This window comes from Primulina tabacum, chromosome 16, assembly GCF_025594145.1.
Source record: "Primulina tabacum isolate GXHZ01 chromosome 16, ASM2559414v2, whole genome shotgun sequence".
Lineage (NCBI taxonomy): Eukaryota > Viridiplantae > Streptophyta > Magnoliopsida > Lamiales > Gesneriaceae > Primulina > Primulina tabacum.
Window position 1 is genome coordinate 30,445,118 of NC_134565.1, and position 144,179 is coordinate 30,589,296.

The window sequence follows — 144,179 nt, forward strand, 5'->3', positions numbered from 1 at the left end:
AAACAAATATTGTCACGCCCGCGACCAGGGTTAGTCGACATCTGCGTTGTTTATCAATCACACAATCGAAAACAACCAGCCTCGTAGCACAGTATAAACCGAAACCAGTTTATTTCATAAATCTCAAAAAATACCAATGTCTTTACAACTGAAAAGGATAAAATGCGGAAGCGTCTTACAATTAAATTTACGAAAATTCGAAATCCAAATACTACAATTGAAACGTCCTGCCCTTTTTATTGCTTTAAAAGTACTAGAATTTTTTTTTTAAACGTCACATAGCATCGGCCGAACCATAAAATTTCATAAAATACTTTTGATATCATTTTAAAATAAACAACCAACTAACATTTTTCTAAATCTAAAAATAACATTTGAAAAGTATAGCCCATACTATAACCTCTCAAAAACCACTCATACTCATGATAAAAGTCATAAAATCTTTTAACATAAATCATAACATATATGCGGAAACTAGCGTCGGTCCTCGGGTCATGTGCACCTTCAGTCCAGTCGGATCAACCATCAAGACCTCCATTAGCATTATTATGATAACCTGCATCCATCACACCTAGTGAGTCTAAAGACTCAACACACCATAATCTTTATAACGAGTAATACGTAATACAGTCAACATATAACGGTGAAAAATACTTGTACTTAAAATATCGTTTTCATGAAGATGCATAAACATAAACATTTTCGTAAACATTTTCATGATGCATAAAACTTCAACATAAACATTTTCATAACATGCAAACATGGATTTTCTTTTCCTCAACATGACATGACATAAAACCTTAAACATAATCATGAACATTTTCTCTTTTTTTTCTTTTTCCTTTGTTGAATTCGGATCGTTAATTGTGACTTTCCTCAACATGACATGACATGACGATGGATCCATCTACATAAAACCACAGTACTGGACGGCGGGGACATCAGCGACACTCTCATCGGTCAACTGAGTCTTGGCCTAACATGATCGAATAGAAATACGATCGTCGGGGCTCCATCTAGGGCCTTCTCCCATAAATGGGCTCCCTCTGGGGCCTTCTCCCCTCACGATATTCCCATTCTTACCTCAAACCTCATAACCTCATAACCTCAAATTCGTAATAATGAAAACACGATCGTCGGGCTCCCACTGGGACCATAACCCTCACGACGTCGCCATCATTAACGCATTAGTCACAATCACTTCACTTCCTTCAACATTTATATTCTCACCACTTTATAAAAATCATGCATAACATAACATTTTATTTTTGAAACCAAGCATGCAACATGTCTTTTAAATGTCTTCCTTAAATTATAAAAATCAAATAGACATTTTAAAAATCATAATTTAATCATGAACATTTCATGAACATTTAAAATGACATTTTAACCTCAAAACATTTACAATAACATTTTGACATGTTAAATCATAAACATATAAAATTCCCTAAACATTTAAAATATCATTTTAACATATAAAATCCCATAAACATTTGAAATATCATTTTAACATAAAAAAATTTCCATAAACATCCATAACTATAGCAAATAATCATATTAGCACATAAAACAGCATTCAGGGCACTGCCATGACGTTTACTAATTTTTAGGTGTAAAAAGACCGTTTTACCTCTAGACTCGACATTTTACGTTTTCGAATTTTATCTTGATTTCATGACTCTAACATATCCCAAATAATTATTTAAGCCTACACGAATTTTTCCATATTTTTATTTAGCTTAATTCGATAACTTTTAAATTAATCTTTAAATGTGACGTATTAATGCATTTTAATCCCGAATTATACCAAACCTTATTATAAAATTTCCAAATTAAAAATTTAGACTTCTAATAATTATTTAAGTTTAAACGTAATTTTTCATAATTTTATAAAGCTTAAACCTAGGCTTTTCAATTAACTCGTTAATTAGCGTTTCGTGCGGCGATTAAATTCCGAATAAATCCAAAACTCGTTATTTTGATCCCAAATTTTAGACATAACATTTTTAGTATTTATTCTACCCTTCCAAGTCATGAGACACACCCGTGGACCCATGGATTTAATTTTTAGTTCTTAAATCTCGTTTTTGACCCTTAACCGAACACACCAAGCCATCTCCTAATTTACTCGAGCCGCGCCCGAGCCACCTTGAGCCAAAACCTAGCCAACCCATCTAGGGACCATACTGTGCAAGCCCAGCCCGTAAAACAAGCCCTAGCCCGACCAAAACGTGCTTGAAACTCAACCCAATATTCTGCTGTGTTGTGTGTGTGCTTCCTTGTATGTCTAGGACTCCTAACCCAACCAGGACTCTCCCAGCCGAGCCACCACCGAGCCCACACTTCCCTAACATTCCCTAGACCACGCCTAAACAAAGCCCAGACCAACCCAAGTCCTTAAACCCATGTACGAAGCGCTGCAAGCCTGCTGCAGGAAGAGGCAAGGCTGCGCGTTCCCTTGCTACCCTGCTGTCCCCACGTTTTGCTCGAGCCAGCCACGAGCCCACCACTCCAGCCCCTGGCCCGACCCCTTCCTATCCTCCTAGGACTCTGATGGACCACCTAGCCCAGCCCCAAACCCCAGCCGCAGCCCCCAGAACAGCAGCTGATCGTGAGTTGCTTGGGGAGAGTCCCAACTTTCGTGGACTCTTCCCCAGCCTGAACCACGAGTCCTAGCCATGCTAGGACTCTTCCTAGGACCTATCCACGACCCTTAGGACCCAACCCCCAGACCTGGTCGAGCCCCTTGACCCCATGCATCAAAACCACACCCATGAAAACACACAACTCACGGCCCTTCTTGTCTAAACCCATCCTACGGTTCCAGCTTTCCTCTGCTCCTTGTTGCAGCGTTTTAGGGTGATTAAGGACTCCATAAAACATGTAAAAACATCCCTCAACCTATCCTAATCATGGCAGCCCCTAATCAACATAATATTCATGTTTTTGGAACAACAATTCACAAGTTTACCTCATGTACATGCAATATTTCGAAAATATTCATAAAAACCTCATGCTTTTCATTCAAATATAATTTAAACAATAATATGATGTGATGAACGAGAAAAGAGATATATGGCGTGCCTTTGCGTAATTAACGCACGAAAAACCCGTTGACGATCGCGAAGAACGGACGAGAACCGCGGCTTTACTCTCCCTAAGCTTCCACCGAATTTTTCCTTCAAAAATATAGTGTGTGCCGTGTGTTTTTCTTGCTTGGGGAGAGTTTTGTTATGCTTGAAAGTGTGTGGCCGATTTTGCGAGGGTTTTGGGGTGAGGTTTTACATATTAAATACATAAAAATCCACTAATTAGGCCTTAGGCCCTTTAACTATGATAATTAAGCCCATTAGTTCTTAAATTAAAATATTAAAAATAATTTTGTTTAATAAAATTTTTGAATTTATTAGCCGGGTCGCCAAAACGTTCGAATTTTTGTTAAAAATCCAACACCGATAAAAATTACGCCCCAGCGTATAAAATCACCTCGAAACCCATTATTTTCAAAAATATGAAAAACCATCAACCTTATTTTAAATAATTAAAATAATTATTTAATAAAAACATTTTACATTTACAGCCCTCGGTCCCCGTTCCTCGATCGTCACTTGAACATTCCTTAAAAATACTATTTTAATGCAACCATGTAGGAAAATATATTTTAAACATGCAAATATGCACAACATAATTAATTCATGCAATTAAAAAATTTAATTAAAATACAGTAAAATTTAATAATAGCTTGCATGTGGTTCGCGTGGACCTTTAAATTTTCGGGGCGTTACAATCTCCCCCCTTAAATTGAATTTCGTCCTCGAAATTCGCTTATCCTTAATAACCCAAAGTTTTGACTTAGTTCTAATATCCCACAAATCCACGCTTCTGCTGCGCTACTCTGATAAAATTTAAGTTCTAGAATGTCCTTACGTCTCCTTGATCCCAATTAATTTTACCTCTAAATCCTTATTTTGCAATTCGCAACTTAAAAGACCCATAATGACTTATGTTGTTACTAATATAACCTCGAATCACAACTTTTCTTACAATTTCCAATATTAAAAGACGGATGACCATCCTTATCGTATATTATTTTCCTTATTTTATACCCAAAATATTCATCAACTTAACAAATTTTAATCCTAAAATCCCAAACACATCCGCTAACGCTTAAATTTTTCAAGCCTAATATCGATTCATCCTTAAAAACCCTTGATTAACATTCCTTATAACACTATATCTGAGATATCACAAGTTTCCAAATATTCTTAAAAAGTCTAAATCCTCGAAATTCTTCTCATTTAAACCATTCAATTATCGCTTATTGCTAAACTAGTTCCCAAATTCCGTAATAATTTCAAAATCAATTCTTAATTTCCTCAAAAATTATCCTAATTGATCCTTAATTTTGAAAATCCTACGATAAACCATAAGTTTTTGGCATTCTTAATTTTCTTCTACAGGTTTCCCATAATATAATTTCAATAATTTTAACTTATTTTCCCAAAAATCAATTCCTCTATTCAATCTTACTTTTCATCAATTTAAAATCCCAATTTATATATTTTCTTATTCCCAAAGTCATTGTAATCCTCGAATAATTATTCCTTATGTCTAATCCCCAAAAATTAATTCGACTAGTAACCATGAATCATAAATATTTTCTTAGAAAATCTACGTGTCCCAAAGCATTTATAATATTCTCGATTATCTTATAGCCCAAAACTAGAACGTCAACACTAAAACCCAAATATCAAGATATTCTAATTCCACCACAAAACCAACATGCGTTGAAAAAAATAATTTTTTTATTTCATATCGTATCACGTATAAAAATCCTAAAGCATATAAATCATATATCCTCATAGAGCTATTAAACATGTGACATAAACATATAATTCATATAGTTATGCAGGTAACATCATAAAATCATATAAAACATGTAAACTTACAAGTTTGAGGCTTGACGACTGATCTTCCCGGCGCTGATGGTGGCACAACCCTTTACAGGACCTTTGCTCTGATACCAACTGAAACGTCATGCCCTTTTTATTGCTTTAAAAGTACTAGAATTTTTTTTTTAAACGTCACATAGCATCGGCCGAACCATAAAATTTCATAAAATACTTTTGATATCATTTTAAAATAAACAACCAACTAACATTTTTCTAAATCTAAAAATAACATTTGAAAAGTATAGCCCATACTATAACCTCTCAAAAACCACTCATACTCATGATAAAAGTCATAAAATCTTTTAACATAAATCATAACATATATGCGGAAACTAGCGTCGGTCCTCGGGTCATGTGCACCTTCAGTCCAGTCGGATCAACCATCAAGACCTCCATTAGCATTATTATGATAACCTGCATCCATCACACCTAGTGAGTCTAAAGACTCAACACACCATAATCTTTATAACGAGTAATACGTAATACAGTCAACATATAACGGTGAAAAATACTTGTACTTAAAATATCGTTTTCATGAAGATGCATAAACATAAAAATTTTCGTAAATATTTTCATGATGCATAAAACTTCAACATAAACATTTTCATAACATGCAAACATGAATTTCCTTTTCCTCAACATGACATGACATAAAATCTTAAACATGATCATGAACATTTTTCTTTTCTTTTCCTCTTTTCTTTTGTTGAATTCGGATCGTTAATTGTGACTTTACTCAACATGACATGACATGACGATGAATCCATCTACATAAAACCACAGTACTGGGCGGCGGGGACATCAGCGACACTCTCACAGGTCAACTGAGCCTTGGCCTAACATGATCGAATAGAAATACGATCGTCGGGGCTCCCTCTGGGGCCTTCTCCCATAAATGAGCTCCCTCTGGGGCCTTCTCCCCTCACGATATTCCCATTCTTACCTCAAACCTCATAACCTCATATTAGTAATAATGAAAACACGATCGTCGGGCTCTCACTGGGACCATAACCCTCACGACGTCGCCATCATTAACGCATTAGTCACAATCACTTCACTTCCTTCAACATTTATATTCTCACCACTTTATACAAATCATGCATAACATAACATTTTATTTTTGAAACCAAGCATGCAACATGTCTTTTAAATGTCTTCCTTAAATCATAAAAATCAAACAGACATTTTAAAAATCATAATTTAATCATGAACATTTCATGAACATTTAAAATGACATTTTAACCTCAAAACATTTACAATAACATTTTGACATGTTAAATCATAAACATATAAAATTCCAAACATTTAAAATATCATTTTAACATATAAAATCCCATAAACATTTGAAATATCATTTTAACATAAAAAAATTTCCATAAACATCCATAACTATAGCAAATAATCATATTAGCACATAAAATAGCATTCAGGGCACTGCCATGACGTTTACTAATTTTTAGGTGTAAAAAGACCGTTTTACCTCTAGACTCGACATTTTACGTTTTCGAATTTTATCTTGATTTCATGACTCTAACATATCTCAAATAATTATTTAAGCCTACACGAATTTTTCCATATTTTTATTTAGCTTAATTCGATAACTTTTAAATTAATCTTTAAATGTGACGTATTAATGCATTTTAATCCCGAATTATACCAAACCTTATTATAAAATTCCCAAATTAAAAATTTAGACTTCTAATAATTATTTAAGCTTAAACGTAATTTTTCATAATTTTATAAAGCTTAAACCTAGGATTTTCAATTAACTCGTTAATTAGCATTTCGTGCGGCGATTAAATTCCGAATAAATCCAAAACTCGTTATTTTGATCCCAAATTTTATACATAACATTTTTAGTATTTATTCTACCCTTCCAAGTCATGAGACACACCCGTGGACCCATGGATTTAATTTTTAGTTCTTAAATCTCGTTTTTGACCCTTAACCGAACACACCGAGCCATCTCCTAATTTACTCGAGCCGCGCCCGAGCCACCTTGAGCCAAAACCTAGCCAACCCATCTAGGGACCTTACTGTGCAAGCCCAGCCCGTAAAACAAGCCCTAGCCCGACCAAAACGTGCTTGAAACTCAACCCAATATTCTGCTGTGTTGTGTGTGTGCTTCCTTGTATGTCTAGGACTCCTAACCCAACCAGGACTCTCCCAGCCGAGCCACCACCGAGCCCACACTTCCCTAACATTCCCTAGACCACGCCTAAACAAAGCCCAGACCAACCCAAGTCCTTAAACCCATGTACGAAGCGCTGCAAGCCTGCTGCAGGAAGAGGCAAGGCTGCGTGTTCCCTTGCTACCCTGCTGTCCCCACGTTTTGCACGAGCCAGCCGCGAGCCCACCACTCCAGCCCCTGGCCCGACCCCTTCCTATCCTCCTAGGACTCTGATGGACCACCTAGCCCAGCCCCAAACCCCAGCCGCAGCCCCCAGAACAGCAGCTGATCGTGAGTTGATTGGGGAGAGTCCCAACTTTCGTGGACTCTTCCCCAGCCTGAACCACGAGTCCTAGCCATGCTAGGACTCTTCCTAGGACCTATCCACGACCGTTAGGACCCAACCCCCAGACCTGGTCGAGCCCCTTGACCCCATGCATCAAAACCACACCCATGAAGACACACAACTCACGGCCCTTCTTGTCTAAACCCATCCTACGGTTCCAGCTTTCCTCTGCTCCTTGTTGCAGCGTTTTAGGGTGATTAAGGACTCCATAAAACATGTAAAAACATCCCTCAACCTATCCTAATCATGGCAGCCCCTAATCAACATAATATTCATGTTTTTGGAACAACAATTCACAAGTTTACCTCATGTACATGCAATATTTCGAAAATATTCATAAAAGCCTCATGCTTTTCATTCAAATATAATTTAAACAATAATATGATGTGATGAACGAGAAAAGGAGATATATGGCGTGCCTTTGCGTAATTAACGCACGAAAAACCCGTTGACGATCGCGAAGAACGGACGAGAACCGCGGCTTTACTCTCCCTAAGCTTCCACCGAATTTCTCCTTCAAAAATATAGTGTGTGCCGTGTGTTTTTCTTGCTTGGGGAGAGTTTTGGTATGCTTGAAAGTGTGTGGCCGATTTTGTGAGGGTTTTGGGGTGAGGTTTTACATATTAAATACATAAAAATCCACTTATTAGGCCTTAGGCCCTTTAACTATGATAATTAAGCCAATTAGTGCTTAAATTAAAATATTAAAAATAATTTTGTTTAATAAAATTTTTGAATTTATTAGCCGGGTCGCCAAAACGTTCTAGTTTTTGTTAAAAATCCAACACCGATAAAAATTACGCCCCAACGTATAAAATCACCTCGAAACCCATTATTTTCAAAAATATGAAAAACCATCAACCTTATTTTAAATAATTAAAATAATTATTTAATAAAAACATTTTACATTTACAGCCCTCGGTCCCCGTTCCTCGATCGTCACTTGAACATTCCTTAAAAATACCATTTTAATGCAACCATGTAGGAAAATATATTTTAAACATGCAAATATGCACAACATAATTAATTCATGCAATTAAAAAATTTAATTAAAATATAGTAAAATTTAATAATTGCTTGCAGGTGGTTCGCGTGGACCTTTAAATTTTCGGGGCGTTACAACAATCCTCGAAATTTTAAGCAAATCACCAGCCCCAGGATTGTTCAGATTCCTCTTCTTCGACCTGTTCTTCGGATTTATCCGGGAGGGTAGAGTAAGAGGTGAGTATTTTGGGAAATACTCAGCAAGCGGGGGCCGTTCGAGTACAAAATAACAATATGCATAGTATTTCGAAAACACATAACTTGTACAACATTCACATTACATGCATAACATTTTCCAGACACTGAGATTCCTCAACTTTCTATGGTTTACTGATATCAGTCCCTAATTTTTATTCCTCTAAGGGGGCGAGGCCGAATCGGTTATATCCCCACCGTATGAGGGTCATATCATGGTTGGAATTCCTACTCATATCGGGTTGAATCCTCACAGTGTCAAAACATAACTCATGCCAAAACTCGCAACCAGAAGGTGGTAGAAGAAGGACTGTACTCGACCGAATCTTTTAAAAACCGAAAATACATGCGTCGAAATTTCAAAATTTAAATTAAGCCCACTTACCTTAGATCTTGTAGGAAAAAAACCTGAGAAAGAGAGGTCCCTTGCACTGGAATTTTCGAACCCCAGCTTCGGGTTTGGACTGCAGCAGCACTTCGCTTCTTCGCACACTGAGAGAGCAAGCCCTCGAAAATCCTAAGAAAACTAGGAGAGAAACTCGAAAATTTGGAGTAGAGAATGGTGTGATTTTCGAGATACTAGGCCCTCCTATTTATAGGGGTTGGCTGCTATCCGATCGTGTATTATCCGCGCGTTTAAACTTGAATCAAATCTTCATCTAGAATCGTGATCTATCCATGATCTTGGGTGATATCTAAATCTTTCATCTCTGTCAAATTTCGAAATTATCCATTAAATACACTATTGAATTCGAATTCTAAGTGTTGTATTATCCTTGGCTTGATTTTTATCTCGGTATCTCAATATCATCTCGAAATCTTAGATCTTTATCTGCTCAAGGTTCGAAAATATACACGATATTATCTTAAATTCTTGAGTTCAAAATATTGTACACGATAGAATTATCCACTCTAAAATTACAAATGCTATCATGATAAAATCGAAATCTTGGATTTTACAAATATCGTTTCTCGTGAATCGGGCTTACATCATATTGACCTCAAAGTTAAAGGAAATGACACTCTTATTGAACTACCCAAGTTGTTTTCAGCTGTTCAAACGGGTATTAATCTGGTCATTCAAGAAGTGGAAAACAGAATTTAGATTCAGCTGAAGAAGTTTGATAAATGGGCAAACAATAGAATGTTTGGACATTATTCAGATATCAAGAATCCGAAGAAACTCAAACAGATGACAGCTCAGGAAAATAAAATTCTAGAATGGACTGAGAGTCAGATAATTCCTAAAGCTATGAAGAGAAGAGATTTTCTGACCATGTTGATAAGGGATAGTGGTTTAAGGCTTCTAATAAGCCCGAAAAGACAAAATTTCAATCATCAGGACCCAACAACATATGATGACTCTGCAGTCATCAGTCAGTTGGAGATGGATGCACATGGGCAATCTATGAGAGTTAATCTGATGAGGACAAAGCTCCAACTGTCTCTATCTATTTAAGCACTTCATGAAGAAAGTCCTTCATATCACATGGATCTAGATGAAAAAATCAAACAGTTCGATAAGAAAGAAGAAACGATGACTTAAATCTTAATCCGGCCAAAGACCAACATCTGAGCTCTTCATCGATCAGATTCTCAAAGAGGTTTTGCACCAGAGACAAGGTGAACATATTAAGAAAGACTTAGTGACCTCTCACTGTTCAGAAGCTCTTCCTAAAATTTCGCTAGTTACAACAACAGAGATGTTGCATACTCTAGACATCACGATTATTCATGAAATAACTCCAACATATGTTCTAGAGACTGATGCACTGATCACACTGGCCATATTAAGGCAATTAGTAGCAATAATTGATACCAAGTCTGCCGTCGCATCCTCGACATAACAGACATGTGTCTCACCTCCTCAATATATAAATACAAAACATCTGAGAATGTAGCATCTTTAACTCTGCTACCATATATTGATAAGATAATTCAAAACATGTTTCAAATTATATTCATCATTAATCTACAAAAGCTACTAGCTCAAGAAGAAGAAGAGGAAATACCAACAGAACAGATCTCTGATGACACTAAACTGCATATATAAGGGTGAGCATTCGGCTGGTTCGATTATCGACCGAACCGAATTAGCCATAACCAAACCGAACCGAAATATTTATCCATAACCAAATCGATCAAATTAATTTTCATAACTGATGAAAACCAAACCGAATTAAAATCGGTTAATTCGATCACCGTTAAAAAAAATTTGTGATTTAACTTTAATTATATATGTAATTATTTTGAACACTACAGTTTACATAAATGCATAAAAATATAAAATTACACACATCACAAATGTATAAGTTTTGTTTGAACACAATAATACATTTTTTTTAATAAAATAACATAACATGGGCGGGACGGCGTCTCAACCGGTGATGAGAGATGGGTGGGCGGCATATGAAGTTAAGAGTGGATAATAGAGAACTGAGAACGAGAAAGTCGAGGAGTTTAAAATTATATTAGAATTAGGATTGATTTTAAAATTAAAAATTTAAATATATATAAAAATTGATAAATAATAAAATTTATTAAATATTAGTATTTACTATATCAGTTAATTCGGTTAACCGATTTCAAAAATTTGAAAATCGTAACCGAACCGAATTAACCGATATAACCGAACTTTTTTAATTTGAAAACCGAATTCCGAAATAACCTAACCAAATTTCTGAATTGGATCGGTTCGATCGGTTAATTCAGCTTAACCGAAATCTTACTCACCACTACGCATATACTACATCCATTGAAATAGAACAAGAAGCGTCTGAACTTGATCTGACACAAATTCTCCACCAATCTCACCTCAAAGTTTTAGGACAAAATCAAGGATATAATCCATAATTTTCACAATTTGATAGAATTCATTTCATTCACCAGTCACTGATGAATTTATATAATGACATCACTGGGGTAGATCAGATAAAGTCTTCTTTGGATCTTGATATTTCAAGACAAATATTTCTAAACAGATTACTGAAGTACTCAAGATTATGAATATGCACACTCCAGTCTAATATCTGAACTTAAACATAGTCAAACATGCATACTGCTTGTCTTAACTGTTGAATTGAGAAGCAATAAGTTGTGCTGACATGACATATTAAAACCCTAAGACTCAGATCTCCGAGATTGTTACATTTTTATAAGGTGAAAAGAGTGATGTCAAAAAGGGAGAAAATCCAAAAGAACAAAACAAAACTAAACCTTCCTCCTCATTATCTCATCATAGGAAGCCACATTGAGGAAGTTCTGGTGGTAGTATTCATGGTCATCATCACAACAAGAAGATCTGTAAGTTATTTCTTTCGGTTAGTATTCAAACAATTTGAAATAGCTAATAATATATTTGACAAAACAACAAGGACACATGGCTATATTTGCAAAAACCGCCACCTAGTACATCTATGAGTATCATATATATTTATTGTCGTTGGGGACCAACACCTATAAGTAAAGAATGCATCAAGGCTGAAGAGCTCTTAGAAAAACTACTATTGATTTCTCAATCTTCATTAAGCATTCAAATCGCACAGTATCACTAAAAAGATTCATCTTTAAGTTGTTCTTGCACACACACAATTTCTCGTCAGATCGATTAAAGATCGATATTGTACCCTTTATATTCTCATTTATCTTTTACACACGAGTGTTGTTGTATTGTGAGAATCAATTATAACTGTCAGAAGCCTGTTTCTGAATTGATCAGGTGGAAGAAAATAGTGCTAGGAGTTTTAGCTCATTAGGGTTTTGGTATCGAGTTGAAGCGGGTTTGTACAAGTTGTTATGCTGATCAAATCTTCTAGTGGAATCCTTCTGTAAACATAATAAGGAGAGACGTAAAATTTTAGTATTAGAACTTCCATAAACAACTTTTGTCATATTTATTTGCTACTATTTACTTGTGCTGCTAAGACTATCATATGTGTTGATAAAGTGAGCCGGAGAATATTGAACTATTGTTTTTAATTTCAAACTCACTAAGTAATTTGAGTAGTTTCCACACTTAGAACACACTTCTAGTATATCAAATTATCAATTTGATTGAAATATTGACTTAACTTTTTAATACAGATTAAGCTTAACATTATCTGACATATCTAGAATAATAGTTAATTCACCCTTTCTAAACTGTTATATTTGATAGTTAACTTAATACATTCCAACATAAGTAACTATTTCAATCATAAACTCAACGTATAATATAATAATAGAGTAATTAGCAGAGACAGAGGCACATACATAGGGTGGTCCAATTTTTTTTAAAAAAAATTATATGTAAATTTTGTATAATTTTGGAATAATATGATAGTAATCTGAGTAGATCAATTTAAAATATTAAAAAATTCTAGAGTTTAAAATTATAGCCTGGGCAGAGCCATATTTCTGTCTCCGCCACTGGTAATTAGTTATATTAACACAATAAAGTAACTTAATTTAATCAATAAATACATCAAATGTAAGCCCAAAATTGAAATTTTATCTGTCAAAATATAATGACAGCTAAAAAATTAATGTTTTAATCGCTTTATTTTCAAATACAAACTTAATTTATGAAATACATATTTCATTATTTGAAGTAAAAATTAATATTCACCTGCTCGAACAATTTAAAAATTTTAGTTGCTCGAAGCCTCGAACAATGAAAGAAAATTTTTTCTCACCTGCTTTCGAACCCTTCTCCAAACACAACGCTGCATTTTATGATGATTCACTCTTAAAAATTTAAAACTATAAGATCAATAACATAAATTGTTCGTGCAAAACTTCAACAACAAAATCGAAAGATTCAACCTCCAACAGGAGAACAATACTGAAATGAGATATCAATTAATAGTGCAAAAATTCAATTTTTTTAAAAAAAATTGGTCAAAGTCGTGTTATTTCGATCAAGGTGTGGTTTGCTCTGGACGTTGAGATTACATTATATATATATATATATATATATATATAAAATAAGTTACGTCAACTTGAACTTTTTTTTTAAAAAAATAATAATTATTTGGCAAAAATTTATATGAGACAGTCTCACGGGTCGTATTTTGTGAGACAGATCTCTTATTTGGGTCATCTATGAAAAAATTATTATTTTTATGCTAAGAGTATTATTTTTTATTCTGAATATCGGTAGGGTTGATCCGTCTCACAGATAAAGTTCATGAGACCGTATCACAAAAAACCTACTTTAATTATTTTCGGTCTGTCTTGAATACCATCTTAAAGTTATATATTTTAAAAATAAAAAACACAGTCATGTCTTTGCTAATACACACACACATATATATAAATAAAGTAAGTTACGTTAACTTGAACTTTTTTAAAAAAACAATAATTATTTTACGTCGTCTTGAATGTCATCTTAAAGTTATATATTTTTAAAATAAAAAACACAGTCATGTCTTTGTTAAAATATATCACGTCATCTTAGATGGCATAATAAATTACATTTTCAAATTATCTACATCTCTCTTAATTTAATTATTTATATTTTCTTTCATGATAAAAACTGAAAAATCCCAAACTTACTTACATTTTTTTAAGAAAAAAAGTCGATTCCTTTAATTAATATCAAGCCATTTCCAATTCACAACATAATTTTTTTTCCCTAATAAGAAGACTCTCTATATGATAATTAACACCATAAATATAATTTGCTTTTTTATTATATAAATTTTAAAAAATAATCCATTTTCAAATTATATGACACGAATATCATTATTTTCAGTAGATCTCTTGTGAGACGATCTCACGAATCTTTATTTGTTAGACGGATCAATCCTACCGATATGCATAATAAAAAGTAATACTTTTAGCATAAAAAGTAATACTTTTTCATGGATGACCAAAATAAGATATATGTCTCACAAAATACGACCCATGAGACCGTCTCACACAAGTTTTTGCCCATTATTTTATATATGTCACATTACAATCATTCAATCATTACACCATAATCTTTGTTTCTTTAAAAAAATACTTCATTCATCGAACCTGAATAATTATTGTAATAATAATATATGTGTAACATTCAAAAACGATTACTTGCGATTTAAGTCTTGATATAATCAATTTAAGCCCTTCATTTTCGGGTTTCTTCGAATTACGGTACGTGTTAATTTCAAAATTCTTCTCGATTACATTACTTGTCGGAACTAAATTCCAATATATAATTTTAAAATTACCAAGACGATTGCTTATATTAATTATCTAAACTTAAAAGTCTTTCTAAATATATAAAATTTAAAAACTATACACAACAATAAGATGCTCCGAAAAAATATATATTTTTATGATATGTTAGACATTGCTACATGCATCGATAAATCATATTATGACAAATCGTTGAGGTGAAATAGTTTTCTCGTTAGAAGAATGATTGATTCGTCATATTTAGCTAGAGTAGGTCTCTTATGAGACGGCCTCACGAATCTTTATCTGTGAGACGGGTCAATCATACCGATATTCACAATAAAAAGTAATACTCTCAGCATAAAAATTAATACTTTTTCATGGATGACCCAAATAAGAGATACGTCTCACAAAATTCGACCCGTGAGACCGTCTCACACAAATTTTTGTCATTTAACTATCGTACAATTTAAATATTTGAATTATATTATTATCATAAAATATAGATTTTTTTATTTTTGTTCAAGACGTAGATCCCATTTATATTAAGAATGATTGCTTATAGACAACTATTGATATATTATTGATCAGCATTTAATAATTCAAAATGTATTTGTCATCCACAATCATTGGGAGGCTAACACCCATGGTTTATGGTGACTTGACCCACCATTTGGCAATTTGTACATGTAACAAAAATAAATCCCGATCATGTCAACATTTGTACTTGTCGCAACCTACACTTTTAAAATTTGTCATCGCTACAAAAATTATATCACGTCCATAAATAAATATAAGAAACTCACACGTACCATTTCATTCAATAATTGATTTGCCAAAGAAGCAAAAATCAATTAGAAATTTACGTAGAATAACATTGTTTATAAGATGATATATATCGAAAAATCATTGAATTGAAGATATGGATAAAAAATTTGGTGTCATTTGTGCCCCATAGAATCTGGGCCATTGATTTTAAAGAAACGGGTAGATCCCATGTATGTGTGTATAAATCTGGGCCTTTGATCTTTTCATGGAGACAGTGTCCCACAAGGTAGGATGAAATCTTCAGTGATTAAGATCATTCTTATTACTCGTTCGATCGAAATGTATGTGATGCATATGATAAAGTAGTATTTGCAAATGTTTAAAAAAATGTTTATGAACTTTTCTTTTTTTAAAAAAAAGTTTTCTAATTCGCATGACGTAAAATATCAACATCAAGAAATGTTCAAAGTCTCTTGTTTATGAACATTTCCATACGACAAGATCAAAATTTGTTCGTTGTCGAAAAGATGATGTTAAAATTCTCTTGTTTATGAACATTTCCATACAACAAGATAAATAAAAAAAAAAGATATCGTTAGTGTCAAATCTTACCTCATCGAGTACACCATATGAATATTTGTTAAGATTTAATTGAATAATCAATTTTTTTAATTGGTTATCGAAAATCAATATCAATTAAAATTAAGGGGAAAACCTGTCTTTGAGATCAACAAAATTAACCAACTCGTGAATGAGCTGGAGTTGTTTTGTGTTATGGTTTGGGCGGTATGAAAAGAAATTAATTTTATGTCGTAAACATGATGCAACAACGTTAAATCGTCCTATTCATGGGATTTCAAAATGATAATATGGCAAGGATGCAACCAGCAACGTAACTACCACTGATGTTTCCCTGTGCATTCGATGGATTAAGCCTTCGCAAGGGAAGCTCCGTTTGGATGTTGATTCTGGTTTTAGTGAAACCACGGGTTGCTATATGTCGGCAAAACATTAAAAGAGGTGGGGACAAAAATTATGAACACATTTTGCATGCCTTGAAATTTTAAATCAAGTTGTCAAAACTTTGACGAAGAATGTTCAGACGGAACGCGTTTTATACGCGGTTTCACAAACTCGAAATTCTACTACAAATAGGTGCCACATTCATTCATTTCAAATCATCACTTCTTCAAGTTTTCTCTCATCTTATAAGCATTGCAGTGCTTAGTTCTATAATATTTGTGAGGTGTTTGTTCTCCTGTATTAAGAGAGTATGTGTTCTCTTTGAAAACACAGTGAGTGGTTGTACACCGTAAAATATTATAGTGGAATTCTTTTCATCTTGCATGTGGTTTTTACCCTAATAATTTTTAGGGGTTTTCCACGTAAATCTCGGTGTCCAGTTTATTCTTTATTTTCGGATTTATTATCTCAAATTCCAACAAGTGGTATCAGAGCCTTGGTTTAAAATTTCTTAAAATTCGGAGTATGCTCTGTGGTTGCAGCCTAGACTGATCTTCCACATCAGAAAAGATTTTTTGAGATTTTTTTATTAAGGCGAGATTATTTTGTTCAGTCTACTAAATTGTTGTAGACATGATGGCGGGAAGGTACGAGATAACAAAGTTCAACGAGAGCAATTTTATGCTGTGGAAAATAAAGATACAAGCAGTTTTAAGAAAGGAGAATTGCTTGGCGTCAATTGGAGATAGACCGGTGGAGATTACAGATGATGGAAAGTGGAATGAGATGAATGATAATGTTGTTGCCAATTTACATTTGGTTATAGCAGACGAAGTTTTGTCAAGTATCTCTGAAATAAAAACAGCCAAAATTATCTTGGATAATCTGACAAAGATGTACGAGATCAAGTCACTACACAACATGATTTTCCTAAAGAGAAGGCTTTATACTCTTCGGATGGCGGAATCCTCATCGATGACCGACCATATCAATACACTAAATACTCTATTTGCCCAACTCACTTCCATGGGACATAAAATAGGGGAAAATGAACGTGCGGAGCTTCTACTTTAAAGTCTACCAGATTCATATGATCAACTCATCATCAACATAACCAACAATATTCTTATGGGTTTTCTAAGATTCGACGATGTCTTAACTGCAGTTCTCGGAGAAGAAATCCTGCGCAAGAATAAAGAAGATAGGTTAATAACCTCGAAGCAGGCAGAGGCTTTACCGATGATAAGAGGAAGATTCATGGACTGTGACTCCAGTGGGAGCCAAAGGCGAGGTAGATCAAAGTCAAGAAGTAAGAAGAAAAATATTTGTTGCTTTAAATGTGGCGGTAAAGGGCACTTCAAGAAAGATTGTACGAGTATCGATAAAAGTTCTCAAGGAAATGTGGCCAGTACTTCAGGCAGTGGTGAAATAATATTCAGCGAAGCAATAACAGTTGCAGAAGGCAGACAAAAATTTTGTGAAACATGGATTATGAATTCAGGAGCGACGTGGCACATGACGTCTCGGAGAGAATGGTTTGATCATTATGAACCAGTCTCAGGAGGATCTGTATTCATGGGAAATGATCATGCCTTGGAAATCGCTGGGGTCGGTACTATCAAAATAAAAATGTTTGATGGCACTATTCTCACTATTCAGGAGGTACGACATGTGAAAGGACTGACGAAAAATCTTTTGTCCTTGGGGCAATTGGATGACATCGGGTGTAAAACCCGTATCGAGAACGGGATCATGAAAATTGTGAAGGGTGCGCTTGTAGTTATGAAGGCGGAAAAAGTTGCTGCAAATCTGTATGTACATTTGGGAGAAACACACAAAGAGGCAGAACTAGCTGTTGCATCAATTGGTTCAGGAGAAGAATTAACGGTGTTATGGCATAGAAAGCTCGGGCATATATCAGAACGGGGATTGAAAATTCTCTCAGAACGAAAGCTGCTGCCGGGACTTACAAAAATGTCATTACCTTTTTGTGAGCATTGTGTTATCAGTAAACAACACAGATTAAAGTTTGGTACTTCTACTGTCAAAAGCAAAAACATATTGGAGCTGATTTATTCGGATGTTTGTCAAGCACCGGTTGTACCACTAGGAGGAGCGAGATATTTTGTCTCGTTCATTGATGATTTCTCTAGGAAATATTGGGTGTATCCAATCAAGAAGAAATCAGATGTTTTCCAAGTCTTCAAAGATTTCAAAGCGCGGGTTGAACTTGATTCTGAAAAGAAAATCAAGTGTTTGAGAACTGACAATGGAGGAGAATATACCAGTGACGAGTTTGATGCATATTGTCAACATGAAGGCATCAAAAAACAGTTCACGACAGCTTACACACGTCAACAAAATGGAGTGACGGAGCGGATGAACAGAACCTTGTTGGATAGAACAAGAGCTATGTTGAAGACTCGGGTCTAGAAAAGTCATTTTGGGCGGAAGCAGTCAAAACCGCTTGTTATATTATCAATCGTTCTCCTTCAGTGACGATTGATCTGAAGACTCCGATGGAGATGTGGACCGGGAAGCCGATAGATTATTCTCATTTGCATATATTTGAAAGTCCTGTGTACGTTCTGTACAATGAGTAAGAAAGATCGAAGTTGGATTCAAAATCCAGAAAATGTATCTTCTTGGGTTATGCTGATAGAGTAAAGGGTTTCGCTTGTGGGATCTTACTGTTCACAAGCTTGTCATCAGCAGGGATGTTATCTTCGAAGAAGATAAAGTAAAAGGAGACAAAGGCATATTGAATATAGAAACTACTATATTTCAGGTGGAAAATAAGACGGACGAAGGTCAAGTTTCTTGTGAAGAAGTACCAGAGCACGAAGAACAAGAACATGTTGAGTCTGAGGTTTCTAATGTGAGGCAGTCAACTCAAGACAGAAGACAACCAGGTTGGCTTTCAGATTATGTAACTGAAAGTAACATTGCATATTGTCTATTATCAGAGGATGGTGAGCCATCGAGTTTCCACGAGGCTACTCAAAGCTCGGATGTATCCTTGTGGATGATAGCAATGCAAGAAGAATTGGAGGCATTAGACAAGAATAAAACTTGGGATCTTGTTACACTACCACGAGGGAGGAAAGCCATTGGAAACAGATGGGTCTATAAGATCAAGCATGATGGCAATAACCAAATGGAGCGGTATCGTGCTAGATTGTTGGTAAAATGATATGCTTAGAAAGAAGGCATTGACTTCAATGAGATATTTTCTCCTGTGGTTCGACTTACAACAGTCAGAGTAGTGCTGGCATTATGTGCGGTGTTTGGCCTACATCTAGAACAACTAGATGTGAAAACAACATTTTTTCATGGAGATCTTGAAAAAAAAATCTATATGCTCCAGCCAGAAGATTTTGCGAAAATAGGCAAAGAGAACTTGGTTTGCAGGTTGAAAAAATCTCTATACGGTCTCGAACAGGCGCCGATGTATTGGTACAAGAGATTTGATTCTTATATCATGAGCCTTGGATACAACAGTCTGAGTGCAGACCTTTGTACGTATTTTAAGAGGTCTGATGATGATTATATCATTTTGTTGTTGTATGTGGACGACATGTTGGTAGCAGGATCCAACAAAGATCAGGTCCAAGGATTGAAGGCACAGTTAGCTAGAGAATTTGATATGAAGGACTTGAGACCAGCAAACAAGATTCTAGGGATGCAAGTTCACCGAGACAGAAGTAACAGAAAGATTTTGCTTTCCCAGATAACATATTTGAAGAAAGTCTTGCAACGCTTCAACATGCAAGATAGTAACCCAATATCGACCCTTCTTCCTGTTAACTTCAAGTTATCCTCCGAGATGTGTCCTAGCAGTGAAGCAGAGATGATGGAGATGTCTCGAGTACCATATGCATCAGCAGTGGAAAGTTTGATGTTCGCTATGATTTGTACAAGACCGGACATTGCTCAAGCAGTGGGAGCAGTTAGTCGGTATATGGATAATCCTGGACGAGAGCATTGGAGTACAGTTAAGAGGATCCTTATATACATTAAGGGTACCTCAAATGCTGCATTATATTATGGAAGATCATATTTTACACTCAGGGGCTATGTCGATTCAGATTATGCAGGTGATCCTGATAAGAGGAAATCTACTACTGGTTATGTGTTTACACTTGCAGGAGGAACAGTAAGCTGGGTCTCAAAACTGCAAACAGTTGTGGCGTTATCTACAACGGAACATAATATATGGCAGCTACTCAAGCTTGCAAGGAGGCAATATGGATTAAAAGGTTATTGGAGGAGATCGGGCACAAACAAGAGAATGTTCTTTTGTTTTGTGATAGTCAGAGTGCCTTGCAAATCGCAAGGAATCCAGCATTTCATTCCAGGACGAAACACATTGGAGTCCGATTTCACTTTGTGCGAGAAGTAATAGAGAAAGGAAGCGTGGATATGCAGAAGATCCATACAAAGGATAACATAGCTGATTTTCTGACCAAGCCAGTGAACACTGATAAGTTTGAGTGGTGTAGATCCTCAAGTGGCCTAGCATGAAACGTAAGCAGCAGGGAATGACAAGATTGAAAGGATGTGTGGAGATGTGTTTGATTCTCAATCAAATCTCCAAGTGAGAGAAATGTCGGCAAAAACATTAAAAGAGGTGGGGACAAAAATTATGAACACATTTTGCATGCCTTGAAATTTTAAATCAAGTTGGCAAAACTTTGACGAAAATTGTTCAGACGGAACACGTTTTATGCGCGGTTTCACACCTCGAAATTCTACTAAAAATAGGTGCCTCATTCCTTCATTTCAAACCATCCCTTCTTCAAGTTTATCTCATCTTATAAGCATTTCAGTGATCAGTTCTATAATATTTGTGAGGTATTTGTTCTCCTGTATTAAAAGAGTGTGTGTTCTCTTTGGAAACACAGTGAGTGGTTGTACACCGTAAAATATTATAGTGAAATTCTTTTCTTCTTGCCCGTGGTTTTTACCCTAATAATTTTTAGGGGTTTTTCACGTAAATCTCGGTGTCCAGTTTATTCTTTATTTTCGGATTTTATTATCTCAAATTCCGCACGTGGGACCAACAATATACAATCGGAGGTGAGCTAACAGCCATGGCTCAATGAATTCACTTCCCACGGTCAGCATTTTGGGGGTGAGTTGACAGTCATCATCCTTGGTATGAAGTTGTGTATTCAATTATACCTTTCCAATGTGTGGATTTATTCAGACTCTTTGAAAGCAATCCGAGCGACGAATGTTACCACCGAGTGCTTAGGTCCGGAGTTTGTCCTGATTGCTTAGATTAAATATAAGTTCTCAGTTATTGGTTTTTAGGGATTTAAGCATATGCGAAAACAAGCTAACCGAGTAGCTCATAAACTAGCTATTTATGCTTCTTTGACTCTTTTTCGTGTAATTTGGATTTTTTTTAATTCTTTTTCGTTGCTACAATGAAGTATTGAACGATATTCATATTTCTATAAAAACTTATATTCAATGTCGATCTTATATTAACGATGAATTTCTTATATCATCTTTTGTATTGATTTTTGTTAGAGCCGGATTATGAGATTAGATATGGTGAATGAATTCTATTAAATTTTTTTTTCAAAATTTGAGTTACAATAGATTGTTATTGAAATGTTCAAAAATGAATCGAGCATCGAAAAATTATATTGAGTTCGATTTAAATTGAGCAAAAAAAACTCAACATAACTCTCTAAAATCGATTAAATATTTTGTAAAACATTTGAAAAGAATGTAGGTTGAATGTATAAATATGGTTTGACTTAAGCATTTTATCAAAAAATTTGTATGTAATATTTTGGTATTTAAATGAACACATAAAATGCTTCAACAATGTCTGCCAAAACAACAATAATTATATGGATTAATAAAGATGCACAAATTTATTTACGTCTTTGTGTAAAAACTATCACTTGACTATTCTATGAAATACATCTCTCTTTTTAATGTGTGAGCTCTCTTCAAATAATGTTTTATTCTATTCCTGAACATGGGAGAGTGTTCTACAAACTTGATTTGGTGCGGAGGATTCATCCTTAAAGCTCATATATTTTTTTGTTCCTCACACCTCACTTCTTGGGTTTGCTCTCATTCTAACTTATTTTTTTTCTTGTATAATCTGCACATGCTTTTTATCCCAATCAAAAGCTTGTTGTTTTATCTTCAAAATGTTGTATTTATGGCCTCCAATAATGATATAAATGTTAGATACAAGAATATGATCGTTTGAAAATTTTATATACGGTTTTGACATTTAAACAATCATATTTGATTTGCTGATCATTTTTAATATCGGGATGCTTTTATGCTGGATGCGACTTGATATGTCTAGTCAATTAGCCCGCAGTTGGTCCAAGTTTAGCTGCAGCTGGATGTGGTCCAATATGACTGGAGTTGGTCCAAGTCTACTTGTAGCTAGATGTGTTGCAGTAAGGCTCGAATTGGTTCTAGTCTAGATGCGGTTGGATGTGATCCGGTCCGACTGGAGTTGGCCCAAATCTAGCTGCTCTCTTCTCTTGATTGTAACTTTTGATTCATTGATTTTTGGGCAAAATGATGACATAAAAGTTGTATTCATTTTTCTTAAATTTTCAAATAATTTAATGTCCACTCAATTTTGAGTTCCTAAGAAAGAGATATACTTGAAATACCATATTATATACAATCTGAAACTTGTTCTTCATTAAGTGCAGAACCAACAACTTCATTGCAGTTTTTAACCATTTTAAGATCCGACATAGGCATCGGGTTTGGAAGATGATTTTTAGATCATTATGTTAGTTAACGCATGCTGAACCATTTCATTTCGATAATCGAGCTGAGAGATATGGCCAAAATACCGAAACTTCTCATGTCTAGCTGACAGTTATATCTATGTCATCCAACTTGATTATTTAGCATCCGGTTAGCAAGTATAACATCCAAGCTAGTCTAGCTGGCGTAAAATATGACCCATACAAAATTGAGTTTTCTTTTCAACTGTTTTGTCTAGTAGTCATTTAATCATTGGTTGGTGAGATATGAACAAAATACTATAACTGCTTATTTCTAACCGACAGTTGTATCTGTGTCATCGAGCTCCATATTGCAACAATTATTAACCTAGATAACACCGATCTAGTCGAGCCAACCTGAAATATGGCTTGTAGTAGTTTGAGTTTTTTGTTCAACCCCCTATGAGATATCAAATACTTCAACTCGCTAAATTTCTAACTTGACTAAATTCAAGTTCTAGCTTCTAAAATATCACAATTTGAAATCTATCATCTACACATTTAACGAAACATATAAGTAATACAACAACAAATTTTGTTATCATCAAAATCAAGATTATTAACGTTTTCGCAACCTAACAAGCTAAATATTAATTTAAACATAAAAAACCATATAATATACAGTGGTATCAAACCTTGATGCGAGTGGAAAATGTATAATCTCTCTTCACATAGCCTCTTTAAAAATTTTACGAGTCATGAGCACAACCTTCCCGACGGCCCACAAAATTGAATCTCATGTTGAAGTTGCATACAACCACAATATTTGTTGAAGTAAATCCTTTTCTTTGAATGAAGTCTATTTGCTTACTATGCGGAACATGAATGCATATATATATGTGTGTCATCGACAGTCCATGTACAATCTTTAAAATAAAGTCAGTATCATTCTCAATATATATATGGACATGTAAATTTAGGATCAATAGGTATTATGATATCTCTAAAAAATTTCCATATGGATTTTAAAAAGCTATGCATTTGTCTTAAAAAAAGTCTTTTCCTGCTGTTGAAAGCGCTTTTGAACATTTCTAACTGAAGCAGGTTGACCCATCATATAAAAAAATAATATTACATTTTCATATATATCAACTCCTCTAGTTGGTTGTGAGTTTTATAGTAGATCATCACATAAATTATAATACATGTGTTTCATCATTTTAAGCATTTCAAAGCATCGTGTCTGACATTCTATATATCTGTCACCCATTGCGGCTTTGATAGCCATAATATCCTACATTTTTTTAACATTATATTTCAAAACATAATTCATATCACTACACAATGACAATAAAACCATTCTTTTATTAGAGACATGTGTATTTCTAATGAAATCGATAAATATTTGAATCACTTGACGCATTAAAATCATCTGATACATTTAAATCTGCACATCGTGTGAAAATATATAATTAAAGATAAAGATAGGACGTAAAACAATATGAAATATATGTTTTAGATTCTTGCATGAAAAAAGTTTGAACATACTATGGAATAAAGTTAACTCATCATTAAATGAAAAAAGAATGAAAAATTCAAATAATTATCCTAAAAACAGTATCAATGTCAATAACACTGCGAATCATCTTTAGTGAAAATTGTTGTCCAACCAAACTCAGTTCAATCTGATGAATGTTCGTCTATTTTGCTTTTTATCCAAAACTCTTGTGTTTATGAAAAACTGCTTACTGCCAGTCTTCATGCCAAGCAAATTAATTACATAAAACCTCCAAGAAATTTTCAATGCTACATGGATCATCTTTTTATGTTTAATATATAGACTTTCGAGTCTCAAATTTTTGGAGCACAAAATCAAGTTGATCAGCTAATCTAGTGGAAATATGACCCTTTTTTTCTCTTTACCTTTTTTTGTTGCTTAAACTTGACCTCTTCCATTATTGAGTTTTTCGTAACTTTTTGATTGCAAGTTGATCCTCTGATGTTGCTATTGCAACATTTTCAGTTGTTATAAAACCTTTAAATACATATCCCAATAAATCTAAATTATAGGGCCCCTTAATCATAATTTTCTATACTCGGGATTCTCCTGTATTGTAACAAAAAATAAACAAAAAAATGATAAATAATTTTAAATGTATTATAAAAATGATGTATCTTAATATTCTCCACACACCAATTATTATCAACTTGCACAATCATCTCGTTATATTCCTAACCAAGTCCAATAAGTTGTGCCCACAATGCAAAATATTTTCTCATATCATTACGTTATTTTTTTAAATTGTTTGTGAGATTCAAAGAACGGTGTCACATATCTATATTCTTGAGACAAGTAGACCGATCCATATCTGAAGTGAAAAATAATACTTTTTGTTTAAAAAGTAATACATTTTCATGTGCCGGATCGACTAAGAAATTCGTCTCACGAAATTGCTCTATGAAACAATCTCATATGAATTTTTGTATTGATCGATTTATTGAGAATCAAAATCATAGAAGTTGAGATCTTGGATGATTTTGCTAGGCCACTCGTGATTATTATTGTTGTTGTTGTTTTCTTCTTCTAAAAAAATAATTTTTAAAATTTTCAACGACGTACAATAAGACCAATACTGATAATAAAGGGCCCATCCTAAATATCATTGGCCATGTCCACTTAGAAAATCAAACGGGCTTACCTGGAATCTCGTACTATAATACTATACCGGGCTGGTTGGCCCTGGATATTCCCGAACTGGGTAGATGTTACTCAATTAAATATGGGTCGATCCTGGGCTTTTCATATTTGCAAAAAATATTTTATTGAAACATCGAATTGTGACACCGTGCTCCTCGGGTTCGATCCCCCTCCCCGCGTGTCTCCCTCCCCGCGTGTGTTGTAATAAAAAAAAAAGAAAAAAAAGAAACATGTGAATTGCTTTTAAAACCTAGTTAACATATTATCGAGACATATTGGGAAACGATAACTTTAAATTCTCACATGTTAGCTACTCACCTTTTTTTAAAAGAAAAAATTGCATGGATATATTTTCCAACTTTTATGTTGTATTTGGATTAATCATGATCATAAACTCATTGATTTGTTTGATAAATCCATTTGACGATAAATTTCAAATTTCAATAAGTTATTTTTTGAGTTATTGAGGTGAATTTCAAACTCATCTCAATATAGATTCGTTTCAAATCATCTCTTCAAATGTCTCCCCAGATTCAAATCTTTCGTTCCAAACATAACCTATATTTTTGTTTAACATTTATGTTGCCTTTGGATATGGAGATTGAGATTGATATTTGAAATTTACCGTAAGAGTGAATGTATTCAAACAAGTCAATAGATTTGTTACTATGAATTTGAAATAGTTGACTTCAAATTCATCGGATTAAATGCAATTATTTTATGTTTGATGTATGTTGGTTAATTTCACGAACGTATGGAATATTTTAATTTGTATTAGGGGTTACATTTTATTTAGTCAATGAAGTAATAGGATAATAGAGTGATGTATATTGACTGTTTTTTGCTAGATTTTACAGGTTGAGAAATAAAATTGGATAATATATAGTAAAGTGTTCGTTAATTCAATCGATACAAAAAATAGTTTTTGCAAATATTCGGTCACAAAACTCTCGCGATATGGTCTCATGAGTCAAATTGTGAGACACATATTTTAATTGGGTCATCCATGAAAAGTACTACTTTTTATGTCAAAAATATTAATTTTAGTGCATATATGACATGGTTGATCTGTCTCTCGAATAATGATCCGTGAGATCGTTTCACAAAAGATCTACTCATATTCAGTTTTGTAAAATTTTATTGTGATATTTTATCAAATTATATTTGACTTTATTATTTTATGTTTGGATGTATAAGATGAGATGAATTGAGTCAAATATGTAGTATGATGAGGCAGCTTAATCAAACAAAGGGTTTTGAGAGTCCGAACTTGAATTTAAAAGTTGTTCATGATCTGCCAAATTCAAATTAATTTTAAATATTTTCATTTCAATATATTATGTCAAATTTCTTAGTGTATATATATATATATATATATATATATATATATATTTTAATATATATGATGTACACATTAAACTTTATATTCATATTAAATTTTATTTTCTTTTATTTTTCTTTTTTCAACATTTCAAAATTGCAGTCATACAATGGACATATTACAGTTTTGTTTTTTTTCTTTATTTCAATTTTTCGATAAATTTTAAAATTTAAACATATGATCTTCGTATAAATATAAACAATTTAAATAACAATATGATTTTTCATCAATATTTACAACTATGATATCATCATTATTTGAATATAAATCAAATTAATTAAAAAAATATTTTACACAAATGCACCGCATGCACATATACACTGGATATTAAAATACATAAAAAATATAAGAATTTAATTTATAATTTGAGGTCTAACCTCCTAAGCTCCAGGGGATTCTTCCATTTTCTCTCCCTTGCGATAATTCAAGCTAACCATGAATAATACCGATAAGGATTATTAGAATATATTATTGTTAGCTCTCAAAGGTAGATTATTCATTTTATTCTTTTTGTGTTTACCCTAGCTATATAAACATATTTTCTTTGTATTATTTATTCAGTTTTACAACATTACGACTTGAGCTTTTCGCTCACTCTCTATTTCTTCATGGTATCAGAGCCTCCCTCTCATGGATCTGTCAATCGTAGAAAAGAACTGTTAATCTCATCCACAGCTTTCGCGGATCGAACTCTGCGGTAAGTTCGCTGGGGGATGCGGGGGGTAGCGCGCCCCCGCCCGGGGTTCAGGGCGGAGCCCCGACCGATTTTTCTGCTATGTTCGTACAACTTTTCGTTCGTATAGTTTCTCTTTAGTAATCGATTTCTTCTCTGCATTGTGTTCTGTTTTATTCGTTCGGTTTTGGCATCATGGCTACTCGTAAAGACGATTCTCTTCAGTCGATTAGTGTTCAATTGGATGGAAAAAATTATTCGTATTGGGGTTATGTTATGAAGAATTTCTTGCAGGGGAAATCGATGTGGGGCTACGTCACAGGTGTGCGAGACAAGCCTACAGACCAGACAAACCCTGATTATGCTGTGCCATTGGATGTTTGGGAGGCAGATAATTCGAAGATTATTACGTGGATTAATAATTCTGTTGCGCACTCAATAGGTGCTTAATTGGCAAAATACGAGACTGCTAAGGAGGTTTGGGATCATCTGGCACGCTTGTATACACAGTCTAATTTTGCCAAACAATATCAATTGGAAACAGATATTCATGACCTTCAGCAGAAAGATATGAGCATCCAAGATTTTTATTCTGCCATGTCGTCACTCTGAGATCAATTGGCATTAACAGAATCAGCAGAATTGCGAGCATTCTCACCTTATATTGCTCGTAGAGAAGAACAACGCTTGGTACAATTTTTGATGGCACTTCGCAATGATTTTGAGGGTCTGCGTGGGACGATTCTTCATCGCAACCCTCTTCCTTCTATTGACTCGGTTGTAAGTGAATTGTTAGCTGAAGAGATTCGTCTTAAGTCTCACGTTGACAAAGGGACAATCCCGACTACACCATCTGTCTTTGTAGCTCCTTAACGACCTCAAGCTAATCACCGAAACAAGTCAAATACGAAGGTTTCTCAAGATGAGTGTGCTTTTTGTAAAGAGAAGGGGCACTCGAAAGCTCAATGCCCACTATTGTTGAGTAAAGGAAAAGTGCAGCCGCAACAGCAGCAACAACGACCATACAACACTCCATGGAAACCACAGCAGCAGCATCAGCCATATCTGAACACTCCATGGAAACCACAGCAACAGCAACATCAGCCATCTCAAAACACTCCATGGAAACCTGGTAATCCATCAAACCAGTGGACATATCGACCACCTCAGTCTAACCATGCAGTTGTTGCACCGTCTTTGGATCTGTATTTGTTTGAGCAGTTTCAACAGTTTCTCGCTTCACAGCCTCATGCTATGCCAGCTTCTTCACATATATGTTTGTCATCCTCTATCACTTCAGGTATATCTTCGTCCATCTGGGTATTGGATTCTGGAGCATCTCATCATATGTCTCCTGATTTGTCATCTTTTGCTTCTTTGTCTCACAATTCTTCCATTGAAATTATGACTTCTGATGGTACACCGATGCCATTAGTAGGCGTTGGTTCTCTTGTTACGTGTTGTTTATCTCTTCTTGTTTCGGTCAGTCAATTATGTGAGTCTGGATACTTAGTCTACTTCTCTTCTTCAAATTGTTATGTGCAGGACCCGCGATTCCAGAGGCTGATTGGGACAGGCCGTAGACAGGGGGGACTTTAAGTTTTGGATTATCTCAGAGTACCAGATGTTGCAGCATCTAGTGTGGATCTCTCTTCTTTTCGATTGAGTCAGTCGTTTTCTGTTTTTTATTTATGGCATAATCATCTATGACACGTTTTCGCATCTCGTTTGAATTTTTTTAGCGTCTACAGGAGCACTAGGAACTTTGAAAAGTCGTGATATTTCTGATTGTAGTGGTTGTAAACTGGAAAAATTTTCGGCATTACCTTTTTATAAAATTCTATCTTTTTCTTCTACTCCTTTTGATCTTGTTCATTCAGATGTGTGGGGACCATCTCCCGTTCCCACGAAAGGGGGGTCGAGATATTATGTTTCTTTTATTGATGATTGCATTCGTTATTGTTGGGTTTATCTGATGAAACATAGGTCTGATTATCTTGCTATTTTCAATGATTTTAAAGCTCTTGTGAAAAATCAACATTCAGCTGTCATCAAGTGTTTTCGTTGTGATTTGGGGGTGAATACACTTCTAATGATTTCTCGCGTTTGCTTGCTTCTGATGGTACCATACGTCAAACCTCGTGTAGAGAAATCCCTGAACAAAATGTTGTTGCCGAAAGAAAACGTAGACATATTGTTCAAACAGCTCGCTCTTTCTTACTGTCTTCTAATGTTCCTAGTGTATTTTGGGGTGAAACAATTCTTACTGCTGTTCACGTGATCAATAGAATTCCAACTTCACACAATTCAGGTTTGTCACCCTTTGAAAAAATGTGTGGTCATGCTCTTAATTATTCTTCATTACGTGTTTTTGGTTGTGCCTGTTTTGTTCTCCGACCACAGATCGAGCGCAATAAGTTGTCTCCGCATTCTGCTTTGTGTGTTTTCCTGGGTTATGGTATTGGTCAAAAAGGGTATCGTTGTTTTGGTCCAATTAGTCAAAAACTGTATGTCTCTCGTCATGTTGTGTTTCTTGAACATGTTCCATTCTTTTCTATACATGTTAGTTCGCATAATATGACACATGCAGATCTTATTCGTATTGACTCTTTCACCTCCGACACCGACGAGACTTTGCCCACGACCACACCCGAGACTCTTGCTCCTCCAAATCCCCCTACGGCAACCCAATCATCTCCTGGCATCGTGGATAATCCTCCACTCCGTCAGTTCACTCGGGTTCGTAAGTCTACTCGACTACCTGATTTTGCTTACTCGTGTTATTCTAGTTCTTTCGCTTCATTTGTTGCCTCTGTTCATCGTCTCTCTGAGCTTTTATCCTATAGCGAAGCTGTTGGCAATCCACTTTGGCAGAAGGCTATGGCTGAGGAACTAACTGCTCTTCATCAGACTCATACATGAGATTTGGTTCTGTTGCCACCAGGAAAGCACACCATTGGCTCTCGTTGGGTCTACAAGATCAAGACCAAATCTGATGGATCTATTGAACGCTACAAAGCTCGTCTTGTTGCTAAAGGTTACTCTCATAAGCATGGCATGGATTATGAGGAAACATTTGCCCCCGTTGCTAAAATGACGACAGTTCGTACTCTAATTGCTGTTGCTTCTGTTCGTCGATGAAAAATCTCTCAGATGGATGTCAAGAATGCTTTCTTGAATGGTGATCTTCATGGAAAAGTTTTTATGGCTCCTCCTCCTGGTGTTGCTCACCAACCTGGTGAAGTTTGTAGACTTCGTAAGGCTCTTTATGGTCTCAAACAAGCTCCTCGTGCTTGGTTTGAGAAATTTTCTATAGTGATTACTTCGTTTGGGTTTATTCCTAGTCATCATGATTCCACATTATTTGTCAAGTGTACTCGTGCAGGTCGTATACTTCTGTCTTTATATATTGATGACATGATAATCACCGGTGATGATATTGATGGTATTGAGGCTTTGAAGTCTGAGTTAGCTCGCTGCTTTGCTATGAAGGATTTAGGTTTGCTACGTTACTTTCTAAGAATTGAGGTTGCCTATTCTCCAAAAGGTTATCTTTTATCCCAGTCAAAGTACAAAGCAGATCTGTTTGAGCGTGCACATCTAACTGATAACAGTATAGTTGATACTCCTCTTGAGACCAATGCTCGGTACTCTCTGTCAGATGGACCTCCTTTGCCAGATCTTACCTTATACCGTACTATTGTTGGCAGCTTGGTTTATCTCACTGTGACTCGTCCAGATATTGCGCATGCTGTTCATGTAGTAAGTCAGTTTGTCACTGCACCAACTACAGTTCATTGGGCTGCTGTTTTTCTCATTCTCAGGTATCTTCGGGGAACTCAGTTTCAGAGTCTTTTGTTTCCTTATACTTCCTCCTTAAAGCTGCGTGCATACTCTGATGCTGATTGGGCTGGTGATCCCACGGATCGTAAGTCAACCACTGGCTTCTATATTTTTCTTGGAGATTCTCTTATCTCTTGGAAAAGTAAGAAACAAGTTGTTATCTCTAGATCTTCTACCGAAGCCGAGTATCGTGCTATGGCTTCAACTACTTGCGAGATTGTTTGGTTACGATGGTTGCTTGCAGATTTCGGTATCCTTCTTCGTCATCCTACTCCGTTATATTGTGATAATCAGAGTGCAATTCAGATTGCGCGCAATTCAGTTTTTCATGAGAGGATAAAGCACATTGAGATCGATTGTCACGTCACTCGTCATCATCTCCAGCTTGGCACTATCACGTTACCTTTCGTTCCTTCTTCTCTGCAGATAGCTGATATGTTTATCAAGTCACATTCCGCTTCACACTTCCGTTTTTTGTCTGACAAACTCTCCATTCTTTTAGCTGTAGCATCGTGAGTTTGAGGGGGGATGTTAGAATATATTATTGTTAGCTCTCAAGGGTAGATTAGCCATTTTATTCTTTTTGTGTTTACCCTAGCTATATAAACACATTTTCTTTGTATTCTTTATTCAGTTTTACAACACTACGACTTGAGCTTTTCGCTCACTCTCTATTTCTTCAAGGATATCTCCCCAACAGTTAGGGAATTCTCGCTGCATTCACCAAGACTGTGAGCTGCTGCCAAGCCTGTTCTGAAGAAGGAGCCGATGTATTTGAGAACCAGCTTTGTAGTTTACAGTCGTAGGTTTTTAGTTCTGTAATAATAAAATAATTGAGAAAATGAAATTGTAATATGCATGTTACAAACAAAAGATATTTGTTATATGACATTCGTGTTAATATTATTGAAGATGATCGAAATGAAAATATGAATCAAAAGAATTTGTTTTCTTTGAGTATTAATGGTCTATAGAGAATGAATAGGTATATTGTGAGACGGTCTCACGAATCTTTATCTGTGAGATCGATCAACCCTACCGATATTCACAATAAAAAGTAATACTCTTAGCATAAAAAGTAACACTTTTTCATGAATGACCCAAATAAGATATCCGTCTCACAAAATATGACCCGTGAGACCGTTTCACACTAGTTTTTATCCTAGAAAATTATGATAAAATTGACAATTTTTATTATCTTTAATTTTTTATAAAATTTTAGCATGTTATAAAAACTGTTTTTGTTTGATTTGATTACACCAATATCAAATTTCATATAACATGTCTGAAAATAATTACTTCTAATAATTTACGGATAAAAATGTCAACAACATATTGTTTTTTCAAATTTTATTCCAATAAAAATTTTAACTTCTCGCTAACGTCAAAATGCTTTAACTTTCATTTCACATCGCCTCTATTTCTTTTATTCTCATTCTTTTTTTTCCCTCTAATTTGCGAATGTTAAAAATTGGCAAAAACTTGTGTGAGATGGTCTCACGGGTCGTATTTTGTGAGACAAATATCTTATTTGAGTCATCCATGAAAAAATATTAGTTTTTATGCTAAGAGTATTACTTTTTATTTATTGTGAATATCGGTAGAGTTGACCCGTCTCACGGATAAAGATTCGTGAGATCGTCTCACAAAAAATCTACTCTTAAAAATTTTAACATGCAATATGTGCTCTTATTAGTTATATAGTTTGAGAAAACATTTAACATACCTAGAATTTTTTACTTTTTTTTCAATATTTTACCCGACCATATCTGCCTTTATTTTATATATTGATGATTGATGATGCACGAATAAATCTCGAAAAATACAATCAAATAAAGGCCAAATTTATGTTATATATTTTATTACATTTTGATTTTGATTTTGTTTTTGTTTTTTTTTTTTTTTGGTGAAGACAAACCGAAAGCCGACATGGTCCAAGAATTCCAGGAAGCCTTCCAGTCGACCTCTCTCTCACGCACAGACAAATACACACGGTCTCTTGAGTATTTATAGTCGTGGCCTCTCGACATTTTCTTTGCAATTTCTTCACCTTCTTCGATCAATCAAAATTTTCTTTCTTTTGTTGAACACTCTTTTGCTTTTGTAGTTGAATCAAATCACCGTCTCAAGAAAATCCCCCGCCAAAAGGGAAAAGTTTGAGCCCATCATTATTTACGTAAAGTGCCTCTTCTTATTGGTGTTTTTCAGTTTTTATTATATTTAATTCGATAAGTGGCGGTCGCTAGATTGAGGTGGGTTTTCTTTCTTCTTCTTGTAATTATGTATGTTTAGGGATGTTGCTTGCTAAAAATTTTGTGGGTTGGTTTCATTACTCTGTCGCATGTTCGTCCGAAAATCAATGCAGTTCTCGCGTTCTTCGTTGAAGTCGGCGCAATGTGTTTTGGGTCGTTTCTTTTTTCAATTTGTTATTTTGTGAGGCATTAGATTCTTTGATTTCGATCGTTTTTTGAGATCGTATCTCGCATTTGTTTGTTTGATTTAGGTCATTTGGTATCGATATGTTAATAAAGGTTAATTCGTAAAGGGGGTTGAAGGGTTAAATTTAATATGACCTTTTGATTTTCAGTTGGATTTGAAATTTTTTGTTTGATATGAGCTTCAGATATTAGATTTCTCTTCTGATCTATTGCTTTGTAATTTTACATATAACAGATTCAACCTTGATTGGGTGGATCACCTTTATCAATGGTGAGATGATCTTGCGGATCTTGTTAGTTCTTGAATAGGGAAAGTAGAAGAAAATAACGCTTTTCTTGTTAAAATTTCGTGGCTCGAGTTCCCAATGGACGTTGTAAAACTGTTATTATTGTGATCAGGGAGAGGCTCCAGCTTTCTTTGTAGACGATCTCCAGGCTAATTCCCCAAATGGACATCACTTAAATTGGAAGGACAATGGAACCGCAGTCACCATCAATGACAATAGAACTGTATGTTGCCTGGAATGAATCATGTTCTTAAGTGTGCTGTTTCTTTTCTCTCATGGGGTGACGAGTTCTTGGTTTTGTATATATTTATATAGTATTTCATTGATGCGACGAAAAATGGAGCTTCTTCGGCTGTTGGAATTCGGGTTTTTGATAGATCTATGGGTGAATGGTATGGTTTTACTGTACATATGGTTATGGAAGTTAGTGTTGTACCCTGTCATTTTAGAGAGGATGGTTTATGCAATCGTCTTTGCAGGCTGATCCCCACTGTTTTAGGGACAAAACCTGAGCCGTCTAAGTGTCACTCGGCTATTCTCTTGGATGAAGAGCGAATCTTGTTTATTAAGGGGAACTCCGCATCTGACGATTGCTTTTGGTTTCTTGAGGTAATGTAGATCATGTGTTCTTATTGCTATTGTTAGTTGTCGTCGGGCGGATTCTGGACAGTTGAGGGGGCAAAGGGTGGCTAGAGATCTATATTTTTAGAGAAATTACACGTAAATTATTATTTTTTACTTGAGATGCACTCACCCTTATAGGGTCCATTCCTGGTACCTTGAGAGTAGGAGGATTGTTCACTTGATGGACTTATTGCAGATAAATCTGTTATAATCTTATACACAGTGTGGTTAAACTCTGAAATTTTGCAGGTGAATACTCCTTTTGTAAGGGATCAGAAAATGAGATTAGGGACTGAAGTGGTTACCTGGAGTAAAGGAGTGATTGGAGAAACCGAAAAGCCAATTGTTATTAGTGGCCCTTCTGGTGTTGGTAAGGGTACCCTCATTTCCAAATTGATGGAAGAGTTCCATCAATGTTCGGATTCTCTGTAAGCCACACAACTCGTGCTCCAAGGAGTCACGAGCAGAATGGCGTTCATTACCATTTCACCGAGCGAAGTGTCATGGAGAAAGATATTGAAGATGAAAAATTTCTCGAGTTTGCAGCTGTCCATGGAAATCTCTATGGGACAAGTGTAGAAGCGGTTGAGGTGGTTGCGGACAAAGGAAAGGTATATAAATTCTTGGGGCATTATTGAACTTTGATACTGTGATTTGGTGTTCTATAGGAATTTTAGTGCCTAATTCTTGAGTTTTTGTGCTTCTCATGCTTTAATTTTTCCACCTGAGAACAATATGATTTCATTTGCAACTCTTAATAATCAAAAAACAAATTTTAGAATCAGATTTGATTATTATTCAGATTAATAAAGCCTTAGCCCTATTATGTTATATTGTGAATGTAGGTCTTCATGGTCAAATCATGGAAATTATGCGTTGTGTTGCATTTCTCTCCCCCAATATCTTTTTTCTACTTTAAAATTCAACAATAACTTTATACATATGGATTTTTTGTATTTCTTTGCAAATGTAAAGATGGTGGTTTGTGTGATTTCATGTAGAGATGTATCCTTGATATTGATGTTCAAGGGGCGAGGTCTGTGAGGGCCAGTTCTCTTGAGGCCATTTTTATCTTTATCTGTCCTCCATCATTCGAGGAGCTTGAGAAACGCCTTCGAGCAAGGTGCTCTATACTTATAGGCGTTTTGAATAGTCTCTCTGCAGGCCTTTTTTACTAACAAAAGGTTGTAAAAAATGTGACAGGGAGACTGAGACAGAAGAACAGATCCAGAAACGACTCCGAAATGCTAAGTCGGAGCTTGAGCAGAGAAACTCTCCTGGTCTCTTTGACTATATGTTAGTTAATGATAACCTTGATATGTGTTACGAGAATCTTAAGGTAACGGTTGCATCTTTTTGTTAATGATCCATCCATCAAATAGAAGTTGTCCTAACTTATTCTGGAATCTTCTAGAAACTTTTGGGTCTCGATAGTGGCATCAAGACCACCAAGAAACCATGTAAGTTTGTTCCTCTAGTAAGTCGTTTAGTTCAAGTTGTTTATAATTGATATTTGGAGTTTTGCTTTGTTTCAATCCAGTTTCTGAGACCATTCTTGTGCCACTACAACACAAGACATCAAAAGTAGAAAACAAGATCCTGATAACTCATGCTGCTCCCGAGCAAGAAAATTCAGCTGTTAGCACGTATGTTTACACCTTTTATGTATAATATTTTAAAAACTAATCGTTACGCCCCAAAAATCCATGGATCACCTCGTTTATCATCTGGATTCGCCCTTGTCATCGACGTAAGTCACATAAATTCTGATTCATGCAGCATTCCTTGTAGGTTGGTGCTGGATTTATCATCAATCAAAGGTGGGGCACCTGGTCGGACAAGGGGCCTGAATATGAACGTGTTAGAACCATCCAAAATGGCGTAAACGGTACCAAAACACCGAGTTTTAACACCTCAAATTTATCAACTGACGAATTTTTCTTCCTAAATCTTTTTAATCCATTGTTTGATGCCATTTACTTGGCTCGAAAATGATTGAAATTTCAAGACTGAAGCTCAGCATAGCCAGACAATTTGAGGGTATAGATTCTAAAAGGAGAGATTCTCGTGAATGTTGCGGCTGTGTAGGTTGGTTAGTTGAGCTAACATGCTATAGTATTCCTAATTGTTGTCTGATGGAGACACTGTCACCCTCTCTTGGAATATGATAAATTAGAGAAATTTCATTTGCATCTTCTTGTCTATATATATATATATATATATATATTTGTTGGGGGATCAGCAAATTTACCGTGTAACATGGATGCCATGTGCATTCATGGACGGAGAAAATGAAAAAGGACCACCTTTCATGGGTGATGTAGAAGGGCTCCTTTCAAGTTGACAACTATACAGAAACGATTTTAGGTTTATATTTTTATGTCCACGGCTGGAATGGATTCTATTGGGAGAAAATTCGTTTTGAGTGTATATGAATCCGCCACGTATATTACTACACGAAAATTGATTTGAGTACACGTTTTATTTCTACTTTCTACCAAATGGATTATATTCTTATATTCAGTGGCGTGAGAAAAAATAAAGACCAAACAATAATAATAATAATAAAAGAATTGTATTTTTGACTGAAGAAAGAAGAGAGAGAGAGTCGATATTTTTGACAATTCAAGAAAAGTTTGTGGAAAGTTCATGAATTCAAGAATAATATCAGCCCCACATTTTCTGAAAACTATATTGTTAATTATTTAGGGACAATTGTATTTTTGGTTCAATATGTTATTTCGGGATTTTGGTCGTCTATTTCTTGAATTTCATTTTCAATAATGTATCTCTACTTTTTGATAGTTTTGTTTTGTTTTGTTTTTTCTAAAATTATAAGTGGCGATGTTACGTTACGTTACGTTACGTACATCAGCGTCATATAAACGTCATGTCGAAAAAAGAGTAATTTTTTTAAAAAATAATATATTACGGACTAAGATTGAAATTTGATAAAAATAAAAACTGAAAAATATATTGGAAAAAAATGTTAATTTTCAAATTATTTAAAAGCCTAGCATGATATTAACTGAACAAATTGAATCAAATATTAAAAATTTCACACATTAAATACTTTGCTGTGAGCTCGAGCAAACTCTGAACACTTTAAAAAAAAATCTCGAGTTTAAGCCTCACTCTTAATATTCGATCATGATCTCAAACTATTTAACTATTGCTTAAAAATAAATTTTTGAAATATATTTATTTAATAAATATTAAAGTCCGCCAGCATATGTTAAAATTTAAAATATTCTCTTACAACAATATTTTATAGTAGTGGTGATATAATCATTTAAAAGTTCCAAATTATATATAAAGTTAAAAAGAAAATTTTATTGAGATATGTTAGACACAAATAAACTATAAATTTACTAAAATAGTTTTGTATCATATTTTTAAATAATTGAAGATTAAATCTTTATGTAATTTTATAGTAGTCTTTTTTATTTATACGAATTATATCATAAGCCGAAAGAACTATGTATATATAAGATTGAGCCCACCGGCCAATTTCCAAAAAAAAAAATATATATTTCATAAATAAATAAATAAATAAATATTTATATGTAAAAAATGTGTGTGTGTGTATTTGTATTGATAATATCAATAATAAGGAATTGAATGATGTCCCAAAATAGAACAAAATTATTGTAAACCATACTATATTTAATCGTGACGATGAAGTTGTTGCTTTGTCTTTTTATTCTGTCCCCATTCTACAACTTGAACCCAAAATAAAAATAATAAAAAGATTCTACCAATAAAATAATCCTAAAATTTAAACTATATTCTATAATATTTCCATCCACTTGTGTCCCCTTCAATTGACGTTTTTTTGTAGTGGTGGTAGTAAGCCTTCAATTACATGTTTTGCATGCATTTGCTTTCGACTAATTTATATGTATACAATTTTGATATGTTATTCATTTGTCATTGATACCTTTCGGGATAGTCCGGGTTGTGTCCGAGTCATAAACGATTCTTGTGCCCGGGGCATGGACGACCCATAATACTGAATGGATTGCCAGAATCAGGACAAGTCGGCAGGAAGGGTTCATCAGGAGCCGGACGGGTGAATGCCTGGGACGTTTCCTCCCCGGGCCACCGGACGCCTGGGCTCTCGTTCAAACTCCCGGGAACTTTCTACCCGGGCCACCTCGATATGAGCACCGCATTCGAGTATACTAGCAGAATAGGATGTGGGCGACTGTCCCATCTCTGACACCAGGCCGATGAGTTGACAAAATCAGATGGGCTGGATGTGACCAGTATAAGATTTGACATGTCAGAATATAGGGTGTGCTCAGCCGTCCTACTATAATTAGTAGGTAGCACGGAGAACGAGGTCATCATTACTTCTCCTACTACAAATACCAGGTTCTCTCTTTACATTTACATTCATTCATTCACACCAATTTCACAGCCATCACTTGGCTACATTGGTTTTATTGCTTGAGTACTCTGCTGACTTAAGCATCGGAGTGATCACGCCGGACACCTTTCCGGTGCCCATTCACGTGGTTACTTTCTAGTTCGCAGATTTCTCGGATCTCTCAAGGAGGATGTTCAATCCAGACGCCCAACTCATATTTTCTTTTAATAACTTGATTGCAAATCCGGCTGAGTACCCGACCCGACTCATCCATTTCGCCCGGGTTGCATCATTGGCGCCGTCTGTGGGAAATTGAGCTCAAGACGTAGATATGGTTTCCATTCAAAAATAAGACCAACTCTGCTTGGCAAACATACAAGTCCGACCAGCTCGGCGCTCAAATAATCTTATATGTGGATTTCATATGGGCTTAAAGCTCAGCAGCTATCCCGGATTGGCATGAAGAGTATTTGCTATGCACTCAGTAGCATACAGTTATATTAGTCACCTAATTTAGCTCAACCAGAGAAGTTTCACTCTACCGAAAATGAATTCGGATTCAATATTTCCAGGTTAGTGATTTGATTTTTAATAAAACTAATACAGCAGGTAAAATAAAATCTCTTAAGTCCGGGAGGTATGAGGCCCCGACACATTATCTTAAGTCCGGGAGGTATGAGGCACCGGCACATTATCTAAAGTCCGGGAGGTACGAGGCCCCGGCACATTCTTGAAAGTCCGGGAGGTATGGGGCCCCGGCACATTATCTAAAGTCCGGGAGGTACGAGGCCCCAGCACATTCTTGAAAGTCCGGGAGGTACGAGGCCCCGGCACATCATCTAAGCCCAGGGTTCTCAAACTTGGCTCGGGGTCCGTACCTCGACTATTCATGAAGGCCAGGGCTCCGGACCCTAGGTTATCTTTTAAGTCCAGGGACCCGTACCCTGGCCCGGGGACCCGTACCCCGGTTATCTATTAAGCCCAGGATTCTCCAACCTGGCTCGGGCTCCGTACCTCGACTATTCATGAAGGCCAGGGCTCCGCACCCTGGTTATCTTTTAAGTCCAGGGACCCGTACCCTGGCCCGGGGACCCGTACCCCGGTTATCTATTAAGCCCAGGGTTCTCAAACCTGGCTCGGGGCTCCGTACCTCGACCATTCATTAAGGCCAGGGCTCCACACCCTGGTTATATTTTAAGTCCAGGGACTCGTACCCTGGCCCGGGGACCCGTACCTCGGTCATCTTTAAGTCCAGGGACCCGTACCCTGGCCCGGGGGCCCGTATCCTCGGTCATCTATTAAGTCCATGGATCCCTACCCTGGCTCGGGGCTCCGTACCTCGATCATTTATGAAGGCCAGGGCTCCGCACCCTGGTTATCTATTAAGTTCAGGGACCCGTACCCTGGCCCGGGGACCCGTACCTCGGTCATATTTTAAGTCCAGAGATCCGTACCCTGGCCTGGAGACCCGTATCCCGGTTATCTATTCAGACCAGGGTTCTCAAACCTGGCCGGGGCTCCGCACCTCGACCACTCCCAAGTCCTGGGACATGCTCCCCGGTCCAAGGCTCCGTACCTTGGTTATTTATAAGCCCGGGGTTCTCAAACCTGGCTCGGGGCTCCGCACCTCGACCGTTCCTAAGTCCGTGAGATACGAGGCCCCGGCATCTTATGCAAATCCCGGGAGACATGAGGTCCCGGCATCTTATACTTAAGTCCGGGAGATATGAGGCCCCGGCATCTTATGCAAAGTCCAGGAGATATGAGGCCCCGACCTCTTATGCAAAGCCAGGGAGACATGAGGCCCCGGCATCTTATGCAAAGATCGGGAGGCACGAGGCCCCGACATCTTATCTAAAGTCCATAAGACACGAGACTCCGGCACCTCATCCCATCTCTGGGATATATGAAGCCTCCGATGCTTTTACAGACAAATTAAATATTTTTCATGATCGGGCACACAAGACTAATCGGAAACAGCGAGTATGACTCTAACCCGACTATTTAAGGAGGGAGTGATGATACCCTCGGGATAGCCCGGGTTGTGCCCGAGTCATGAACGATTCTTGTGCCCGGGGCATGGACGACCCAGGATACTGGATGGATGGCCAGAATCAGGACAAGTCGGCAGGAAGGGTTCATCAGGAGCCGGGTGGGTGAATGCCCGGGACGTCTCCTCCCCGGGCCACCGGACGCCCGGGCTCTCGTTCAAACTCCCGGGAACTTTCTACCCGGGCCACCTCGATATGAGCACCGCACTCAAGTATACTAGCAGAATAGGATGTGGGCGACTGTCCCATCTCTGACACTAGGCCGATGAGTTGACAAAATCAGATGGGCTGGATGTGACCAGTATGAGATTTGACATGTCAGAATATAGGGTGTGCTCAGCCGTCCTACTATAATTAGTAGGTAGCACGGAGAACGAGGTCATCATTACTTCTCCTACTACAATTACCAGGTTCTCTCTTTACATTTACATTCATTCATTCACACCAATTTCACAGCCATCACTTGGCTACATTGGTTTTATTGCTTGAGTACTCTGCTGACTTAAGCATCGGAGTGGTCACGCCGGACACCCTTCCGGCGCCCATTCACGTGGTTACTTTCTTGTTCGCAGATCTCTCGGATCTCTCAAGGAGGAAGTTCAATCCAGACGCCCCACTCATATTTTCTTTTAATAACTTGATTGCAAATCCGGCTGAGTACCCGACCCGACTCATCCATTTCGCCCGGGTTGCATCAGTCATGTTCATCTATATATTCATTGCTGAAATGACACATATTCATAGACAGAAGGCTAAATCGTATGAAAAATCCACAGTTAAAGTTTGCTATTGTAGGTTCAGATTTTGAGCTCAATTTTACATGATTTTGGACGGAATCAGAGCAATTATTTGAGGGAATTGAAAGAGGGAGTTGTGACACATACTTCCCAGTGGTTGATCGGCAATAACGTCGCCGAAAAATGGTTAGACGAACTCCGACCGATTCGGAGTGGGTTCCAAATAGACTTCAGATTTTTGTATGATTTTGGTCTCAATGAAAAGCTTTAGGTCACATGGATTCCAAATATGTGGTAAATTTCAGGGTTTGAATGCAAATAGTTGGTGAAATTGAAGGATGAAGTACTAGGGTTTCGTGAATTTAGGGGTTCGGGTTTGAGTTGATTTGCTTATATTTCTCGGGGCAAATTTGAAGCCATTGTTCGAGGGGTTAGCAATATTAATTGTTTGCTCTAAAAGCTCGAGAAAGATAAAGGGTAAAAATTTGTGTGAGACGGTCTCACGGATCGTATTTTGTGAAACAAATATCTTATTTGGGTCATCCATGAAAAATATTACTTTTATATTAAGAATATTACTTTTTATTGTGAATATCGGTAGGGTTGACTCGTCTCACAGATAAAGATTAGTGAAAATATCTCACAAGAAACCTACTCAAGATAAAGACTATTCAGAATACAATTGGATAAGTTATTTAAAAATGTTTTTAATATTTTATAAGTGAAAAATACTTAAAGTATATGTTTGAATAAAGTCTTAATAAAAAGCGATTTTTTTAAATGTTATCTAAATATAGTTTTTAAAGAACAATTGAAATATGTTTTTTATATTTTTAAAAAATGAAATTATAGAAATCAATACATATTATTTTTTAACAGTAAAGTTTTTTTTATAAAATATTTGTCCAAATGGATATTTGTTCTTAAAACAATTTTTAAAATTTTCTATAAAAAACATCGTAAAAATGTTTTATAGTTTTTATCCAAACAAGCCTCAAGCATTAGATGCAAATATTTCTTCTTTTTAATTAATATTTTTAGTATCAAGTTTCAAGTGTTTTGGAAATATATTTTTGTCAAAATAAATATATAATATTTTTTAAAATTTCAAAATGCATATATCGCAATAGAGGAGTTTTTATAATTTGAACTCTTAATTGGAGATTCATTTTGTAAATTACATATATCCAAATTAAAATTATATACAAATAGACTAGGGAGAATTTGACATATGATTTTGCACAAATTTCAATTTAAAAACAATCTCCTGGAATTTTAAATATTATCGCATGCATTGAACCGTTAATGTCATCTCCAACTCATATTCTCTATTTTTTTATCATATATCTTCCCAAATAGAGATCAATGATCTTTATTTTCAAAAAATTTCTCCAACCTATATAATCTAAGAGTATCTTGTGAGACGGTCTCACGAATCTTAATCTGTGAGACGGATCAACCCTACCGATATTCAAAATAAAAAGTATACTCTTAGCATAAAAGTAATATTTTTCATGGATGACCCAAATAAAATATCCGTCTAACAAAATACGATCTGTGAGATCGTCTCACACAAGTTTTTACTCGTTTAAAAAGTATGCAATTGTTGTCGTCGGAAAAGCTAGAGAGAGAGAAAAACAGATATTGAAATGTTTGTAATTAGTTGATTTAGAATTTTAAAAGTGCAAAAAAAATGAATATAATTTTTTTAAAGCGTGGACCTTTTGTTTATTCAATTTTTTTTCTGTAAATTAACTTTCAAACATTTAGTAAATATTTATTTGGATCATAATGCGAGGATCGATGAAGGTATTTATAGAGGAGAATAAATATTTTATAAAATTTTAACTCTTTTGCAACATTTGTGATTTTAGCTGGTGAGCAACAAAAATCGAATGTCAATATCGCAAAGTATTGTTGGACTAATTGAATAATGAATATTAAGACAATAGCTTCAACAAAGTTATGCATAATTAGTGCAAGTAAATAGCGACCGCAGAAAGTAATCAGGAGTTGTTTCTGGAAGTTCGAAGGTAGTGTAATTCTTCTACGTCTTCCCTTTTTTCTTCTAGCAGAAAAGATTATACGAGAAAACTTTGATAATTAGTACAAACAACTTGCAAAAACTTACTTTACCTGGTCTTATCTATTATCTAAAAAAACTCTCAGTAAACCAGAAAACAACACGAACAATAGTTTCGGTGCAGAAAACTCTCCCTGACAATTACATAAATTCACTCGAAAATCTAATTTAAACTCTTTTATGAAGGAATGAGTGAATCACCAAGATCGATCCTTGGATGATCAGGTGAAAACTTGAAGATTATGCTTTTATTGTCTCGACAAGACTCTCCGAAAATTTCACAAAATGATAAATATCAAATTGTGTAGGTCACAAAGTCTGATGTGCTTGAAATATGATCCTTTTAAGATTGACGACTTGAAATATGATCCTTTTAAGATGATCTTCAGTCTTTAGAGATCCTACAAACATTCGTTTCTAAAAATAGTAAGTGTTGTCACGTGCCCTTGTCCTATTTTCTCGAAATAGTACTAAAATTAATGCTCGATGATTCTAACATATAATGACACTAAAAAGTTTGTCTTTTTTCTAAAAACTTGGTTTTGCAAAGTTTTGCACTTTTTTTTTAAACATTTGCAAACAATAAATAAATCAGTCATGGGAAATGTTTGATTCAGTGTCACGGTCCAGCCCACTAGTGATATTGTCCGCTTTGGCCGTGAAGTCACGAGCCAAAGTTGACAATATCACAATGGGCTGAGCCATGACATTTGGTATCAGAGCCAGTGTGTGTGGACGCCGCACTGTTGCGACGCGTTTTTAATTCGTGAGGCCCTGGTCAAAACGTACAATATCACAAGTGGGTTGGGCCGTAACAATCAGTTTGAGTTTTATGTATTTTGAGATAAATATATATATATATATATATATATATATATATATATATATATATATATATATTTTAAAAAAATGTAGAATTGAAAACTTTCATTTGGGCTTGATTAACGAAGCTCATATCTGTGAACAGCTCGAAGACTAAAATGATTTTGGAGGCCCAAAATCGGCTAGACGAGATATCAGATTTAAAAAAAAAATCACAATTTTTACTATAATGTTTACAACTATGATATAATCACTAAAGATATTATTAAAAATTTGGAATTATACACATATTATTAAGTTAAAGATACATCAATTGAACTATAAACAAATAATTTACTATTTAATGAATTTTGTTGATTTAACCAATCAAATATGAATTAGTCTATTTAAGATATTAGAAAATTATTAAAAATAATGAACCAACCAAATTAATGCTGCGATTAAAAATTTTTATTTCTTGATAATTTAAATGAATAATAAAATAATACGATGAATGAGGAAATATTCAATCTGTTAACACCATTTTTTTGTAATTTGATAGCTAGGTGCTCGACTACATATAACACGTATAAACGATAATCAAAATTGAATTTTAACAAGAAAAAAAATATTTGAATTTTTTAATAAATTCTTTACTACAGATGTCATGACCATAAAAAATAAAAACACAAAAACTTTTATGAGATTTTGGGTTAAGCCACTTTTATGATGCAAATCTTTTATCCGACATGAACCAGGAAAAATAATATTTTTCATTCTAATCATAGATCGGGTCGATCTATCTTACGATATAGATCCATGAGACTGTGACGCTGACTCAAAAGAAAAATAAAATAATTTGTGATAAATAACATTTGGTGGTAGAAAATAGAAAGCTCAATTTTTAAAATTTAAAATTGTGATAGTGTTTTTCTTCGCAATGCATCGATACAAAACTTATGTGAAACAGTCTCACATGTCAATTTTGTGAGATATATATTATATTTGGGTCATGATAATTAAGATAGCCGCTCATCCGTCAAATCTAATTTATTTGCTCGGAGGAAACCGCGGCACGAGCGATCCAACAGTTTTGATACTGCGATCTTGAAGAATATAAGTGGATTTACAGTAAAGCGTAAGTAGGTATTTGTATATTGACAAAACAATCTCGCTCTACCCGTATTTCCAACATGAAATCCAGTTGAACGTATCAAGAATGATTCAGGGTCCATCATCATCACCATCTCCAATCAAATTACAAATATCAGAGCACTCGGAAAGGCTGCTGACAAGATAAAATGAATAAGATTTGACTATTCATCTGCATCTTAACATGCATGTATAGCCTCATAAGTAACTGAAGAATGTTAGCGTTATCAGGGGACTGTGATACCCTTATCCAACATCTTAAAAATGAAAGACTTAAAATGAGTTTATAATGGCTTACAATGGACTTCTATAGCAACTTGGATTAATCATTTTCGTAAAGCGAGGACGAATACGAAGTAGTTATTATAGGGGCTCATTGTGCAATTACGCAGCCGCGGGCCCGTGCTCGGGGCGTGACAGGGACCCCAAGGGGAGAAGGGGAGACTCTCTCTCTCTCACACACACACGCACACATTGACATAGCCATCAACTATGAACCCCATTGACATAGCATATGGTTTCGAAGGACAGAGATCCTGCCGATGTGTTTGTGTGTCAAATATAATTCAGAACCAGGTCACTTGCAGCAATTTTTTGGCAACTTTATGAAGTTCAATCCCATGACATGTATCGTATTGAAAGAACTGCTACATCTACTATCAAATGATTGGGGTAAAATTTGAAAATGTAGAAAGCATTAAGCAATGTCCTGTAAGCGAACGACTGAAATATTACAATGTAAAGGGTGAAAAAAGGAATATACCAATATTTACGACTCCGGAATCCGTCCTTGAAAACAACCAGAGGTCTGTATATAAATGAAAAACATTGTATATATGTATCAAATATCAAGATATAGAAAACTAAACATCATGCATTTGCAAAGATCCCTTCAGATATTTGTGCATTTAAAGTTTGAAGAGACAGAAGAACTTGAACCATATAAAATGGCATGCATATGATCCATATCAATATCGAACCAATGTCACATTCAATCTCTGGCTGCCAAAAAATCTCATTCACGAAGAGCTAGAAACGATGCCGTCATGCAGACATTACTATTCGAGAGGTCACGAATGCTGCTCTATATGGTTGCCCCCTCACTCTATTTCCATCATGCATTACACCAAAAACTCCCTCTACTTGACTTCTACTCTTATGAAATTCTCAAATAATTCTTTTCTAGTCTTCTTACCCATTTCCAAAGCGTGTAATTCAAAAACATGTGATCTTCCTGTTTCAAGGTGTGGTCGGTAGAGATCCTGTTGCACTGAGATATTATCTATGATGAGATGAAACTATTCATTAGTTCCATTTTTTTTAGCATGCCTTGATCATTATATTTTTCTGTGGTTGTCCAATTTTGCGTCGGTTCATATCAATTTTTCGAATGGAAACATCATCACATGCTATCGTCTTAGACTAGACTAACTAATGATACATAGTGACTTTATTCTAAACTCATTTGCTAAATTGGGAGGCTATACTACCACTCCAATAAAGCAAGGTTTTCTATGTACAATTGACATGCAAGAATGGCCAAACCAAGTATGAAAACAAGAATAATCAAATCTGAACTTCGAAGATAAAGTGAGTAATTTACCACGGCAAAGCATCCATTTAAATCAGACTTCATGTATTCAAGACTCGGAAGGTTGCTGCCACTATGCTCGTTTATTAGTTTGAAGGACTATCTATAGTCAATCAACTTGAACTTTCATCTCCATGAAAGTCTAAATTTTCGCCTTTCACGGTCAAGTTTTTACAAATCGACTAAGGAAATGAATGTGCTGTAAACTTCGAAGTGTAAACAATATATTTATAAATGCAATCCTGTAATGCAATCCCCTTCCGCGAACCACTTGTCCAACAAAAAGGCACTAATCACGCGTGGCGGGCTCACAAACACAATAGAGAAGAACCAAGAAACATATTACGAGATGATAAAACCTGAAACTTTAGAAAAAGTACATACAAAATTTTCTCTTTTGAACCAACCATCCTTGTAGTTAGTCTACTAGGTCCATCCAAGCGTTAATTCATGCATATATCTTTCAATCGCATTTAATGTGAACTATAAATTCGTGATCATGGCTAAATCCTACATCTCTAAGGCAGGATATATACGATAAAGGAAACATTTTTACCTCCTAATACTGAAAGGGCCTTCGCCAGGAGAACCAAACCCACCCTGCATGCAAACGGTAGTACATTTACTGGTGCAACTCTCGGCTTTTCTTGACTTGGGCCTTTGGATTTTATACCTCCTTTTGCAATCCTTCGGTTCAGCAGTGCACTCGCTGGACAAAGTTTGTGGTATGTTCGACAGAGTCTCCTCCTGCTGTTGCGGGCCCGCCACCTCACCTTTGCCCGCAGACAAAACCAATGCGGTGGTGGCGACTGCAGCTATGGCGGCAGCTATTTGCTTGCCTGTGGCAACGCTTGTGTAAGCTAAAGAAATAGATTTGCTTCTTGTTGGCAATTTACCTCCGATGGGGCATATCACCGACCATATGGTGGACGTCGAGCCAAAGAGTAGCATCCCTGTTCTTGAAAATATTTCTCAGTTTTATCCTAAAACTTTGCATTCCTCCATTTACAGCCCCATGTTCTGGTGGGGCCTTCTCCAATCGCTAAACCCGAAACAAGACAAGGGAAGAACACGGTTGTATATACACACCAATTAGAAAAGTCCACGTGTACTGTTGAAAATATGTGTAACAAATTTTAATAATATTTCTTTGAATTAAAATATAGATAGTAGAATTTATCATTTGAAACGAAGCAAATCACCAAAAATAAAAAAAATATGACTATAATCATTAGCGCCTAGGCTGCGAGAATCAGAATTTGGCTTTCAAACTCATGGGCTCGGACGAAAACATAAAAATAAAAAACATTAGGAATAAAAAGATACGGCCGTTTAGGGAGAGAAAGCAGCGAGAAACGAGAACATACACAAGAAAATAAATTGGAGCGCAAAGATCGATCATGAAAGCGGAGAACGACGAATATGAGGATAGAGACGCCACTTCTGATTTGTCATCTAATCTTTCGTCCTTTTTATTTCTTGTGTTGAGATGTCTAAACTTTCAAACATGCGTTGTTTTTGTTTAGATTTCATCATGTTCTAACTTTTCCATTCTAGAGTATGATGTAGCCATATGAATCGGAGAACTTATCTTATCAATGTGACACTTTTTAATATGCTTCTTGTTTGATTTCGACAACTCAACAAATCTTTGTCGTAGTTTGTTATAATATGCATATAACCATTTTGGTATACTCAGATCGTTTTTAACATCTATTATGCTATTTACAATCCTCATTTGGATCTGACATGCTCGTAGTTTGCTTCTCTATCACGACATTTTTTCGGTTTTCTACATTGTTTTATCAGGTAATCTTACTTTTCCGACTATTTTTTTGTGGTTGAATGTTTTTTTTTAATTTTTGACAATCATCAACTATAACTCCTAAGAAAAATGCTTTTAGATATGATAGGTTTTTACTTGTGACTAAAAGTATGTAGAACATATATATTCTTCCACAACATAACCAATGAATGATGTTGCACTTTCTTCAAACATCGTGGTATTTGTGATAAAATTTTTATAAATTTAGTATCAATATTATCAACATATAGTTATAAAGTAAATAAATTTTTAACAATTATTTCTCAATTACTGTGAGAAAAAATACTTGAAAATCTCTTCAAATGATTATATCTTAGAATTTTGTCTTCGTTTAATTTGACACAATCAAGAAAGTCATCTCGTTCATCATTTTTTTAGAAGCTTTGAAACAATGATTGCGTACATCATATCATGAGGATGATATAACTTCAATCTCATTTGTTGTGTCTAGAACATAATATTATATTATTAATTGAGAAAAAACAAATTTTTTTCTATCGAGTTTAAATTTTGTTTTATAATATTTTATATCTTGTGGAAATACATACAAAATTAATTATTGTATTTTAAAAATCTTGAGAAGAGACACGAAAAACATAATTAAGATATGCATATAAGATATCATTCAAATATATGTCAAAATATTTGTCTTATTCAATAGCTCATCTAATAATACAATTGTTTAGATTTCATGAGCATTTTATGATGATCAAAATTAATTTGATGAAATATTGTTGAATTCTATTATAATTTCAATATTTGGTTAAGTGAAATTATTTGGCGAGAAATTGTCTATTCTACCATCATATATCTTATGAATTAGCTGAGTAGCCACTTTGACTAAAAAAAGAGACAAAAACAATCTCTTAGCCATCTCGAAATATATTGAGATAATATTGAAGGTGATACCCCTTGGATGGGCCCAATACCCGTGGCCTATCCCAAGCCCAAATGAAAGACATGCCAATCAAGGGCCCATGTATTCTCCTATAAATATCATGTTTTAGTGTTCATTTGATTCATTCACTATATTGTTTTCAGCAGCACCCTTAGCTGCTCCCCCATATATCCTCAGTCACTTACTTGAGCGTCGGAAGGGCTACGCCAGAACACCCTCCTGGCCCCCTTTTAACGGTCTTCTTCGTGATTTCAGGCTCAGGACCATTTCAAAACCCTGCGTCTGTACTAGTGACGCTTGCCGGAATCGGACCCTAAATTTCTCAGTGAGTGCGCTCGGGGGCGAGCGTGCTGCGGCGAGAGTCGGGCGCTTGGGGGCGAGCGTGCTGCGGAGGCGCGAGCGTGGTGCGGCGAGGAGTCGGGCGCTCGGGGGCGAGCGTGCGTCGGCGTGGGCGAGCTTGCGCGCTGGCTGGGCGGTGGCTAGGGCGATGGTGGCTGGGCGAGGCGAGCTTGCACGCTGGCCGGGCGGGGCGAGGCGAGCTTGCACGCTGGCCGGGCGGGGCGAGGGCGAGACGTCGGCGTGGGTGAGCTTGCGCGCTGGCTGGGCGGTGGCTAGGGCGATGGTGGCTGGGCGAGGCTCGGGGCTCGGGCAAGGCGATGGCTCGCGCTAGAGTGGGGCGGTGCGAGGTGGTGGCTGGGTGAGGCTCGGGCGGCGGCTCGAGCGAGGCGGTGGCTAGGGTGTGTACGACAATGACGGTGAGGTGAGGATGAAGCTGCGTTAGGGTTAACACTCAGATGAGACGTAGACGGGAGAGAGATGGTGAATTGATGAGAAAATTCTGCAGAGGAGAAGTGAAATTGAAGTGAGTAAGGGACCTCTATTTATAAGGGAAGCCCAATCAAATCTTTCCTTTCAGAGCAGGATTGCAATTTGATTCGTTTCCAAATTTTTGGAGACTGACGAACGGCTGGAAGAAATTGCACAACTCGACCCTGGTAACCCGAGGACAGCACAACTAATCGAACTTCGAATCTGCGATTCAATTCGACTCGGGAGGGGGAGACTTGTGATACCCCTTGGATGGGCCCAATACCCCTGGCACATCCCAAGGCCAAATGGAAGACAGGCCCATCAAAGGCCCATGTATTCTCTTATAAATACCATGTTTGAGTTTTCATTTGATTCATTAACCATATTGTTTTCATCAGCACCCTTAGCTGCTCCACTCATATATCCTCAGTCACTGACTTGAGCGTCGAAGAGGCTACGTCAGGACACCCTCCTGGCCCCCTTCTAACGGTCTTCTTCGTGATTTCAGGCTCAGGACCATTTCAAAACCCTGCATCTGTACTAGTGGCGCTTGCCGGAATCGGGCCCTAAATTTTCTGTGAGTATCAGGAGGAAATAAAGTGTTACTGGTTCAATGTCTCAATTTATTAAAAATGCACAAAATTTATTTATTGTGTCCACAAAGCTTTAGAATTGTTTTCATACCATTATAAATAGAATGAGAATTATGCACAGTTTGTTTTTCATGTATTTTTTTTCTAAATGAAGATATTTTTCTTTTTGAAAAATAATTTATTCATTGATAAATATTATTTTTTTATATGACATCCATATGTCGCAAACCATGAAGTAGCAACATAATCACTATATAACACTTCAACGGTTTACACATAAAATTCTTCAATTTTTTTTCATTGTGCTTCGTTTAAAATTTAGATATGGATCATTTTTATCTTAACATTTTGCTTTAAATACACTTAATTAGACCTAATTTCAAATATTTATAAAAAACGTGCTTGAATTATATCAAACAGAAATTAGGACATAGTAATATGCAACATTATTTTTTATTTAACATGTTTTTTTTCATTCACTATGTTTGTCTTAACTTTTTTATTCAAAATGTAATGCATTTCGCAGACTATATGTATGAAGAACCAAGAAATTATATAATTCACAGAAACCATTTATTTTCTTCTTCGTAAAGCAGAAGACCCAAAATACGTGTCTTTGATTGGTGTACTCTCATACTTATTTTCATATAAACAATAAGACACATCATAGAATATCATAAAAACCAATTACCACCAACAATACTAACCAGAATGAATAAAAAAATCATAACACAAACAATCTTAATAAGAAAAAAATGATAACTCAAATTTAAAAATAACTTATTTAGTACAATAATCAAAGAAATTGAAGTATATGCGAGCAACAAAAAACATAAATCACTCTCAAATTAAAATACTAACTCATATTATTCACAATTTGTATAAATTTTCCAATATTTTTTCAAATATAGAGAATGCGTCTTATTAACGTCATTGTTTCATAGATATTCCACGTCTTTTTTTTAAAAAAAAAACACACTAAGGAAAAAATGGTGCCTCAAAATCATCATGAAAAAATCCTTCAATAAACCATTGAGCAAAATAGCCCTAAAAATATAATACGAAGTCACACAATTTTTCTAAACCAAAGAAAAATATTAAACCGTTAAAAAATTATATCTGACAAAAACAAAACATATGTTAACTTGTGATATAATTAAAATTTAGAATCATGCATAATCATTGAGTTAGAACAAAATCGCATGCTAAAAATCTATTGAATATTATCTCTTTTTAACAATTTATCCATATTTGTCGTCCACCAGAGCACTCCTAAAGCCACCAATTTTTTTAGTCCACCTATTATTTTCACAATAAATACTACTGCAAAAATAAAATAAGCAAGCACATAAAAAATCAAATTCAAATACCTTCTATCAATCTAAACAAAAAAATTTGAATAGAGAATATAATAATGTCGTAAAAATTTTGAATACTGATTTATAGACAGAAGTCTGGAAATACATTTTCCCCAATAAATAAAAAATATCATCTCTTGATATTCTGATACATAATGTAAAAACGAAGAAATATTTTAGCATTTTTAATATTTTCTAAGTCACTTCAAACTAAGTAATCTAAGAAACATAAAACACGCATTATGTGTTTAAGAATTAACAAAATATCTCAAGAATAAAAAATTGAAAAATAACCATTTTTGTGGAATATGTGGTTTTGTTTTCTATATTCTTTCGGTAAACAAACGAATCACATAAGCAATCTAAACACAACTTGATCAATACAAATTGGAATATAACAGTAAAACATGTTAACGTTAGGGTAAAAAACTCCTCTCATTGCAAAAACACAAAATGATCACATTGAGTATATTATTTAGTACCATTTATTTAAAAAAATTGACTAAATAGCTTATAAACAGTGTTAGAAATCACTTACATACAAACATTTCTTTCAATTACATATCTTTATTGACACATAAAGAGTCTGAAAATATCTTTATTTTAAATGGGAGAAAGAAGTTTTATATGACCTTAATATTTATTAATAATTTATTTTTATTCAATCTGACTCATTTCCCTTCGTCTTCCCATCATTACCTATCATTAATATGTTAGAGATTTTCCATGAATTTGACGGCAATGTATAAATTTAAGTAACTAAAATTAAATTTAAAAGTAAATAAAAATATTAATTAATTTGATTGAGTTAAATACACTATTAGTGATCATATTAAAGCAACATAAAAATTAACTTAAATAACATCATTAACATGAAAAATTGTAAAACGAAAAAATGATGAAATAATAAGTTCAGAAATGAAAGTCATATATTTAATAGATTAATAAATAATATATTATTTAGTAATATTTATTTATCATCATATGTCGAAAGTTGACTAAATAACTTAATTAAATGTTTGCATTGAAATCATTTACATACAAACATTTTCTCTCAATCACGTATCTTTGTTGATACATAATTAATCTAAAAATATTTCTATTCTAAATGGGAAAAATATGTTGTATATGACCTTAATATTTATTAATAATTTAATAATATTCAATATCACTCCTCTCCACTCGTCTTCCCATTATTACCAAGGTAAAATAATAAGCTCACAAATGAAAGTCATAATAGTAATAGATAGATTATTTTTTGAGCAATCATTTAAAAAAAAAAATAAGAAAACTAACAAATTAAACAAAACTATCAAAATTCAATAAGATATGCTTTGTTAAACCTATTTAATATCTATCTCAAAAGTTTAAGTCAAACAAATAAGAAATTTATTACGAAATTTAAAAGCCTTAAAATTTTTCGAATAATTAAATTCAAATCACCATCTATGATGCGAGTAGCATGCAAGATCGACAATCGTTGGAATCACACGCATCACACATATAATAAATTAAAGTAGAAAAACCTTTTAATTTTGGTAATGTATGTATATTAAATTTAAATCTTAGTTATTATTATTATTATTATTATTATTATTATTAATTTTGATCATGTTTCCCGATATGACGCTATCGTATAACTGATAAACGTTGATATGTCGCTCTTGTGTGCACTGTCACTTCAATATTTATATAAAAGAATAAAATTATAAAAAAAATGGTAAGTAATGTGATATTCATTTCTTACAACATGAAGGACCAAATAAAGTCTAACTTGCTCAATCATATTATTATTATTTTTTTTTTTGAAAAAATGACTATAAAACTAATAACGTTGAATTTTAGATATCATCGATCTTTTGATTTTCATGTGATTTTTTTTCTTTTGTAATTGAAAATTTCGTGTTTTTTTCTTCTTTTTAATAGAGAGAGATGATTGTTACAATTTCATATGAAACACAAAATGCACTAAATTTTATACGTTGATTCAAATAAACTACAAGTTATCGACGTGATTTGATTTGAATATGATGGCAACACTTCCAAATTCCAACAGGGAAGAATCAATCGATGACATTAGATATGTTTACAAATTATAACGATATGTATTTTATCCTCGACTTTTTAAACATTGAAACGGTAGGTGATCTAAATTTCATTTCAATGTCTAATAATTTCAAATAATTTTATGAAAATTTAAAACCAATCAACCTTTTAAATCGCTAATAACAAACGAGTCCATGTCATGATTGTTGGTCCCATGTCCGGAATTTGATATAATAAAACCCGAAAATAAAGAATAAACTGGACACCGAGATTTACGTGGAAAACCCCTAAAAATTATTAGTGTAAAAACCACGGGCAAGATGAAAAGAATTTCACTATAATATTTTGTGGTGTACAACTCACTCACTATGTTTCCAAAGAGAACACACACTCTCTTAATACAGGAGAACAAACACCTCACAAATATTATAGAACTAAGCACTCAAATGCTTATAAGATGAGAGAAAACTCGAAGAAGTGATAATTTCAGAATGAAGAGGGAGCTCTATTTATAGAGTCTTCTGTCAGTGTAAATACGCGTTAAAAACGCGTATTCATATTTTCGTCTGAATTTCCTTATGGTGAAATATTTGCCAACCGTGTTTTCAAATCAGCCTCATTTCTTTGACTAATAAATGCCTACTTGGCCGACAATGATAATATGATTTTAAATTTCTAATAAAAAATTTCCTTTTTGTCCCAAAATACACACCATTTCTTGTATCAAATTATCTATACATACGAGCCACTCAAAAAATGAACTAAAAAAGAATGTGAAGCCATTAGGACAACCTACCTCTTCTGTTTTTTTTTTTTTTTTTGGAATAAAATTAAATGCTCACAATCCACCTGATATTACCAAAAACCTAAAGGTAACATGAAATTTTCCGTAGAGAATATACTAGTCCACGCATTCGTAAATTTGTCGTGATAAAATATATGTGGTGGATAGATTATAAACATACAAAGAGACTTTACTGACCAAAAAATGAAGTCACTCATCAAGTAGAATACTATTTACACGATCTTTTTGTAGTAACTTGCAAATCACGCTGATCAGATAAAATGCATTGATCATGTCATGATCTGTGACAGGCTCAAACTGAGAAGATAGAGGCATGGAAGAATTGAACATATGAAATCTTGGTAGATGTCCGTCGTACGCTACCATCTTAACTATCCCGAAGGACTTTACTCTATTCTTGACACAAGATTCAGGGTTGGTTCAAGTGATTATTATTATGCATGATTGATATATAGCTAGAGTTGATCATACAAATCGATAGTGTTTTAAAATGTTATCGATGATTATTCGATCATGATGAACATATATATATAGTTTGTTGGTTATCAATAAAGTTAAAAGATCATACAACAAGAATGGTTTCGTTTGATCAACAGTCGAAATGCAGACACGGGAGTAACGAGGGGAGCAAGTCTTTATATACATCAAGAAAGATTTGAAAATCAGCAATGTCCAAATCGAGATTCTGGTGGGGACCATCAACATTTACTCCCTCCTCGAATCCGCCGTGATGGGGCGGAGCTCTGGTTGGATTGGGCGGCGCTACACCATTTTGTCTTCGCCTCCTGCAATCTTCTTTGTAGGAGCTATACTAATGGGCTTCGCCACTGACTATGCCTGATGGTGGGCAGATTTGCTGCTAGCATCGGGGTTGGCTAAGCACTCATGATTGCACTGGTGTATGATGCGGAGGTGGCACCCACCTCCTGCCGTGGGTCCTGTTAGGTGAGTTTTTAATGGAGGTGGGGCGTAATTTAAAAATGTTTTCTCACATATCTCACATCGGAAAATCCTCAAAGTTGGTTCAAGAAATTTGTTATAAATTGAGCCTTCCTTGTTTGTTTTTAGTATCCCAAAATCAAAAGCTTTTCAGCTTTGATAAAAAGAGAGTGCATAGAAAAAGAGGGTATTTTTTCTTGAGTGCGGGAATTCTCTTGTGTGAGTTAGAGAAATTATTTTCTCGGTATACACGGGTTTGGGATTGTGAGGAATATTGAGTGTATTGGTGTATACACTTGTTGTAATATTTCTTCCAGTTATAAAAGTTGCAGACGTAGCCTATTTTGGGTGAACCACGTAAATCTTTGTGTTCTTGTTGATTATTTTATTCCGCATTTTTTTCGGTACTATATTATCATCATGATCGGCATCACTTCGGGGTAATTTCCCAACACATCCCTCATTTCTTTTCCTGAAGTCTTCATCAACTTCGGTATGTACTCTGGCTTGGCCATTTCAATTTAGGAATATGCTGTGTTAGGAGGAATACTTTCTGCGTCGGTTAGCGATCGTTACGAAATATTAGTCGGGTAAGCATTAGATCACTTTTTTCACTCATACAACTATAATCTAAGGATGCTGATTAATTTAGCTATATGAACAGGTGTTCTACTTGGATTTGTATCAAACTATGCATTCGCCGGTCTCTCATTAAAATTAGGCTGGCGATTGGTGCTCGGAATCGGTGCAGTCCCATCCATTTTCCTGGCCATTGGTGTACTAGCCATGCCAGAGTCGCCTCAATGGCTAGTCCTCCAAGGCCGGCTTGGTGATGCCAAAAAAGTTCTTCTCAGAATATCAGACTCACCAGAAGAAGCCCAACTGAGATTTGCTGACATCAAAGTTGCCGCAGGATTGCCTGAAAACTGCAAGGACGACCTCGTAACTCTCCTGATACGTAGCCATGACGAGGACGTGTGGAAAGAGCAGCTCCTCCATCCAACATCACCAGTTCTTCACATTCCAGTCACTGCCATCGACATACACCTCTTTCAACAAGCTAGTGGAGTAGACACAGTCCTGACGTACAGTCCAAGAATCTACGCGAAAGCTGGGATAAGTCAAGATTCAGACAAGTTACCCGTCACCATAGCCGATGGGGCAAGCAAGACCATATTCATTCTGGTGGCTACATTCTTAGTCGACAGGGTGGGGCAACGGGTTACTCCCGCTGACAAGTTGCGGTCGAATGATATCATTCCTAATGGGACTTGCCATTGGATTAACCATAATCGACCACTACAAAGATCAAACAATTAGATGGGCAATTGTTCCATCGGAATGGGTCCTATAGCATGGGTCTACAGCTCTGAGATATTTCCATTGAGGTTGAGAGCTCGAGGATGCAGCATAGTAGTTGCGGTGAATCTGTTTACAAGTGGAGTAGGTCTGATGACCTTTATATCACTTTTCAAAACCATAATGATCGATGGGGCATTCTTTTTATTCAGTGGAATCGCCACTGTGGCTGCGGTGGTATCTTCTGCACACTGCTACCTGAGACACATGGCAGAACCTTGGAGGAAATGGAGGCTTTGTATGTATGCGTGTTGTCGTTGTTTAGCCGTTCCAACCACTCGCATTCTTCGTGTTATGGGTGCAACATCGAGGCTAGCTTCATATTTTATGTCGAAAACTAGAAGTTCAAGATGCAGCACAAACTTCAAACAGAAGCTTCTAGTGCTTGGGTAGTTTGATCGTAAAGTGAACCATCTATTGTTGGTTCATTGATATGTAAGTTCGAATCAAACACGAGTTCGACCCTGATCTGAACCAAATACAAATAATTTATCAATTTTGAGGCAACTGAAAGCATTCGAGCTCTAGTTCGAATCTTAAAATATAAATAGTATTTAGCACCTCTAGGATATCATGCTAGACCGAAGTGTTTCTCAAGGTTCAACCTGTGAATGTAAACATTAAAGGATGGAGATGTAAGAGGAAACCAAACGCTTAAAAATCAGACAATAAGATGCATAAACACGCTAAAGGAATATCTTACTGCACAAATTTGGAGGAAAAAAAAATTGAAAAACAAAATTGCAAGTTCTTACAACAGGATAATGAAATGAAAGTGTAATAGGCTCCTCTAATGTACAAAAAAGACGCAAATATTAAAGCTATATCCCCATTCATCACAGGACAAACGACGTCCACTTCATGGGTGGGTGCATGTGTTAGAACGAGCTAAAAGTCATTCACACCTCTCTCGAACCTGAAACCACGTACATCTTGGAAAATTGCATACACAATTCACGATCTCGTCTATCCCCCCACCCACCCCAACCCCGAAAACCAGCTTTATAACCAGGTTGGTTATTGTATACGTGTATTCCCCAATTTGATACAATATTTGTAACTCTATCCTCTTCTTCCACTTCGAAATTCACAGAACCATCATGAACACATGCCGCTTGCTCGCCCTGTCCTTGATGCAATCCGCATTTCCCAAAGTGAACGGCACTTGTCCTAGGTCCCCGTAAGGAGTACACGGGTCCTCCAAAAGAAGGATACACGGTAGCCCACATTGTTATATCCCAATTATAATCATCAAAAGAGCAAAACTCTCTAGCTTTCCTATGTATCTTTCTCCATACAGTTCGGTTGAAGGCATATCCCACATTTCCCATCCTCTCTGCAATCAGTGTCTTCAACCTTTCTCCTCTTAACTTCACATCAGAGGGTGCAAGATTTGCAGCATAGCAAAGTGGGCATTTTTTATGCTTCAACTCCGTGAGTAACATCAAATTTTGATATGCATTAGGATATATAAAGTGATCCTCTTCGATGAAGAGAACATGACCAGAATGCTCGCTGGTCTCCCTTAAACCATCCCACACAGTGTTCATCATCCACCACCAATGATGTTTCAATGACACAATCTTCGGTGAACGGTGGTTGCCATACTGATCCGGATCCCCTTTACACTTAATCTTGGTAGGATCCTCTTTGTCCTCACAATCTCCAGGCGAAACACCGGGAAAACTACTATCAAAGACATGGGGCGAATACGGGGCAAAAATTTGTTTCACTTGGCAAAACTTGATATTCCTTATGATCTTATTCATGCCCTCAAAAAAACCATCGTGACTAACTATTAGCAGCGTTTCGCTAATCCCTACAACATGGGAAAGGCTATCAATGACCACTTGAAGATATTTAGGCCGGTTGTGAACATACAACACTATGACTATATGATTCTTGGCTAACTTAGGATATAAATCTATGTTCTTCGGTGGCATCTGATTACGATCCTCTAATAAAATCGAAAGCTCGTTTTGTTTAGGAAGCTCAAAATTCTTGTTGTCAGAAGTCGATCCAAAAGAATCATCATCACTCTCAGAGGTGTATCTGTTGATTAAATCTATAATAGCAGTTGTTCTTAATACCAAAACCAATAAAAAAGATCCCAACATAAAGATCAAAACTTCACGCCTAAAAGACGCATCTTTTACTCGCGCTTTTCTGAACAAAGCCGCCATGTCTATTATCTCTACCCACTAATACTGCTCAGTAAATGTCTTTTTTCCTTTTTTTTTCGAGCAAAATCCTTTCGAACAAAATAATCAGAAGCTAGGAGACTAGGACAAAGTTGTGAACAATAAGAATCTCGAAGAAAAGGGTATACGGAATGGGGAGTACTCAGACCATCCCCCCTCTCAATGTTAGATTGGTGAATGCTGGAAACCTCTTGAACAATACCAGTTAAAGCTGAAGAAATGGGCAAGAACAGCGATTCCTTATCGGGGGAGAAATTCAAAGAACTAGTTTCAGATATTGGAAGAGGATGATGGAATGAACGGGGAGAATTTCTTGTTTTTGGGAAGAAATACGAAATATTATTGTAATTTGTGAAGTGTGTGTATTGTTTTTAACGCCTAAACTAAACTAACTACCATTTGTTCTTGGCGGCTTTTAGCTAAGCTAGTTGCCTAAATCATATTTTTTTCTAAAAAAGAAAAAGAACAAAATCAAATACTTTTGTTAAAATTGAAAATTTATTATAAAAAGTAAAAATATCAGACTCATAAAATATATTAAACTTATATAAATACATATTTTCTTTTTCTAATCATGCATGTTTGTTGCCAGGAGCAACAAGATCAAGTTGGTAAGGATTAACCAATGCAATTTAGGAGGAATCAATGAAAGGACATCAACCACCTGGGCACTTGGCCCAATGTGAGTTGGATCACTTAGCCATGCTTCATAATTGGAAAAACGATTTTCGATTCTAGTATTGAGCGAAAGGTTAATTGATTTCCTTTCTTTCAGTTATTCTTTTCCCCATTCATTTCCTGTGGGTCCTTCTTCCCCTAATTCTTTCCATTCTACCAACGAATTATCTAGAATAATTCGTAAATCTAGATCAATTTAGTAGTACTTCTAGAGCCCACTTCTTCCCCACACTACGAGTGAAAGGGAAAATGTAAAGATTACCATTAAAGCAGCCCAAGCGAGACTTACTATATCCATATAAATTATGTCTCCTATCTCTATAAATACAAAGGAATATGTTCTTGAATTCATTCGAGATGTGAGTAAAACTCAAATTGGGGAAGGCATTATTGGCGCAGAAGAAGCACTAAATTGGGCTACATATTTTATAAAATTTTATCCACTCAATTGTGTTTTTCTTTACAAGTTGATAGACTTATTTATAGATTTTTTTTGGAAATAATTCAAAAATAAATACATCATTATATGCATCATCACACACTAATTTTCAATATTTACAACTCTTATTTTCAACATTCAATAATTTCAACTCTTATTTTCAACACTCTCTTTGTGATGATGATTATGATACAATGATTATCTTCATTACGTGTTTTTATACTGCCTCGTTAAAAACCTTACTAGAAAAACTCATTGGGATAAAAATCATAGTAAGAGAAAAAGAGTGCAACCACGTAAACTCCTCCTCATGTTAACACGAACTATTCTTCACAAATTTCGTAGATTGCGCATCTCAATGTTATATATATGCTTTCTTAATATTGTTATAGGAAATGCCTTTGTGAAGATATCTGATGAGTTTTCACTTGATTGTATGTAATAAATATCAATATCTTTATTTTTCTCAAGCTCTTGGGTGAATGCGAAGAACTTAGAGGAATATGTTTTATTCTGTCGCTTTTTATGTATAATTCTTTCATTTGAGCAACACATGCAATATTATCTTCATATAGTGTCATATGCTTCTTGTCGAATAATAATTCACATGAGATTTGGATATGTTCGGTCGTTGATTTTAGCCACACACATTCACGGCTTGCTTCATGTAGTACAATAATCTCGGCATGATTTGATGAAATTGTTACGAGTGTTTGCTTATGTGAATGCCAAGAAAAGTGCCTCCACGAGTAAATACATATCTGGTTTGGGAACGTGTCTTGTGTGGATCAGATAAATATTCAGCATTAACATAACCAATTATACTTTGATTGGTATCTTGTGAATACAAAAGTCCCAAGTATGTCGTTCCTCGTAGATAACATAATATATGTTTAATTCCGTTCCAGTATCTCTTTGTTGGATATGAGATAAATCTTATCAATAAATTTATAGCAAAAGATATATCAAGTCTTGTACAATTTGCAAGATACACAAGGGCACCAATGACACTTAGATATAATACTTCTGGACCAAGAATAACTTCATCATCTTCACATGGACATAATAGATTCTTTTCTATATTTAATGATCTAACAACCATTAGAGTACTTAAATGATTTGATTTATCCATATTAAAACGTTTAAGGACATTTTCTATATAATTTGACTGGTGAACAAATGTTCTACATTCTTTTTGTTCAATTTGCAAACTCATACAATACTTTGTTTTTCCAAGGTCTTTCATTTCAAATTATTCCTTCAAGTACGACACAACTTCTTGAATTTCCTTATTCGTTCCAATGATGTTTAAATCATCAACATATACAATAATAATTACGCATCCGATGTTGTTTTCTTAATGAAAACGCAATGGCATATTGAATTGTTTACATATTCTTTTTCATTAAGTATTCACTTAGCCGATTATACCACATTCGACCGGATTGCTTTAACCCATATAATGATCTTTGCAATTTCACATAATAACATTTTTTAGGTTTTGAACTTTGTGGTTCAGGCATCTTAAATTCTTCAGGGATTTTCTAATTGTGACTTCTAATTGTGAATTTTCCAATATACCCTTATTCATTTAATGAAGCAAATTAAATTAATAATTTTTTTGATGGGTTCTTTTATAATTTATTGTTTATCTTAAATGTCTTTAGATATTAATGCATATTGAATTTATCAATTTACCCATAATTTTTCTTTGTTGCTAACTAAAATTTGTTACTAAAATTAGTGTATTTCTTCATGGTTACTAATGAATATTTAATATTTATATCTTATCTTTTTTTATTTTATAAATTGATTTAAGTAATAATTAAATAAATAATTACTCAATAATTTAGTGATTTCATTTATGATTTATTATGTATTATGATAATATTTTAGATAATAATGTTTTTAAGATTAAAGTTTCTATTATTATATATTTTGTTATCAATTTTCAATTGCGTTCTAAACATAATACAAAGTATGATTATATTAGCATTATTCTGTTACGAAATCATCGTATATAATATATTGATTTGTTATCTTGTTTGTTCTTTTCAACCTATTAATTAATTTCTAATTATATATGATGAAATTACATACATAAAAAACAACTTTTTCTCTTTTCTACATATTAATTAATTTATCATTATATATGATGAATTTATATATATAAAAACTATTTTTCACATTTCAAAATAACAAAATTGTTATTTAATATTACTCACTTATTAAATTAACTAAGTTATGTTTACCAATTCATTGTGCATTATTCCTATGATTGCAACTTAATGAAGTATAAGTGATGACATAGAATGGTCACCCTAACAATTAATATTTGTGTTTAAATTATTATTATTAATTAAAACTACTTTGTGTTCGATGAAATTATTTTATTAGTGAGAATAAATTTGATTTAGAAAAATGATTTCTAAAATGTAAAATAACAATTATATCATATCTGTTAGGTGCAATAATTGTTTATGTAAGGTATAACAATCCAAATGTACGTTTGAGTTGTTTTACGATTTTAATTAATGTTGCATCGTTACCTCGGTTATAACTTTTGGTAAATCGACAAATGCATGATCTTACAATTGGTATATATAAGAGTCAAAGTCATGAGATCGATTCTCATATATTGCAATTATTGTAATATTGGAGTGCAATAATTGTCCTTGTTGGATACATCGATCGAATCATGACGATTGAGCTACTATACCGTTTAAAATATTTGAGTTAATGTGTAATATCTATTCTATAAAAGGAAAAAGTTAAACAAAATTTGCAAGGAGTTAAAAGTTAGCAAAAACACAATTGATATTTAACTTAATAACAAGTTTAGAGGTTTTATTTTAACATCATTATGATAATTTAGTTAATTAAGAGAATTTTATTTGACAATCACTATACGCACTCCATTTAAATACATTGTGATTTTGGTTTTAGTAAAATTTATTATTCTCTTAATTTTATTTATATTGTTTTTCATTGTGAATGATATTTGGATAAAAAATATCTTTGTTAATTTGAGAGAGCTGTCATTATGTTATAATCATGCAAATTGAAAAATGTTATATAAATAAGTGAATATATTTGATTTATCATCATGGTTTATTTTTATTTATTGTGTTTTGATATATTTAGATTAATAAATACTCATAAACAAGATGTTATTCAAACGATTTTAAAAATTATCTAAATCTCGTTATTATATTTTTCATTATTAATCACCCACGTGCGATGCACTGTGATCATTCCTAGTATATATATATATATTACTATCGAGTGATCCGTATAAGTAAGCTGTGACAACATCCACAAGACGCATTTCTAAATTTTCAGACATCACCAAACTAATCAAATACCGAAACGTAATTGCATTCATAACAGGAGAATACGTTTCTTCATAGTCAATTACATGCCTTTGAGAAAAACCTTTTGCAACAAGTCGATGTTTATATCTTACTATTTCATTTTTTTCATTTCGCTTTCGAATAAAAACTCATTTGTACCCAACAGATTTTACACCTTCAGGTGTAAGGACTCTATGTAACACCCCAAATTCGACGAATGTCCCCACTGTACCAAGACGAGTCTTTCCAACGTACTTATGTCCTGACTCACATGCACCCTAGGACACTTCCCAGGAGGTCACCCATCCCAAAATTGCCCCAAGTCAAGCACGCTTGACTTTGGATTCCTTATGTAATGAGCTACCGAAAAGAAGATGCACCTTCTTGATATGAGTCGTACATATCAAATCTTTTAAGCCCTCCTCAACTACACAGTCTTATCCCTCAACAGTTTCAGAATCCCTGTCCTTTCGATATAAGATTGGTTCATTCATGTTCTCTCCTCCTAGAAGCTTGCCAGAAGCCGCTCATTATCCATACAACCTCATGGCACCAGCGATCACTCCTCGCCCTCTTCGACCCCAGGCCTCACATGCCTACCAGCTTCCGCTTGGTTCGTCCTCTAACCACACCGTACTAGGAGAGGTCGGCTCTGATACCAACTGTAACACCCAGATTCGACGACTGTCCCCACTGTACCGAGACTGAGTATGTCCAGCGTGCTTATGTCCTCACTCACACACACCCTAGGAAACTTCTCAGGAGGTCATCCATCCCAGAATTGCCCCAAGTCAAGTACGCTTAACTTTGGAGTTCTTATGTGATGAGCTGCCAAAAAGAAGATGCACCTTCTTGATATGAGTAGTACATATCAAATCTTTTAAGTTCTTCTTAACTACATAGTCTCATTCCTCAACAGTTTCAGATCCCTCTTCTTTTGGTGTAAGATTGGTTCATCCATGTTTCCTCTGCCTAGAAGCATGTTAGGAGCCGCCATTGTCCGTGCAACCTCATGGCACAGGCGGTCACCCCCCGGGACTCACACTATAGGTCCAAAAACGTTACGTTTATTTAGCGAATCCAATTCAACCTGGATGATGTCTTTCCATTTTATCCAGTCCTGTCGATTTTTATATTCACCAAAAGATTTTAATTCATTACTTTCATTGTCATTTATGATGTCAAATGTCACATTGTAAGAAAATATCTCATCAATTATTTTTATATCTTTTCGGTTCCATATTTTTTCAGTATTAATATAATTGATAGAGATTTCACGATTCTCATCAGTTTGTGGTTCTAACAGAACATTTTCATCATCATATATTTCTGCCGGAATATCATTCTTTAGTTTTTTATCATCGTGTTTCTCGATGTTTTTTTTATTTTCGAGGATTTTTATCATTTGAACCGATTGGCCTTCCATGATTCAATCGTTTTATGACATCATGAATATTTTCAATTTGTTCTTCGGAATTTCAATTCGAGCATGGGCATTTACAACATGTATATATAATTTAGTTATCATTTTTGTGTCTGCAAATGCATCTGATATTTTATTTGCTATTCTTTGCAAGTGGACAATTTGTTGTACATCTTTTTCACATTGTTTAGTTATTGGATCCAAATGTAACAATAATGATATATACCATGTAATTTATTTTTCGATATGTTTCTTTTCTCACCCTAACATTGGGAAGATTTCCTCATTAAAATGACAATCAGCAAAACGTGCTGTAAACACGTCGCATATCCGAGGCTCAAGATATCGAATGATTGATGGGCTATCATAACCAACATAAATTCCGATTTTTCTTTGAGGTCCCATTTTTGTTCGTTGAGGCGGTGCAATAGGCACATATACCATACATCCAAAAATTCTCAGATGAGAAATATCAGGTTCTTTACCAATTGCAAGCTGCAATGGGGAGTATTTATGATATGCACGTGGTCTGATACGAATGAATGCAAGCAGCATGTAAAATTACATTTCTCTATATAGAAACAGAGAGTTTTGTTTTCATAATCATTGGTCTAGAAATCAGTTGTAGACGTTTGATCAATTATTCAGCTAATCCATTTTGTGTATGTACATGAGCAACATGATGCTCAATAGTGATTCCCATTGACATATAATATTCATTGAAAGTCTGTAAGTAAATTTATCAGTATTATCAAGTCTAATTTTCTTGATTGTATGATCGAGAAATTGGTTCCACATTTTTATTATATGAGCAAGTAATCTTGCAAATGTCACATTCTGAGTTGATAATAAACATACATGTGATCGTCTACTAGAGGCATCGATCAATACCATAAAATATCTAAATGGTCCACATGGCGGATAAATTGGCCCGCAAATATCACCCTGAATACGTTCAAGAAACATAGGTGATTCAGTTTGAATTTTAGCTGGTGATGGTCTTATAATAAGTTTTTCAAGAGAACATGCTTTGTATTGAAACTTATTATTTTGAAAGATCTTCATGTCTTTCAGCAGATGATCATGTGTATTTTCTATAATTCTTCGCATCATTGTTGAACCAGGATGTCCTAATCGATCATGTCAATTGATTAGTATTGATGAATTATCAACTACCATGTTTGATTCAATTGGACTTATATATGTATAATGCAATCTAGTAGGGAGCATTGGTAGTTTTCAACTACATATTTTTTTTCTGATTTATATGTGGTAAAACACATATATTTTTCATTTCTTTCATTTATTGTCTGAGTATCATACCCATGAGAATATATGTCATTAAAACTCACTAAATTTCTTTTCGATTGTGGTGAATACAAAACATCATTTATCATAAAATTTGTACCATTAGGTAACAAAAAGTGTATTTACCACAATATTTAATCAAGTTTACAAGACCTGATATTGTATTCACCATTGTTTTTGTTAGTTTTAGTTCCAAAAAATATCTTTTATCTCGGAGAATAGTGTGCGTTGTACCACTATTAGGTATGCAAACTCACATGGGATTAGTTCCTTTTATATAATAACATGATATTATATATTAAATATATACAAAATAAAAATAAATAAACAGTAAAATAAATATTCTTACTTTTAAATATTGTTACTTTTTTCTTGTGTTTTGGACCTTAGAAAAATATGGAAAATCGAACCTTCGAGTATCGTGCTGATAACGTGTAAAAAGTAAAATTTACGGTAAAAAGTAAAAATTTCAAACTCACAAAATATATTAAACTACAAACTTTATAAAATTTTCTCCACTCAATTGTGTTTTTCTTCACAAATTGAGAAACATATTTATAGAATTTCTTTGAAAATAATCCAAAAATAAAGACATCATTACATACATCATCACACACTAATTTTCTATATTTACAGCTCTTATTTTCAACATTCAATAATTTCAAATCTTATTTTCAACACCATTCAAATACAAATCTAAATCTAAAACCCTATTTTTCAAAAGAAAAAAGAAATTCATTTGTAAGATTTTCAATTTGTTGCTAAACCCCATCCAAAAAAAATAAGTTCAAGAATTTAGAGATCAAATTCTGTTGCAAGTCATGAAAAATAAAAAATAAAAAGAAACTTTGAAGAGGTCCCAAGTTAATACAGATATATGTAAATATCAAAAGTTATTATTGCAGTCTCTTACATGTCAACTTTGTAAGATAGATAATATTACTTTTTATGTCCAAAAATATTATATTTCACTGTCAAAATATCATTTTTTGTTAATTGTGTTGAGAAAAAATAATATGTAAGATACACTAATTTGAGTTTAAAATATTATTTTTGTATGTCACACTAAATTAGTCATATTTAAATAGAATTAACCTCTAAGTAGATGCATTCAACATTAAATATCTATTATCATTATAAAGTAAGTTAGTAAATTAAAAACTTTTAATATTTTTAAGTGATTTTCCATTTTTATCCTTTAAATTACAAGTGGAATGAAGTTAAACTTCTATTTACATAATAAGATAAAATGATAATTCTCTCTGTCAAATAAAAACCATAAAAAAATAAAAAAAAATTCATATTTTCTGTAAACTTATTTTCACAAAAGTCGTGAGAATGTATCGTGTATACGTATAAATATGCGTGTGCGTAATCACTAGTTAAAGGTATATTTCTCCCAATACATCATTTATTCAATCACTTGCAAAATATCTTTATTTCCACCTTCTAATCTCATCCTTTCATTTTTCTTGAAATCTTACACTCGAACACAAGCTCTTACAACTATTTTCCGAAATGGCAAAATTATATTAAAATCATCATCTAAAATTTATACACAAGAAATACAAGTCAATCAACGTAGTATGATGAGGGTAAGATAAAGGTGAACATGAATGGAGGCCGTGAAATTGATGAGTAAAAACATGTGAATTACACAGACAAAATGACTCGTGAACTATACAAATTTCTGTGAGGTGCATTTGTATGTAGCACACACACTAAACTCACATTTGACTCGTTCCAATGTGGCCAACTTGTAGGGGATCCGAGGAACCAACGATTTACTACTAAAAAAAAATAAAAATTAATTCAAATTTCAAGAACAATATACAGAAAAATTAATTAATACAATAAAATATAACACATTAGATTGTCGTTTGAACCTGATTCTTTTCATCCCTAATTGTAAAAACCCAAAACTTGTCCTTTTATTTTTGGAAAGGAGGTGTAGAGTAATGTTATTAAACTAAAATATACTCTTTCCAAAAGATAGTTAAGAGCTTTGGATCACCGTGCATTCATATTTCTCACGTGCTTGCATGGCTGCATTTCTATTTCCCACATTAACCCACGAAGAGACGGGTTGAGATCTTTCAATTCCGGCTCGAATTCGACATGAACACGACGAGACACCATGCTTTTGACATATGCATTGGCTTTGCAGATAAAAGATTCAGGGATGAACTGGTAAAAGTGACCAAAACTCACCCGAAGGATGGCTGTGTCTGCTTACGTTGTTCGGATACATTGTAATGACATATTCAACACGAAGTATTTAAACTTCTCTTATCCTATCTTTTTTTATTAAAAATATTAAAATCAGATTTTATTTTTTATTCTAGAACAAAATATTTACTCTCACTAGAGTAAAAATTGCTAGTAATAGTAGCAGTAACCAGCAACATAACGGTCACAGAGGGGCTTCAAATATTTATCCAAACGTGAACACATTTAAAACAAAATACGCTCGCGGACTATACATACATATCCCGCGCCATCCCCACTCCCATCTTCAATCAGTGCCTTAATCTCTCACTTTCCTAACTCAACTTTCCTCACCAAACAGATTTTTTTTTTCCCAATGGAAAACTGCCGAAAATCTCCACTCAAACCATGGAAGAAAGGCCCAGCAAGAGGCAAAGGCGGACCACAGAATGCCACCTGCGAGTATCGTGGTGTTCGGCAAAGGACCTGGGGGAAATGGGTGGCGGAGATCAGAGAACCCAAAAAGAGAACAAGACTCTGGCTCGGCTCTTTTCCAACGGCAGAAGAGGCGGCTATGGCCTATGATGAAGCTGCAAGAAGACTATACGGACCAGAGGCTTACCTTAATCTGCCTCATTTGAGGTCGAATTTCAATCCCTTGAACAAATCACAAAAGTTCAAGTGGATGCCTTCGGGCAACTTCAGCTCCATGTTTCCTAGTACCGGGCTGCTGAATTTGAATGCACAACCTAGTGTGCATGTCATTCATCAACGGCTACAAGAACTCAAAAAATCGGGGGTTCTTGGTAACGCAAGTTCATCATTGAGTGATCCTAAAAATGGCAAGCAGCATGTGATGAATCTTCATCATCAGACCCCAGCAGAGGACCGTGAAGTTGATGAAAAAGACAATGATAAGAAACTAATTGAATTTGAAGAGAAGCCTCAAATTGATCTCAACGAGTTTCTTGAACAAATGGGAGTATTCAAAAGAGATGATCAGCCATGCCGAAGTAAAGAGTCCAGTAGTTTTGTCGAGCTAGAATTGTCACACGAAAAAAATGATGGATTCACTACATTTGTAGATAAAACATTTAACTGGGACACGTTGGGTGATATAGCTGGAGCTGAGATTCATCTAGGAGAAGAGTCCAGTACCTTCCATGCACAGGATAGTAGTGAAGGGCTGTTTTTCCCTCCATCTATCTGGAATTTCTAGAGAGTTAGAAAAGAAAATCTCAAGTTGTGAGCACAAAGTCAATACCATAGAAATGTACCTCATACTAGTACTGGCCATCTATAAAAGCCGCGATTTTTGTTTTTTATTAGACCACAAATGAATAAGACACGGCCAGGTTCCAATAGGAACAGAAGACAACCATACAGTTGACATGTTGGTCATACCAGTGGACATTGCAATGTCTCTGCATTCATTTGGTTTAGGCATACGAATTCAAGGAAAAACTGATTTTTTTTTATCTAAGTTGAATTAGAAGGAAAAGGATGTTTTTAAAAAACCACACACACACACGGGTGAAAATATGAAGGGATACATTACGTACGAACACAATCGATGATCCCGGGGCAGAAACTAAGGATAATGGGTCAAATAAAATAAATGGACATTAAATCAATCTCTTCGAAAAAATGAAAACACAAAGTAATTATCATGTGTAATATAATGAGAAAAAATTGTCCATAGAAAATTAAAATAAGAAAATACATGACTAAAGCTATTTTCTTTTCAGATGAAATAGAAAGTTATCTTCAATCAAGAAATATTCCACAACTGAATCGAAAACATGAGGTGATTCAAATTATATATTCTCCACACAGTGATCTACCAAAGGACGATTCTACATGTCTGCAGAAAGCCTCTAGCATGGATATCTTATTCATGCATTTCCATACTCTGATGCACTTAAGTATTCTCCATGTTCCTCAAAGTATTCAACTAAACGTTTCAAAAATTTATCACTGATAACAGTCTCAGTGTCACATATGATGCAACATTGTCTCCTTGCTCGTGTCACAGCAACGTTCATTCTCCTACGGTCACTTAAAAAGCCAACCTGACCACAAATCACGTATTTCATCAGAGAATGTTTTTTTTTCAAAAGAGTTCCACAATCTACACAGGAAGGTATCATTTGGTGATAGTAATTAGCACACCTCCTTCTTTGAGTTTGATCGGACCATTGAAATTATAATTGCTTCTTTCTCACGCCCTTGGAAACCATCTACCGTAGACACTTCCATATCTTTTAGCTTGTTTTCATTGCCTCTTAACATTTTCAGTAAGACAACCTGAAACAGCAGTTTCAGTAGACTATGGTAAACCTGATTTCATTTATTATCTTCACATATAAAACTATACCTGTGCTGCATACGGGGTGATAATTCCAACATCTGCAGCTTGGACTCCACTGTCCACGAGTCTTCTAGCATGTGCTATAGCCACTGCTGCTTCACCCTCATTCAGGGTGCTGCTATCTTCTTCATCTTTCTTCTCTTCCATGTCACAGCTGTGAATGAATCTTTATATTAAAACAAGACAACCAGGCTTGTCAAGGGACCCAAAACAAAAGGGAAGCATGCATAAGAAAGAGTCATGATCTACTCATAAACACCAGTAGGACAAGTAGGGCCATTAGTCATGTACACGCTTAGTTGCAGGACAAGTGAAATATCAATAGCATACCCAGCAATGTCTATTAGAAGAAGTGTTGGTTCAGTTGAAGACGACTTCTTCACATCCTCAAGTTCATATAAAGTATGAGCCGCAACGCTTGGATGGGCTTTGATCTGTAATTGAGAAGAATTAAGAGAATGGCAAACAGAACATCTGCAGAGCTTAATAACATCTTATGTTATATATGTAGGCTCTAAACTGAGGTTGCCGGATGAAAGAAAAAAAAGATGTACACAAATCTGAGCACCTTGCTGCTATATAGCTCCTCAGATGACCAATTCATGATAAGTTCATGCATTCGGTACTGAACGGTGAGCATAGACATGACATCATCTCCATACAAGTCTGCAAGACGTTCAAAAAGGGTTCGCCCCAGACCTTTCTTCTCAGCTACAACACTCTGAATAGTTGGAGGAAGCTGAAGGTGGTCACCTGCTAGTATACACCTTGGACCCTAACATACATATATTAGTACTGGATCAGCATAAAACCGTGTTTGGATGACGATAGTAGGCCAAAACTTTTAATAAAGTTGACAGCCTTTTTCGTAACATCCACCACTCAAATGTTGATAATCATATAAGAATGAGAAAACTGTGATTTGCCTCCTGAAAATGTTTTACCAGACATTTTCATGGCAACTTAAAAATTATCTCGCCTATCTGTGATTGCTGAACTCCCATTGACCACAAGTTTACATGCTGTTACCAAGGTTTTCGCAAAAATAATTTTATATTAAGTAATTTAAAAATTAGTTCTTGACAGAGTGACCACTGTATCTCCTTAAGTTATAGTCAACAAGAAATTGTGAGGGACTGCAAACAGATACTTCTTTATAAACTTCCATTTCATCCCACCCCACAACCAGCCGAAAAAAGAAAAAACCAGAAATAATTTTTTTCACACATGGAATAAAAATGAACTATGGCTTCATTTAATTTTTGCCTTCAAATAATCTGTTTCAACAAGATACACAATGATTGAACTGAATAAATATCTGATCATCTACCAATTTCCAGAGAGAATGACGTCGTCTGCGGTAAAGTTTAGCACCAATGATTCTAGAGTTACCTTCAAAAGAGCAATCCAGCAAGCTATTTCTAGTGCCTGAGCAGCTTCATCGATAATAACCAAATCAAATGAAAAGCCTTCCAATTTTTTAGACAGTGCACCAGTTAAAGTTGTTAATACTACATCAGCATTCTTGATCACATCTGTCACTGCCAGCTGCTGCCTTTTGCGTTCTTCTTTGGAAAGACTCTTAAGCTCCTTTCTGATATCCCGCTTAGTGTTTTTATCTTTGGCTTTTAACAGTTTCCCATTCAAAAGCTGCAGAAATTCAGTATAAGATTAAAAAACCATCAAACTGTGCCGGCTCAGGATTCATAGATACATATATAACCAAACTTGTGAAATAGGAGTTCTTGCATGTAAATAGGAAAGGTAACCTCGACGATCAAATTCAAAGATCAAATTTCATGATAGTAATTATGGGTAACAAATCAACCCAAGTGTTCAAACAATACTTCACTAGGACTATCAGACTGTTCAAACGGGAAACCAGGGTTCTTGCACGTAAATGGGAAAGATAACCCTGAAGATGAAAAAGGTGAAGATCAAAGTTTCATGATCCCAATTATGGGTGACAAAAACAACCCAAGAGTTCAAACAATAACTCTACCAGCCCTATCAGACAGTTCAAATGGACACGTGCAAATCACAGCTGGAGGGAAGATTTTGGGTCTCTGACTTTTGGTAGATCAATATTCATCTCTATCGTCCCAGTTCCCACCAGAACCATCTCATGCCCAACCATTTACATCGAAAATGTTTATGACCAAAACATAGCTCCCAACAGGTTTTGTCTACTGTAGGGATAAAGTATGACACAAACAACTTATACAAGACTATATTTCGGCAAGGAAAATAACAGGTCAAGTAAAGGCTATGTTTCAAAACAAGAAGGTGATAGAATAATTTCTTTTACATACCTTCATTTCCTTGTGGATGTTTTAAAACAAGGTGATTGAATATTTTTTATTACATACCTTCATTTCCTTGCGGATGTCATTAGCTAGGGCACTATTATCCCCACGCAGTACCTGTCGAACATCAAGAAAACAGTAACACTACCAGTTAAACAAAATTGTATCACGAAAAGCAATAATCAACAATGTCCACTCATGTAGCACAAACAAATGCCAAACCAAACGACTTAGTTGCCTTGTGTAAAACAAGCATGTATCTTGAAAAGTAGATACTATGTGACGTGAGGCATAGAGGACAAGAAGCAACGAAGTGTGGACACCTTAGGAAAATGAGGGAAGAGAGTAATTATTAGGATAAATAGATATAAAAGATCAGCTAAACTTTTCAAAAGTGTTAAAAGATGAAAGGAAAGAAAGCAGATAAAAGGAGTGAAGGAGCAAAAGGAACTTGGAGACAAGTGGAACAAGTACAAATGGTAGAATCAAATAAGGCATCAATATATCGGACAAGATTGTTATCACAAGCAGAATTCGCACATCCATAAAATGACATTCTAAAATTCTTATTTGACCATATAGCAGTAAAGAGCATCACCTGTGCATCCAAAGCACTTTCCAATACTTGAGGAAGCAAGCGTGCTGGATGCCCTACCCTTACCAACTTTACTCTGCTACAGCCCAAAACAAAAGGTGATTTTGACAAGTTGTAAATTATGTGGCTAAAGTTTGTAAACTCAAGCGAGGTGGATGCATTTATAATTTTCAAAGGGGAGGTTTCATGAGTTCGAACAAATCCATGGGATGTGAATGTAATTTGCACCACCCCAAATGTAAGCTAGGCAAAAGAGAAAAGTCAAGCGTGCGATGGAATTATCGCAGTTGCAAAAAAATTGAAAAATCTTGTATGGTTCTTTCGCCAGAGAATATTTGCTGGGAATAAAACTTGAATTTAAAAAAGCAACTTACCTATGAGGTACAAGTCTCTCCACAATGTTATCAACTGCAATATTGGAAGCAGCACAAGCAAGAATCTTTGAACCCCGCTTTACTTCTTGTAAGATAATCTCGACTACAGTTGTGGTTTTCCCAGTTCCAGGGGGTCCATGCAACAAAAAAAGGTCCTTGGAAGACAGAGCCTTTGAGATAGCATCTTTCTTAAGGAAATGAAAAGGGAAAGAAGGTAATCTGATTTAGCTAGTAATTATAGTTCAGACAGGAAAGACGTTAATGAGAAAATAGTTACCCTATGTTCATTATTAAAGATAATCTTTTACGTACATGTTACCAAAAAAAAGGATACCAAGTGAACTAATATTATCAGCCCATACATCAGTCAAATATTCCAAAGACAATTACTCACCATGTAGCAGATATTAGAAATAAAGACTTGAATAGAATGAGATCATGATCACACAAGAATATTTACCAGACAGTATTCTGTCCCTCAAAATTAGGAACAATAAGAGCGGGATTGGAAGTAAACCAATAAGTTATGGGGCGACCACTTCTCCAATGTGCCTGCTATGAGCCTATGACCTTATAAATCTCCCACTAATGAAAGTTGAAAGGTTCAAAGCTGTATTTGGTTTTTCCTTGTGTCTAGTATTCTCTGAATTCTTTGGGGAGATGGTTTTTTTTAGATAGTCTTTGGATAATACTGTCTGAATATTTATGTGATTGATAATTATTGATATTGTATAGTGATTGTGTTATATTTGTTGCAAAAGATGGAGAAGAAAAAAAGAATAACAAAAGATTGGAAACAAGAAATTTTATGCAGTTTCAAAAGGTGAAAAAATTCAGAGATAACAGTGAGAAAATGAAAGTTCATAAAAACATCTCAAGATGAAACAATCAATCAATTTTAGAACCAAGCACAGCCCACCTTATTCTCCTGCAATTGTAATATTTCTGACATGATTATATACATATAGGATGGCAGAAGCTATACATTTTATGCGATCAACGTTAGGTAGCACACTTTAGATCAATCGTGATACAAGCTGTGGGCTATCAAATACATCGTGTAAGATAGTTTTGGGACAAGACCTGTGAGGAGTCAAGATTAGAATTCAGGAGAGTGAACTTGATATCCTTCTTGGATACTGTTGGCGGTCTCTCACCAAATAAGACAGGAACCAGATCAGCGGCAGGACCCTTCTGCACACCTTTACTTAGTTGAATCAACGTGTCCTTCATCCGTCGATATGTCACCTACAAATGAATTACAGAATTCTAAAAAATAATCAAGTTCAAGTCAGATAAAAACTTAATTCAACTAAACTCAAAACTTGTAAACTCGTTAGGAAAAATTAAATAAATCTAAAAGCATACATTCCTCCAATCTTAAAAGAAGAAAGACTTTTTCAAATTCTTATTGAAGTTGTAGAGGCTACAACAATTTGTCAACTGTTTTGACCTATTTCGGTAGACATTGTGCCCATAACTTTTCCTTCAAAAAGGAAATCGTTTAATCTTGAAAATTGAAACACTCTGGATTAAACTACAAGTTAAAATAATGAGGTCGCCGGCAGATTTATGAGTAACTTTGATCGAGTGCAGCCGAGTAATTTAGCAAAGGGAGTCGATCAAGTCTTGAATCAAGATTTGAATATTCTCCAATCCATTAAATTTTTGGGGTAGCAGATATTTTATATTTTACAAGAGGCAGAGTTTTGATACTGGAAAAGGGGAGTTATCTGTGTATGATCTGGCTCATTCTCATATTGGAAACTTATTAACATCAATCGATAATTGACTTTCTTAGGTAAAAGGGGGGAATTTCAAATAAATTGCTTTACGGTAATGCATCCTATAATTCATCGTGTAACCAGATCATTATCAATGAAATGGGTGACATACCTCGTTTGCCACCTTTTCAAGGCGCAAGGGAATATTTAAACCCTCTTCCGGGATCTCATCAAAAGCAACTGTAATAGATGAATCCTGCTCCAAATGAAAATTTATTTTATTATTTTACACTTAAAAACAATTACGTAAAATGTGTAGCATGATGTTTAATTTCCAAAACTTTGAAATAAAATGCCTTGCTTTGGAGAAAACAGATGTACCTTTATTCTGTAAACAACACCCTGCCCAAGTGGAGGGGAGCCCAAATCAGCCTTGTTTGGTTTCAAAACCACAACATCATGATTTCCAAACTGGGGAGCATTAAGAATTGTCGAGGAAAGAAAACAACAAAATGGAGAAAATTTTCATAGTTCAAACATGGAAAACTTGCATAATTTGTAGAATACAAAAGAGGTAGAAAAGAAAAGAAAAAAAGAAACCATCATACTACTTCAAAAACAAATATATTGCAGATTGTCTACTATAACAATCATGTCATAAGGCACATCATAACTAGTTCAAAGCACCAGGGAACCTCCAAATGAAGCAATAAAAGGTAATCGACAAAATACAGAATACAGAGTAGTATGTGTTTTTTCTCCTTTTTACTGAACACTGGCGCATGCTTCAAAGAGTACCATGCTTTGTAGGTAACTGTATTATATCCACTTAATACCTTGTGAGGAGGTAGTACATCTCCCTTATTAGAGTGAAATTCCAGAAGTGATTTTCCCATTAACCCTGTCTACACAAATGCAGCACTTAGAAGCAGCTAAAGGACATTTAATCCAAAATACAACTAATATTACCAGCACACACACATAAAATATAATTTTAAAATAGTAACCTGAGCATCAACACACTTCAAATTCAGAATAGTGGACCCTTTCTTTTGAGCAATGTCCAAACTCCTCATCGCCCCCGAGTTCATAGAAACAGATATCTCAGCTTCCTAAGACAATCAGATATTACCCATTTAGTCACTCCTAACAATAGCCAGACCAAAAAAAAATCGCTTCTTTCACGAATCACATATTATCCGAATACTTCATTCATTATTTTCCTTTACATCCAGTAATTAGCATAAAAGGCTGAAGCTTGCAAATGAAACTAAGATAATACAAACCAAACCACAAAACCTCGAAATGATGCAAAAAATTGAAAGAAAATATTAAAAACTTACTTCTTCGATCAAAATGCATACGAAGAGACATTGGAAACACGTAATCAATCAAATTATACAAACAAACACACATAAATTAGAATTAGAACGCGTACTTTTTCCATGTCGATGAGAGGCGCCATGGTAGATACAAACTGTTCGAGCGTAATTTTGTCAGCCGAAGACTTGTTTCTCGAGTTCTTTCCTCCGTACTCCATTGCTTCACACTTCACTCTTTCAATGTGCTTCGCTGAGTTTCAGGGTATGTGGAAACAAGACTAGCAGCAGTATTTATGTACAGACTTGAAATCGCGTTTCCTGCGAGAGCTGGCCTGTATTAATTGAAATCGTTTCTCGTGTTTGAAGAAAGGTGCGATCTTCGTTACATAAGGTATAAATGGAAATTCTATTATTTTATTTTAAGATTTTTCTTTTCTCCGATAATTTTCTCATATTTTTATTTTGCTTTTTTCCGTCTAATTCTTATAATTTAGGATTATCAATTAAATCATTTATAATAATTTATCTGTCAATTAATTCATTTATCAATAATTTGTAAGCTAAAATATATTTTATTCTATAATTATATATAACCATATTCGCTGTATCCGACACATTTCATGTATTATTTTCTTATTTTTAGATATGACATGAGGAGTACATATACATTTTTCTTTTAGCAAGATACCATCGATAGACAATAGTTATTTATATATACTAACAATGCTAAGACGTGTGCAACCTTACACGCAAATGTTATGAATGACATAATATAATATATTCAGAAAAAAACTTGGGTGAAACGATTTCACGAGTCGTTTTTGTGAGACAGATCTTTTATTTGAGTCATCCATGAAAAAATATTAATTTTATGTTAAGAGTATTACTTTTTATTATGAATATGAATAAAATTGACCCGTCTCACAGATAAAGATTCATGAAACCGTCTCATAAGAAACTTACTCATATATTTATAATCTTAAATTTTTTGCCACAATTTGTTTGATATAACAAAATCGAGAAATTAATTTCATTAATGAAAAAAATGTGTTATTTATGTAATTAACCAAATAAATTGTATAATATCATGACGCAAAACGATTGTTCTAGGATGCGGGCTATTATAATAAGATAAATTTAACATATTAAATATATACATAAAAATTCGGAAAAAATAATATAATAATTCATTCAATGGCTAGCCAACAATACTTCAGTTAATTTATCAAAATTATCATGACACAAATGTTTAATCTTTGAACGCAGCAAAATGTAGATAAACAGCTTAAAGATACTATAAATGAAAAAATCATTACACAAATTCCATTTCATGTCACCAAATTAAGTTACCTGTTTTCAATAACCGCCGATAAAATTAAAAAAGCCATTCGGCAGGGCAGGGCAGAAATACCACCATCCTGAGAAGGGTTCATGTTCAGTCTTAAAGAAAAGAAGATTGATTTTCACCAAGATTTCAAAGAGCGCCATACCGAATTCTCATTTGTATATAAGGGCATCGCGTCCCGGTCCAACACCAATGTAGTGGATGGGAACACCAATGAGTTCTTCTATCCGTTCGACATAGATACGAGCAGTCTCCGGAAGTTTGGAGTACTCTCTGACTGACGATATATCACATTGCCACCCGGGTAAAACTTCATATTCAACCTAAACAGTTGTAGAAATGTAAATAACTGGTATATCAAAAGAGGGAGGGGTTGAGATGATAATTTTCGCAGTGAAGAGAAATCCTTGAAGATTTAGTTTCTCGTATTCTACAGGTTATATTTACTTGCATTTGTGTTGCCACTGGAATGAGACGATGCACCCACTAAATTAGCTTCCGAAAGAGGTACTACTGAGGAAATGGAGATGGAAGATATAGGGAATTAGGGAACATGGCTGATCCCAAATATTAAATAAAATGAAAAGAAAATAGGCGGAAAATGTATAGTCCAATATGATAATTGATATAGATATTTATGATACATTAACTTATTTAAATTTAAAATCTCACTCTTACACACTAAAGCCCAAAACGGGGATAAATTGTGGAGGAGGTTGAAATATGGAGTAAACAAATAAACTAAAATGTACCTGTATTTGCTCCAAGGTCCGGAGGTCAGAAGGAAATGATAGGACTTGAGTGCCATCTATCTGCTTGTACCTAACACCCAACTGAATTTCTGATAGATCCGACAATACATCAAGCTTGGTGAGGTTCAAAGAAGAGAATCCATTTATCTGACAGCAGTATTTCAGCGCAACTATGTCAAGCCAGCCACAACGACGAGGTCGGCCAGTTGTTGTGCCAAACTCCTGTCCAGCGAACCTAAGCAGATCACCACCTTTACCCAAGATTTCTGTTGGAAAAGGACCTGAGCCCACTCGTGTAGTGTATGCTTTGACCTACATAACGATTGAGAAAAATAAATGCCATTCACAATTGTAAGATATGCAAATAGGATTTAGGATGATCCGATGCTATGAGTATGAACATGTGTATACGACAACAGAAACTCAATTTTCGGTTACACCTCTAGAGACTACTAGATATTTTCTTGAATTTCAAGAAAATACACGTAGGACTGTGTACGTGTCGGAGAACCAACCAAAACTATAATTACCGGTAATGGTAAAACTCATTCCAATCATAGAACAACATTTCCATGCTATCCACATGAACAACCACATAAGACAATAGGGACAATTGTTGCTCCCAAACAAAAATATCAATTATTTTCAAATGGACCGTAGCTAAGAAATGAAATATGAGCAATATTGAAAAAAGCCCACTTACCACCCCTACAAGATCACCAACAACTCTAGGAGCAATACCAAGACCAGTGCAGATTCCTCCAGCAGAAGGACTAGACGAAGTGACAAAGGGGTAAGTCCCAAAGTCAATATCCAACATGGTTGCCTGACCACCTTCAACCAAAATCTTTTGCTTCTGCAATATAGCATCATTCATGAAATACACGGTATCTGTGATGAAGGGCTCCAACCTGTCAGCATACTTCTTGTACTGCTCCACTTCTTCCCTGAGCATGTCAGGACCATAGTTAAAACCTCGAAATCTCGATGCAGCATCAGATAGTAAAAGGTCGAGCTTCTGAGGAAAAGTGTCCATATGCCTCAAGTCACTAACTCTTATACCATTCCGATTAGCCTTGCTTGAATAGCAAGGTCCAATTCCTCTCCTTGTAGTACCAATAAAGGATTTAGCAAGCTCGGCTTCTCTAAGCCCATCCACCTCTTGATGAAAATCAAATAACAAGTGAGCCCGATCAGATACCAAGATCCTTCCTTTGCAAGAGACTCCGTTAGATTCAAGACCATCTATTTCTTTGAATAATCCAGGCAGATGCACTACTACTCCATTACCGATTACACAAATAGTTCCCTCGTTGAGGATGCCGGAGGGGACAAGGTGAAGTGCAAATTTCTTGCCTTCTGAATTGTAAATAGTGTGCCCAGCATTAGCTCCACCCTGACATTGAACGGTGATGAAAGTTGAAGAACAAGCAAACCACAACAATGAAAACTGAGGCCTACTTTGGTACAGTTTGTATGCGATTTATTTTATGAGAATAGAATAAAAATCCCCCTTAACTAACTACAGGTTTTCTCACTTGCCCAGTACATAACAAAATCTTGTTGATCCAGACAGATTGTGTAGGAGGTAGAAAATGAAAAGGAAAGCAATATCTTACAGCCAAGCGCAACATACAAAGTAATTGACACATTCAAGTTGATAATCATGCCATCCATCTCTTTTCTCCCAAAGAAAGCACTCAAAGATGGGGTAAAGAAAGCACGTATCCAGTATTAGAGTTAGCTATCAAGTTATTCAAGAGAAACACCTTGGCATGTATAACCTGCATCAACGTATTCTTCCCAACAACCATTTTAACAAATTCAAAAAATTAGGAGCTAAATGTTTCTAGAGTGGAACATTGTTGCCAAAACAATACTCTCTGAGGCAGAGATATGAACGGAGATTAGAAATCTTTTCTGCGTAAGTTTTCCAAAAAGATAAATTTAAATCGCCCAAGAAAGACCATTCCATCGGCATAATATTATTCCTAGACATTCATTTAAAGTTCCTGAGTAAGATTTCTCTGGAACTAGAATTCCATAATTTCCGGTGTTTCTACAGAAAACGTGTTTGAATAGCATACATAAGCTACATAATAGTCCATTTTACATCATTATTTACCATTTTTATTGCAATTTAAATACGGTTTATAAAGAAGCACAAATCTAAAAAAATAATCTTCTCACTTTCATCCACTACAAGTATATCAATAATATGCGTACCTGACAACGAGCAACAATATCGAAGTGTTTAGCCAAGATATCAACGAGCTTTCCTTTCCCTTCGTCTCCCCACTGACAGCCGAGCACGCCGGAGACCTGACTCAGTGATCCAATCCGACTCAGCGCAGAGTCTAACTCGCTGGTGCATTGTTCTATTACAGCTGATCCACCGTTCCCAGTGGAGCACACAATCGAAGAACCAATCGATTTGTGCTGCTTAAATGGAAGAGAAAGGTGCGGGAGGTGACCACAGAATTTCACCGAGCTGGGTACGGATGGGGTGGAGTATATGGAAAAGGAGGTGGAGTCCAGCATGATGGGTGAGGAGAGGTTCATGGCCGCGGCGACGGCGGCGGTATAATTGTGTGATTCCGCCGGTTAACAGTAGCAGAAGTGGAGTCAGAAGAGAATGACTGAATGAGATACCGAGGGTTGAGGGAATACTGAGATGAAAAGTCTAATGTACCATAATTTACTTTAAAAACATATAAATTATTTATAATAAAAAAATTTATCAATTAATAATATTAGGATAACAATAATTTATTATTTTAAAAAAGAATTTTTCTATCATATTTCTTGATTTTATATATTTCTTGATTTAATATAAAAATAAAATTCATTATTAATGTTATACTATATTGACTTACTAAATAAAATTCACTATTAATGTGAGGATAAGTACTTCGAGAACACAATATGCAAAATAAGTAATAAAAATTCTTTGTATTTTTTTTGTCAGTTCGAAAATGCAATATCAGAACTTCTGGATATGATGAGAAAAAATTTAGAGATGAAATAAAATTGGATTTAATTCCCAATAAAAAACAAAACAAAAATCATATTTTTTTTTACTAAATTTATTGCTTGTGTTTGTAATTTTAGACCATTTTTGGTAAAATTATGGTTTTTTCATGAAGCGTAGACAGTCTCACGAATCTTTATATGTGAGACGGGTCAACCCTACCGATATTCACAATAAAAAGTGATACTCTTAGCATAAAAAGCAATATTTTTTCATGGATGACCCAATAAGATATCTGTCTCACAAAATACGACACGTGATATCGTCTCACACAAGTTTTTACCTTTCATAGATTATTAAACTGTACAATTTTGTATTAAAGAATATTCTGGTTATTGAAGTCGGACCAAAATTTTAAAACCCTTGAGTCCGTGGTAAAAGATTTGTACGACTTAAATTCAATATTTATTGTAACCAAAAAGAGGAAAAAATTATTAATGAAATATTTCTAGGATGAAAATAGTAATAATCGATTTTATTATGGAAAGTAGATCATATATATGTGTGTGGAAAGGTATACATATTATTAGTGCAATTCATTTGGTTATATTTAAATGAGGATCAAAATATTATTTTTTATAATTTATGTGGTTTATATTTAAACGATGATCAAAATATAATTATAAGAAATAGTGAGAGACTACATTGTAATTTTGATATATAAATTAAAAAATAAATATAAAAATAAAAGAATAAAAAAATGACTTCAATAAAAATTGAACTTATAACTTAAATTCTAAGAAACAATGATTATATCCGTTGAACTACATATGACTTATATTAAAGTCTTAACATTTTATTAATATATATAATTATTAAAACAGACTAGGACACTAAAGTTAGTTACTCTAAGTGTCTCAAACTTAATAGAATAAATAGTGCATCAACGCACGCGTTGCGTGCTTGTATAATATTTTTTATAATTCATTTAATTTATATTTAAATGAGGATTAAAAAATAATTATAAAAAATAGTAGGGACTACACTGTAATTTTGATATATAAATTAAAAAAATAAAAGAATAAAAAAAATGACCTCAGTAAGAATTGAATCTATAACTTAAACCCCACGAAATAATGACTCTATCCGCTGAACTACTTATCACTTGCATTAAAATTATAACATTCTTTAATATATATAATTATTAAAACAGATCATGACACCAAAGTTAGTTACTTTAAGTATATCAAACTTAATAAAATAGTACAGAAGTATAGATATAGATAAGATTGCAGTTTTAATTTTATTTTTAAAAATAGAACAAGAAAAGGTTAAAATAGTATAATAGTTGTTTCACTTCATAATTAAAAGATATCATAAAATATCTACTATTTTTATCAAATAATTAATTACATTATTATATTAATGATATTTTAATCCACAATAAAAAAATTAATTAATTTTATTATTATTATTATTATTATTATTATTATTATTATTATATATATATATATATATGTTGAAAAATATATTTAAAATGTGAGTATTGAATATTTGAATGTTGAATATTTGAATGTTGAAAATAAGAGTTGTAAATATTGAAAATTAGTGTGTGATGATGTAGGTAATGATGTATTTTATTTTTGGATTATTTGTAAAGATTTCCTATAAATAGATCTCTCATTTGTGAAGAAAATCACAATTGAGTAGAGAGAAAAATATTATAAAGTGTGTAGTTTGGTAAATTTTGAGAGTTTGAGATTTTTACTTTTTACCATAAATTTTTACTTTTTCACAACACGTTATCAGCACGAAGCTCTAAAAGTCCTATATACTTTTCCAAGCTCCAAACAGAAGAAAAAAGGTAACAAAAATAATTATATTTATTTTACTGTTATTTATTTATTGTGTATTTATTTAATATACAATATAATGTTATTATTAGAAATAATAAAAATAAATTTTTCATAAACTTGTTATAAATCCTGGGAGGATGTTAAGACGACATCCCACACTCCCGGTAAGGGATACGACAAGTATAAAAGCCTATAAGGTTTTTAAACAAAATAAATTATGACACTCATTACAATATTATGATATGATATACATAATTATTTAAACATGTCTAATATTATATATATCATATTATTACCATAAAATTATACAAATACATACCTTTATTTTTTTTGTACCCCAACGGTCATAAATGGTAAAAAACGGCTAGTTTTTGCCCTATAAATATGATCTCACAAACACATTCCATCACTCCAACTTTCTCTTCTTCTCTAAAAATTATTCATCATCAAATTTTTCGAAGAAAAAAGAAGATGGCTTTCTCAAGGATATTTTTAATTATTTTGGTTATCATACTCACGAGTCTTTTATTTATCGGAGAATATCCTCCTCGTGCGTTTTCTTTATTTTTACAAATACTTGTACTTGTTGTTTATCCGTTACTTTGTATTGCAATAATTATTAACTAATAAAATGCATCGTAATTTTTTTTAGTACCACCATGTCAAATTTAACAAAGCTCGAATTTGTTGCGCTCGACATCACGGGAAAGAATTATATGCCATGGACTCTAGATGTAGAAATGCATCTTTAGTCATTGGGTCTAAGCGAGACCATTAAAGAAAATGGCATATGCACGTCACAAGAAAAGGCAAGAGCCATGATATTTTTGCGTCGACATCTCGACGATGGATTGAAATGTGAATATCTGACTGAAAAAAATCCCATGGCTTTGTGGAAGGGATTAAAAGAAAGATTCGAACATATAAGAGAAGTTATACTTCCGACCGCCCGGGATGAATGGAATACATTGAGATTCCAAGACTTTAAAAAAGTCAGTGATTACAATTCGGCGATGTATAGAATAATCTCGCAATTAAAATTTTGTGGACATGAGGTCACAGAATCTGAGATGCTTGAAAAAACATTTTCCACGTTTCATGCATCAAATATTACTCTACAGCAACAATATAGAGTACGTGGATTCGCGAGATATTCTGAACTCATCGCCTGTCTTCTTGTGGCGGAAAAAAACAACGAGCTATTAATGAGAAATCATCAGTCCCGACCCACTGGATCAACAGCATTTCCAGAAGTAAATGCTGTAATTAAAAATGAATTTAAACCTGGAAACCAAAATCAAATTCAAAGACAAGGTTTTGGTCGAGGTCGTGGACGTGGACGTGGACGTGGAATTGGCCGTGGTCGTGGTCAAGGCCGTGGTTTTGAAAATAATCGAGATAGTTATTTTTATAACTCATCTCAAAAGAACGTCCCAAACCATCCACAGAAAAGGCATCATGAGAATACAAATGTTAATGAGAAGCACTCAAAAAGATATGAAAGTTCTTGTTACAGATGTGGTACTCCAGGACATTGGTCCAAAGTTTGTCGAGCCCCTGAGCACCTTTGTAAACTTTATAAAGAATCATTAAAGGGGAAAGAAAAGGAGACCAACTTCACTGAACGCAGTGACCGTTTGAGTGATTCAACTCATTTTGATGCTGGTGATTTTATGAATGATTTCTCTGGAAATGATCAATATCTTGGTGGGATAGAAATGAACAATATTGATGCTACAGATTTTCTCAACGATTTCTCTGAAAATGAACAATATAATGGTAGAATATAAATGTACAATAATCTATTTTTCATGTATTCATAGAATAATGTTTTATTGTATAATTATGATTTGTGTTATATTTAAATATATATTGCAAGTAATTTATTTCATTGCATATTTTTTTGAAGTTCAAATATGGAAAATGCTATGAGCAAAGCTGAAGTTTGCATACCCGATAGTGGTACAACGCACACTATCCTCCGAGATAAAAGATATTTCTTGGAACTAAAACCAACAAAAACAACGGTGAATACAATATCAGGTCCTGTAGACTTGATTAAAGGATGTGGTAAAGCACAATTTTTGTTACCTAATGGTACAAAATTTTTGATCAATGATGCTTTATATTCACCACAATCGAAAAGAAATTTGTTGAGTTTTAATGATATATATTCTCATGGGTATGATACTCAAACAATGAATGAAGGGAATGAGAAATATATGTGTCTTATCACATATAAATCAGGAAAGAAATATGTGATTGAAAAACTACCAATGCTCCCTACTGGATTGCATTATACACATATAAGTCCCATTGAATCAAACATGGTAGTTGATAATTCTTCGATATTAACCAATTGGCATGATCGATTGGGACATCCTGGTTCAACAATGATGCGAAGAATTATAGAAAATACACATGGTCATCCAATGAAAGACCAGAAGATCTTTCAGAATAATAAGTTTCAATGTAAAGCATGTTCTCTTGGAAAACTTATTATAAGACCATCACCAGTCAAAATCCAAACTGAATCACCAATGTTTCTTGAACGTATTCAGGGTGATATTTGTGGACCAATCCATCCACCATGTGGACCATTCAGATACTTTATGGTATTGATTGATGCCTCCAGCAGATGGTCACATGTATGTTTATTATCAACTCGAAATGTTGCATTTGCAAGATTACTTGCTCAAATAATAAAATTGAGGAATCAATTTCCCGATTATACAATCAAGAAAATTAGACTTGATAATGCTGGTGAATTTACTTCCCAAACTTTCAATGATTATTGTATGTCTATGGGAATCATTGTTGAGCATCCTGTTGCTCATGTACATACACAGAATGGATTGGCTGAATCATTGATTAAACGTCTGCAAATGATTGCTAGACCAATGATTATGAAAACAAAGCTCCCTATTTCTATATGGGGACATGCAATTTTACACGCTGCTTCATTAATTCGCATCAGACCAAGTGCATATCATAAATACTCCCCATTGCAGCTTGCATTTGGTAAAGAACCAGACATTTCTCATCTGAGAATTTTTGGATGTATGGTGTATGTGCCTATTGCACCACCGCAACGAAAAAAAATGGGACCTCAAAGAAAGGTTGGAATTTATATCGGTTATGATAGTCCATCAATCATTCGATATCTTGAACCTCAGACAGGCGACGTGTTCACAGCACGTTTTGCTGATTGTCATTTTAATGAGGAAATCTTCCCAATGTTAGGGGGAGAACAGAAACATACCGAAAAAGAAATTACATGGTATGTATCATCATTGTTACATTTGGATCCAAGAACAAAACAATGTGAAAAAGATGTACAACAAATTGTACACTTGCAAAGAATAGCAAATCAAATACCAGATGCATTTGCAGACACAAAAGGGGTAACTAAATCATATATACATGCTGCAAATGCCCCTGCTCGAATTGAAATTCCAAAGAAACAAATGGAAGATACTCATGATGTCATTAAACGCCTGAAGCGTGGAAGGCCAGTCGGTTCCAAGGATAAAAATCCTCGAAAAAGAAAATTCATAGAGAAACACGATGATCACAAAATAAAGAATGACGTTTCTGAAGAAACACATGATGATCACAAAATAGAGAATGGTGTTCCTGAAGAAACACATGATGATGAAAATGTTCTGTCAGAACCACAAACTGACGAGAATCATGAAATCTCTATCAATTATATTAATACTGGAAAAATATGGAACCGAAAAGATATAGATGAAATTGATGATATATTTTCTTATAATGTGGCAATCGACATCATAAATGATAACGAAGATCATGAACCAAAATCTTTTGGTGAATGTAAAAATCGGCAGGATTGGATAAAATGGAAAGATGCCATCCAGGTTGAATTAAATTCGCTAAATAAACGTAATGTTTTTGGACCTATAGTCCTTACACCTGAAGGTGTAAAACCTGTTGGATACAAATGGGTTTTTATTCGAAAGCGAAATGAGAAAAATGAAATAGTAAGATATAAAGCTCGACTTGTTGCACAAGGTTTTTCTCAAAGGCCTGGAATTGATTATGAAGAAACGTATTCTCCTGTGATGGATGCAATTACGTTTCGGTATTTGATTAGCTTGGCGGTATCTGAAAATTTAGAAATGCGTCTTATGGATGTTGTTACAGCTTACTTATATGGATCACTTGATAGTAATATATATATGAAAATCCCTGAAGGATTTAAGATGCCTGAAGCACAAAGTTCAAAACCCAGGGAATGTTATTCTGTGAAATTACAAAGATCATTATATGGGTTAAAGCAATCAGGTCGAATGTGGTATAATCGACTAAGTGATCACTTGATGAAAAAGGGATATGTAAATAATTCAATATACCCTTGTGTTTTCATTAAGAAAACAACATCCGGATGCGTAATTATTGCTGTATATGTTGATGATTTAAACATCATTGGAACGAATAAAGAAATTCAAGAAGTTGTGTCATACTTGAAGGAAGAATTTGAAATGAAGGATCTTGGAAAAACCAAGTATTGTCTGGGTTTACAAATTGAACAAAAAGAATGTGGAATGTTTGTTCACCAGACAAATTATACAGAGAAGATCCTTAAACGTTTTAATATGGATAAAGCAAATCCTTTAAGTACTCCAATGGTTGTTAGATCATTAAACATAGAAAAGGATCCATTCCGTCCATGTGAAGATGATGAAGATATTCTTGGTCCAGAAGTACCATATCTAAGTGCCATCGGTGCCCTTATGTACCTTACAAATTGTACAAGGCCTGATATATCTTTTGCCGTGAATATGTTGGCAAGATTTAGCACATATCCAACAAAGAGACACTGGAACGGAATTAAACATATATTCCGTTATCTACGAGGAACGACAGACTTGGGACTTTTGTATTCAAAAGATGCTAATCCAAGTATAATTGGTTATGCTGATGCTGGATACTTATCTGATCCACACAAGGCACGTTCCCAAACTGGATATGTATTTACTCGTGGAGGCACTGCAATATCTTGGCGTTCTCAGAAACAAACGCTCGTAACAACTTCATCAAATCATGCCGAGATTATTGCACTACATGAAGCAAGTCGTGAATGTGTGTGGTTAAAATCAATGACCCAACATATCCAAATTTCATGCGGATTATCATCTGATGAGAAGCCTGTGATACTATATGAAGATAATGCTGCATGTGTTGCTCAAATGAAAGAAGGATACATAAAAAGCGACAGAACTAAACATATTCCTCCTAAGTTCTTCGCATTCACTAAGGAGCTAGAGAAGAATAAATATATTGATGTTCGTCACATTCAATCAAGTGAAAACTCATCAGATCTCTTCACAAAGGCACTTCCTACGTCAATATTCAGAAAGCACATATATAATATTGGGATGCGCAATCTACGAAATTTGTGAAGAATTGTTCGTGTCAACATGAGGGGGAGTTTACGTGACTGCACTCTTTTTCCCTTACTATGGTTTTTATCCCAATGGGTTTTTCCTAGTAAGGTTTTTAACGAGGCAGTATAAAAACACGTAATGAAGACAATCATTATGATCATCATCACAAGGGGGAGTGTTGAAAAATATATTTAAAATGTGAGTATTGAATATTTGAATGTTGAATATTTGAATGTTGAAAATAAGAGTTGTAAATATTGAAAATTAGTGTGTGATGATGTAGGTAATGATGTATTTTATTTTTGGATTATTTGTAAAGATTTCCTATAAATAGATCTCTCATTTGTGAAGAAAATCACAATTGAGTAGAGAGAAAAATATTATAAAGTGTGTAGTTTGGTAAATTTTGAGAGTTTGAGATTTTTACTTTTTACCATAAATTTTTACTTTTTCACAACAATATATATATATATAAAACACCATACTTACTTATGTTATATTATTTATCATCTTTCGTTTATTTTTTTAATCAATTTTTCAATCACCGAAAGTTATATTATATTTTATAATATTGGACAGGTACAGTCAATCTATTTGAACTATATATTACTACTAGACATCTTTTCTATGAAGTTGTAAAACAAAAGCTTGAAATTCGTTAGATTTTCTTGATTGGTTATTTAATTAAGACATAAATGAAATGTGAAATTATTGAATAATCTACAGAGAAAAATGAATCACTAAAATTTTATTTACATTTCATTGTAGTTTTAATTCGATAAATAATCATTAACTTAGCAACAACAAAAAAATTATCTGAGAAAGATTATTAATTTAGAGATATTTTATTGTATCTCTTTATCATCATAAAAAAATCATTCTAAATATATGGCAATAGCAATGTGAATATGGATATTTTGATATTTAAAATCCAGGAAGAGATCCTCTGTTACAATTGGTGTTCCAAATCGTGCTATATTTTGTCCAAACAAATCTAGTTTCAAAAAATTATTAAAAAGTAAATGCACTAAACACATGCAAGAAAAAAATAGAATAAATCACAGATAAAACATTCAATTTATATATATATATTTTGAAAAATAAATCACTAATAAATTATATCTTAAGCACTTTAAATGATTAAAACAATATATTGATGATTTTTTTAATTAATAAAATAGATGAATCAAATGTTTTATCGGTGATTCATTATATTTTTCATGCATGATGTTTAATGCATTTATTTTTTAATAATTTTGGCAAACTAAACTTATTTGAGTAAAATATAATACGATTTGATCCGATAAAAGCAAACAAAATATCAAAATATCCTAAAATAAATATCAAAATTAAATATATCTTTTATTTTTAAATGTGTCCATTTGTCTTCAAATATGGATATTTTGAAGATATATCAAAAATAATTTTACCCGTTTTTTAGAAAACTAAAAATAAAAAGACATTCAACCCTCGATACTTTGAAGATATATCAAAATTACATTCTTTTTTTTTTTTATGTTTTGAATCCACGTTGGAAGCCCAAAACACTGCATTAGGAGCCGATTAAGATGCTTTTTCCATTATAAATAAGCCTGTATTTTTTCAGGAACAAGCACACTGACATTAACATCCAACTTTACAAAAGGACTCGTCCAGTGACATAATTCTCTCCCGATTGTGAGAGAGATTCGAATATGAAGACAACAAAAAACCACTTCCCCAGTTATAATGAAAAACAAAACTCGTTAAACTCAGGAAGCAGCACATTAAAAGCTTTTAGCAGCAAGAATGTGAGTAACTTGGTTGGCAGAACACCTACAACCAAGCTAGATGCCAAATACTTATGAATTATGATTTAACAGCGAGAACATTGAAATATAAATTAGAAAAATGCATATTTAGCACAATGCTCCGGACTTTGTCCTTGCACCTTTTTTCACAAAACATACAACTTTGTATTGATGTTTGTTGCTCCCTTTTTCTTTTGTAAATTGGAGTTTTCTGAATATATATCGATGAACTTGTTATTCCCGCAATTCGAATACTTGACAAAACTGAGAATAGATGCTAAGAAGCCTCATTGGGTAACAAGAAATGATCCAATAAATGATCCAATCCTTTGAATTAGTTTTTCTTGTATGGAGTGGTCGAGTGGCCATCGGCTATGTTGTAATCAAGCACTCTCTGGGTAAACCAAAGTCCTTTTTCGAAGCAGAAAACTGCCGTCTCCAAGGGTCATTATGTAACTTGTAATGCAACACCTGACAAATAAGAGAAACAAGTATCAAGATTCGTGCATAAACAAATAAAATTGACAACTTTATCCAATATATCTGCAAATAGCAGTCAAGGGTGGATCCAGCAGGGACCCCTTGGATCTATTAAGTTGCCCCCCGTCAAAGAAATCCGTTAAATAGGTCAAATAGATTACTAGGTCCACCCTTGATAGCAGTTCAAACGGATTCTCAAGTACCAAAAGCGGATGGGAACGCCAGGCAACATATTATACAGTGTTCAAATTGTCTGATATCTCGGAGTTAACAAGAATACAATGTTTCAGTTTACCTGTATGAATGTGTTGAAGACATCATCTTCTTTAAGTTCTGAAAAAACTCGAGCCCAGTTTTCAACAAGACCAAGCGTATCGTTTTGCCTCTCAGCTTCTAGCAGGATAGAATCGCGATACAAGAATCGCTGCCAAATCTTTTTCACATTTGCCAATTTGAATTGTATTTCTGTCACGTTGATCCTCTGGTAAAATATAGCCCAAGATCAGTCAAGGTATGTGGATCCATATGCTATCAAATATAATAGACGCTAAAACTCCACGAAGGAGGTAGCGCTTACCCTGAGAATATTTATCATATTGGGGATTTCATCTTCACGAATACGAACTGCAAAGCTTTCATAGTTAAGGACATTCTCATATGGCAGGTAGATTCCATCCTGAAAGAAACGGACTCCAGGATTAAAGCATTGAGAATAAAAATACATTTGAGTTATATTTATACTATAAAAACTCAAGCGATTAACAAGTATGGATCTAGCATTGGTCCGAGGTGGAAAATCGCCCCTCAAATTTATGTAAATTTTCTAAAATCACAAGATTGATGATCCCCTCCTCCACCAACATCCCCCACCCCAACCCCCAAGTCCACGAGGCCCCCTCAATCAGTCCCACCACCCATAGCTAGAAGTTCAGGGTCAACCACCGCAAGGACAACATTAATTCCAAGAAAATACGACATTCAAGGGGAAAATTCGTACAAATATAATTAGAATTCACTAAGCACACGAAAGGATATGTTTTGCAAGCCATAAGAACCCCAGGCTAGGAGACGTACGGCTTTTGATGTATGAGAGGTGACCAATATACTCAAATTATAATACCTGAATGATCACAGGAATGCATCCTTGAAGAACACTATCTTCCATGCGTCCACTCCACCCATCTCCAGGCATAACCCCACAGAAGACAGAACTAGCCAACTCTTCATAATAGTTATCTGAACGTTCTGGAGTTACGATCACATCTTTTGCATGCTGATTCCCCAGTTTTCCTTCTTTATTGGGGCTCGATCCAAACTCTTCAGCCAACTTTTGCCTTATTCCCATGCTATACCTGTAAACATTACCATCTTCACATTCCGGTACTCCGATAATAAACTGAACAACTCTTTAGGTACTAGGAGTTTGTTTCAGGAGTGCAAATAATCAGAATCGAGCGGAATATTGCCATTATTTTCATGTTTGGGCTCAAGATGAAGTTTTTTGGTTGGCTCAAAGCTCAAACAAACTATCTGTTTCAGGGGCATGAATTTGATTCAAAGTCAAACTTGAGCTCCATTCATTTGATTCAAATGTAATTAATTATCTATAGAGAAGATGCATGAATTATGGCTTGAGCACGACAGCTCATTTAATTTTAAGCGTATTTATAGAATACAAATATATTAAACCTTAGCACGAGCTACCAAAATAATTCGGTTCAAAAATATATCCGAGCAAATCATAACTCAATTTGAAATCAATACTTTGAAATACAAGTAAAATAATGTTAGAGCTAACTCGAAAAACTTGCGTGTCAACTCGATTCACCCTAATATGTTGTATGGAACATCATGCTCACTTTATCACTGCCATTTATGTTAGATAGATATATTGAATAAAGAACATATTTCATGGGGTAGCATCCACACTTAAGATCATTTTAACTTACATAGCTTCGGGTCTGCCATATTCATAAGCTGGTCCTAAATTTCCATTGAAGTAGAAAAGCGTTTTTCTCTTCTCACGAGTCCTGAAACGATGTTAAATCATGTGTATTATCTTTACATGCACTTATGAAAAATGGGGGGAAAACGAGAATAGAACAATTTAAAGTGATGCGCACCTCTCCCAGAGTTTGCCAAACATATACCGCTCCTCAGGTCTCTTCCAGGCAGGAAGCACGACATCTTTGTCTGGGTCAAAGCACGAGTGATTTCCCCTTCTATCAGAAGAAATGCTATTCCAATTATCAGCCCAATATGCTGTTGTTGAATAATTGTGCTTCGAATTTGTGTTGCCCCAGTGGACGAGCATCGTGCTGTTCCATATTTCTTTAGGTGCATAGCAAGCACCTTCATCCCATGAAAAGAACTGTCTTCAGATATAGACAATTTAATTAGCTCAGAGGATAAGGTTGTTATAATAGAGTCAAGCGTTACATCAAATAGGGACAGTGTACCCATATGTGATCTTTTCCAGATGACTGATTCCAGTAAGAATACTGTGTCATAATGTGCCCGTATGCCTTTTTATAGAAATCTAGAGTTAATGAACTCCTCAACCCATGATGATCCTGAATTGAATCGGAAAAAAGATAGAAGCATATGTATCGAATATCATTCATAGGTAAATTGATGATATAATGATGCAAAAGATATGCATGGTTCTACAGGTATACGAGGAATAAGACAGTCAAGTACATAATCATCTCATTTTTACCTCCATGCTCAAGTGGGGAGCATCATCAGCACGGGTTATAATACATGAATCAAGCACTGGAACAAAGAAATAATCAGCTTCATCGCCGTTTAATGTCCGGTAAGGGCTGGCTAGTATACTTTCATAGATTGCCATCTGTGAAAAAGAAGTACGTTAGAATATATTTTTCTGTCAAACATAAATTAATCTTTTACCGTGAGTAGAAAGCTTTAGATGCTAGATCTCTGTAAGCTTGTTAATTTTCTATCGTATAGTATACCTTGTCCATGGATGGTAGATAATCTGAAGTTTGGACTCTTCTTATTATTCGATTCTAGATTATAATTACGAGACCTATGGGTTATGGGGCCACCATGCTTTTGCTCCAGTATAACTAGAAAATATTTGCACCGTATGTCTCAACTATATAAGGCATATAATTAACCTCTTCTAATTACTAATTATTCTTCTCCACAAAGTATTAAATTGAATTTAAACATAAAGATACGAAAAATATGAAATGGAATCAAATATAGTTGTTACCTGGGCGCCATATAGTTGCTCTGTCCACTGTGTAGCATTTCTGTCATCATATATTCTGTTTACACACTGATACTTGAAATGTCGTCCCTACATTTTCAAGACAGTCGACACAAAATATTATTATTTTCTCCACGAATAAAAAGACAACCAGGATAAGATTACAGATTACGTACCTCAAGGAGAAGGCTATTGAACTCAGCAGGCAAATCATAAACATAAATAAGAGGCCTTCTCTTGTGAACTACAGCATTGAGATTAGCAAGATTTTTTATGAGTTGTGCACTATCTGAAACATTAATCCACGCAGGTCGAAGCCACTTAGGCCACTCCATAATTGATGATGAAAAAGATGGAATACTACAATCTACCCCATACCAGCCGCTTTTACACTGCATATAAGCAGGTACATTCATGTTAAGGGTAATATGAAGACAAATTCAAAAGGTATTCAATTTCCTTCTTGTCAGAGTGATAGAAATTTCATAATCAAAGAGGCGATTTGCAAATATGACAAATTATTTGACAACCAACCAGCAATATCAAAATGTAATGGCATGTTTTACCTGACAGAAGCCACCACGGCAATGGCCACGGCCTGTGCATTGATTAATACACACACTCTCAACTGGAACCTCACAAAACAGTCCCCAAAGGCCATCATATTTGCAATCACATTGCTGCTTGAATTTCACTTCGGAAGCATAAGCTTTGGTAGGATCCACATTACACCAGCCTGAAATGTTTCCATTTGTAGTGAAGATATCTGGATCAGCTTTCGACCAATTAGTCAGACGTGGAGCACCAGGTTCAGTAGGCATGCTGGAAATACAATATAGCTATGACAAGGACAATATTGATGGAGCAATGGCAGATACAGTGTGTGTAGGCGCAGACCCAAGGATTAAAAAGAGGCAGTGACTAAACAGATTTCTGTGGGAGGAGTGGCAGAACTTTAACTTTTTAGAAAACTAAGGTAAAAATTAATTATTTTTTTAACGTGGGAGGGGAATAACTGCCCCCCGCTGGATCCGCCCTTGTGTATCAAGTGTCTAGTTCAGCTCACTTTATTATGAATCCGCATGCCTCAGCAGTAGGACGGTTTGGGTACTTCGTACCCTCTCCACAAAAGCACATGGCTCTTGTTGTATCACAATGGGCCGGACAAATAGAAACAACCCAATGCCCATATGGTAGCTCTTTGGAACCAGGATAGTTGCATATTAAATTTTGTCTTTCTGAACATCCTTCCCCTGCCATCCAAACATCAGATTTTGTTGATTTTGAAAATGACAAATAACTAACCATTAATAGCATGATTACTTAAACTACCCACTAACATCATGGGTCAATCATTCCATGATAAAAAAAACATTAACAAGAAGATAGGAACAACTTTGAAATATTCAACTAAACAACAGATAAGATTCCACGTCAGCAATCCTACAGCACTTTTTTTAACAAGTTTCTTATCTAAAAAAGTAACTGTTTTGGTATCTTCGCAATATATCCTTTGTTTTAACTTTAGAAATTCTAATTTTTTTACAGATATTTTTTTAGTATTCTCACCATATAGTTCAAGACTTCAATTTATAATTCAAGACTTCACTTCATGGTCCAAGACTTCTACACAGTAGCTATTCTATTCTTTTCTTCGTTTCATTCTTCTCTATTTATGATTCTTGTTTCAAAACTTCAACATCTGGTATCAGAACTCTCTTCCTAAGGTCCGTGTGTAAGTTTATCAAGTAATGGAAGCCGAAGTTAGTTTCTCCTTAACTGCTCCATTGGTGTTTCAATGGAGAAAAATACCAAATTTGGGAAGTACGTATGGAGACATACTTGGAAGCTTTGGATCTTTGGGAAGCAGTGGAAGAAGATTATGAAATCCCAGCACTTCCTAATAATCCCACCATGGCACAAATCAAAATGCAGAAGGAGAAAAAAACAGAGAAATCAAAGGCAAAGGCAAAGGCTTTCTTGTTTGTTGTTGTCTCACCCACTATCTTCACTTGTATGATGTCTCTGAAGTGAGCTAAAGAGATTTGGATTATCTCAAGACTTTCATATCAATTCAAGTAAGAAAGTGTTGAACCCGATATGTGACTTTGAGTTGCCGAAGATGAAGAAAACTGAATTCATCAAAGAGTATTCTGACAGGTTGCTTAATATTGCAAGCCGAGTAGATTACTTGGTTCGTCTCAACCAGATTCAAGGATGTTGAAAATATTCTTGTAATGATACTTGAAAAGTTTGAGGCCACAATAACATCCTTAGAAAAACTAAGAACATGCTTGGTATGAGATAATGAGATGGGAATGAAATACTCATGTTGGTATGACATTGTCTCATTCCAATGGGAACGGTGATTCCCATATTCTTGGGAATAGGATAATTCTCACTCCTCACTTTCTATATTTATAAAATATTTATCTTATTTAGCTCAAGTAATATAAATCTATATCTCAATAATAATAATAATAAGAATAATATTTTATTACAATTATAAAATTAAAATACTTAAATAATAATCATGAAAATAATAATATTATCAAACAAATCACTATCATTTATAAATATAAAATAATAATAATAATTAAAATAAATAAAAATAATAATCATGTAATAATAATATAAAATATATATATAATAAAATAATTTTTAAATAATAATAATTATTATTATATTTTATTAAAGAACAATTATTCTAATAAATAAAATACTATTAAAAAAAATTTAAGATAGATAGTTATATTAGTTTTATATAAAGATAAATTTATAATAATTAATAGAGTCAGTATTTATAATTTTATTAATTTTTAATAATTATAATAATAATAATAATCATAGTAAACATTTTTGAGTAACTATTATTTTGAAATTTAATTAAGAAATTATTGGACAATTAAAATTAATTTAATTTCATTCTTGTTTTATTTTTCTGGTATCAATCATTTGAATGTAATAAACATATCATTTCATTCCTATTATTATTTCATTCAAAGTTGTATTCATTCTTACCTTATTTTATTCCAATATTCAATCATGGCCTAAGGTCATGTCAGAAATCTCTCTAGCAGAACTATTGAATGCATAGCTAGCCCATGAGAAAAAAAGAGCTATATGAGAGAGGAAGATGAAGTTGATGGACCCTTATTTGTCAAGCACCAAGAGAATGCAAGAAACGACTGGAAAAGGAAGGGCAAAAGCATCTGGGCTCAAATGGAGAATTTCCAGCCAACAACAACAGGTACAAAGCTGGAAATAAGAAGAGATCTCATCCTCCATGCCAAGATTGTGGTGGAAAATCACATCCACATTTTAAATGTTGGAGAAGATCAGATGCCAAGTGCAACAAATGCAACATGAAGCTATCATTGCAAAACCGAAAATCAACAACATGATGAAGATGCACAGGTTGTTAATAAAGAGGAGGAGGATCCATTGTTCGTGACTGCATGTTTCTCTAGCATCGAATCAAGTGAGAGTTGGCTTATTGAGTGGTTGTACCAACCACATGACACGTGACAAGAATATATTCAGAGATCTAAGGAGCACATACACGTCGAAGGTTTGAATTGGAAATAGAGAGTACATTACAGTCGTAGGAAAAAGAACAGTTACTATTTCAACATGTTCAGGTACAAAATTCATTTCCGATGTGTTGTATAACCCTGAAATCAGTCAAAACTTGTCAAGTGTTAGACAACTAATTGAAAAGGGTTATAAAGTTGTTTCCGAAGAAAAATGTTGCTTAATCAGAGATGTTGTTGGCCAAGATAATTTCAAAATAAAAATGAAAGGAAAAAGCTTTGCTTTAAATCCATTGGAGGAGAAGCAAGTTGTTTTCCCAGCCAAAGAAAATATCGCAAAGATATAGCACAAGAGACTCGGTCACTATCATCATTAAGGATTGTTGCAGATGAAGTCTAGGATGTTGGTAAATGATCTTTGATGATCATATTCCAAATTGCAAAACATGTCAGTTTGGAAAGCAAAGTAGGAAATCATTTCCTAAGGTAGCATGGAGAGCATCAAAGAAGGTACAATTAATTCATACAGATGTTGCAGGACCGCAATAAACACTTTCTCTGATTATGTTATTTTTATTAATGATTTCACCCGTATGTATTGGATTTCCTTTTTGAACTTCAAGTCAGAGGTGCCTCAAGTGTTCTGGAATTTTAAAGCCAAAGTTGAGAATGAGAGTGGTTGTAGAATTCAAACTCCTAGATCAGACAATGGCAAGGAGTACATCTATGAAGCATTCAATCAATTTTGTGAGGTGGCGGGCATCCAACATTAATTATTTGCTCCTATGCAACAAAATGGAGTTAGTGAGAGACGAAACAGATTCATAATGAAAGGGCACGATGTATACTACATGAGAAAGCCTTCCAACACAGTTCTGGGTTGAAGCTGCAAGCACTGCTGTTTTTCTACAAAATAGGCTTCCCGCAAGAGCAGTGAAGGATCAAAAACCATTTGAGGCATGGTAGGTTATAAACCATCTCTGAATTTTCTTCAAATATTTGGATGTTTGTGCTCCACTCATGTTCCACAAATCAAGAGAGATAAACCAGATAAAAGAGCACTTCCAGGCATTTTCATTAGTTATAGCTCAGTTGCAAAAGCTTATAAAGTTTTCCAGCCACAAAATGGAAAAATTATTATAAGCATGGATGTGCACTTTATGGAAGACGAAAAGTGGAACTGTGATATTGCAAAAAAGGTGAACCTCAAAGGAGTCAAATTTCAAGTTTCCTATTTAAGACACAGTCGAACCAAGCATAGAGGACTTGGAAAACGAGATGATGGATGATGTTCCTGTCAGAGGTACAAGACTACTTTTTGATGCTCATCAAAGATGCAATATTGTTATATGTGAACCTGCAGATTATGAGGAAGCCAAGAAAAATCAAAACTGGATTGCTGCAATGGAGTAGTTGTTGATGATTGAAAAGAGCAAGACTTGGGAGTTGGTTGACTGACCCAAAACAGAAAAAAATTGGAGTCAAATGGGTGTGTAGAACTAAGCTTAATGCTGATGGCCCAATCAACAAGCATAAAGCTAGATTTGTGGTTTAAGGATATGCTCAAATATTTGGTGTGGATTGCTCAGACTCCTTCACACAAATAGAAAAACTCCACACCACCAGGCTCTTACTCGCCATTGCAGCACAAAAGAATTGGAAAGTGTACTAGTTAGATATCAAGTCGGCATTCTTGATTGATTTTTTGCAGGAGGAGATTTACGTAAAGCAACCGGAAGGTTATGTGAAGGAAGGAGAGGAAGATAAGGTTTATCTACTTAAAAAGACACTCGAAGGATTGAAACAAGCTCCAAGAGCTTGTTATAGCATAGCTGATGAACATTTGCAGAAATTGGGATTTGCTAAAAGCAAACATGAATCGACATTGTATGCCAGATACAATGGAGCTGACATTCTTATCATCTCATTTTACGTTGATGTGCTTGTGACAGGAAACAACACAAGTCTTGTGGAAAAGTTTAAGCAAGAAATGATGGAAGTTTTCACTTGGAATGAACATTAAACAAATTGAGCATGAAATCTTCATCTATCAGAATAATTATGCCAAGGCAATTCTGAAGAAGTTTAAACTTGAAGAATGCAAAGCAATGAACACTCTCATAAACCAAAAGAAAAGCTCTGTAAAGAGGATGGAGCAGACAAAATTGATCAAGCATATTTAGAAGTTTGATTGATTTCTTGATGTATCTCACAGCAACTCAGCCTGATATTTTGAAAGATGTAAGTATTTTGTCTCGATTTATGCATTGTGCGAGTGAATGGCATCTTAAGGCTTCAAAAAGGGTAATTAGATATGTGAAAGACACATTTGATTTTGGCATTAAATTCACGAGCAGCAAAGAGTTCAAGCTGGTTGGATTTTCAGATAGCGATTGGGGAGATTCCGTTGATTGCATGAGAAGCATTTCAGGCTACTGTTTCAGATTTGGTTCTGGTTTTTTCTCATGGAGCTCTAAAAAACAAGAAACTGTAACTCAATCCACAGCTGAGGCCGAGTTTGTTGATGCGACAGCTGCTGTTAATCGAGCTTTATGGCTAAGGAAGTTTTACTTGATCTTCACTTGGAGCAAGAGAAAAGCACGGAGATTCTAGTTGACAACCAAGCTGCTATAGCTGTCTCTCATAATCCTGTGTAGCATTACAACATCAAGCTACTCTTCTTAAAGGAAGGAGATGTGGTTCTAGTCTACTGCAAAACTGAAGATCAAGTTGCAGACATTTTAACCAATCCTCTGCCAATTAGCAAGTTTGAATTTTTTAGGACAAAACTTGGTGTTTGCAGCTCCTAAAGCAAGGAGAAGTATTAAGAAAAAGTTCTCTAGGATTGATGACGTGGAATTTTATCTGTTGTTTAGTTGAATATTTCAGAGTTATTCCTATTTTCTTGTTCATGTTTTTTATCATGGGATGATTGGCACATGATGTTAGTGGGTAGTTTAATTAATCATGCTTTTTGTGGGTAATTATTTCTTATGCTTTAATTGTAATGTTTCCGAAATTATTTTTATACGAAGTTTTAGTATTCTGACTATATAGTCCAAGACTTCCCTTTATAATCCAAGACTTCACTTCATAGTCCAAGACTTCAACGTAGTAGCTATTATATTCTTTTCTTTGTCTCCATCTTCTTTATTTACGATTCTTGTTTCAAAACATCAACAAAACTTCCAGAACACCGCAGGCAACCAGATATCTAGGATGTTAGCAAACACCATAAGTATATTTCCCTTACCTTCATTAGAACACATGCAGTTCATAACGCTTATAATGCCAACATTCACTCAAAAATCCACCTTAACCTTAAAATAGATTAAAAACTTCAATACCAACAGTTTCTGTTTTAGCAAGTTTATTAAGTAAGTACTGATAAAATCCACCTTTTTTCATATTCTCACGTGTAATAGCTTAACTCGAGGGGGAAATAATTAGAAATCATTGTGCTTAAAGATATTAAACAAATGGTTATAGAAAGGGTACTCTCACTGTCTCACAGTTTAGACAGCTTATCCCTTGAAATTAACTATAGACATCAACATTATGACAGGACTCCAGATTCTTGTTTTCAGTTGAGCACCACTTGCCTATCTTCTATACATTCACGAATAAATTAATGTGTTTTGGCATGTCGATATACGTACTATACTAAAGTTTGTTAAAAGATGATATTTATAGCCTAAGAAAGTATGATCCATCCAATAAATGGTCTCATAATCATAGTCATCGCTAACTCAAAGGAAATTTTCAAGCATGTACACATTATATAATGTGAGGAAATAATGTTTCGTATCCGACAATTTAACTCTAATACTTGGTCTGTTTCTTCCAAGTTCTAATGGTGGGTTTAACTTAGCCATAAAAACACAAAGAAACAATCAGTGTGCATAAAGATTATCTAAATAAAATGAAAAATAACATAGATGAGGTTAAAAAAGATACCAGTGAAGCCATGAAAGCATCGGCATTCACCCAACTCATGATTACAAACGCCTTGACCACTACATTGATTTTTGCAATGCTTCCCACCAATTTCCTGGTATACATATATACAGAGAGTAGGTTAACCACCAAAAAGTAGAATTTATAACAACCATCAAGTTTTTTCAAGAGAATCAGCTTGACTTTATGGGGATAAAATTCTCAGTGGATAAAGTTGTGGAAGATCTGAATATGTAGTTTTGTGCAAAATACAAATAAAATTTAAAAGTGTCTATCAACATGTTCAAAAAGGCCAGGAAAGAATAATCTTGATGAAGAAGAAAATTGCTAAGAATCAAAATATATATTCTACAATCTGTTATTGAGTCTCATTCTATAATACACTCTCCGATTTCTAACAATAGTCATCCTAAATTATTTATTTTGGAATTTATTACCTCCACAACGTTAACAGCATTGGATTTCGAGTTGCAGCCAGATAACCATCTGCCGACCTCTGCCTTCCACGGAGCACCATTATAAGTCACAGCACCATGCCAGTCAGCTGGAAACTGAACTTTTAAATCAACCATCGGCTGAAAGTTCTGTTTAGAGTAGTCTGTGCTTCCTTCTATCCATCCCTTTCCAGGAGCATTTTCTCCGGTTAGATTTGTTTTTACAGAATCTGGTATCATGCTTTTGCCTACTTCAGTGGATCCATTTAGTGGGAAACAGGAGCTCTGAACTTGTCTGAGGTTCATGTAGTCCAAAGAAGGAACCAGTGGATAGAGGAATAGATGAATGACTGAAACTAATGCCAAAACCGAAGCTATGGTAGCAACCAGGGACCATGACCACTTCCATTTCTGAAGAGAGAACATGATTCCCGTAAACCCTTCTTCTCGATTTATTCAACGATTATTTCCTCGATTCAATATGTGTCTCTTTTACTGGTTTGTGAACACAATCAAGATATAAGAACTTCTACTTGGCCTTCGGCATTCCTAAAAAATAAAACACAGTTACCAAGATCACCATGACATAAAAGGGAACAAATAGCACGAGACAATAAAAATAGCCCAGCCTAGAGCCGATACTAGAAGATACAAAATTCCAATTTTATAACTCCAGAAAATCTGTATACACCAAACAATACTCAGACTTCGAGAAATCAGAGCCAACTAAAGTACCAACATCCAATTTCTAGTTAAAATTCATCGGGGAAAAAAAAATCAATCTTTCTGAACAAAAATGCAGAGTCAACGTGGGGAAAAAGGTTAAAAAAAAAACTGGAAAATGACTCAAAACAAATCTTAATGCATTTGACCAAAGTTCAAAATCTTCACCCACAGCCTAGATGACACAAATTCTGTTCTCACCAATCCATACATCAGCACGCTCAAACAGTTCAGCATAAAGACAAGAATTCAACACATAACAATGGGAATAAAAATATTCATATCTAGCAAGAAAGCAAATTATTTCAACGTAAAAGAACCTTAAACAAGATCGCGGAGTCGATAATAATAACGAACACAAAAAAAAAATCAGAGGCAAAAATTAAGATTTTCGAAAACAGTCCTACACAAACTTGCCTGGAATCCAGAGAGAGAGACAGAGGGATTCCCAAGCGGAATAGCTGTCAATTATCAACCCGACCCAGATGGAAATTATAAGTAAATTAAAAAAAAATGTATGCACGGGCTCTATATACACATATATATATACACACACGGGCTGCCACTGTATGCAATGCGAGCTTTGGCTGAAAGGTTGGACAGAAGGGTAGAAAATTCCTGTAATTAATGCCACTGTCTGCTTAATTTTATTTTGTGTTCATTAAAAAAATTTATTTCCGGATTAAAATTTTTTTTTTTCGAAATAACTTATTTTTTTAAAACTGAGAACTAATGCCGTTATTTTGGTGTGTACTGAATAAATTCGATTTTTGTCATATAACTCTACTTCATTAATTTATCCAGTATTTTGTTTAAGTTTCGCGATAATTAGAGTTAAAAATAATTATTTATACGTATCTTTCGATTATCATAATATCTACATTATATATCATTTATCACACTCTTCTAGCCATTTTAATTTAGCATACGACTTATCGATCGATTATGAAATACTAGTCATCCTCCACACTTTTTTTTATCTGTGCATAATATGATACATATTTAAAGTATAATAACAAAACTTGAAAAGAAAAGTTAATATTTAATTTTAGTTTTTATTTACATGAAATTTTGAAAACAAATGAATATTTAGAAAATAAGAAATAAAAATCACATAGAATAGATGGTGGTAGCCTAATAGTTAGATACTTGGAGGAGCAAAGACACGAGATAATGGAGAGAAAGTGGATAGCGTTGCAGAAATTAAGCTTAAAATGAGTTGTTAATATTAAGTAATGTCATTTTGTAGATTATATTTATAAATTAAATTAAAGGTATTTAAGCGAGGTATTTAAGTTTGAATAGGTCTCTTGTAAGACGGTCTCACGAATCTTTATCTGTGAGACGGGTCAATCCTACTGATATTCACAATAAAAAGTAACACTCTTAGCATAAAAAGTAATATTTTTTTCATGAATGACTCAAATGAGAGATTCGTCTCACAAAATACGACCTGTGAGACCGTCTCACGTAAATTTTTGCGTTTAAGTTTACTCATTAAAATGATCAAAATAGTTTTTCAATATGTATTATTAAATTATAATAAAATATATACATTCTCAAAAAATTGTAAAAGATATATCTCAACAATAATCAGCATATATATATATATATATATATATATATATATCATCGAAACTATTTAATATTTCCATTTGTATGTTAATATACAAGTGAAAAGCCAGCAAGCACGTCTGATTAATTCGACAAATATTATACATTAAACCGACAAGTAGAGAAGAAAAGTCCTTTCTTCCTAATTTCTTTTTTTTTTTCCGAAAAAAAGTCCAATTTTACACAATAGAAAAAAAGTTGCAACGTTCAATTCATATATATATTTTTATTATGGACGATAATATGATCATCGAGTTTAAATTTTATATAGTGGGTTTATTCGTTTAGCTACTAGTTAATCCATAATAATATTTACTTTCATACCTCAGGGATGAACCCATCAAGATCCGGCCCAAACTCACGGCCCATATCTAAGGCCCGCAGGTGAATGGCCCATAACAAGCCCAGGTATTCTCCTATAAATACCAGGTTTGAGCGTATGATTATGGATTCAATATATTGTTTTCAGCAGCACCCTTAGCTGCTCCCCCCATACATCCTCAGTCACTAACTTGAGCGTCGGAGGGAGGGGCTACGTCAGGACACCCTCCTGGCCCCCTCCGAACGGTCTTCTTCGTGATTCAAGGCTCATGATCATTTCAAAACCCTGCGTCTGTACTAGTGACGCTTGCCGGAATCGGATCCTAAATTTCCCGTGAGTATCATACTTGATCATAATTATTGATCTAAAACAATTGAAAATGTTAAATAATCGTTTAGTTCGTATGACGTAATAATGATAGAATGTTGTATAATTAATATTGAAATAATAAATTAAAAGATATAAATAATAAAAATATATATAACTCCAATTATTAAAGCAATCGAGTCGGCACGTGAGGTCGAAACCAAATTTAAAAAAAATAAATAAAAAATTCAGTCGTGTTTTTTACAGGTTAGCACAAAGTTGACATTGAAAATGGGTGAAGCGTTGACGTTTTAAGTTGCCCAAGCCGGGGGAGGTGCAAGATTAGGCAGCTAGCTAGGTTGGGAATGCGAATCACATTTGATTTAGTGGTTTTCAGTTTCAAATTTAGGCTCTGGGACTTTCATTATTGCACTAAATTGCAGCATCAGTTATTTACTTTTTGAAAATAACTATTAGGTGCTCTTTGTATTTAGCAAGTCTAAATTCATTTATCTAGAGGCAATAGTAAAAAGCATAGCTGACAATATTATTTTTTTATGATGATAGAATCCGAAGTTGTTATCATTCAATGTATATTGGATAAATTCATGAGCTATTACACAATTACACAAGTCTAAATCACGCTTGTCAAATAAACTGTGAAACAAACCATATGTGATAAGCTCGTCCGATAAAGTGTTGACACAAAGAACTAAACTCATAATTATTTGTCAAACGTTTACATAATCCACCAATTCGTGCAACTCATATTGAACTATTGGATGGATCATAAGCATAGGTATCCAACCTTTATTATATAGTAACAACATATAACAAATAATTTAGATATATTGTATTTATAAAATAAAGTTTCAAGTTTGAGACATCTGGATTTCTATTCTAATTTTTGTTTATAAATGGACATTCTATAAATTATGAACACAAAAACTCTAATTCAATCTGATATTTTTTATGTTAAAAACGATTGCTAAAAACTTACTTAATGATAAATATGTTTTGAAAAATCGATCATTGTATCAATAAAAGTGCAAAATTATATTGAACCGATGGCTAAGTTTTGGCAAGGAATATATGTTTCTTTATCAAACATTTTTGCGATTGTGTGATTTTGTACAGAGGGTGTATTTGTATTATTTGCAATTTTCCCCTCGTTGGGTATAATTTCCTAAAATGTGTAAAATTAGATAGAAGACGCGATTGGAGATGGGGATGGGCAGGCACGTCATCAGCAAAGCTATTAGGAGCAGAAATTAAGGCCCAACATACGTTTGGGCCGGTGTTTGTTTTTGGGCACAGGCCAAATCAGCCCATATTCAGAGTCGGATCTCTCACGGATTGAATTGGTGAAGTTGATGTAGGAAATTTGGATTTTTAATAGAGGTTTTTAGACAAGTGCTTTTTGGGGTTTTAAGAATCATAAAAGCTTTTGCAAATTCCGTGAGAATAATTTTCACAAATAGATCCGCGGAAAAAAATGTCACACACAACCTAAAAACACGTCGTCTCGGGTTATAATTTTTTATTTTTTGAATAACTATCCTCTTAAACGGTCTAATATATTTATAACCTTATAATTCATATTTACAAAAAAATTTACTTTTTTATGAAACGTGTCGGATTAAAGTCATAAAATTGATCATGAGATAGTCTCATGTTAGTTTTTTCGAACCTTGAGAACTCACAATCGCCAACTTTGGTATGTTTTGGGTAAACTTTAGTCAACACAGATAAATCACACTAAACAAATCATGTATGACAAGCTCAAAACATATATGACCTATGAAGTGAGAGATTGAACTACGACCTTTTGGTACGAGTTCATCGTATCTATTGAAGACTCTCATAGGAGTTTTCATGTAATTTTTTTGAAAAAAATATATAATGACTCGTGATGTTTTTGTTATCCCATAAATATTTTTGTATCATAATCAACCTTTTCCATTGGTGTTGTGTGCTCACCAAATATAGAAGTTGTACCCTTTCTGAAAATGTGCAAGCTCTTATTTGCACACATAATTGGTTACATGGTTATGTTAATAGTAATTTCAGTGACGAATTATTGAATTTTGTTGTTTACTTACTTTATATATTGATTTATTGTGATTTGAATTTTAATTTTTTTTATTAATGTAGATAATGAAGATGGTGTAGGAATTATGACAACTTTATCTTGTGAGGGATCAATTGTTTTGGAAATTATCGAAGAAGAAGGAAAAAAAGAGACGGTGAAAATTAGGAAATAAATTTTGAGAGGATGGTTGATGAATTTCGAAATATTTGTAATTGTTTATGTATGGTTTCGAATTTTCGGTTGATGAATTTTGAGAGAATTATATTTGTTAGAATGATTTATGTATTAATAATTAATTTTGAAGGATTTATATTATTTAGAATGTTTATGATTGTATGATGTGAGTTGATGAATATTAGAAAACTCATATTATTTACAATTATTTATATTATTTAAAATATTTTATTTATGTTTTTTCCCGAATTTTTGGCGGGTGAACTCATATTATTTATAATTGTTTATATATATATTCGATTATCGAGTACATGTCTGCGTATGAATATATGTTGTTATTATTTAACATTGTTGGATGTTGTAGTAATAAATAATTGGGAATTAGTCATTTGACAGTATTTAGTTTGTTGTTGTTTTTTTTTTTTTTAATATTGACGTTTGAGAATTATGAAGTTGAGTATGATATTGGTGGTATTGTTGATATTGTTGGCTGTTCGATATTGGACAACAAATTGAGGTTGTCAGTACTAGGAGAATGGCGTATTGTTGATGTTTGTCGTAGTAGTAGAAGAGCAATTATTGTTGATATTATTGGTTGTGGTACCATCCTTCGTCTCGAAACATCGAATGGATGTTCAAATAGTACAAAGGAGTCATAAAGTATTCCTGTTATGATTTAAGTTATATTATGACTATAATTTTTTTATGTATTATGATGATATTTGTTGTATATATTCTTTTTTGAGAGACTATTTCTATCGGACTTTTTACAAGACTATTGTTGAGATATGATAGAAATGAAAGAATAAGTGTGTCTAGTCAAAATAATCTTGTAGTCGTGAGTAGATAGAAAAAATATAATTTTATTATTGTATTCAAGTTATGTGTGATATAATGATTATACTATTACTGATACACTGATTTAAATAGTGTGTTGACTTCACTATTTTGTAATATATACATTATATTATCAAGTTGTCAAAAGACAAATTTTTTGTATATTACGTAATATATTGTATGATTACGTGACAAGTTTTGAGGTGCCACGATAATTCAAACCCAAAAGTTTTACTGTTATTATTACATATGAAAAAACTTCGCGCAGAGTAATACTTTTGAAGGATCCAAGAAAATATGCAAGAAAATATGATTTTAATGAATGACCGATTTCATCACATTATTTGCAATCCCAATTGTCAATACCACATTGTCTAAGTTACGTCATATATTAAGACATTTTGCATCTTCTATTTTAAAATCTTCGTGTGATTTTTCATTTAATGATTATAATTGCAATAAAACTCAAATTTTCTTTCTCCGATTTACCTAGCAATCAGTTTTAAATATTTTGATCGAATACACGTATCTCATCAATTATATATATCTCATAATGACTTTAAATATTATGTTGATCCATGAGTGAGGTCGATCAAGTCTAACAAAACCAAAAGCTTTAGGTACAAGGAACGAAGATCCAAAAGGTTCACTTAGGGTACTCATCCAAAGGGATGATCACAAACATGGGTCCAGAAAGCGTCTAGAAGGGTAAGTTAATATCAAGATTGTCTCTAGAGATCGGAGCACGTCCTTGGACGACAAGAGGTTGGTCATGACAAGGGAGCTCGGGTGTGTCTCGAGTCAATTAAGATCTTACTAAAAGCAATGACATGTGACATGTTAATTTGGGAATAAGAGTTGTAGTATTTTATATTCTTTAACATAAATAAAGATTCTTATATTTGGATTGTTTAGATATACGTTAGATTGACCACTAGACCATATATATCAAGCACATAAAACTAGTGCTAGTTAATGGGCCCCGAGGCCACTTACTTTACCAAGCACCTAGAGGGGCGACCTTCGAACCACCCCGTACGATTGGATCTCACATAATAGGTTGATTTACTCGAATTTCCTAAGTTCAGAGCCATGAATTCACTATAAATATCATTTCTTTTCTTAATTTTGGTTTAATGTATTTTGTATTCATTCTCAGCATATATTTACCCAGAGTTTGATTTGAACGTCGGAGGAAAGACACACCGGAGCACACCGTCCGGCTCCTATCTAACGTTCTTTATATTTGATTTCATGTGATATCACGTTGTCAGGACTCTCAGGTCAGGTGACAACATTGTCGGTCAAAATTTGTTTCATTTAGTGATCATTAGAAAATATTGATATATATTTTTTTGGTTATTAGTTTTTTAAATATACAATGACCTATTATTTTATATCAATTTGATATTGATAATAAAATAAGGCAATGAAATCGTTTTTTCCAAATATACTAGGAGGGGCGATTTGAATTTCAAATCCTCAGCCCAAATACATCCTATCCGTTTGGCAAGCTGATAGTATTCGAGATTCGAATCGTTTGATTTGATGTACTCCCTGACCTGAACTCGTGCTAGTAAACGAGTCCGAACAGCGTCTTTAGCTTATTCTTTGTTTTGGAAACGCGATTTTAGCATATTCGAAAAACAGAAAAAACCTTTCTAGGGTTTCTTCTGCTGCTGCTGCTTTGTATTCGGAGAAGGGAGAGAGAGACACGAGATCATCTGAGGCGGAGCACACGAGCAGCATCAGCCATGGCGAGCACGAAAGTCCAGCGAATTATGACCCAACCCATCAACCTAATCTTCAGGTTTCTTCAGAGCAAAGCTCGCATCCAGATATGGCTTTTCGAGCAGAAGGATCTGAGAATCGAGGGCCGCATTATTGGGTTTGACGAGTACATGAATTTGGTTTTGGATGACGCGGAGGAGGTGAGTGTCAAGAAGAAGACCAGGAAGCAACTTGGGAGGATTTTGTTGAAAGGGGATAATATCACTCTGATGATGAATACTGGGAAGTAAAGCTAGAAAAACAGGTAGAGTGAACTGAAGATTACCTGTAATTTGTTCATCTTTCGTTCTGTTTGGCCTGGGAGTTTTCTTTGCTGCCATCGGAGGGGAGATTTTGCGTAGGTTTATGGTAGTTTTCTGAGCTCAATTATTATGCACTGGTATTCGGCTTAAAGACTCGACTAAATGAATGTTTCCCGTTTTCTGTATTATCGATTGCAAATGTTGTGAACGCATATAGGATTAAAGTACTGCTAGCTGTATGTTTTGACTTGCATGATAGCTGGGGGTACAAATGATAAGGGGGTGCGATGTTTTGGGATATAATTGTGGGAAAAAAATCTTGCTCAACTGAGTCAGATGTCTCAACAGAGACTTGAGAAGCAATATGTTAAAGACATAATTCTGTTGCATTGTAGATATTCTGTGTGTCCAGCTTGTGTATTTTTTTTCATTTAGTGACGTATTGTATCGATTCCAATGCCGAGTGCGGCTGAAAATTGTTTTTCTCTTTGGATATTCTCGGGATAGAGTGGTTGTGTCTCGAGACTTTCTTTATATGTTAGTGTACGAGGGCCAAGGCCTAAAAATATCTGTGTTTTATGCATATGTCAAGCAGAGTGCTGGTTTTAAATTCCTTTGGAGAGTGAATATGGTTTTTGGGCAATTAACTACCATTTGATAAGTAACTTAAAAGACTTCAACTACAGCCAGAATATAGTCATGGTGATTTTACTTTAGAGTTTGGACAGTGACTGCAAGTCATTAAATCTTTATTGGAGTTTATTGAAAATTGTATGACTGTCTTTTTACGTCTCCAGTTGTTTAATATGTGGTTTGGATGCACACGACCATTTCTTTTGTCAAGTGATATATTCTCATTGTTCCCGACTCATTGTTGATGAGAAAATTGATTTCTAAATTGACCTTGAGATCACTTTCATCTCCACGGTTTACTTCGTTTTTGTTGCTGAATTTTTTGTGGATAAAATATTGTGAACTCTAAGTCTTGAAGCTAGATGCTTCTGGTTCGGGCAGAGACTCCTGCATTTTTTGGTTGATGTATATGAGAATCGACTTATTCTCGTCTATAGTTTATGATCTCATAATGTTGTGTTTCACCTTTATCTACTTGTAACTTCTCTATTATCATTCCACATAACTAAAATGATATATTAGAATTTTGATGTTAGGTAATGGAAACATTTGTTGCTCTTGAAACTGTTAAAATTGTATGAAAATTGTGTGCTTGCTTTAATTATAAGAAAGAAGATCGATCTTGACATTAATTCGAACCATCGTCCTTGATTATGAAGGTGCGGGATTTTCAGCTAAAGTTGGTTTCCATTGGATTCTTGCTGTGCATGTATACTCAGTAGGTTGTTTGATATTTTATTCCTCATCATACGAACAATCACTTGGTACCAATGATTAAATTTGGTTTCACACATAATGGTTTTATTTAGTCTGTCTGCACTCGAGTAGAAGGATTGAAATGTCTTAAGAATACTACTTCTCAACTTTTTTGATGATATAATAATGCTTTAACTTTGCATCTGGACTATCTCGGCTGCTTAACTGCAAAATTATTTCTTCCTTTGATCCAGGGGTATCCAACGTTAATTTTTATACAGTCCTTTATGATTGACAAACATCAGCGCTCAATAATTGCAGATAGAGAATAATAGTCCATATCTGCATGTTCCCTTCTTCTTGTGGCAAATACCGAACATGAATGCAATTGATTGAAACCTGGGATGTTGGTCTGTTTTATGCCTTTGTACATTATATGATGTTAAAGTTTCCAAATGTTCAAAACATGTCACACTGCCGAAACACACTACCGCTACATGTCATGTTCCGTTCATACGTTGTATATCAGTTAAAATGTTTTTGAGTTCTTTTTACTATATTTTTCTTTGACTTTTGGAGTCGAGATATCCGATTAAGACGATGCATGAGTACACACCTATGATAGTTTTGCTTTCCCATGTACGCGAGAGACTGACTCTGTTCGATGCAAATGCTCATGGCTCCAGCCTCCATTTGCATTATGTTTTGCTGTTTGTTTAATTTCTCATTTTCCATCTCTCTCAGGATCTGGGTATTGAACCACAGGTTCTTCAACCTTTAGAAACAAAATGGATCATCATTTCGCTTTTGAGACCAGGATAATTTGGGCAGAGTGATGTTCACCTTTTCCATAAAAGAAACAAACTATTTTTATCATTTCTACTTCGGTCTCCAAAAACACATTAATCCTACTGTCATATCCATGTTGAATATCCTTTGTACGAGGATTGTATTGTTCGAAGCTTAAGAAAAAACAAGACCACCTTATTTTAAAACCTTGTACTTTTTTTTTTTTTGAATTATAAGATTTTAGAATAAAAGGAAGAAGAAGAAGAAGAAGAAGAAGAAGAAGAAGAAGTGAAGATGAATGTATATATAATTTTCTTTACGACAAGCTTCTTAGTATATTGATTTTATTTTTTATTTTTTTGAAGTTTATATGGTAAGAAGTTCAAATTTAGTTTTGTGAAAGATGTTAGATTTTCGAAAATTTCCCGGATATTAGGTTAAAGTTAGTTTCGAAGGTGTAAAATTGAATCGGGCTTTTATCGAAATTATCCATTATATTACCCAATTAAGATTGAAATTTAATTTTTATTTCCAAGTATATAACTATGCCTTGCGCTTAATATTAAGATATATTGTAGCAAATAACTTGAATCATGCAAGGTTAATATCTGCGAAATTAAAATAGAAATATATTAAATTACACATGACACGCAGTCCTGCTTTTTAAAAGAAAGAGAATACCAAAGATATCAGATATAAAGTAAGAAAGACAAGAAGTCATCCACCCACGTACATATAAAAATAGTATCAAGGTAACTCTCAAAAAACACAGGTAAAATGTTTTTTACAACCATATTCGATATTATTTCTCATTTTAAAAATAAGAATAAAACACACACACACACACACAGATATATATATATATATATATATATATATATATATATTATTATTAGTATTGTGATTTGCTGTACAATTTTCTCCATTCGCCTTAACGACTCAAAAGATTAAGTTTAACTAAATTTTCTCTCTAAAGTCTTCTGATTTAAGGTCTACTTTATTTTCTGAGCCACTGAGTGTAGTTTGTTATAATTGAATATCGAATTCAATATTTGTCTCAAATTTGAAATATTGATATTAAATGAATTATAAGTCGTCGACGTCTTTTTACTGCTATACATTTCATAGTATGCAAAATCCGTTCACCATTATGTGAACATTGCATGACTTCACGTATATTGTTTTTATAATAATTTCAATTTCATTATTATTTGAACCATATATGATATATTTTTTCTTTTTTTCTTTAAAGAAATAATCAGTAATACACTTATAAATTGCCACTTGAGAGTTGAGAGTTGAAATGTAATGTTTCAGACGGCCACTAAAGCACATTTGTTATTTAGGCATAGTTTGGTACATATGATATGATAAATAGGCGATAAATAATATAAGGATAAGTTAAGGATAAATAAGATGTATGATATTATATTTAATGTTTGACATGATTTTAATAAGAGTGATTAAATTTATATATTAGATTGTAACTTTATCATAATAAATTTTATAATTTCAAAGTTGTTGCTTGAGTTCATATTTTTTATCTGTTCATGCGTCGATAGTGCTTGCATGATTTATTTATTTTTACCTAATTTTATATATTATATAATATGATAATTGAGCCCTTGATTTTGTGAGTCAAGTCAAATATAAATTTTTAAGGTTAATCGAGTGATACTAATAATTTTATTGAGATTTATAAAAATTATTTATATAATTATCTCGAATTCATTTATATAATTATCATATTATATAATATATAAAAATAAATAAAAATATTTATTGGATTTTAATTTCTACCTACTAGCATAGATTTATAAAAATCATTATAAATTGAGGGTAATTAAGTCATTTATAGTGTATTTTATTATTAAATTAAAATTATCACACCTAATAGAATGGACATTTTATCCTTCTAAAAAATTATTTATCAAGCACCCATGATATTATCATGGGCTTTTTAAAAAGATACCAAATATGAGATAAGGAGGATTATTTATCAATTCCTCTCTTATCCATGTACCAAACTATGCCTTTAATGCACGAATTATCATGCGATTGAATTTGAAATATAACCCCATACATTTTATTTTATCCATGATAATTAATTAATTAATATAACAAAATTCAAATAATATCATTTGACATGTATACGTCGCTGCCCCCTATATTTAAATCGAATCGATACGTTGGTACACTTTATGCGTAACATTTGACATGATTTTTGCATTCATTTTCCGTGTGTCTAGTATTCGACACTTACTTTTTTTTAATCAAATATAAAAAATTACACCTTACCAAATGGGTAAGAGTCAAATTCATTAAATATATTGGAGGTGAATGAAAAAACCCATAATTGACATATGATAATCAAGTGATATATTGCACTACAAACTACAAAGTTAGCTCGAGAGTTAAACTAATGTGTAGCATTGAACGCTTATTGTTTTATCAAAATTTATAATTGGTGGTAACAGTGTAACTCAAATGTTTTAAAACATATAGTAGTTCAAGTATCACGTTTTAATTGTTCTAATCAGTAGAGAAAATTATTATATCCAACACAATACGTAGAAAAAAGAATTAATATTATTTGTATGTATACTATGATCGTATGCTATGACAGTAAATATCTTTTTTTTTTTTTGGTGTACTAATGTTTCTACTTTCCCTTTATTAAAACGACTAAATGCACCCCAAAGTGATGATTAATGGCATCGTGAATCTCTCTCTCTATAAAGCCAAGCCCCTCAATCCTACCATTTTCCTCTCCCACCTTTTCTCACTATGACCGATCCCCACTCAAATCTCTATCCTCAGAGCTTCAAATCCAACTTTTTCCACCATTTCACCGCTCCAAATCCTCCTCAAAACAATGCATACTTTGAGAACAATCTTTCATTTCACCTATATAACCATCAAACTCCACCTCCAGTACCCCCTAGTTCACCTCCTTTAAAAGAAGCCCTCCCTCTTCTGAGACTCACTCCCACGTGCTATGAAGAACAAGAACCTTCCTGCTCAAGAATGGATGATTTTGATGAGGATAAAAGTGCGGGAAATGGGAAGAAACGGACCCTTTTAGCTGATGAAGAAGAAGATGGTGCTGGAGTCACTATTGCGCTGCATATAGGATTACCAAACCCTAGTGCAGCTGATCATGCAACCATGGTGGTGTCTAGTAATCATGGTGCTGATAAAGATGGAGAATCTGATGTTTCGGGATACACAATCAGCAGGATTAACAAGGGGCAGTATTGGATTCCTACGCCTTCTCAGATTCTTATAGGTCCAACACAATTTCCATGTCCTGTTTGCTACAAGACCTTCAATAGATACAATAACATGCAGGTGATGATGATCCGTATTTGATTTGATTCGCTTTTATATTTTTAGTAAAATCTTTTGATTTTCTTTTTTTTTTTTCAAGATTTTCCCTTTTAACTTACTTAGTTGATCCTATATACTTAAGTTTTTCAAAAGCTGTGTGAAATTAAAGAGTATTTTAGATTTGTTACACGAAAAGAGAATGGATAAAAACTTGACGGAGAATTTTCTTTATTACCCAAAAGTTATGAATTTTGTACTGCATGGATCATGATTAAATATTCTTGGATTTTCCATCACTCAGTATGCTGACTGATCAGACTTGAGCTGAGAGTGATTCACTTCATTTATGTGATATACATACATACATATCTATCGATATATATATGTGTGTGTGTATTGTTCCTTGTGCTTTCACTTTCCCACACACGTTGAAATTTGTGCTTCTTCAAACTTGTTTCTGTATCCAACTGAGACTTCAACAGCAACCAGAGAGATTCAGACCATCTTTCTTCATTAAAACATCATAATTCCAACTCACCTTTTGGCCTGAGAAAAAAAGATTTGAAAAGCCCATACCTAAATTTCGAGCCCTCTCTCTATATGACTTGTCTAGAAATCAACAGTTTTTACTTCGGGAATTGTTTTCTGCTGTATACATACCTTTTGTCCTCTTTTTTTGCTTCCATTTTAGAGCAAGGATTCTGGAAAATTGATGCGTTATTTCACTGAAAAGTTTTAAGAACACTCCATTTCTTCTCTCGCACATTTATTACAGAACATACTTGTGATGAAAATAAACTTAATTGAGACAAAGACTTGCTCTATACTTAATTTCTTGAAAAAAAACTTGAAAGAAACCGGTATTGTTTGGCGTATCTAATGATTCTTTTTTCAATATTTTGTGTTAAATGGTGAAAGGAAAATGTAGTGCCTACCCTCTAATTAAAGATACTCAGCTTGAAGAATACTACTGCTTCTAGCTTCTTTCTCGATGAAAATGGGCGTTCTCCTTTTTTGCAATCTTTTTATTTCTCCCTCTTTTTGCTCTCGTATTGACTGAGAATATTGGTAAATGCTTCTTGTAATCACAAAAGTTTCTTTTTTAATTAACCCCTTTGTTATTTTTTTCTGAATTTTTATATATTTTCGTTCTAAAATAATATTTCATGAATATATGAAACGACGCAGATGCATATGTGGGGGCATGGCTCACAATACAGAAGAGGTCCCGAGTCTTTAAGGGGAACTCAGCCAACAGGCATGCTCAGGCTACCTTGCTATTGCTGTTCACAAGGATGCAGAAACAATATCGATCATCCAAGAGCAAAACCCTTGAAAGATTTCAGAACCCTTCAAACACACTACAAGAGGAAGCATGGAATCAAGCCTTTCATGTGTAGAAAATGTGGCAAAACTTTCGCGGTGAGGGGAGATTGGAGAACACATGAAAAGAATTGTGGTAAGCTTTGGTATTGTCTGTGTGGTTCAGATTTTAAGCACAAAAGGTCGCTCAAAGATCACATAAAAGCTTTCGGGCATGGCCATGGAGCTTATGGGGTCGATGGCTTTGAAGAAGAAGAAGAACCCGCATCAGAAATCGAGCAAGATGATGATTGATTAATATATATATATATATATATGTACGTATTAGACGAGAAAATTAAGGAAGAAGAAATAGTTCGATCTTATTGTGGTAATTAGTTAGAGATAAAAGCCAGTATTAATTCTTTTCCGATGATCCTTGATCTTTTATCAGGAATCTTTTTGGTTTCAAAATCACGATGCTCCTTTTTTTCCCCTTGTTTATTATTATCATTAAATCCTTCTCAGTAAATTAATGTTTGATTAGTCCTAGATTAATTTCCACGATAAATTAGACAATTTGACAGCATTGGATCAGTTTATGATCTAGGTGTTCGAGCAAAAAAAATCTTGAGAAGCAACAGTGAATGTGATTGGAAACACAGCCCCGTAAAATACGGTAAAGTTATATTCAATTTTTTTTATTACAGGAGACTCGAATCTTAATAAACGTAATTCTTATTTAAGATGAGATTAATTGAACTAACGCTCTGTCTCTCTTTAATGCAAATTGTAAGCATACAATCTTGCTGTTCGAAGTCTAAATCACTGACTCGCATGGAAAAATATTTATCAACATATTATATTGAATTTTTTTAAATTAATTAAGCACATATGTTGAATTTTTTTAAAATTAATTAAGAAAAACTCATTTAGAATAATCATATATAATTTTTTTGGACTAACACAATTTGTTTTTGGCAAAAACTTGTGTGAGATGGTCTCCCAGATCGTATTTTCTGAGACGGGTCTCTTATTTTGATCATCTATGAAAAATATTACTTTTTATACTAAAAATATTTTTTATTGTGAATATCGATATGTTAGAGTAGGTGCCCGGCAAGCCAACTTGTGGCTAGGGCTTTTATTGACCCTAATGCAAAACAATCTTTATTTTAATAATATTTTACGATTTTATTCGATTATGGCATTATACTTTATCTGTATACACATGCAAGCTGCATAGATAAAGTCATTGAATATACAATAGGTACCATGAGGTCTACGTTACAACGTAAGATCATGAAACTCATTAGGAAGTGTACCGTATATTCTAAACAGGTTCCTAGTTGATTCAGCCGTCTAAAACAAGGATAAAGGTCGCTCGAGCTTGAGACTAGCATTTGTGGTGTAAACGCCATGTTTCATTGGCAAGGGCATGGAGATGTCCATTCACACTGATGAGTGATCATGTGATGATGCACTGAACAACCATCCATCGGACTATCCAAGTGGTTCTCACTTATCGAGTGGAATAGTCCGCGGTTATGGTTGTACACCATTAGTCCTTTGACTCGGGATAATGTAGGGGCTATACGTACTAGCATGCACTTTGATCCGTTTACCGACTTCATCGAGGGTCATCAGGTGGCGAGGTTGGGTGTAGTTTCGAAATACGTAGGAGCAAATGCATTGTAGTCGGGGATTCACCGTTCGCCTACGGGTGAAGATATCCTATGTGATCTGATGAGTTAATAGTGCAAGGAGTCTCTGGCCAGAGCAAGAAATGTGCTTTAGGGAAAGGTGTTTTCCTAGTTGCACATGCCATGCCACAATTAGTACTCAAAGATAAATCACATCGTTATCGAATTCATATGCAACTCTCGATATACCAATGGTTGTAGATTCGATCGGGATATATGTGTTGAAGGGACCGTACTGTACGCTAACCATGACTAAAGGTTCTTGCAGGCACTATCAGTGATACCTAAGGGATCATGGGGCGATGCTACTAGACGCTCTTACCATGATCCGATGGGTGCAATCAGAAATGAGTTCTGACATTCTTGATCAAGGAGTTGATGAAAAGATTGGGGTTAACTAGGGTAAACCCGAATAAGAATAAATGTTATTCTGAATCACATGGAGATGTGAACCCACGGCTAGCTGTATCCTTGAACCATTGAGGGTTACACAAGTATCGGATTCTGTGTTCCCGTTGAGATAGTCAAATTTCAAGGAGTTGGAATTTGACGACTATAGTTTGATGGAGATCAAACAGGAAGCTTATAAAGGAGTTTATGAGCTGATTCCATAGGATGGAAGAAGTGGAAGTTAGTATGATTGCTAAATAAGGAAGGAGAGTGGAACTGCCAGTTTTGTGAAGGAGTTCACTAAAACCGGCAGCTGCCAAATAAGGTAACTGCCATATCTGGTAAGTTTTAAATTTGGTAAATGAAAATTTTGATTTTCGAAATTTTCGATTTTCATTATATGAACAAGATTTGTATCCTCGACACATCGGCGCTCTCGGATCGTCGATCGGGGTTATAATGAGTTCGAAATCATTTGTTTAGTGAATTGAGAATTTACTAAGTAAATGATTGTGCTAGTAGTAGTGACTACTAACTTGCACAAATTCTCATATATGTTCTAGAGGAGTCTAGAATTAAATTAACCAATGAGTTAATTTATTAATTAAATAATGGTTATTTAATTTAATTAATATACATGTATATATTTTTTATGGAGATATAAAATATGTGTATATAATATTATTATATCATGTATTATTAAAGTTTAATAAATACATTATATATTAATTATATGAGAGTTTAAATATAATGAAATTATTAGAGTTCTTGTGGGAGATGGACTCCTAATTAGATTAGGAGTCTTACTCTATAAATACACTATTAGGGCTCATTGTTTGATGATGAAGTTTTTGTACACAAAACAACTCAAAAAACCTTTCTCTCCTCCAATTGAAGTCACGGCCACCCCAAAAGAATTGGAAGAAAATTTGGCAAGAATATGCAAATTAGATTTGCATAATTGGGGATTAAGAATCCATAATTATTTGATTAAGAATCATTATGTAAAAATTAATCAAATCTTCCCAACCTTTGAGAAAATCAATCGGCCAATTCAAAGGGATTTGGGAAAATTTTGGTCAAGTGATTTTTCTTTCCATCACCGCGCCGTCGAAGTTACACCGTCTCTGGATTTTGGAAATTCGGAGATTACAATCTCAACGCAAGAATCGTTTGGATTTTCTAGTGCAAACCAAACGAGGAAGACAGTCTTCGATCGTGGACCTAATTAGGCGATCAAATTTGAAGAGCCGTTCGTAGGGATTTACAAGAAGGACTATCTCCGCGTAAAAATTGGAATAGTTTGGAGTCCAAGCGTTAAGAACGCAAATGTATAAATTCTAAACACCCTATGAATGATTAGAACTCACGACGCCCAAGAACAAAATTTTTAACTTCCGCTGCGTCTTGGGTGCGAGAATACGATGTCCCAACAGTGGTATCAGAGCCAGGTTATTCTCAATCGTGTGTTTTAATTAAATTGTGTTGAGTTTATTATTTCTAACCGCGTAAGAATTTTTATGAAAAACGCCCCTTGAAATTATTTTTGAAAAATCTGTTTTTGAAAAAAAAAAAATTTGGTCTGCCCAGAACAGTTCCGGGCAGACGCGCGCACAGGGCAGCGCGCAGTGTGCGGGCCAGGCGCGCGCCGCGCGGCAGGTGCGCGGGCGAGCGCAAGGCGCCGCATGGAGGGCGTGCGGCACGCGCGCACGGCTTGCGCGCCTGTGCGAGCGGCCAGCGCACAGCGCGCCCCCCAGCGCCCGATTGGATCAAGCAGCGGGCGGGCGGCGCGAACGGGTACCCGGGAACATCTCGGGCACCACGCTGGGTCGTGGGCATGAATTGTTCGGGCTATGGGCGATTTTCTGATTTTTTTAAAATTTTGGGTTAAATTGATATTTTATGAAAATACGGACGATTTTACCCCTACAATAATTTTTATAAAATCAATTTCTTACAAAATAAATAATTGAAATATGATTTTAATTATTTATGGTAAAATGTGTTTTACAAGAAATTTAATTATTTGAAATTAAATAAAAGTATTTATTTAATTTGATAATTATGTCGGTTAGTGATAATTTACGAGATACACGATTTATTGATGATATGTGATATTATCGGATTTATATAATATATGATATTATATGTTAAAAGGATGATCGAGAGCCATGACCAATGTGCTAGGTGTATGTTAGGATATTTTACGTGTTGTAATTTTTTTTTGATTATTTGATAATTAAAAGTGGACCTGGTTTATGGTCCGTTCCCACCCCCTAAATTTGTATCCCAATGTGCCATGGATATTTAATGTAAATATTAGAATTAATGGGAGATCAAGATTTGAAGACGGTGGGCCCGATCCTCGAAAATAGTTTTGAAGATCGAAGACATGTAAAATATTGGAAGCTAATGTAATATTGCATTTGCATCCCTGCATTTACCTAGGTTGTAACACTCGAGACTAAAATGCATACTCAGTGCGGAAGCTTTAAAATATTATTTTGAGAAAATGTATACTTTAAAGAAATTTGGGCAGCATCTCTCCATAAATAGGACATGCTACCTGTCTCAAGCAACACATAAACATATGCAAAACATTTTCATATACATCAGATACCATTTCATATAGTATCCACACATATTTTTAATTCAAATACCAAAACAACATTTTCAAGCTTTCCCAAAATAACCAAAAGTTCAACACATCAAAATAGCATCCAACCACTATCTCCAAAGTTTGGCATATTCCCTTCTCTCGCTTCGACAACTCAGGGATGATCAGTCTTTCTTACCTGTACCTGCATCACATGAACATAACTGGAATGAGTATAAAACTCAGCAAATGGAATCAATAATAACAAGGTACATATATATCATTTTATTGTAAAACATAAAATGTATAGCCTCAATTTCATTTTCTTGAAAACATTATCCTTCTCATTTCATAAACGTCGAATCATCAATAATATCATCCGTCAAGAATTATAATACAACAATACATAGGGATGATATTCATTTCATTGATCAACTGAAGAATTGATAGTTCTTATAAGATAGTTCATTCATTGCTAACCCTCTTCATAAAAACGAATCTTATAGGAGGGACACGTACCTCTGCATAAAATGCATCTTATAAGAGAGCACATGTTTTCATCGTTAATTGGCCAATTACATTGCGGATTTAGAATTGCCAGGGGCAACACCGCTACTATCACTATCAATCCAATCATTCAATCATATAAAACTTCATTCATGCATTTTATCGAACACCTTAGAGGCATCATTTAAAGTTTAACTCCTTTCATTCAAAAATGCATATAATTGCACTACCATATATACATATTTACATATATATATATCATGAATGGAATTTGAAAGGAGTTAACGTCATAAAATCATCAAAACACATACATATAGGATCATGTGATGCATTTAAGAATTGATTCCACTTACAACACTTGGAGCACTTGATTTCCTAAACCTTGATGATGATCCTACAACAATAAACCCAAATAATAACCTTAAATTACCATTTAATCCAATATATCATCACAACTATCATCCCCTAACTCCAACATCTTCAATAACTCAAGAACAAGAAGAAAAACCACTTACCTTAGCTCCTTTCACTAAAAAGATGAAGTTCCAACTCCGGATTGAAGATTAATTGCTTAAAATAAAGATTGGAAAAATAGGAAAATGAAGAACCCTTACCTTAACCGATGGAGAAGAGAAAAGAAGATAAGGGAAATGAGAAAAATGAGAGTCTCCTTCGATTTTATGCCTAAAATTACCCAAAACACGTTTTTACACTTTGCTGGGCGCCCGGGCGGACGTTTTTTACCGCCCTAGCGCAGACCTCTCGGCCAGAAACAAAAAAATTTCGAACTAGGCCTGCCCAGGCGGACATCTTTTTCCGCTCGGGCGCGCTCTGCGCACAGCTACGTCAAAGATTGCTTCCGAAACGCCTCTTTCCTTCATAATTAGGAAAAGTGGTAAACAGAAAAGTTGTGGCTCTATGTCTTGGCTTGCATTTCCAATTGGCCTCATGTCATTTGAAGGTCTGAGTAAAAAGTTATGCTCAATCTCCCAACATGTGTCACTGGAGGAACGACGATACACACGACACACTTCGGGGCGCTTTTGGCTAGTCTTCCACAATGATTTGGACAAAACCTAAAACATGAAAGTTATAGCCTTATGCCTTATCTTTCTAATGAAAGTGGCCTCACATCATTCGGATCAATATACAAAATATTATGCTAAAAACCACAACTACTGCCACATTTTCATACCGTTTCAGCACTTCCATTACCTATTTGGCTAAGGATCAATTTTCTATTCTACCCATGCATTCTCTATTTCATTCCATATCATTCAATATCATTTATATCATATCTTGAAACCATAAACCATCACCATTACATCACATATCCCCAAACGATCATCATAATAAACCATAAAAGGAATAATGACCATACTTAATCATAATCATTACCTTACATCATATGCATACGAATGTCTGGGCGTTACAATTCTCCCCTCCTTAAGAAATTTCGTCCCCGAAATTGCCATTACTGTGCGAATAACTTAGGATATCGCTGTTTCATTTCTTCCTCTGGTTCCCACGTTGCCTCTTCAACCAACTGATTACGCCAAAGAATCTTTATAATGCCGATCTTCTTATTCCTCAATACTTTAACCTTGCGATCTAAAATCTGGATTGGTACTTCTTGATAAGTCAAGTTTGGCATCAGATCCAATGGTTCATGTCTGAGAACATGGGAAGGGTTCGAGATGTACTTCCTGAGCATTGAGACGTGAAATACATTGTGGACTCTATCCAAGTCCGGTGGTAAAGCTAGACGATATGCTCTTTCTCCTATCCTGTCCATAATTTCAAATGGGCCGATAAATCTTGGGCTGAGCTTTCCTTTCTTACCAAATCTCATAATGCCTTTGAGAGGAGCAATTTTGACAAATACGTGATCTCCAACTTCAAACTCCAAAGGCCTTCTTCGGATATCGGCATAACTTTTCCGTCTGGATTGGGCTGTCTTCATTATGTCTTGAATTAAAGCAATCACATCAGCTGTCTGTTGGACCAATTCTGGTCCTAACATCTTTCTTTCACCGACTTCATCCCAGTTCAATGGTGACCTACATTTCCTACCGTACAATGCCTCGTATGGTGCCATGCCAATTGTCGCCTGATAACTATTGTTATACGTAAATTCAACAAGTGGCAATTTAGAATCCCAGCTACCAGGAAAATCAATCGTGCATGCTCGTAGCATATCTTCCAGAATCTGAATCACTCTCTTTGACTGGCCGTCACTCTGAGGATGATATGCTGTGCTAAAAGCCAATCTAGTGCCCAAGGCTCTGTGCAAGCTCTTCCAGAATTCAGAAGTAAACTTTGGGTCGCGATCAGATACAATTGACACAGGGATACCATGAAGTCTCACAATCTCAGCTACATAGACTTCAGCATACTGGTTCATTATAAACGTTGTCTTGACCGGAAAAAAATGAGCCGACTTGGTTAACATGTCAACAATCACCCAGATGGAGTTGTAACCTTTTGGTGTTCTTGGAAGTCCCGTTACAAAGTCCATGGTGATGTGCTCCCACTTCCACTGAGGTATTGGGAGAGATTGCAAAGTTCCAGCAGGTCTTTGATGCTCAATCTTTACTTGCTGACATGTTAGACATTCGGATATAAACTTTGCAATATCACTTTTCATACCTGGCCACCAGTATAGACGTCGGAGATCCTGATACATCTTGGTACTACCTGGATGTATCGAGTATGGCGCTGTATAAGCCTCTGTCAAAACATCCCGACGAATGTCATTACCACTGGGAACACATATCCAACCTCTCCATGTTAACAAATCATCAGTGTTCATCGCAAACTCTGTATTTCCTTTCTTATCAGCTTTGGCTCGCAATTCCATCAACTGATTGTCAGTATGCTGCTCCCGTCGTATCCTATCTGTCAACGTAGGTCGAATAACCAAAGCTGAAAGTCTAGCGATGGTCCCTTGCTCTACTATAGCAATCTCGCTCCTCTGAAGATCCAATAACAACGGATTCTGAATCAACGAGCTCAAAGAAGAAACTGACTTGCGGCTCAAAGCATCTGCAACGACGTTTGCTTTACCTGGGTGGTAGCTAATGGTCACATCATAATCTTTAACAAGTTCTAACCACCTTCTCTGCCGCATATTGAGTTCTTTCTGTGAGAATAGATATTTCAAGCTCTTGTGATCTATGAAAACTTCACATTTCTCGCCATACAGATAGTGTCTCCATATTTTCAGTGCGAATACCACAGCCGCTAATTCAAGATCATGGATGGGATAATTCTTCTCGTAGTCTTTCAACTGACGAGAAGCATAAGCGATTACTTTCCCATGCTGCATCAGTACAACTCCAAGTGCCATCTTTGACGCATCAGTGTATACAATAAAATCTTCAGTGCCGCACGGAATTACTAGGATAGGGGCTGATGTCAACTTGTCTTTCAACACTTGAAATCCGTGTTGGCACTCGCTTGTCCACTCAAACTTCACCGCTTTCCTTGTTAAATTGGTTAATGACAGAGCTATTTTGGAGAAATTGGTAATAAAACGTCGATAATAGCCTGCCAAACCAAGAAAACTACGCACCTCGGAGACGGTCGTAGGAATAGGCCATTGTTTAATTGCTTCAATCTTCATGGGATCCACTGCAATGCCGTCTTTCGAAACAATATGGCCCAGAAATGATACTTGCTCTAACCAGAATTCACAATTTTTCAACTTTGCGTATAACTGCTTTTCCCTTAATAACTGCAATACAGTTCTGAGATGCTCGGCATGAAGTTCCCGAGTTTTAGAATAAATCAGGATATCATCAATGAAAACGATAATAAAACTATCCAGATATGGCTTGAAGACCCGGTTCATTAGATCCATGAAGACAGACGGAGCGTTCGTCAACCCGAATGACATGACTAAGAACTCATAATGGCCATACCTGGTTCTGAATGCAGTTTTAGGGACGTCAGCTTCCCTAACTTTCAGCTGATAATAACCAGAACGCAGATCGATCTTTGAAAACACTGTCGCTCCCTGCAGCTGATCAAAGAGATCGTCAATCCTCTGTAATGAATATTTATTCTTGATCGTGACTTTATTGATCTCTCTGTAATCAATGCACAACCGCAAAGATCCATCTTTCTTTTTGACAAATAAAACCGGAGCTCCCCACGGAGAAGAACTCGGACGAATAAAGCCTTTGTCTAATAGATCCTGCAACTGATTCTTCAGCTCCTTCATTTCAGTCAGGGCCATTCGGTATGGAGCTTTCGAAATCGGAGCAGTACCTGGAACCACGTCAATCACAAACTCAACTTCACGGTCAGGTGGCAATCCAGGCACATCATCTGCAAATACGTCAGGAAAATCTCGAACTACCTCAACCTCATTCAACTTCATCGTTATCTCAGTATTCACATCTATCACATCAGCTAAAAACCCCTGACACCCCTTTGATAACATTTCCTGAGCTTTCAAACAAGAAATATAAGGAGTGTCAAGCGAAATACCTGAACTCTGGAAAATCCCGCTATCATCATTTTTTGAAGGAAATCGCACCGTCTTAGCCACACAGTCAATAACCGCACGATATGACGATAGCCAATCCATTCCCAAAATAACATCAAACGCCACCATGGGAATAATAATAAGATCAGCAAAATAGATTTTTTCATTCACTTGTACTGTACAACCTTTAAGAATACTAGAAGGCCATAATTCGTCTCCCGATGGCAACAAAATACTATAGTGAAGTGGTTCACAAGATGGAACAACATTCAAGGAGCGCAAGAAAATTTCAGACATAAAGGAATGCGTAGATTCTGCCTTGAACCCTATCATTCCCTTTCTCACCCTTTACTGGACAATATTTGATAACATGTCCAACACCTCCACAACGAAAACATCTATTACTTCCAACCAAACACTCACCTGTATGCATTTTGCCACATTTCGGACATACAAGTCGATCATACGCAGGCGGTAGCATAGGAGCTTTGGGTCGATGCTCCTCTTTCTCTTTGCCTCTAAACTTGCCCTTACATTTCCATCCAGAACCTTGGCCCTTAGTAGAAAAATCTTGGCGCTTCAACTGTCTTTTTCTTTCAATTTCCTTCTCGCCTTGCTCGGCCATCCTTGCTTTTTCAACAATCTCTTTATATGAAGCACCTTTAGACATTCGAACGCCTCTTTTAATTTCAGCCCTGACACCTCTAAGAAAATGCTCACCTTTTTCAATGTCATTACTGTTTAGATATGGGGCAAACTTATACCCCTCTTCGAACTTGAGAATATATTCTTGCATTGACATATTTCCTTGCCTCAGTTCTAGAAATTCCTTCACTTTCTGACTTCGAACATCTCGAGGAAAATATTTGTCGTAGAATAAATCTTTAAACTCCTGCCACTTGAGTGCCGATACATTAACTGATACCTTGGTGGCGTCCCACCAAATCCTCGCGGTCTTGGTTAGTAGAAAAATGGCACAGCTGACTTGATCTTTATCGTCAAACTGCACATAATCATAAATAGCCTCCACAGCTTTGACCCATTCCAAGGCAACCAAGGGATCAATGCTTCCCTCAAATTCTGGTGGCTTCATCTTACGAAATCTTTCATATGCGCCTTCACTACTGGGCTCGGGCCTCACTTGCTCTCTTTCTCTCCCTCGGCCTTCATTCTGCATCTGTAAGAGCTGCTGGATTTGCTCTCCATGTAACTTGGCCCGTTCTTTCAGTAACTTGCTAAATTCATCAACCACTCTAGATGATGAACTATCCTCCCCTTCTGATGCTTTACGCTTAGGCGGCATGATCCTATAATACATATTAATTTAAAACCATTTCCAGATAAAACATATCATACTTATTGAGGCTACACATCCATATTATATCAAACAATGCAGGTACATACATACCGAATTGTCGACAGCAGAGGAAGTCATATGCCAAATCATTGGTCCGAAAATCTTTGCTCTGATACCACTAAATGTAACACTCGAGACTAAAATGCATACCTAGTGCGGAAGCTTTAAAATATTATTTTGAGAAAATGTATACTTTAAAGAAATTTGGACAGCATCTCCCCGTAAATAGGACATGCTACCTGTCTCAAGCAACACATAAACATATGCAAAACATTTTCATATACATCAGATACCATTTCATATAGTATCCACACATATTTTTAATTCAAAAACCAAAACAACATTTTCAAGGTTTCCCAAAATAACCAAAAGTTCAACACATCAAAATAGCATCCAACCACTATCTCCAAAGTTTGGCATATTCCCTTCTCTCGCTTCGACAACTCAGGGATGATCAGTCTTTCTTACCTGTACCTGCATCACATGAACATAACTGGAATGAGTATAAAACTCAGCAAATGGAATCAATAATAACAAGGTACATATATATCATTTTATTGTAAAACATAAAATGTATAGCCTCAATTTCATTTTCTTGAAAACATTATCCTTCTCATTTCATAAACGTCGAATCATCATTAATATCATCCGTCAAGAATTATAATACAACAATACATAGGGATGATATTCATTTCATTGATCAACTGAAGAATTGATAGTTCTTATAAGATAGTTCATTCATTGCTAACCCTATTCATAAAAACGAATCTTATAGGAGGGACACACCTCTGCATAAAATGCATCTTATAAGAGAGCACATGTTTTCATCGTTAATTGGCCAATTACATTGCGGATTTAGAATTGCCAGGGGCAACACCGCTACTATCACTATCAATCCAATCATTCAATCATATAAAACTTCATTCATGCATTTTATCGAACACCTTAGAGGCATCATTTAAAGTTTAACTCCTTTCATTCAAAAATGCATATAATTGCACTACCATATATACATATTTACATATATATATATATCATGAATGGAATTTGAAAGGAGTTAACGTCATAAAATCATCAAAACACATACATATAGGATCATGTGATGCATTTAAGAATTGATTCCACTTACAACACTTGGAGCACTTGATTTCCTAAACCTTGATGATGATCCTATAACAATAAACCCAAATAATAACCTTAAATTATCATTTAATCCAATACATCATCACAACTATCATCCCCTAACTCCAACATCTTCAATAACTCAAGAACAAGAAGAAAAACCACTTACCTTAGCTCCTTTCACTAAAAAGATGAAGTTCCAACTCCGGATTGAAGATTAATTGCTTAAAATAAAGATTGGAAAAATAGGAAAATGAAGAACCCTTACCTTACACGATGGAGAAGAGAAAAGAAGAGAAGAGAAATGAGAAAAATGAGAGTCTCCTTCGATTTTATGCCTAAAATTACCCAAAACACGTTTTTACACTTTGCTGGGCGCCCGGGCGGACGTCTTTTACCGCCCTAGCGCAGATCTCTCGGCCAGAAACAAAAAAATTTCGAACTAGGCCCGCCCAGGCGGACATCTTTTTCCGCTCAGGCGCGCTCTGCGCACAGCTACGTCAAAGATTGCTTCCGAAACGCCTCTTCCCTTCATAATTAGGAAAAGTGGTAAACAGGAAAGTTGTAGCTCTATGTCTTAGCTTGCATCTCCAATTGGCCTCATGTCATTTGAAGGTCTGAGTAAAAAGTTATGCTCAATCTCCCAACATGTATCAATGGAGGAACGACGAAACACACGACACACTTCGGGCGCTTTTGGCTAGTCTTCCACAATGATTTGGACAAAACTCAAAACATGAAAGTTATAGCCTTATGTCTTATCTTTCTAATGATAGTGGCCTCACATCATTCGGATCAATATACAAAATATTATGCTAAAAGCCACAACTACTGCCACATTTTCATACCGTTTCAGCACTTCCATTACCTATTTGGCTAATGATCAACTTTCTATTCTACCCATACATTCTCTATTTCATTCCATATCATTCAATACCATTCATATCATATCTTGAAACCATAAACCATCACCATTACATCACATATCCCCAAATGATCATCATAATAAACCATAAAAGGAATAATGACCATACTTAATCATAATCATTACCTTACATCATATGCATACGAATGTCTGGGCGTTACATAGGTTATGGACATGGATCCGTATGTGACTCGTACGGATCAATTAGCTCTTGGTTATCGATCATCCTTTATTATTTATGATGTATGTGATATATTATAAATAATGAGTATGTGCGTTATTACATAATAACAAGAGTTGCATGAATCCGGCAATCATACAAACAATCATGGCACGAGTTTTAAAATTAATGATGAGACAAATTTTTAAAATTAAAATCCCTCATTTTGGATGAGATCCAAAATTTAAATCAACCCCATTAAAAGGATAATTAAAAGAAAATTTAATAATTCCTTTCCTTCCATCAACGGTGGTTGCATGATGAACGCTATCCGCGGTCAGTGTCTGACTCATATTATTGGGGAGGCCTGGACGCCGGAAAGCTGTGACTTCCACTGACATATTTGATGTGAACTACGTGGAACTCCCATGACTTCGGCTCATATTACTGGGGGATATCATGGCGACCGTCCACTAAGGTTCAACATTGATGGGCCGGGCTCGACACGTGAAGAGAAAGGGGATCATATTATTGGACCTTCCTCAAATGTTAGACAAAATTACGTAAGGGTTGCAAGGAGTTGCAATTGGGTTATACCTTTTGGAAGTTATGATTGGCTGATATTATTCGGGATCATAATTTCGCAATTGGGCCTTGCGTACTCACTAAGGAAATTGGATTTCCCGTTTGTCGTCAGAGGGTGGTGAAAATGTCAAAATAGTGGGAGGCAATTCGTAAAAACAAAAGACCATATTTTACGTCTTACAAAATATTTTAAAATAGTCGGCAACGTTTATTCTATTTCCATATCAGTATATTTACGATTTCGTCACGTAATCCATTTTTATCATTAAAACAAGCTAACCGAACACTAATTTTCAAGATTGGCTGAGAAAATTGTTCTAAATTCGGAGAGAATAGCATACACACTAAATGTCAGTCTTGCTGAACTGACAAAGCATGCAAGATGGTAGGACCATAGGGTGCAAGCTAAAGTGTAATATGCTTGCTTCTATGTCAAATGAACTGTAGAGACAGTTTGAGAAAATTTTGAATGCTGTTGACATTCAAATACACATGCAAGAGTTGCATAGTGCATAAAACTCGCATAATAATGCACACCACTTTCAAGGAACACATGACTACACGCATGCAAGATGGGGCTCTTGCCCATGAGCATGGTGTAAGTATGATTGGGCCTAATGAGAAGGTGGTGGGCCTGAAACTTGACAAGACCCGATAATTTAGAACATGTATATTTCACTGCAAGAAGTGTGGACATAAGAAATTATCTGGGCCAGAAATGTTTCGGAAATGATAAGTGAATGTCCAAGTAAACATAATTTCAACAACAACCAAAAGAAAAAAAAAAGATAGTCTAAACCAAACACATTTGTGACATGTTAGGCTAGGACATATTTCCCAAAGAAGGATCCACAAGCTAGTGGGAGAGGGCATGTTTGACTCATCAGACATAAACTCTCTAAGAGACGTGTGAGTCCTGTCTGAAAAGAAAAATGACTAAGGCCCCTTTCCTAGGGAAAGTGGAACGTGTACATGATCTGTTGGATTTGATCCATACAAATGTGTATGGCCCTCTAAGTGTTAGCACGAGATTTGGCCATATCTACTTCATTACTTTTACCGATGATCATTCGAGGTTTAGGTATGTGTATTTAATGAAATACAAGTCTGAAACATTTGAAAAGTTCAAAGAATTCAGAGCAGAAGTAGAGAAACAATTAGGAAAGAGTATTAAAACACTACGATTAGATCGAGGTGGAGAATACTTGAGTACTGAGTTTCAAGACTACCTTAAAGAGAATGAGATTCTCTCACAGTGGACTCCGCCTGCTACACCCTAGTTGAGGTGTGTCAAAACGTCGTAATCGGACATTGATGGACATTATCCGATTTATGACGGGATTCACTGAGTTGCCGCCATCCCTGTGAGGATGTGCGCTTGAAACAGCGGCAAGGTTATTGAATCAAGTCCATACAAAGGCAGTGGATAAAACTCCATATGAGATATGGATGGGAAAGCCGCCCAAATATTCTTATCTAAGAATATGGGGATGTCTTGCTTATGTGAAGCAGGCAGAGGGAGACAAATTGGATATTAGAGATAATTTGTGCTACTTTGTCGGATATCCAAATAACTCTGTTGGATACTACTTCTATTTATCCTAGTGAAACAAAGGGGTTTGTTTCAAGGAATGTCACCTTCTTAGAGAAGGAATTTCTATTAGATAGAAAAGACAGGATGATAGAACTCGATGAGATTCGAGAACCACCCACTACACAAGTAGTAGAATCCATACCCCAACAGCCAATCAAAGAAACACAAGCTCTTAGAAGATCCGAAAGGATCTCGAGGCCGCCTAATAGGTTGAGCCTGCTTCTTGAAGAGGGCCAAGGTGAGCCCATTCCTGGATGTGATCCAAGAAATTTCAAGGAAGCATTGTCTGATGCCGATTCATCTAAATGGCTTGAAGCCATGCAGTCCGAAATGGACTCCATGTATTCCAACCAAGTAGGGTCTTTAGTAGATCCACCTGAGGGAATTGTTCCCATAGGATGCAAATGGATTTACAAAAGGAAACTTGGAGCGGATGGGAAGGTGGTGACCTCCAAAGCTAGATTGGTAGCAAAATGATATACTCAAAGGCAAGGTGTTGACTATGAGGAAACCTTTTCTCCAGTCGCCATGTTCAAGTCCATTAGGATACTGCTAGCCATAGCAGCATGATATGACTATGAAATATGGCAAATGAATGTGAAAACAGTGTTCCTTAATGGGGAGATTAAGGAAGAGATTTACATGTCTCAACCTGAAGGATTCACATCAGTAGGAAGTGAGCATAAAGTATGCAAACTTCAGAGATCCATTTATGGACTCAAACATGCATCAAGGAGCTGGAACCTCAGATTTGACAACACTGTCAAAGAGTTTGATTTTGCCAAAAATCCTGAGGAACCTTGTGTATACAAGAAAGTTAGTGGAAGTACAGTGACATTCCTAGTACTTTATGTTGATAACATACTACTCATTGGGAATGATGTAGGGATGTTGAAGTCAACTAAAGTAGGGTTAGCTGATAAGTTCTCCATGAAGGATATGAGTGAAGCATCATATATATTAGGAATACAGATCTATAAGGATAGATCAAATGGATGCTAGGGCTCATTCAATCCACATATATCGATACCATACTGAGGAGATTCTCTATGGAGGAGTCCATGAGAGGATATCTCCCAATGTCTCATGGTTTGAATCTATCCAAGTCTATGTGCCCTAAGACTGATGAAGAGATAGAAACCATGAGCCGCATTCCAGATGTGACTGCCATAGGCAGTATTATGTATGTTATGATATCTACTCGATCTGATGTGGCGTATGCATGTTGCCAGCTGATATCAGTCGAATCCCGGTCCACTACATTGGAAAGCAGTGAAGGACATTCTTAAGTACTTAAGAAGAACTAAGAATTTGTTCTTGGTATACGAGAGTGGAGAACTAAAATTGGAAGGTTACATTGATTCTAGCTTCCTAACAGATGTGGATGATTCGAAATCAAACTCTTGATTTGTATTCAATCTCAATGGTGGTGCTGTCTCTTGGAAGAGTTCCAAGCAAGACACCACAGCGGATTCAACCACTGAGATCGAATACATAGCTGCATTGGCTGCAGCAAAGGAGGGTGTTTGGATGAGGAATTTCATCCAAGAGTGTGGTGTCTTTTCTCAAACAGTTGATCCAGTCCCGGTCTACTGTGACAACACCGGTGCCGTAGCGCAAGCGAAGGAACCGAGGTCTCATCAGCGATCCAAACATATACTGAGGAAGTTCCACATAATCCGGGAGATTGTGGGAAGATGAGACATTTCAGTAGAGAGAGTCTCCTCCGCAGATAACGTTGCTGATCCACTGACGAAGCCCCAGCCAGGACCATTGTTTGAGAAGCTTCGCGAAGCAATGGGTCTAAGATCTATGGGTAGTTGGCTATAGGGCAAGTGGGAGATTTTTAGAGTAGATGCCCGGCAAGCCAACTTGTGGCTAGGGCTTTTATTAACTCTAATGCAAAACAATCTTTATTTTAATAATATTTGACGATTTTATTCGATTATGGCATTATACTTTATCTGTATACCCATGCAAGCTGCATAGATAAAGTCATTGAATATACAATAGGTACCATGAGGTCTGCATTACAACGTAAGATCATGAAACTCATAGGAAGTGTACCGTATATTCTAAACAGGTTCCTAGTCGATTCAGCCGTCTAAAATAAGGATAAAGGTCGCTCGAGCTTGAGACTAGCATTTGTGGTGTAAACGCCATGTTTCATTGGCAAGGGCATGGAGATGTCCATTCACACTGATGAGTGATCATGTGATGATGCACTGAACAACCATCCATCGGACTATCCAAGTGGTTCTCACTTATCGAGTGGAATAGTCCGCGGTTATGGTTGTACACCATTAGTCCTTTGACTCGGGATAATGTAGGGGCTATACGTACTAGCATGCACTTTGATCCGTTTACCGACTTCATCGAGGGTCATCAGGTGGCGAGGTTGGGTGTAGTTTCGAAATACGTAGGAGCAAATGCATTGTAGTCGGGGATTCACCGTTCGCCTACGGGTGAAGATATCCTATGTGATCTGATGAGTTAATAGTGCAAGGAGTCTCTGGCCAGAGCAAGAAATGTGCTTTAGGGAAAGGTGTTTTCCTAGTTGCACATGCCATGCCACAATTAGTACTCAAAGATAAATCACATCGTTATCGAATTCATATGCAACTCTCGATATACCAATGGTTGTAGATTCGATCGGGATATATGTGTTGAAGGGACCGTACTGTACGCTAACCATGACTAAAGGTTCTTGCAGGTACTATCAGTGATACCTAGGGGATCATGGGGCGATGATACTAGACGCTCTTACCATGATCCGATGGGTGCAATCAGAAATGAGTTCTGACATTCTTGATCAAGGAGTTGATGAAAAGAATGTGGTTAACTAGGATAAACCCGAATAAGAATAAATGTTATTCTGAATCACATGGAGATGTGAACCCACGGCTAGCTGTATCCCTGAACCATTGAGGGTCACACAAGTATCGGATTCTGTGTTCCCGTTGAGATAGTCAAATTTCAAGGAGTTGGAATTTGGCGACTATAGTTTGCTGGAGATCAAACAGGAAGCTTATAAAGGAGTTTATGAGATGATTTCATAGGATGGAAGAAGTGAAAGTTAGTATGATTGCTAAATAAGGAAAGAGAGTGGAACTGCCTGTTTTGTGAAGGAGTTCACTAAAACCGGCAGCTGCCAAATATGGTAACTGCCATATCTGGTAAGTTCTAAATTTGGTAAATGAAAATTTTGATTTTCGAAATTTTCGATTTTCATTATATGAACAAGATTTGTATCCTTGACACATCGGCGCTCTCGGATCGTCGATCGGGGTTATAATGATTTCGAAATCATTTATTTAGTGAATTGAGAATTTACTAATTAAATGATTGTGCTAGTAGTGGTGACTACTAACTTGCACAAATTCTCATATATGTTCTAGAGGAGTCTAGAATTAAATTAACCAAGGAGTTAATTTATTAATTAAATAATGGTTATTTAATTTAATTAATATACATGTATATATTTTTTATGGAGATATAAAATATGTGTATATAATATTATTATATCATGTATTATTAAAGGTTAATAAATACATTATATATTAATTATATGAGAGTTTAAATATAATGAAATTATTAGAGTTCTTGTGGGAGATGAACTCCTAATTAGATTAGGAGTCTTACTCTATAAATACACTATTAGGGCTCATTGTTTGATGATGAAGTTTTTGTACACAAAACAACTCAAAAAACCTTTCTCTCCTCCAATTGAAGTCACGGCCACCCCAAAAGAATTGGAAGAAAATTTGGCAAGAATATGCAAATTAGATTTGCATAATTGTGGATTAAGAATCCATAATTATTTGATTAAGAATCATTATATAAAAATTAACCAAATCTTCCCAACCTTTGAGAAAATCAATCGGCCAATTCAAAGGGATTTGGGAAAATTTTGGTCAAGTGATTTTTCTTTCCACCACCGCGCCGTCGACACTACACCGTCTCTGGATTTTGGAAATTCGGAGATTACAATATCAACGCAAGAATCGTTTGGATTTTCTAGTGCAAACCAAACGAGGAAGACAGTCTTCGATCGTGGACCAAATTAGGCGATCAAATTTGAAGTGTCGTTCGTAGGAATTTACAAGAAGGACTATCTCCGCGTAAAAATTGGAATAGTTTGGAGTTCAAGCGTTAAGAACGCAAAGGTATAAATTCTAAACATCCTATGAATGATTAGAACACACGACGCCCAAGAACAAAATTTTTAACTTCCGCTGCGTCTTGGGTGCGAGAATACAATGTCCCAACACGATAAAGTTGACCCGTCTCATAGATAAAGATCTGTGAGACTGTCTTACAAGAGACTTATTCTTTGTTTTTTAAGACACGCTCATCACAATCTTTGTTAGTATGTTAATATTTAAACCTGAATTATGATACATATTTTTTTCATAAAATTCTTATATAATGATTCAATACATTTATTTGTCACTTCAATATTGATATTTTAAAATAAATTAGTTTTATATGTATATTGTATATGTGTCACACTTCTAATCATGATTATAAAAATTCAATAAAATTTTTAAAACATGAATTAATCAGGACATAAAAAAATACAAAATTAAACAAAGATAGAAAATAAAAACTAAATAATTATCTATTACATATAAATTACTAATATTGGCTTCTAAAATTTGAAGTTGGTGAAAGTGGAGTCCTCCAGTATTTAGTAAAAAAAGAAGCAAAAGCTAAAGTTCGAATAAGTCACATTGGTTGACTGCCCTACTGCAAAGTTAGTTGAATAAAAAATGAAGGAGAAGTAAGTTAATAAAAATATTACAATGAGCTTGCTAAACTGAATGAAATTCATATATATAAGTATCTTACTTGGTATAAGTAGTAAATTCACCTTATGTTTTGTCAGTGCACAAATGTAAGTTCTTACACTGTAGTGTTACACATTTTCTTAAATTTTCTCTTGTTTTAAAATTTAATTCCATAATCCATCGGTCTTTAAATATATCTTAGAAATTTTTTTAAGAACATAATCTTAAATGCGATCAATTTAACCAAATAATTATAATTTGTATACAATAATGAAAATATTAATACATTTGAAGATATAAAAAATAATGTATTGACAACAATAAAAAACAAATTTTTAGATTTAACACTATGATTATTTAATATAAATATTAAATTTAATATCTTACATTAGAAAATATGTTTATTGGGATAAAATGTATAGAATATGATAATAAACTAAAAATAATAATTATTTATCATTGTAAATATAATAATAATGTGATCGTCGTTCAAAATCAGACCAATGTGTACTTAGACTTTTCCATTGAATTGTATAAATAATTATCTCAATATTTTTAGTTGGATTAAGATGTTAAATATATTAAAATTAAATGATAGAATTTAGTTATGAGTAGGAACATATTGTAAAATGAATAATTAATCTTTTGCAAAATTTTAGTAAATACTTCAATGGTGAAGTAATATTGTCTCAAATTTAGTTGAACATATGAAAAGCATTGAAAATTTAAAGCTTTCCTATTTTTATATTTTAATATACTAATTAATTTTATGTCACATGGTAACTGTTATATCAAAGAAAAATGTATTAATTCTTTTTTAATTTTTTTTGAAATGTAATTCTTTTTTAATAAATAAATACTAATTCAACTTTCAATTTTGGTTTTTAGATTTTTGTCAACATGCTATGTATTTTTTCTGATTTTATTTTATCTCTAAAATATAAATTATCAGATAGATGAAAATGAATTTTTTTCTCTATTATTTATGTGGATATCAAGTATAAACTCTACTCAAATGTCTTATAAAATCATATGATAAAGTAAAAAGTCATTTGCATGAACTTATTTGTTGGATAAAACAATTATTTCTTATAGGTAGTGCGATTGAAATGTTAATCTTACTGTTGTAATATTTAAAAGATTTGAGTTGCACATTTACTACTATTTATAATTTAGAAAAACTGTTGTCTTACAATTGGTATCATAGAAAAAGTCACCAGTTTTATTTTCATTGATTGCAATGAGAGCAAGTACTATGAGAGAGATTGTTGGATACATTAATTGTCTCTGCTGGGTAAAATAATTTAATGTGGCACTTGGACTGCTATATGGTTTAAAAAATTTGATTTGTATAGTTATCATCAGTTATAACTTTTGGTAACGTGAAAAGCGTTCGCTCCTACATTTTCGATTGTAAAACTAGAAAAAACAAGTTGCATAAACTTTTATTTTTGAAATGGTACTTTACATGTTATTCGATTGTTAAATTTGGATGCATTCTGCAGTGTTCATATATTGTTGTAGAGTGAATGACAATTAATTCTTTTCAAACTGAAGAAAATACACAATATAACTCATTTAAGTATTATTAACTAAATCATTTAAATGAAATATTGGATATGTCGATCCTCAAAATAAGAAATCAACAAAATTTTATCATTGGGTGAGAAATGAGATATTTAAAAAAATTATAATCGGCTCAATGAAATAGTGCAACTAACATGCATTTATCACTATAGTTTTGCAACTAAAATGTCAGTAAATTTTTCTACCTATTATTTTTATATCATATTAAAATTAATTATGAATCCAAATTATCATTATTTTTACTTGGTCTTTATTATGAAAAACATTATGATTAAACTGAATTAAAATTCTTATATCTAAATATATCACATTTTAATGTGTTAACCTAAGTCTAGGTAATGAAAAAATATAAAATTGACTTAATCATCTTTAATATGCATAAATTATATAGTGAAGATATATGCCGATTAAGAAAATAAAGTAGAGTATATATTCATATATAACAAAATATATGACAAGAAAAACAAAAATAAAAGTATTTCCTAGACATGAATAAATTTTTTTTTAGAACTTTTTATAGTGAGATGAAGAATATTAAAAAAAATGCTAGCTCTTCTAGGTTACACAAAAAATAGAAAGGGAAAAAGAAGTATTTTTTTCATACAATGAATTCATTTTTTAAATTAAATGTATTATATCAAATAGTTATATTTACTAATCAAACTTTATAAATGCAATATTTTTTTCTCAAAATAAGGATACACAAAATATCTTGTGAAGGTGCATAAGCAATTGAGAAAATTAAAGATATTATTATCTGGAGATAATATCAATAAGATATTAGTAATTTAATTGTGCTCATTATGTTTATGAGTTAATATGAAATATTAAAATAAGTGTCATAAAATTCGGTAAAAATATGATTTATTGTAAAAAAATATTATTATAATAAATTACAAATAAATGATAACATTCGATCAATATTTTTTTATCAGTACACCAATACATATATATGCATGTAGATTGTTATAATAATACGAAGTTTATATGTTATCATTTACAAGTGTCTAATAAATTAAAGGTGACAAAGAAAGTAGAAACATCTAGTATCAATGATTGTCGCTTTACATAAAATAGAATAAAAGTCGTAACCACCGTAAATAAAAAATTACAGATTATTGATTCCCCCAAAAATGCAATAATTGAATACGATAATAAAATATATGTATTTGTTGAGGAAACATGACAAATAACAAAAGAAAACTATAAAAAAAAATGAGAAAAAACCGTGTAATCCAAATATTTTTTAAAAAAAATTGAACAAATATGTTTTTATCCAAATTAGTTACGTATAAGTAATTAACATGAATCGTCAAAATTCAAGATACTATTGTCATTATTTTTTTGAGTTAATAAATTTTGTTTCGAAGTCTAATTACTTTTTTTTTTAATCGGTGTTTCAAATTTTTAGATGATTATATTTTTTTAAAAAAATAAAAAATATTGTATTTGGAAACAACAAAAAGTATCGTGTTTAGATAATTATTTAACCGTATAAATATAAAACAAGAGTAAAAGTACCCATTAATGTCTTTGATCAGTTTTTTTTACTGTTGAAGAGTCTTCACCAGTCCTTAAGAGTAAAAGAAAGAGTGAAGTGAAAGGTTTGGCGTAGGTAACGATAAAGTGTTGATGCAAGACAGAACACAGAAGAAGGTATATTTTGTTCCAAATATAGGATATATAAATATAAATGTAAATGAATAGACGACCCCAATTTAATTTTAGGCTTTTCATTCTGCAAATATATCAGCTTTCAGGGATACCCTTTTTTGCTTTGGCTTGCTAGTGGGCACACATTTTTGCATAGTTTTTGTCATGGATGGAACATATATACCATTTCAATTTTCATTAGATACTTCCGAATAATATCCAATTTATTCAAATGATGAACCAACTGTGCGAGTGCAATACTTTTTCAATTTCTTTTTCATTTTTGTGGTCTGATCAGATGTTACCAAAATTTAGTTAGACAAGAGTATGAAGTATCAAACATCCACAAGAAATATTAATGTGGACAACACATGGACACCAGTTAGACGCAACGGAGCATGTCTAGACATGGCCGAGCAAGATTGAGCTCATATGAGTCACGGCCAACCTTAAGCCATCGATTCCATTGTTACTTGTCCCACGTACGTTGGTAGAATAAAATTCTTAAGAGTGGCATACATGGGTTTGGACAATCTTGGTATTGAGTTAGTTTCAAGTTCTAATCTTAACATCCATTTGCAATCTTCACTTGTGCCCGATTGGGCATGCATGCCATCATGTACCATTCCTGATGTCTCAAAAGAAATTCTTGCAACAGTGATCCCAGAGTGTCGCTCAAACATTGCACTCGCTTGGCCAATATCGTGGCACATGAATTAGCAAGAAGAAGTTTAAGCTCTGAGTGTGATTTTATATGTAAGAAGATATTCCCATGTATCCGAAACGAGTAGCTGACATGGTGTCAATTAATCAAATAACTTTTCTTCCCAAAAAATCACTGTCTATTGAAAGGACATGTCAATGGCATACCTTGTTCTTTCTCATACTCGGACAAAAACATACCAAACACCATCGTGTAATCTTCAGTCTTCGCGATGTTGATGTATATTAATATTATATAAAATTAAATTTTTACGTTCCCAGAAAAAAACTCACAAGTTACGTAATATATTGTCAATGTAACAAATACTCCCAACGTCCATTTATACACACATCGGAATGGGTAGAGCACGTGGATTAATACTTGATCAATAATTATAAGTTCGATTTCTTTTATTTATATTTTTTTAGATTAG

The 144,179-nt window shown here is 34.6% G+C and overlaps 9 protein-coding genes and 1 pseudogene across 17 annotated transcripts; 5 read left to right on the forward strand and 5 right to left on the reverse strand.

Annotated features, from left to right (window-relative positions):
* The first annotated feature begins 33,848 nt into the window (after positions 1-33,848).
* On the forward strand, positions 33,849-37,434 carry LOC142529196 (guanylate kinase 2). Its single transcript, XM_075634654.1, is given in 12 exon segments — positions 33,849-34,041; positions 34,566-34,602; positions 34,731-34,841; positions 34,934-35,010; positions 35,098-35,227; positions 35,492-35,645; positions 35,648-35,853; positions 36,244-36,365; positions 36,446-36,581; positions 36,657-36,702; positions 36,783-36,888; positions 37,034-37,434. Coding segments are annotated over 11 exon segments (1,185 nt in total). The 5' UTR covers positions 33,849-34,041; positions 34,566-34,599; the 3' UTR covers positions 37,128-37,434.
* Positions 37,435-46,305: 8,871 nt separating this feature from the next.
* Positions 46,306-49,093, reverse strand: LOC142530082 (uncharacterized). Of its 5 annotated transcripts, none has more exons than XM_075635849.1 (3): positions 48,586-49,092; positions 47,202-47,246; positions 46,306-46,574 (listed from the first exon to the last, which is right to left on the reverse strand). In XM_075635849.1, exons 1-3 carry the CDS (start codon positions 48,978-48,980, stop codon positions 46,511-46,513), a joined length of 504 nt encoding a protein of 167 aa, XP_075491964.1. In that variant the 5' UTR covers positions 48,981-49,092; the 3' UTR covers positions 46,306-46,510. The 5 variants fall into 5 exon arrangements, 4 of the variants coding, with proteins under 4 accessions (XP_075491964.1, XP_075491965.1, XP_075491966.1 ...); XM_075635850.1 differs by having other exon boundaries at positions 46,307-46,571; positions 48,586-49,090; XM_075635851.1 differs by lacking the exon at positions 46,306-46,574 and adding an exon at positions 46,914-46,974.
* An 8,739-nt stretch (positions 49,094-57,832) lies between these two features.
* LOC142528488 (polyol transporter 5-like) lies at positions 57,833-59,003 on the forward strand (annotated as a pseudogene).
* A 558-nt stretch (positions 59,004-59,561) lies between these two features.
* LOC142530022 (alpha-1,6-mannosyl-glycoprotein 2-beta-N-acetylglucosaminyltransferase-like) lies at positions 59,562-61,230 on the reverse strand. The gene has a single exon (XM_075635775.1). It carries the CDS (start codon positions 60,843-60,845, stop codon positions 59,562-59,564), a length of 1,284 nt encoding a protein of 427 aa, XP_075491890.1. The 5' UTR covers positions 60,846-61,230.
* A 9,251-nt stretch (positions 61,231-70,481) lies between these two features.
* LOC142528970 (dehydration-responsive element-binding protein 2F) lies at positions 70,482-71,736 on the forward strand. Its single transcript, XM_075634283.1, has one exon. It carries the CDS (start codon positions 70,649-70,651, stop codon positions 71,489-71,491), a length of 843 nt encoding a protein of 280 aa, XP_075490398.1. The 5' UTR covers positions 70,482-70,648; the 3' UTR covers positions 71,492-71,736.
* A 130-nt stretch (positions 71,737-71,866) lies between these two features.
* On the reverse strand, positions 71,867-79,268 carry LOC142528969 (uncharacterized). Of its 3 annotated transcripts, none has more exons than XM_075634279.1 (15): positions 79,081-79,268; positions 78,650-78,754; positions 78,479-78,547; positions 78,024-78,113; positions 77,815-77,898; positions 77,002-77,166; positions 75,919-76,106; positions 75,548-75,623; positions 75,013-75,066; positions 74,036-74,293; positions 73,212-73,418; positions 72,974-73,077; positions 72,650-72,797; positions 72,445-72,579; positions 71,867-72,344 (listed from the first exon to the last, which is right to left on the reverse strand). In XM_075634279.1, the coding sequence occupies exons 1-15, from the start codon at positions 79,180-79,182 to the stop codon at positions 72,168-72,170; spliced, it is 1,962 nt and encodes a 653-aa protein (XP_075490394.1). In that variant the 5' UTR covers positions 79,183-79,268; the 3' UTR covers positions 71,867-72,167. The 3 variants fall into 3 exon arrangements, with proteins under 3 accessions (XP_075490394.1, XP_075490395.1, XP_075490396.1); XM_075634280.1 differs by having other exon boundaries at positions 75,548-75,620; positions 79,081-79,266; XM_075634281.1 differs by having other exon boundaries at positions 78,479-78,543; positions 79,081-79,099.
* An 895-nt stretch (positions 79,269-80,163) lies between these two features.
* Positions 80,164-83,736, reverse strand: LOC142529003 (adenylosuccinate synthetase 2, chloroplastic-like). Of its 2 annotated transcripts, XM_075634349.1 has the most exons (5): positions 83,288-83,736; positions 81,765-82,457; positions 81,062-81,373; positions 80,455-80,632; positions 80,164-80,382 (listed from the first exon to the last, which is right to left on the reverse strand). In XM_075634349.1, exons 1-4 carry the CDS (start codon positions 83,621-83,623, stop codon positions 80,462-80,464), a joined length of 1,512 nt encoding a protein of 503 aa, XP_075490464.1. In that variant the 5' UTR covers positions 83,624-83,736; the 3' UTR covers positions 80,164-80,382; positions 80,455-80,461. The 2 variants fall into 2 exon arrangements, with proteins under 2 accessions (XP_075490464.1, XP_075490463.1); XM_075634348.1 differs by having other exon boundaries at positions 80,164-80,632; positions 83,288-83,735.
* Positions 83,737-93,177: 9,441 nt separating this feature from the next.
* On the reverse strand, positions 93,178-105,162 carry LOC142528741 (uncharacterized). The gene is made up of 14 exons (XM_075633878.1): positions 104,735-105,162; positions 104,298-104,391; positions 97,874-98,060; positions 97,374-97,629; positions 96,984-97,199; positions 96,811-96,897; positions 96,289-96,423; positions 96,029-96,142; positions 95,693-95,940; positions 95,519-95,599; positions 94,690-94,921; positions 94,147-94,245; positions 93,865-94,050; positions 93,178-93,560 (listed from the first exon to the last, which is right to left on the reverse strand). The coding sequence occupies exons 1-14, from the start codon at positions 105,155-105,157 to the stop codon at positions 93,462-93,464; spliced, it is 2,457 nt and encodes an 818-aa protein (XP_075489993.1). The 5' UTR covers positions 105,158-105,162; the 3' UTR covers positions 93,178-93,461.
* A 7,263-nt stretch (positions 105,163-112,425) lies between these two features.
* Positions 112,426-115,125, forward strand: LOC142529849 (uncharacterized). Of its 2 annotated transcripts, none has more exons than XM_075635517.1 (2): positions 112,426-112,834; positions 114,906-115,125. In XM_075635517.1, exon 1 carries the CDS (start codon positions 112,554-112,556, stop codon positions 112,818-112,820), a length of 267 nt encoding a protein of 88 aa, XP_075491632.1. In that variant the 5' UTR covers positions 112,426-112,553; the 3' UTR covers positions 112,821-112,834; positions 114,906-115,125. The 2 variants fall into 2 exon arrangements, with proteins under 2 accessions (XP_075491632.1, XP_075491633.1); XM_075635518.1 differs by lacking the exon at positions 114,906-115,125 and adding an exon at positions 114,416-114,720.
* Positions 115,126-117,680: 2,555 nt separating this feature from the next.
* On the forward strand, positions 117,681-120,092 carry LOC142530160 (zinc finger protein WIP2). Its single transcript, XM_075635955.1, has 2 exons — positions 117,681-118,301; positions 119,469-120,092. The coding sequence occupies exons 1-2, from the start codon at positions 117,738-117,740 to the stop codon at positions 119,895-119,897; spliced, it is 993 nt and encodes a 330-aa protein (XP_075492070.1). The 5' UTR covers positions 117,681-117,737; the 3' UTR covers positions 119,898-120,092.
* The last annotated feature ends 24,087 nt before the right edge of the window (positions 120,093-144,179 follow it).

What these genes read in the sequence shown, in the direction of transcription:
- LOC142530082 (XM_075635848.1), bottom strand. Translation starts at nt 48,980, where the DNA reads ATGCTACTCTTTGGCTCGACGTCCACCATATGGTCGGTGATATGCCCC. An exon ending in GGCCCTTTCAGTATTAGGAG is followed by an intron (nt 47,247 to 48,585) that starts GTAAAAATGTTT and finishes ATTTATATACAG; the next exon opens with ACCTCTGGTTGTTTTCAAGG. An exon ending in TTCCGGAGTCGTAAATATTG is followed by an intron (nt 47,095 to 47,201) that starts GTATATTCCTTT and finishes ATCATTTGATAG; the next exon opens with TAGATGTAGCAGTTCTTTCA.
- LOC142530022 (XM_075635775.1), bottom strand. Translation starts at nt 60,845, where the DNA reads ATGGCGGCTTTGTTCAGAAAAGCGCGAGTAAAAGATGCGTCTTTTAGG.
- LOC142528970 (XM_075634283.1), top strand. Translation starts at nt 70,649, where the DNA reads ATGGAAAACTGCCGAAAATCTCCACTCAAACCATGGAAGAAAGGCCCA.
- LOC142528969 (XM_075634279.1), bottom strand. Translation starts at nt 79,182, where the DNA reads ATGGAGTACGGAGGAAAGAACTCGAGAAACAAGTCTTCGGCTGACAAA. An exon ending in CTAATCTTGACTCCTCACAG is followed by an intron (nt 76,107 to 77,001) that starts GTCTTGTCCCAA and finishes CATTTCCTTAAG; the next exon opens with AAAGATGCTATCTCAAAGGC. An exon ending in AGGAGCTATATAGCAGCAAG is followed by an intron (nt 73,078 to 73,211) that starts GTGCTCAGATTT and finishes TCTCAATTACAG; the next exon opens with ATCAAAGCCCATCCAAGCGT.
- LOC142529003 (XM_075634349.1), bottom strand. Translation starts at nt 83,623, where the DNA reads ATGAACCTCTCCTCACCCATCATGCTGGACTCCACCTCCTTTTCCATA. An exon ending in ATATTGTTGCTCGTTGTCAG is followed by an intron (nt 82,458 to 83,287) that starts GTACGCATATTA and finishes GTTCAATGTCAG; the next exon opens with GGTGGAGCTAATGCTGGGCA. An exon ending in TTGGTGATCTTGTAGGGGTG is followed by an intron (nt 81,374 to 81,764) that starts GTAAGTGGGCTT and finishes ATCGTTATGTAG; the next exon opens with GTCAAAGCATACACTACACG.
- LOC142528741 (XM_075633878.1), bottom strand. Translation starts at nt 105,157, where the DNA reads ATGTTCTCTCTTCAGAAATGGAAGTGGTCATGGTCCCTGGTTGCTACC. An exon ending in TATGGCAGACCCGAAGCTAT is followed by an intron (nt 94,922 to 95,518) that starts GTAAGTTAAAAT and finishes TAATGTTTACAG; the next exon opens with GTATAGCATGGGAATAAGGC. An exon ending in ATATGATAAATATTCTCAGG is followed by an intron (nt 94,051 to 94,146) that starts GTAAGCGCTACC and finishes ATATTTTACCAG; the next exon opens with AGGATCAACGTGACAGAAAT.
- LOC142529849 (XM_075635517.1), top strand. Translation starts at nt 112,554, where the DNA reads ATGGCGAGCACGAAAGTCCAGCGAATTATGACCCAACCCATCAACCTA.
- LOC142530160 (XM_075635955.1), top strand. Translation starts at nt 117,738, where the DNA reads ATGACCGATCCCCACTCAAATCTCTATCCTCAGAGCTTCAAATCCAAC. An exon ending in ATAGATACAATAACATGCAG is followed by an intron (nt 118,302 to 119,468) that starts GTGATGATGATC and finishes GAAACGACGCAG; the next exon opens with ATGCATATGTGGGGGCATGG.